Source organism: Suncus etruscus, chromosome X, assembly GCF_024139225.1.
Source record: "Suncus etruscus isolate mSunEtr1 chromosome X, mSunEtr1.pri.cur, whole genome shotgun sequence".
NCBI classification, from domain to species: Eukaryota; Metazoa; Chordata; class Mammalia; order Eulipotyphla; family Soricidae; genus Suncus; species Suncus etruscus.
In genome coordinates, this window is record NC_064868.1 from 55,407,510 (window position 1) to 55,551,688 (window position 144,179).

Genomic DNA, 144,179 nt, shown 5'->3' on the forward strand with positions numbered 1-144,179 from the left:
AGAGCTGTCCTGGAAGGTGTAACTGTGCTCTTTTTTTTTTTTTTTTTTTTTTTTTTTTTTTTTTTTTTTTTTTTTTTTGGTTTTTGGGTCACACCTGGCAGTGCTCAGGGGTTATTCCTGGCTCCAGGCTCAGAAATTGCTCCTGGCAGGCACAGGGGACCATATGGGGCGCCGGGATTCGAACCGATGACCTCCTGCATGAAAGGCAAACGCCTTACCTCCATGCTATCTCTCCGGCCCCGTAACTGTGCTCTTGATCCTATTTACCCCACTTGTTTTCTGGGTAAAGGGACCCTGTGTTCCACTTTTTTATTGAAAAATAGGAATCCTAGGGCCCGGAGAGATAGCTCAGCAGCGTTTGCCTTGCAAGCAGCCGATCCAGGACCAAAGGTGGTTGGTTCGAATCCCTGTGTCCCATATGGTCCCCCGTGCCTGCCAGGAGCTATTTCTGAGCAGACAGCCAGGAGTAACCCCTGAGCACCGCCGGGTGTGACCCAAAAAACAAAACAACAAAACAAACAAACAAAAAAGGATTCCTATTTTTGGGGGGGGGTTTTTGGACCACACCTGGCGGTGCTCAGGGGTTACTCCTGGCTGTCTGCTCAGAAATAGCTCCTGGCAGGCACGGGGGACCATATGGGACACAGGGATTTGAACCAACCACCTTTGGTCCTGGATCGGCTGCTTGCAAGGCAAACGCCGCTGTGCTATCTCTCCGGGCCCTAGGAATCCTTTTATTTCTGATGAACTATGAGTTCTAAATCCTAAACATAGGTGCCAATCAACCCCTATCCCTATGCCATTAACTAATCTACTTTCTCTGAAAGATTTTTACTGTCAATAGCCCAGATTAAAAGAGCCTCCTCAAGTGACCAAAACATCTGTATTAACATTGGTTTTATATATATATGGATGTTGGGGAGAGAAGTAAATGTATATTTTCTGCTTAATACATAACTATAAAACGATATATGCTAAATAATAAAATATGCAAAATAAGATTAACAATAGCTAATAATAAATATAATCATATATACTGTATTAAAATTATGTGAGTATGATATCAGCTGGTCTAAAAATATACTAGTGAAAATAATACTTCTGACCAGTTGGCAGAGGGTAACTGAAACATTAGAACAAGAGACTACTATACATAGTTTCTGTGCATCACTACAAAGCCTTAATTACAAAAATAAAAGTATCTTTACTGGTAGCCTAATGTCTTTAGCTCTTCCTGGTCTTTAGCTCCTCCTGAGACCAGTTTGAGAAAACCTGTTGGCAAAAGAGAAATGAGCAAGCACTGACTGTCTATATAAATGTTTTCATCTATGTCATGCTGCTCACTCTCATTCTTTGCTCGCTATTCCAATAACAAAATGGCCTGCAGGCCTTTGCACATGCTGCTCCCTTGGACAAAGGCCCTCTGTGCCAAGTTATTTACTACTCACCCTTCAAGAAGGTTAAAACTAAAAAACAGTTAAATGTAAAATACCAGAATTTATTTCCTAACCCCCCTATCCCACCACAACTCATGTTTTCCCTTGTATTATACCCACATATACACTATGCTTACTTCTAGACCTGTACTTATTACACTGATATATCATCCCTTACCAAATTGTCCATTCATGAAGATATTGTCCTGTACTATACAATGTAATAACCACATGGTAGCTTTTTTTTGGGGGGGGTCACACTCGGCAGTGCTCAGGGGTTACTCCTGGCTCTATGCTCAAAAATCGCTCCTGGCAGGCTCGGGGGACCATATGGGATGCCAGGATTCAAACCACTGTCCTTCTGCATGCAAGGCAAATGCCCTACCTCCATGCTATCTCTCTGGTCCCCCCCACCATGGTAACTTTAATGAAAAATTTCAGACTCTCAGCTGCACCAGTCTCATTTCAAGTACTCAGTGTGACAGTGCAAGTAAAGGACAATTCCATTGTCACAGAACAGCACTGGTCAATGAAAAGAATTGTATGATATTCTAGGAATTTATCCTTTGTTATGTGTTCATCATCCACATTCCCAAAGAGATTGTCAGTAGAATATTTGATATAAGTATATTCAGGGGGAAATAAAAAAGAATATTCAATATTTGCCTTTAGGTATCCAAAAATAGGGTAGTGAGGAGCAACATGGCCTCCAGAATCTGGAAGGTGAAACTCGTGGGAGGGGGTAGGTGGTGTAGGAAAAGCCCAGTATTGGGACTTCAGAATGAGGAGAAATTAGCAAAGAGCTAGAGAAAGCATGAAGAGGTTCCCAAAGGGAGTAATAACTTGGTACATGGGTTTAACTAATCAACTAAAGAATTAATTTACGAATAAGAAGTCTCTGGCTGGAGAGACAATACAGTGGGTAGGGCCTTTGGCTTGCACACTCTGACCCAGATTTAATCCCTAGCTTCCCCTGAGCACCATCAGGATTAGTTTCTGAGTTCAGAGTCAGAAATAACACCTGAGCACCTCTGGGTGTGGTCCCAAAACAACAACAAAAGTAAAGAATCTGGGCTAGAGCAGTAGAGCATTTGTCTTTCTGATCGCTGACCTAAAGTCCCTAAAGTCCCCTGAGCACTATCAGGAGTAATTCCTGAATGCAGAACCAGGACTAACTCCTGAGTATCACTGGATGTGGCTAAAAATCTAACAAAAATGTACAGAACTCAGGGACTACATTGGTAGGGTGCTTGCCTTGCATACAACAGAACCAGGCTTGATCCCCAGCACCCCATATGGTCCCCAGAGCCTGCCAGGAGAGAGCCCTGAACCTTATTGGATGTGGTCCAAAAACAAAACTGATGATGATTATCATAATAATAATTAATAATAATGATGATGAACCTGGGGCCAAAGCAACAGTATAGCAGGTAGGGTGCTTGCCAACCTCAATTTGATCCCTGGCACCCTATGGTACCCTGAGTCCTCCAGGAGTGCAGAGCCAAGAGAACCCATTGAGAAGCACCAAAAATTTTATTTTTGGTTTTTTGGCCACAACCGGTGACACTCAGGGGTTACTCCTGGCTATGCGCTCAGAAATCGCTCCTGGCTTTGGGCACCATATGGGACGCCAGGGGATCGAACCATGGTTCGTCCTAGGCTAGCATGCACAAGGCAGATGCCTTACGGCTAGTATCACTGCTCCAGACACCAAAAATATTAATTCATTCAAACCAATGAAAATTTAGTTTAATCTATGTCATGCTAAATATAGATGTACAATATTTCAGAGGAACAGCAGACAATCAGATGTGTTATTTGCAAGCAATTTAAGGCCTGTGGGGAAGATGGATAATAATATGAAGACCCTTAGAAGTAACAACACATTTTATGAGCCCACCTTATAAGAGTGAAAATAATTCCACCAGGAATGTTGGAGGGAGCACATCTGGAAGATGGGCAAAGTTCAGGTAAAAAACTGAGGTGAGCATTTACACACAGGCATTGCATTTTGACAGTGAGTGGATGGCCCAATATGGGTAAGAAAGGAGACTCAAAACTACAGAGATCAACTGGGATTACAGAGTGAAGAAACTCCATGGTTCAGACAAGGAGTTTGCATTTGTTTTTGGAGGTAGTCAAGAATAATTTATTGGACATCTGGCAGGAGGTAGGCATTTCACATACATCTATTAACTGTTGCCCTGTAAGATTAATCTCCATTTTACAGGTCAAAGATCAGGTTGTAAATGGCTAAGGGATTTGTCAAAGGCCACACACAATCAAGTCTGTGACTGAGTCAGAATTGAGCACTAAAATCTGAGCTTTTGAAAGACAAAATCAGTAATGAGCAGGTGGAAGAAAGGAGCAACCACAGTTCACTAGGGAAGAAACAACAAAATATGCATTGAACTTGTTTCTGTATCTCTGTAAATGCTCAGACCTAGTCCTCACAGAAATTACAAATGCTTAGATGGCCCAGCTACTACCCTTGCCTAAACATACATATGAGGAAGGAACAAACACAAACAACTACTCTTTAATTGGGCCATATACACTATTCTCTCTGGGCTCCATTCCAGATTTTAAGAAGGCATGAAGAATTTATTATCTACTGCTTCTGGTGATCCTGCTGGCCTTGACTAAGAACCACTACTCTGCTTCATTCCTCCTGACCTTGCTGGTATAAAGTAGAATCAGGATATATATATATATATGTAATATATATGCATATATATGAACAGTAGTGCTGGAAACATGATGCTTCAGACGAAAGTGGGAAAACGACCTGGCCAAGAAATTAAACAACTCCATCTTGACTTGTTAAGTGGCCTTGAAAAGGAGTCTGTCCATCTCTGGACTTGTCTGTTCTCTCTGTAAACAACAGAGAGCATCCTTAAAGTTAGTTGTTGTATATCGATAAACTATATGTGCATAATTCTTATAAAGTAACTACCTCCTGGCTATAGAGTCTAGATCACCACCCACCCTAATCCCCATGGACAGAAATGTGGACAGCTGGGGGATAGAGGAGCTCCAGGAAAAGTCCCAGGGAGGTTGACAATTGGTGATACAAGAGAAAGCAAGTATCTAACCTGCGGAAGGAAGAGAAAGGAATTAAGTTGCTGAGCTCCTACTTTAAATGCCATGGCAGCTTGACATTTTTCCCTCATCACAAATTGTGAGTTCCATCACAATTTCATGAGGCACTTCATCTTGTCACCCTAAAATTTAAAGTCTTAGAAGGAATGCTTCCTTCATAGGCACATATTTAGAAAGGGGAAAACTCAGGGTTTGATTTTATTTGATTTGGGGGGGCTTTTGGGGGTCATACTCGGCAGTGTTCAGGAAATACTCCCAGTTCTGTGCTCAAGGGTGGTTCCTAGTGGAACACAGGGAATCAAGTTGTATTGAGGATTGAACCTGACACTCCACAGGCAAATCATGGACTCAGCTGCTGAGTTGTCTCTTCAGCCTGGAATCCTCAGATTTTGAACTGGATCAACTACAAAATCTACAGTTCGGCTGCTCTGCCATGCAGGCGGTTAACAAAATGTGATAGAAAATGATCCCTCACCCTCGACTCCCACCCACTCAAAGAATATCTTCCACTCTGTTGCCCAAGCTTTTGCCATTAGTATCTTACCTCTCTAAGCTAAGACTCTCTATGGGCTCCATCATGGGAGAGGGGGCATAAGTAGGAGGCAGAGGCAGGAGGTGAGCACAAGGTCTTTTATGAGGCATCAAATATACATTCTTATATACAAGAAGGAATAAAAGACAATGCCTGAACCCCAGCTCCTCTCCTTACAGCCCCTCCCACTGCTGTCCTCCCCCACCCCAAGCCCCAGGTTCCCTGGGCCTTCATCCAACCTGGGTCTGTCTGTCTGGACTGCAGCCTGTGGTGGAGAGGGGGGTGGGGGCATGAGCTGAGAAAGGAGCCAGAGATATGCAGCAAAAAAATGGGGCTGGGGCTTGTAAAAAAATATTTATAATAAATTAACAGGGATGAAAAGAGGCAGGAGAGGCAGTGGAGATTTTGAAGAACAGGAGCACTCAGGCATTCTGGCTCCCAGCCCCTTTTCTGATGGCTTCAATCTCTGCCTTGGAAGAAGATCTTGGATTCCCAGTGGCCCTCAGGAAGCCTGTCTCCTCAGTCAGGTGCAGTGCCCAGCCCTAACAAGGTATATGTGGGCAAGAACTGTAAAGTGCATTGTCTTCAGTTGTAGGTGAGATAGATGGAAGGGAATGGGGGCATGCAATATGAGGGAGGGAGGGCATTGCCCTTCTCATCCCAGACCTGAGCTCTCCACCACCCCCAAAACCTGTTTGTACTTGGATTAGGAGGGGCAAGGTCCTGGAGCTGAAAAGGCCTGGGTTGAGACTCAGTGGAAAGAGGGCATAGCTTGGTTCCAGAGAGGAAGCACTGCCCCTTCTGATATCAACAGATGTGGGCCACCACCCACTAAGTACAATGAGAGTCCATGTTCTCTTGCAGGCAAAAACCCATTGTGTGACTAGGCCCTGAGTTCAGCATGTGGCTGAGATTTTGGCCATAACTCCTAGCCTCACATGGCCAAAGGAGCCCAAGGGATACCTTCACTTTTACTGATCCTATGCTTGCCCCTCCCTCACCAGAGCCAATAGAGAGCTAACCCTGACCCAAAAGTTTGAGGTCACTCAGCTACACCTCTGGGGAGAAAGGGGTGAGAATGAAGAATGAAATGAGAGGACAAGGATCTCTAAAGGTCCTCACTACACCCAGAGCTGGAAAGCCCTTTGTCCAAGCTTCAAGTGGCAATAACTCAAAAATCTGGAAGGAAATCCGGTGGTGACTAGAGGTTAGATGAGGGGTCCTGAGGCTGGAAGGATGGTGGGGAAGAGGACATTTCTATGTGCTTATATATATTTTGAAAAACTGAGGAAGCAGAGCAGGTACAATATCCCTTTTCTGAGGCTCCCCTAGACCTCCCTGGGCTCCAGATTACACTCTCCATTCATCAGACCACAGTGCTGATCCGGCTTGGCTTGGCCTTGGGGTTTGCTGTAGATGGATTGACCGTGCTGGGAGGACCAGAGGCGTGCAGTGGGCCATGGGGAGATGTGGGTGGTAGGGGAGAGTGTGGGGTATGGGGTGAGGGTGGGGGTAGAGGAGGGTAGGAGGGGTGAGGTGGGATGGGTGAGTGTGGTGACAAGGGTGACTGGGGATGGTGGGGGTGAGAATAGGATGCCCCTGGTGGCCGGGACCCAGGGCCTCCAGTGGCCCCTGTTGCTGGCATCATCTGTGGATGGTGGCTGAAGATGAAGTGCTTAGGGCCCTGTTTGTGGGCTGGGGGGTGCTGAGGAGCAGGACTGTACAGAGGCAGGGGGGATGTGGGCTGGTGCAGGGGGTGGCGACCATGAGGTGCAAATTGAGGGTGTCCTCCAGCCCCCCGCCTGGGAGCCCTGCCTGGTCTGCCCAAGGTATAGTGCTGGGGGCCTGGGATTGGGCCATGAGTGTGGAAATGTCGATGTGGCCCCACAGGGGGTGCTGAGGCAGGAGGTGGGGGAATGGAGCCTATCTGGGGCAGGGGTGGAGGCTGCTGAGGCGGTGGGGGGAGAGGAGGCTGCTGGGGTGGGAGGTAGGGTGGTGGAGCAGGGCCTGGTCCTTGGCAATACTGGGCATGCAGGGCCTGAAGCTTGGACTGCCCATCAGGCAGCACTCCCAGGCCACCATGGCTGTGACCATGGTGGTGGTGGTGGTGATGGTGGTGGGTGGAAGAAGCAGATGAAGAGGAAGCAGAGGCCTGGCCTGTTGGCAGTGGTGGCATCTGGAAGGGCCCCTTGGCCCGCTTGCTTCCAAATAGGGAGCCCAGGAAGGATGAGGAGTTGGAGACGGGCCTCTGGCTCTTGTACTCCTCTGGCGGCGGGGGTGGGGGTGGAGGAGGCATCCTCTGGTGAGGGCGTGGACTGCTAATAACAGACCCCTGGAAGGGGGAAGGGGGCAAGTCAGGCCACTCCCAGGCTTCTTAACCCCCAACCCTAAACCCCACCCTGTCCTTGAGGGATGGAGCTGGGAAAATAGGACCCCCCCACCTCACACCCACTCCCACATGATGCAAACCCAGTGACAGTCCTATACTCGCACAGAGGACTCGCAAAGCTTGGCTATCACCTCTACTCTCTCCTCAGCCAGTGAGTAGGAGACATAGCAATGCAGCCTTCTCCACCACACTGTGCGGGCCAGGAAAATGTCAGAGACCGAGACTGGTTCAGGCTCCAAGAGCAGGGCTTGAGAGCAAAAGTTTCTTGCCACCCAACTCCCAGGGTATCACTACTCTCAGGAGTCAGCCCTGAGCTGCAGAAGGGGCTCCAGAGAGTGGAAGACAGATGGAGAGACAGGCAGAGTGAGGACAGACAGAGTTGAGGACAGATGGAGAGAGTGGTTGGCTAGGAAAGGCAGCCCACAGTTCCCAGCAGCAAAGTAGGGGGGGCACAGGTCCCCTCCTCCTCTGGGGCTCCATAGCAAATCAGGGCTCATGCAGAGGACAGTGGGTCAGAAGTGGACACTTACTTCGATGGTGCTGTCCAGCGATCCCACGCTGTTACGGCGCCCCCGCTTCCCTGCACCCACAAGCAAGGAGGCCCAGTGTCAGAGTAGCCCCCTCTGCCCCACCCTGCTGGGCACCAAGCCTGGACCCCTCCCAGGAACAGACACCCCTAGGTCCTCACCCCCTTTGAAGAGGGGGAAGTGGGGAGGGGAGGAGGAGAGTGGGAGAAGAGGGGAAAGAGAGGAGGACAAGATGGAGGAGAGGTGTTACAGGAGAGAAAGAAGAGGAAAGAAAGGAGGAAAGGGGAGCAGACCAAAAGAGGGCATAAGACTGTGGCCCCACTTTGTACTCCCTAGCCCAAACCCCAGGATCCACCTGTTCTGACCTGGCTACCAGGCCCCCAGCAGAAGGACTCCCAGGACTCTAAATAAAGGCAGGGTGCGTGCAGGGGTGGTAGGTGGAGGGAAGTCTGCCAGTCAGTGACAGGAGGCCACTTGGCCACCAGGCACTATGTCTTCCCAGCCAGGGCAGGGGCCCAAGAGACTTGCCTGCATCAGAAAGGTCTCTCAGAGAACTGCTGAGAGCACCCCTTTTGAGCCCATCGCCTGCCCCATATGTGTCCTCCAGGCTGCTTCGGGCTAGAGTGCCATTCACTGAATCCTTGGCCCCTCCTGGCTGTGAGGCGTTGGGTCGCATCAGACCTTTCTGCTTCTCCAGCTCCGCTGGATGGCAATGAAGGAAATAAGAAGAACAGGTTAGGAATAGGAGTGGTAAGGAAACTGCATGACCTCCATAAACCTTCTTCATCCTCATTAGTTCTGGCACACATCTCTCACCTGAGCTCCATCTTGACCCCCATACACTCCCCAGTTCCATTTCATGAAACTTTTGGCTCACTGTCTTGCTTTGCTCTCTCATAAACTGTTCCTTCTTCTCCTCTATTCCTTCTTGCTTTACACCTCCCCTTCCTCCCCAATCCCAACCTTCCCACTATTCCTGCTCTGTGGAAATAAGAGCTTGACAACAGCAGATGCATAGCAGGATCAGGAAGAACATTCTAGCTAATAGCAAAGAGAACTCCCTCCCAAATGCTCTTCAGTTCTCAGATACCTTCCTTCAGAGCACAGAACTCCTAGCAAGACTGGAACAAGAAACAGATAGGAATTGATTACTCTGTTTCATGCCAGCAGAATGCCTGACACTCCATATACTTGATTTTTCTCAAGCATCACAATAGGCCAGAGAAATGTAGAATCATCTCCAATTTTGATATTTTTTGGTTCGTTTGGGGGCCACACATGATGTTGCTCAGGGGTTACTCCTGGTATGTTTGGGGGAACCATTTGAGATGCTAAGGAATGAACCTGGGTTAGCAGTGTAAAAGGCAAGCAACCTATTCACTGTTCTTTCTCTCTGGCCTCTCTTCTCCAGTTTTGTTTTGGGGCCACAACTGGCAGTGCTTAGGGGATACTCTTGGCCCTGCACTCAGGAATTACTTTTGGCTAGCTGAGGAGACTATATACCTTACCTGGTGTGCTATTACTCCAGCCCTCTATCTCCAAGTTTATGGGGGGAAATAGCAAATCTGATAAGTCTTAAAATGGTTCCCAGAGTCACCCAGCTGGAAGTCACACTGCAAGCAGGTTCTGCCTGAGTCCAAAGATTATACATAGACACCCATCCTCCTTGTGGAGGGCATGGAAACATGGAAACTGTTGTCTTTCTCTCCCTTCATCTTGGTATGCTCAGTCCTCTCTCTGAATGTTTATGGGCAAACTGAAATGAGTGGCCCTGCCTTGCTGAGCAATGGAGAAGACTCAAACTGTGCAGACCTCTCATCAAGAAGCCTCCTCTGTTTCTGTGTTTTTATCTGTCAGTCCTTCTCATCTCCCTCTGTCTTTATCTTTCTCTTTAACACCATGTTATTTCTTTGTGACTGATTATTAGTCTGGAGAAGAGAAAACTTGGAGACCACTTGGAAGAATGAAATACAACCAAGATTTTCTATTATATATGATCAAAATGACTTGGTGTGGCTCCAGGGGGCTGGGAGGTCACATCACTAGGACTCAGTTTAGGATAAGGATTGTAGGGAGAGCAAAGATGATGCTGGGAAGGAAGAGTACCATTTACTGAACATCTAGAATGTTCACCACTACTGTCCTACTAACATGTAGGATGCTCCATCTACCCTTTGGGAATCTCATCCCAATATCATATATGAAATAATAGGAGCTCTGAGAGTAAAGCAATTTCCCTCAATTTATCCTGAAGATAAATAGCATACATGGGGCATGAAACTAGTGTCCACTTCCATTAACCCCAATATTTTTCCATGCTGCCTTTCAAAACAGTAATTTTGTTCGTTTTGTGGGACAGGAGGGTGGCCATCATAAAACTAAACACAATTAGAGTTTAGAATAAAAAGCTCAGGTTGAAAGGTAATGAGCCCCTTGTCACTGACAGTACTCAAGCAGAATCTGAAAGGTACCTGGAATGAGGTTGGGAAGGTTGGATAAAGTAACTCTCAACTATAATATTCTAAAGAACACTATACTAGGTAGTGGCAGGAAACATATCAGGAGAAGAGGAATGAGAGGGGCTAGGTTACTCACACTCCACACGGTATTTCTCCATTTCTTGAACCTCTGCAATGGACTCACGGAGGTCAGAAGTGAATCTCAGTCGGTCCTGGAGGCTGGGGGCATTGAAGATGATAAGGACTTTCCTCTCCCCACCAGGTACTGCAGAGAGCAACTTGATTCCAAACTGGTAATCTGGGGGAAATAAGGAGATTCACATCTTAGTCAGCATGGAAGCAAGGTGGTTTATTGTGCATCTAAGCTAACAGTTTCTCTTTACAAGCATCTTCAATGGTTCCCTTTTATCCCCCAATACCCCCCAATCCTAATTGTCATAACCCTATCATCTCCCTATCCCTGGATGGGAAAACAAATTGAACTCCAGTTGCTCCCAGAGAGGACAATCTTCATGCATCTGAAGCCCAGGTGGATGACAATGAGCTTTTCTGGTTTCATACTTCAAGATGCAACATGGCTAGCATGTCTACAACCCCTCAAAAGCACAGGAAAACTCAGTTTCATCATATCAGGAACTCCTTTGGACTCCTAGATACACTCAAATAATCCTCTCACTCGACATGCTCTGCATCCTGGATTCCAGTAGGTTTTTTTGCTACCTCAGCCCAGCTGTAATTGAGTCTTCAAAATGGAAATTGATGAGATTGAACATGAGGACCATAGAGTAGACTTTTGCATTTCTGAGATCCAAGAAGGGACTCACATGAATTCTGGAAGAGCTGCATGTGCATTTCCACGAGGGGAAAGGACTGACGGAAACTATATGTTACCAATATCTTCTTCTTCTGGAAAATTTTGGTGACCTTTGGAAGGAATGGGGAAGAGTCAGGGTTTGAGGTAGAGAATTTCTACATGACCCCCTTTTATGATAGTCACCCTCCTGTCCCACAATTACTAACACATAAATGCACATACCCACAAGCTGAAGAGAACTAAAACCCAAGGATCAGAAAGGGATAGATGTGAAAAAAAATGAAGCTCTTCATGTAATGATGACAGACAACAGGCATTTGCAATTTTTATAGGTAGTAACTGAATGCTGCTCCCTTCAGGAAGTCTGTGCTAACATTTTTTTAACAGATCCCCTCCTTTCCTTAGACTCCCAGAATTCTGGTATAGCACTGTACATTGGAGCATGCTCATGGCATGTCCACACCCCCAGCCCCTCATTGGGCCAGGAAGACCAAAAGACAAGAGTCTGATTTACATGTAGCTGACTCTCATCTAGCACACAAAGGCAATTTTGGTTGAACAAAAACAGTTAACAAATCTTTCTCTCAAAAATCCAATGTTTTTCTCAAGTACTTGGACACTCTGGACTGAAAATATACAGACCTCAGACACTTTTCAAGTGGTGTTTGTTTTATTTTATTATTTTATTTTATTTTATTTTGGGTTTTTGGGCCACACCTGGCAGCACTCTAAGTGTTATTCCTGGCTCAGAAATCACTCCTGCAGTCTCAGGGGAACATATGGGATGCTGGGGATCGAACTTGGGTCTGTCGCATGTCATCTGCATAAAAAGCAAATGCCCAACCACAGTGCTATCACTCCAGCCCCTCAAGTGGTGTTTAAAGTAAACAATTTTTGGTTGGAGTGATAATACATTGGGTAAGGCATTTGCATGTAGCCTACCTGGGTTCAAGCCCCATCATCCTCTATGGTCCCCAAAGTACTACCAGAAGTAATTACTAGACTCACAGCTAGGAGTAACCCTGAGACTGCCAGGTGTGGCCACCCCAAAATAAATAAATGAAGTGGACAATTGGATGAGCATACTTACAATGCACAGCTATTTTAGTTTATTAATTTTAAAACAAGCTTTTTTGGGGGTCTACACCCAGTGGTGCATGAGGATCATATGGGGGTCAGGGATCAAACCTGGGTCAGCTGCATCCAAGATAAATGCTCTACTTGCTATATTATTGCTCAGACCCCAAAATAAACTTTTATTTATATTGTGTCTTTTATAGAGAGTATTCCCAGCAGTACTGTGGGCCACCAGGGATATCCCAAGCAGTGTTTGGGTAGAGACGAAGCATACATTATTTTTCATCCGTTAGACAGTGAACTCCCTTAGAGCAGAACCGAGGCTTAGTCATCTCTGTGAACCCACTTCTTGGCCCAGGCTGGGCACATGCATGTGTCTTTGTACAACAGCTGCAGAAACCTCACTCCACCCGGCACGACCCAAGTCACTTCTCTGGGTCTGTTCAGCCCACTTCTGATCTTTTATTTCAGCCTCGTGACAACTCTACAAGAAAGAGGTCAGCTCTGCTTTATAGAAGAGGAAATTAAAGGTCAGAGAAGGCATGAGAGAACGGGATCTAAAGTAACACTCAAGTGATGCTAAGTGCACTCTTCAGAGGAGCAATTAGCAATATCTGAAAACATTTTTCAAAGGATATGCTCTTAGTAGTGTGTAGAAGAAACCAAACTGCTACTAAACATTTTCCAGTGCATGAGTAAGCACAAAAAATGTGTTCTGTCACACAGGTCACTAGATAGAGCCAAAGTTGAGATCCTGTTCTAACGCAGAGAACACCAAGACAGGAACATATTTTTGTCCTCAAATATCAAAGGAGAGGCTAGAGTGATAGCACAGCAGGTAGGGCATTTGCCTTGCACATGACCAGCCCAGGTTCGATCTCCAGTATCCATATGGTCCTCCAAGCCTGCCAGGAGTAATTTCTGAGCATAGAGCCAGGAGTAACTCCTTGAGCACTGCCAGGACTCAAAAACAAATCCCAAAATATCAAAGCAATTGGCTGAGAACAGAGGGTGAACACCTGCTCTCTGTAGTCCCAATGCCCAAGTTGGAGGAAACCCTGTGGGAGGCAGGTCATAGTAGATCACAACAGCCATAGCCCAGAAAGGCAGTCTCTGTCTCTGCAGCCTTACAAGCTGGGGCATATTCAGAAAGTCTATTATGCTCCTGGAGTCCAGACCTGAAATTCCATTCTCATCTGCAGAGCCCTCTGTGTCCTAATTCTAAAAGATGCATGTCTACTCAGGGAAGGAACTGTCTTAACAATTAGCTCATGTGCCCTCAACACCCAGCATTTCAAACTGACCCAAATGAACTTCATCCAAATCTTTGACCCACCAATGAGGACATTTCCCACTACCCCCCCCCAGTTGTAAATCTGGCCCTGGCCCTCACATTTTTTCATGCTGCTATATGGCTATTACCACATTTAAAGGGATCGATCATGTTATAGATGACCATAGGTGGCTTCTGCCTTAATAACACAGACCACACAGATCACATCACAAAGTGCTTCACCTTTATGCCAACATGCTCTGTTAAAATGGTTCACACTGACCAAACTGGCCCCTCCCCTTTGTGACTTCCCCTATGCTATTCATACCACCAAAAGATCATTGAAGAGGAAGACTTCTCGCTGATGCAACCCAAGCCTCTGAGGGCGGTTTGGATCTGGAACCTCATATAGCTGGCAACAGCACACTAGTCGACGATGAGGAAGAGACAGAACCTAAAGAAACACAAAAAATAGGTGCCAGCAAGGCCAGTACCTTTCTGACTTCTGGCACCTTTATGTTGACCACAGATAAAGTTTATCTGTGATACCTGTCATGGGCACTTGACTGAAGAAGTTTTCCACTAAAGCCCAGATCCTTTTGTTCCTCTAGCTTCCTCTGTCTGCAATGCCTTCCTTGACTAGCTTCATGTGGCTACATTTTACTACTCTCCCAAACCCCAAATCCAGAGCTATCTCTGCACAGACTTCCTGGTTTTCCTGAACTTCAAATGACCTTTTCCTCATTGGTGCTACCTTAAACTAACTGTAAGGCAAAAGGGTTATGCTTTTGTTTAATATCTTCCTTGGTTTGAGAGTGCCCCCAGACAGAGACCATGATTGAGTTCAATCTGTATACCCAGTGCCCAGTGATTTTTGAACTTAACAGAAAAGCATTTGTAATTGTTTGCTAACTAAAAGATATTCTTTGCTTTGATTATTTATCAGCTGGCTTTTAGCTTGGCTCTTCACTTAGGATGAACAACCAAAACCAAAAATAGTATGAAAGAGTGCTCCCTCCATGTCTGCCATACGTCCACAGTATGTCCCACTCAGTCTGCACTAAGCCTGAACAACTTTACTATTGCCTATGTTTAACCAGTGAGGGTCAAACCTGTGTTTGACCTAGAGGTCACAAAGTGGCAGTGACTTACCAGTAAGCAGAGGCCGATCCAAACCCTATTCCCTCTGCAGCCTCCCAAGGCACTTACCGGTTTCTTGCCCACAATCATGCGCTCCACAGCCTGCACCTGGGACACATGGTCATCATTGGTTCGAAGTTCACGGCCTTGGATACGCTGATAGATGCCTACCAGGAGGTCTCGTGGGATATCTTCACCATTGTCAACCCCTGAGTAGGGGGATTAACACAGGAACATATCACATGAATATGAGGAATAAGTAGCAAGGGTTTTCCAAAACAGTACACATCCAGACATGGCCCACAATAGTGTATAGGGCAGGTGAATCTACCCTTTTGGTACCTAGATTTTATTGAAGGTACCCATCAACAAGACAATTGCTCTCTTCTCTAAGCCTGTTGGTATCTAAACCAGAGTTTACTCCAGTGTAATCTAAACAGAGTTTGTACCACAAATTGATGCTAGCCTTCAAATGTTTGAAGAGTTTGAAAGCCATTGGTCTATTGCCTTGGATATAACTGCTGGTCCACATATCAGTATACAAGACAGGGGCTGGTCCACAGGTGTAAAAAGGTTGAAAAACATTCATTTAAATAACTGAGCATATTGATATGAAAACACTTAGATGAGTATTCCCTCCTTCCTAATCAGCAAAACTGTGTTATATGTTAATATCTAGTGTTAGAGGAAAATGAAAAGATAGCACAGGTGGTAAGGTACTTGCATTGCATGTGGTCAACCCTGGTTCAAATCCCCAGCACCACATACAATCCCACAAGCATGGCCAGAGATCACTCCTGACCACAGAGCCAGGAAAAGCATATAAGCACCCCAACAGTTCCCTCCAAAATAAATCCAATATTAGTAAAAAAAATACAGGGAAATGGACATATATACTAACATAACTATTTTGCGAAGTATTTAGGTAAGAGCCTAAATATTCAGTGATATCTCTTCTAGCTATCTGTCCTAATAAATTATTTAGAAATATATGCAAACACATACATACATACTTAAATGTAGTTTTAAAAATCTGGAAACAACTTGAATTCCAAAATAAAGGAACAGCTAGACAAAGCTGAATGCATCCATTGTTAAAAACTTGATTGAAACAAGAAAAATGTTCATACTGCATAATCCCCTAAGCACCATTCTGAAAATCATACCTGATCATCAGTGGGCGTGGCCCCCAAACAAAAATAAAAAAAACTTGATACTTAAAAAAAGTGTGGGAATATTCTTACAGTAAGTTAAGTGAAAAAAGCAAGATAATCACATGCATAGCACAAACTTACTTTAGAAAAGTTTACCTATGTGTGAAGGATAAAGGAGGTAAGACTATAATACTTTAAAATGTTAACTATGGTTGATTCTAGGGGGCAGAATTTTGGATGACTAAAGGAAATTTTCAATTAGTGCCATTATTTCTTGAATGTGCATGTATTAATTTAACTGATTAATAACTAGAAGTTACTGTATAAAATATAACTAAAATGTATATATAAAATATATATGTGTGCACACATATACTGTAAAAAGGGAGGGAGACCAAGCCAATGAATAAACAAATAATGACTAATGGCAGGGTTCTGGGAGACAACTCCAGATGGCCTATATAATCTAATTCTCTCCTCCCAGTATACATTCTTCTCTATTCCTGATTTTCTAATTAAAACCCACTCATTCTCTTCTCAGTGTTTCCCAAAGTGGATGATAACATTCCCTCAGGGTGCTGGAAAATTCAGGAGAGGGGTGGTAGTAAGCTCTGGTTCAAGAGAACTTTCTGTTTGTTCACTTCAAGAAGAAGCATTTTCTTTCTCTTTTTCACTTTCTGTCTTTTTTCTTTTCTTTTCTTTTCCTTTCTTTCTTCTTTCTTTTATTTTCTTTATTCTTTCTTTTCTTTCTTCTTTCTCTTTTAAAGTTCAAATACTTTTATTTTATTTTATTTTTATTTTTTTATATAATCTTTAAGCACCATGATTGCAAGCATGTTTGCAGTTGGGTTTCAGTCATAAACTTTTTTTGTTTGTTTGTTTTCAGGCCACACCCGTTTGATGCTCAGGGGTTACTCCTGGCTAAGCGCTCAGAAATCGCCCCTAGCTTGGGGGGACCATATGGGATGCCGGGGGATCAAACCGCGGTCCACCCTACACTAGCACTTGCAAGGCAAGGCACCTTACCTCTAATGCCACCTCACCGGCCCCAGTCATAAACTTCCTTCCTTCCTTCCTTCCTTCCTTCCTTCCTTCCTTCCTTCCTTCCTTCCTTCCTTCCTTCCTCCCGCCCTTCCTTTTTTCTTCTTTCTTATTTTATTTTATTTTATTTTAGGGAAGCATTGAGTTCTCCCTCCCTCCCTCCCTCCCTCCTTCCCTCCCTCCCACCCTCCCTCCCTCCTTCCCTCCCTCCCTCCCTCCCTCCCTTTCTTCCTCCCTTCCTTCCTTCCTTCCTTCCTTCGTTCCTTCCTTCCTTCCTTCCTTCCTTCCTTCCTTCCTTCCTTCCTTCTTTCTTTCTGGATGCTAGGGATCAAACTCAGGTTGTCTGCACACAAGGCAATCACCTTATCTGTTGTATTATCTCTCTGACACCTTCTTTTCTTTATTTAAATTTTTTCATAATAGATAAGTTTGGAGAACTCTGTTCAAAATTCTCTACTAGAGAAAATGTTTTCTTCTTTTCCTCCTCCTTGGACAAGTGCTAAAGTCATATTCTTCATTAGGTTGCATTTTAGTTCAGCTGCCAGAGAACTTAAAACCCTTTTGTTGTGCCAAACCTCATGGTCAAAAAATTTATATGTTGTTTTTTCTCAATTTTATTACCCTCTCTAGTTTCTGCTTAAATCACATCAACATATTTGTTGTAGTTTTGTTTGTTTGGGGGCCACACCCAGCACCGGGGACCATATATGATGCTGGGGACTGAACCCAGGTCAAACCTACGGGATTGACTGCCCTACCCACTGTCCTATAACTCCAGCCCCTAAATCTTACTAACATTTTTTTTGTTTTTTGAGTCACACCCGGCAGTGCTCAGGGGTTACTCCAGGCTCCACGCTCAGAAATCGCTCCTGGCAAGCTCAGGGGACCATATGGGACGCCGGGATTCGAACCAATGACCGTCTACATGAAAGGCAAATGCCTTACCTCCATGCTATCTCTCCAGCCCCCATACTAACATTTTTAATAGCCTACTATTTGGTGAGAGATAGAGCTTGATATTAGTGCAATAAACAAAGAAAAGTGATCAAGTAAAACACCATTCATTCATCTAGTACTTGAAACTCTTGTATATTGCTTCCAAGTGATTTTGCCAAGTAGATTGTCAGTCAATGTCACTGATTGTTCTACAAACAATTTGGTGTTTACTACCTCTGTGACTTTTCTATTATCAATACTTGGTACACCCTCTTCTAATCATCAGGCATTTTGGCCTCTGTGACATCACAGTTTGCTTTGTGTCTTGTTCCAGGATCTTATTTTTAAGCATTTTATTGATTGATTGGTTTTTGGGCCCACACCCGGTGATGATCAGGGGTTTACTCCTGGCTCTGTGCTCAGAAATCACTCCTGGCAGGCTCAGGGGACTATATGGGATGCCAGGAATTGAACTGGGTCCATCCCGGGATCGGCTTCATGCAAGGCAAATGCCCTACCACTGTGCTATCTCTCCGGCCCCTTATTCCAGGATCTTAAATAAAGAGTTAGCCTTTCGCACAGAAAAATGTCTTATTCCAGAGACTATAAACTATCAATTTATGACCATCATAGAAACGGGCATATACTAGGTACTCAATGTTGGAATTAATAAATGAATAAAGAAAGAGTAGTGCAAAGAGATAGTGCATCAGGTAAGGTTCTTGCCTTGCATGCAGTTGTTCCAGCTTTTATCCCTGGCACTGCCTGGAGTGATGATCTGTGAGCATAGACTTGGGTGGTCCAAAGACCAAAAAATTGGAAAGGGTACCTAAAATATTGAAATGAATTTTCAACCCCACCCCAGTCCTGGAAACCAAATCCAGATCTCATGCATACAAAGTATGTACTTTACTGTTGATGCTAAGAAATTAGTCTTTCATGGCATACATAAAGAAAACAGAGAAAGAAAGAAGTAATGAAAGAACAGACAAATGAATGAATTAGTAGTGTATGTTTTTTAAGAGCCAAAGATTTAATATCTTATGGCTAATATCTATTAAGTCACTATTCAGATTAGAAATGAGTGAGAAAACAAACAACAATTTGAATAAGTGGTTGCCCTGAGAGCATCATGTCTTGGCATAAAGTGAGAGACTCACAGTTTAATTCTCAGGAAGCAGATCTGATTTTTCTCACCCTTCATTCCCCCCATCCAGTTCCCCATCTCAGTTTCAGATGGGGAAAAATGTGACAGGAAGATAGTCTGGGGTCACCTCTTAGATTCTTGATGAAGTCATCTAGCTTCATCTTCCGTTCAGCTTTCACGCTGGGACTGTACATGTCGGTATTAAGAAGGATAATGGCAAAGGCAAGGATGAAGATGGTGTCTGGGTTCCGGAACTGGCGTACAAGGGCTGGATTACATACACAGTACCGCTGGCTGCAGGCAGAAGGGATCAGGGTCAAGTCAGACACCAATCACCTCTGCCTACCCACCAACCTCCCAGTCTGATGCCACTAGTCCTCTACTCCAAAAAATATTTCCAAGTCCATTAAATCAGTCCTGTTTTTCAAAGTTTCTCCATGAACATAAAATAATCACAACTTTCTTGCTACACTTGCAGAGCTTTTTTTTGGGGGGAGGGTTACATATACTGCCTCATGTAATCTTTCATAATTCTGCAAGATAGCTTTTAGCAGCCCTATTTGACAGATAAAACAACTGAAGTCCCAAGTAATAAGGTAACTTGCTCACATAATTAAAACAGTAAATGGTCAAGCCAGAATGAAAATCTACATTTTTCTGCCTATAAACAAAATCCTTCCATTATGGGAAATACTTCCCAACAAGATTTTATGTTTCTCTTCAAAATTTTCCAAGGTACTAGGATCAGAATTTAGATTCAAATCTGCCTAATCCTGGAACTCAGAGTAGAGGGTAAGTAGAAAACAGCATGGAGTCAGACACATAGGTTCAAATCCTTATTCCACTATATACTCACTGTATGACTCTAGGTAATTTTCTTAATCTCTCTCAATTTCATATTTTTCATCATCCTTAGTAATTTAAAGAGTCTTACTAATCTACCTGGTAAATGCTTACGAACATGAACTATTTTTTAAACTTTTTTTTTGGCCTTTGGGCCACACCAGGTGATGCTCAGGGGTACTCCTGGCTATGCACTCAGAAATCGCTCTTGGCTTGGGGACCATATGGGATGCCGGGGGATCTAATTGCGGTCCATCCTAGGTTAGCATGTGCAAGACAAGACGCCCTACCACTTGCGCCACCGCTCCGGCCCCCGAACATGAACTCTTACTGTGGTATTATTATTTATTGTATATCTATGCTCCAAATGTTTATCCTCTGATTCTCACACAGACCACTCTACCCCCACAAAGTAGAAAAGGGCAGTTTCAGTAGTGGGAAGCAGGCACACCTAAAGGCTTCGATGAGTCGTTCCACTTTCTGGGCCTCACCCTGGACCCGGATGTGGGATTGGAATTTCCGAAGTGCATCATCCAAATCCATGGAGGAGAAGTCCATCTCATCCACCACACAACTGAGGAGCAAAGATGTGGGTGTGGCACTCTCAATTCCTCTTCAGAAAATTTCATACCTCCCCACTGTCTTGTTCAAATAACCCCCACTGTGAGACTCCTAAAATCTGGAACCATGGTCAAAGTAAGTGCTTATGATAGAACATTTAAAATGGAACCCATCCAAGGAAATCAAAGCCAGATATATATATGTATATGTATACATGTATACATATATGTATGTATATGTATATATACATATATATTTCTGGTTTTGTTTTGTTTTGGTTTGTTTGGTTTTGGTTTTTGGGCCACACCCAGTGATGTTCAGGGCTTGCTCCTGGCTTGGGTGACCATATGGGATGCCAGGGGATCGAACATGCAAGGCAAACGCCCTACCACTTGCACCACCACTCCTGCCCCATACATATATATGTGTATATATATATATATATATATATATAAATAATTTCTAAGGATCCTTTCCATCAACCCACTCACTCCAGTGATGGAAAAATTGAGGTCCAAAGCAGTTATAAGGACAATCATGTATATCATGAGGCCACCCTGAATATTTTAAGATTAGCACCAAGAGAAATAAAACTGCTTTGGGACAGAGGGTTAGAGAAGGAAGGTCTATTTTGAAAAGTTTATCTGAGCAAAAGGACAAGATACTCCCTTCCTCCTTCCTACTCTCCTCTTCTAGAAATCCCTAGCCCAGCCTGCCCAATCCTGGGGTCCTCACTCCAACACGTCTCTGTTGAACTGCTTCTGCCGGTTCCCTAGGAATTCCCCTATCATCTGCCGGCTCAGGCCTTTCCGTTCCAGAATGAAGTGAGCCACACCCACTGGTGTGTCTGACAGGAAGCCCCTCTCGATCAGATACTGGATACCCTTCTCTGGCTTCCTGCAAAAAGAGTAGAGGTATATGAGATGACAGTATTCCTGGAAATTGCCCTCTATTCCATTTTTTAGCCTTACCTGGTAATAATCAGGGGTACCTCCTAGCTCTGGACTTAAATAATCACTCCTGGTAGTGGTCAGAGAGCCATATGGGATTCTAGGAATTGAACCTGGGTTGTCCATGTGCAAAGCAAGCGCCCTACTTGTTGTACTACCTCTCTGGTCCATCTATCTTGTAATTTAAACTAATTTTGGGCCCAACTATGGCCTCAGAGAATCAAGGAAATAAAAATAAAATGTCTTTCAGTTCCTTCATTGTACAAATGAGAAAAGCTAGGCCCATGAGTCACTTTCTCAATTCACAAAACTTCAACATTCCAAGTTTCCTTTAACCCAACTTTCTCACTAGAGCCATATTAATATCGAAAGAAAATTAAGTTCCAGTGAGAACCTGACCAATACCAGGAGCTTTACTATTCCCAGGAGGTACTAAAGACTTCTGGGAGAAGGACAAAACTCTAGGCTAAGACCTCCCTCTGAGTCACAGACCCCAGAATAGGGGAGAAAAAAGATTATTTTGTCTTCATCCAGCCTCCCACCAAATGGGTATTATTGTGTTTCTGGGTTTTATAGACAAAGTTCTTTACTTCCTGTTATGAAAAATCCATGTTTAAGTTATCCCATATTCAGAACCCTCTAAAGATAGAAATTTAAATAGCTTTTTGGCACTGCATCATGCATTTACCATGCATAACTCTGGAAAAAGAACCAAATCTTACTTTTTCTTTTTTTTTTAAATCTTACTTTTTCTAACCTCATATTTCTGTCTACAAAATAGGAACTCTACTAGTCACCAAGCTGAGTTGATATGAGAATTAAACACAGGTGCAATATTTCAGAGGCAATAAATAGAGAGCATTTGTTTTCTAATAATGTTCTAAATAAATGTAACACTCTCAGCTCATTCCTAAGCATCCAGCACAAGACTAGGACCTACTATGAGCCATTTGATAGTCACTGACTTGCTATCTAAATTGTTTTCCACTACTTCAAATATACATATCCTGCTAGTTGACAGAGGGGAGCCTTGAGATCCATGGAAAGAACAAATCTTGCCTAGGACTACACAGTAAATCTGATTGAAGTAAGGTCAGGGTGTTTGATCATTTCTCAGAGAAATTTTTAGATTTGGGGACACAACTGGCAGTGCTCTGGGGTTACTCCTTGCTCTCCACTCAGGATTCACTTTTGCCAGGCTCAGGGCACTGTGAAATGCCAGGGATTGAACCCGGGTTGGCCGTGTGCAAGGCAAGTGCCCTACCTGCTGTGTTATCAATCTGGCCCCAGAAAGACTCTTTTCATAACAGTTTGCTTCCCACCAAAAAGAAGATTCATAATGCTCATCTTATTACCAGTGAAATGGGGCCCAAAGAAGAGTGCATCTTACTCAAGATCACACATCCAGTCAGTGGACCAAGATTAGAATTGTCACTAATAGTCAGCAGGGCAAGAGTAATGGACTTTCTATCCTGCTATTTTGCAGCCAATCCTTTTTTCTGAATAATGACTGGAGAGAAACCACACACAAAATGAGAGGATAAAGGAGTTAAACATCATGCTCATAGTTCAGTCTTAGGGTCTAAGGACCCTGGGCAGGGAAGGAAGGTACAAACAAGGAAGAAAAATGGGAAGCACATACTTATTGAAGAGGTTGAGGCCGATTCTATAATGCCGCCTCTGCACCACATCATTGTTGAAGGCTGGTGAGTCCCAGCTATGTCTTGTCTCCCGCTGGTAAGTCTGCTTGCACAGACCTGGGGCTGGAGGATCCCTCAGGCTATCCCTTGAAGAGGACCCAGAACTGCAGTTGATGGTCTCATTAGAATTGCTGGAGCTCTCTAGGCTCTCATTATCTCCACCATCAGAGTTTTCACCTGCTGCCTCACACTTTCCTAACCTCCGACCCCCTGCCACACCACTGGGCCCAGTACCACTATTGGGGGCTGGTGGCAGGGATCCTGGTGGGGCTGGGGCTGGGCCTTCTGGGGCTGGGTAGTGGCGGTGTGGGATGGGGACCCTGCCTGGTGGTCCTTTGTGCTTTAGGGTCCCATGGGGGCTACAACCATCAGCCTCATACACCAGCTGCCGATGAACAGAACCACGATCTGAACGGTCACTTAGGTCCACAGAGCTGTCACTAGGAGGCTCAATGGTAAGCAGGGGAAGGTGGGCAGCTCGTAGCCGGAAATCCCGGCACTCCAAGCACCCAGGAGCCCTCCGGGGGCCTTCCTCCCGGCTACCATCTTCTCGGCTTCCTAATGGAGGAACCGGAGGGAGAGGGGCTGGTGCCCAGAACTCAGGCCGCCCCTGGGGTGGGGGCTCTGTGCTGGGCAGTCTCTCAGGGGATGGTGGAGGAACTGGGTCATCCAAGTAGAGAGGAAGGTCGCTGAAGGATGTAGCCGAACTGTCTTCTTGCTGTTCCTTTGATTCTCGTTTCTCCAGTTGAGCTGATCCTGGTTCCTCAGACATGGACCCTGATGGATGGCAGTTCAGGGCTTCATCAATGGACTCAGCCAGAGACTTTACCTATGTTAGGAAAAAGGTGGGGGGAATATAGAGAAGTGAAGAAAATAGGAAAAGGAAGATGGTAGGATCACAGAAGGATGGGAAGAGAAAGAGAAGGAAGGGAAAGGACTCTTCTTGGTAGGTTAACCAAGAGAGAAATTCCTTTCCCAACCTGCACAGGTTCTTTTCAATACATAAGCTAACACCCAGAGAGCCACTGTTTGCTCATACAAGCTCAGACTAATGCCCACAAGTTTCCTACTCAGATACCCCAATACCTCCATAGAAACAAAGTTAAATGCCACCTTCTTCCTATTTAACAATACTCTTGCCTCTGCCACTCTTAAGTAAACCAAAATCTTACTTTCCTCTGGGCTCTCTTGGGTCCTCTTTTAGACAATCTATGTTTACCTTTGAGAATCTAGACCATTCTTATAACTCCCTCACTGTGGTACCCAATATTTAAGCTGATGGCTAACAATCCCTATCTCCCAGTATTCAGATCTCAGATACTACATTGTTGCAGGGAAGGTCTGTGAGATTTACAGCATAAGGCCACTTCTGTGATTAGACTATAAAAGACTAAAATTTCTGTCCTAAACATGCTTGCTGCAATATTAATCTCTCCCTCCTTTGGTCTTTCTTTCCCTTTTCTCTCACCTTTACTCACTCATGGAGAAACCAACACTATGAATGGTTGTATGGAGAGAGTATATGGTGACAACCTGAGTCCTTTGCCCAATGATCAAGTTAGTGAGCTTAAAAACCCATTCACTCTAGTCAAGTGTTCAGATACTGTAACCTTTCCCTAGAGCTTGAAGACAGTTTCATGAGAGACCCTGAGCCAGAATTGTTCAGCCACTCCCAGATTCCTAGACTTTCTTTTTTTTTTTTTTAGTTTTTATTTTGAGTCACACCCGGCAGCGCTCAGGGACCACTACTGGCTCTGCGCTCAGAAATTGCAAATGGCAGGCTCAGGGGACCAGATAAAACGCTGGGAATTGAACCACTGTCCGTCCTGGGTTAGCCATGTGCAATACAAATGTCCTACCACTGTGCTATCTCTCCAGCCGCTGGACTTTATTTTCTATGAGAAAATATTTGTTGTTTATCCTCAAGATTTTTTGGTTTGTTTATTTTGATTTATTAGTTTGGGTGCCTCACCTGGTGGTACCTGGGAGCTATTACAAGCTCTGTGCTTGGGGATTACTCATGGTGGTGCTCAGGAGCCCATGTGGTGCCAGGGATGAAACCCAGTAAGCAAAGAATGTGCTCCAGATCATTCCAGCCACTCACCAGCTTTAAGATCAGTCTTTTAGTTTAGTTTAGTTTAGGAATTTTTGTTTGTTCATTATAGGGTCACACCTGACTATGATCAGGATTTACTTTGACTCTATGCTCAGTGATCACTCCTGGTGAGCTCAAGGAACCATTTGTGGTGCTGGGAATAGAACCAGGGTTGGCCATATGCAAGGCAAATATTCTAATCCCTATACTATCAGTCCTGAATTAAGTTTTAAGCTACTGAATGTTGAAGTCATTAGGTAACTAATACACTTCACTCAAATAGCACTAAGAGCTGGGGAACTATATAGGATACCAGAAACCAAATCCAGGTTAGCAGCATACAAGGCAAGTTCCCTTCCTGTTGTACTATTGCTCCAGCCACATGATTTCTTGTCTTATAAAGCAGCCATCCATCATTCAGTTAGCAATTCTTTCAGATGTATCTTTGGCTTTGCAAAGGAAATTAACATTAACTTTTCAGCTACCATATGCTTTAATATATGTTCTTTACTATATGTTACCTAGTTGAACTGAATATTCAAAACTGCTGTCAAAAAAGTCTTATAGCCATTGGAGTGCTCATGCTTCAAAAAATTAAATTTTTCTCAAGGTCACACAGGCAAGAAATCACAGAAATAGGATTTGCCCTAGGTAGCTATACTAACCCATCCTTAAGCCTAAATGACCTCCCTTGACTGCCTCCATCTGTTGTATTCCCACTTTTAGGCACTTGCCAAATGCGATGCCCATATGATCAATGCCCCCCTACAAACTCCAGCTATCTGAATCTTATCTCCAGAAGGCCCAACTCCAGTGCTCTTTTTTTCAAAAAGAATCCTTCTTTGATACTCCCAGAAGAAAGTTTCTTCTCCATTCCCTGAGTCCTCGTGATGGAATGGTATATGATTATTTCTCAGAGCTCCAAGCACAATCTATTTCAGGAGGCAGTCATGTTCATCAGTATCTGCAATTTCCAACTGGTCTGTGAGACCCTGCCCATAGAAGGTTCATCTTAATTCTCATGGTGCCCAGTATAGAGCTCGGTTCATGGTAGTTTGGTAAAATGAAAGGTCATGGCTTTGAGAAACAGACAAAAAAGATTTCCAATAGGGTTTGGAAGTCACTTCATTTCCCTTAAATTGTCTCCTCCTTTGGAAAGTTGAGATAACAACTTTCCCCCATGTAAGTCTCCCTTGAGGCACCTACAGCACCTGGGACAGGGGACAAGGGAAGACTCATCATCTGTGGTAAGATCAACGTTATTTGACAGTGGCTCAAGTTCCAGAGAGAACTTTTATTTTCTTTTGTGTTATAGAACCCAAACTTTTGATTTGCTTGTTTTAACTATATACTTCATAATCTCACCAATTCTTTGCCCTTATTATTAGTCCCCACTCAGAAAGTAGCTATTAAATGATACAGGGGCAACTTCTTTCAGGAAAGTTTGGAGCACAGACAAAAATTCAGAGGAGTAACCAGAGCATGAAATCTGGGGAGGAAGGGCACTTTTCAGGAATGCTAACCTGTTTGGAGAAGGAGTCCTCGAGCTCTGTGATGTCATTAGAAAATTCTCCAGATGTGGTGACGGAGCTTGCCCCCCCATCGATGCCCCCACCACAGGAGCTTCCATAGGGTAGCCCTCGTTCAAGTCGGTGGCTCCGGGCACCAGCCATGGCACCCTCGTCCAGCGAGGCAGGCTTGCCCTCGAAGTACGCTGGGTTCTGGGCCTTCTCATACTCCTCAAAGGAAAACTGCATCCGCATGTTGGAAAGAATTATGCGGCGGGACATGCGGCTCTCTGAAGCTGAGCTGCGGAGGCGCTCAAAGTTCTTGTTCATGCGGTACTGGCGGAAGGCCGTCTGGATGGTTCTGGCAGCCCTGCGGCTCAGGAAGGAGCCCCCATACTTCCTCTCCAACATTTCCACCTAGCAGGGGAGGGTTGAGGGTGACAAGATCAGAAACTCACTACGGTCTCACTACTCCCTACTACCCTTCCAAGTTACAGCTGTTTCTGCCTGAATGCACTGGGCTGTGAGCTCAATGTTGTGTTCTCACTTTATTTCAACTTGCACTTGTCACATAGAACGGACTGAGGTTATCTTTTATCTTTCACTTACAAGAAGTTCATTATTCTATAAAAAGGAAAAGCAGAGAGGCCAACAAAGGAAACAAAAGCTATTGAGAATAAGGAGGGAGGGTGGCTGGGAGGTGGCTCAGTGGTAGAGCACCTTCCTTGCTTATGGGAGGCCCTAGGTTCGATGCCCAGCACCACACATGCAAACAAAAAAAAAGAAGGGGAGAAAAAGAGGAGGGCAAGAGAAAGAAAGAAAAAATGACTGGTTCACCAGAGTCCCCATGCCACCAAGGCTTTATGCTATAAGTTTAGCCTAATTAACTTTTTAGTGTTAGTAGATCCTTGCAGTTTTTTTTCTATAAACCTCATTATCTGCCTTTTATAGCAAAGCAAAGTGTGATATATTGTAAATATACTGTATTATATAAAAACAATATATAATTGTATATATTGTTCTAAAACTGTCTAAAACTGTAATTATCAACTTCTATGTGTACTTTTCCTATTAGATTGAGATTTTTGAGGACCAGACCCTGGCTTCACCTGTCTGATACCTTACTGTCCTGTCCAGAGGCTGATCTATATTCCTGAGTGGAAGGCTCAGTGGATGGTGATGAATGATTAAGTCTCAAGTAAGGGAGGCAAGGGGTCCTGGACTGAATCTTTGCTTGTTTTAGTTTCATTGTGCCTCCTTGAATACCACCATCCAGGGCATTATCCCAACCCCTTCCTGAATTCTCATATCATTCACCTTCCCACTCCCACTCCCAGTCAGAACCATTTCATCTGCACCTTCTTATCCTGCAGGTCCGTGGAGAGTTCGTAGCTGTCCGATAGAGCCTTGGAGCGCTTGATCTCCTCCTCCTCCTGTTTCCTCAGAGCGACACTGGCTGGCTGGAGGCGAGCCCGCTGAGCCCAGGGAAGGCCCACCCCAGCAGGGGGAGCGCCCATGTGGCTGCTGGTGGGGGGCAACTGGCTTAGCCGGTAGGGGGGTTGGCTCCCAGGACTATCAACGGCTGTACTCAGGTCACTGCCTGGGGCTTCACCCTCCACACTGTGGGGATGAGATAAGATGAGCCAGGATATGGGAACCACAGATGGGCCTAGTGGGCCAGACTGAGAGTGGGAAGACCAGATCCTCTCCCACAACTCCATCTTCCCCAACTTCCTCATAGACATTAGAGACCCCAATACTTCAGGGCACACTTCCCCATGAGTTGTCTTCTCACTGCTATCATGATTTCTTCCCTTCAGGTCTCCCAGACTCTCAAAGCTCCAACCTCACAAATCCTCATATTGCCAGATCCTATCTCTTAACTCTTACAACCTTGACCTAAGCACAAGTGCTCTAGTCTATAAGCACTTGTCTTGCTTGTATGACACAGTACTGGTATGCCCCATCTACCACAAAAGCCCAACAGATTCTACAGCTCCATCCCCAAACACTCCTCCTCTGAAAAGCAATTCCCTGATAACTCCTCAAGCCCTCCCCATCCCATCCCACCTTTTCCCCTCACAGCTCCATCCACTCATGGCTCTGTTCCTAGCCCTGTCCGCAGAACTGAAGCACACTCTCCTGTACCCTTCTCAGCTAGGCCTTTCCTCCTCCATCTCCATGCCCAGCCAATCCCTGACCCCCCGCCCTACCCTCAGCTGCCCAGTTCCCAGAGTTCCCCCACTGCTAGGATAAGGAAGGCACTGCCCATCCAGCATCCTCACAGATAAAGAGCTGCCCGGCGGGGCAGCTTCTGTTTTTTCCTCATGGCCTCTTCTGCTCAGCTGAGGAACTGGGACAGAGATTTCTAGGCCTTAAATGTTACTGTCATTGGGCCCTGGGCTGCCCAGCCCTGGTTACACAGAGCTGTTGTGCTGCCAGATCTGCTCCCCTGGTGGCATGGCAACCAGGCTGCCAGGGAACCTAGGTGGCAATGGAGCCCAGGAGCCCTGAGGAGAGTAATATAGTGAGGAGCCAATCGAGGCAGGCAAACAGAGGAAGGAAAGTCAGTGAGGTTTGGAGGAGATTTCAGGAGACAGGTATTCTCTGGCTTGGGCATGAGAATACTATAGTTTGGGTAGACACAGGGGTGAAAGAAGTACTGCTTGGTGAAAAGATAAGGGCAGATTATCCAACCTCTACTTAGCAGAGGTCAAAGCACATACATGAACAAGTGAGCTGGAGTGAGTGTGCCAGTGCGCCGCTATAGTTGCAATGGGTTTTCCCTCTTTATGGAAGAGCACTTTGTTTTGTGGCCTGGATACAGTGGGGAGGCTATACCCAGGAATATAATCCCTCATCATTTGCTAGTCTTCCTGTCTTCCAAACACCAGTCTGTAACACTATCAAGCAGGAAAAGGTGGTAACAGACTGGTGTGTGTGTGTGTGTGTGTGTGTGTGTGTGTGTGTGTATGTGTGTGTGTTTGTTGGTGGCTGCCTTTCATTCTCAAATTCTTTTCTTGAGCCTCACGACCTATGAAGTTTCCTCTCGGACCAGATTCAGTACAGTCATGAACTGTTATTGGGGTTGTGTGCTCCAAAGCAGTGTTTATGGAGCCCCAGAGACAACTTCCAGCAATTCTTGACTAACTGGGCATGCAATTCAATATGACGATCTGAGGATGTAGTACTGTTTTGGCCCTGTAGTAGTGACAGGGACCACTAGGGACACCTATGTAGACCTAGAGGGTTGCTCCAGGGCCACACGGTGATGCTCAGGAAACCATATTCTGGGGGGGGGGGGACTGAACAAAATTGGTCTCATGCAAGACCAACACAATCAACCTGAACTTGGGCTACTGCCTTCAGTCAACTGAGTATATTTTATGTACCATGCACAGGATTAGCTGTTAGAAATGCAAGAGTGAACAGAAATGTAGTTTCTTTGGGGAGGTGACAATCTAGTGGTAGAAGCAGGCTATAAATACATACTGGCATTTCAGGTAGAAATAAGTGCTAACAACAAAAAAACACAGTTGATAAAAGGTATCATTTGAGCTATAGGGGGCCAGGAAATGTCTAGTTGAAGAAAAAGCATACAATGAAAGCACTGATGGAAGGAAGCTGTGAAGATGGTTTTCAAAATATGACTTCCTGTTTAAAATACTTTTTGGCTCATTTCCCCCCAAGTTGGCTACCTACAGTTCATCATGTCTGCCTGCTCCTCATACAAGTTGATTTACAGGTCCCTCTTATGGACTGTCACAGGGCTTGTCTCTAGCCCCAGGTTAGGATACTTATTGACCCATTGTATCCTCATAATTTATTCAAGCAGGCCCAGTTAGCTCCATTAAAATTTGTTTTATCCAATTATAGACAAGAGGATAAAAAGAAGCAGCGTAATACTAGTAGCCATTAGGAAAAATGAAGTCATAAAATTTGCTGATATATGGATGAACATAGAGAGTATAATGCTGAGTGAGATGAGTAAGAGGGATAGGGACAGACATAGAATCACACTCATTTGTGAGATTTAAAGAAACATAGTAGTAGAATAATATCCAGAAACAATACAGAAAAAGGCCAGAAGGACTAGGTCCTAAATAAAAAGCTTGTCACAATGTGGGGTGGGTGGTTAGGTCAGAGAAGGGACCACTACAATAAATGTGGGAAGTGATCACTCTGGACAAGAACTGGGTGCTAAAAGGAGGTAAAGTGATATGTCACAGTATTGCAAACTACAATGCCTAAAAAGAAAAATAATTCTGTCATAGAAGCAGGCTGAGAGTAGGGAGGGATACTGGGAAGTGAACACTGGTGAAGGGATAGATGTTGGAATATTGCATGGCTAAAACTCAATCACAAAAAAAAATTGTAACCAACAACAAAGTGCCCAGGACCTTCCTCCCAACATGCCATCTACCATCAAAAGATTCTTCCTTTCCACCCATGCCAACATGATTTGTAAATTGACAATTATGGTTTTAGTGCTTTCTGTCAGGTGACAGTACAGCCTATGTGCTCCAGGCTTTCCACCTATGCTCTTACGTTATTTCCAATCAATTTATTCCCATCACCAACATGGCACTCCCACTCTCAGTTTTATACTCCAGTACCCAAGGTTTATCATCAATTTATATTGTCCATACTCTTGCTTTCTCTCTCTGCATATGGCGTATGAGTTAGATCAGCCTGTATTTGTCCTTCTCCCTCTGGCTTATTTTGTTCAGCATTGATACCTTCTAATTTCATCCAAGTTATCTCAAACTGCGTAACTGTGTTTTTTCCCTAGTTACCCCTATTTTATAAACAGAGGTACAGTGCTCAAGGTTATACCACTATTAAGAGAAATCAGCAGGATGCCAACCCCATAGCCCAGATTCTTGGTTCCTGGCATGTACTTGCCTTTTCTTACTTCTGACTAAAGTGCCCTTACTCTTCAACAATTCATTTCTCAAAAACACCTCTCTGGTTAGATTTCAGAGGGGGGGGGGGACAGGATGTCCAGGGTGTTAACACACACACCCCCAAAGGGGGCTGGCAAAAGACAGAGCTTGAGGGCATTTCTCCTAATTCGTCTTTTTATTTCTGGTTTTTCGGCCACACCCGATGACGCTCAGGGGTTACTCCTGGCTATGTGCTCAGAAATCGCTCCTGACTTGGAGGACCATATGGGACACCAGGGGATCGAACCGCAGTCCATCCTAGGCTGGCATGCACAAGGCAGAAGCCTTAAGCCATGGCTCTGGCCCCTTCTCCTAATTCTCATACATTGCTGCTAAAGACATTGGAAGTAAGTAAACTCCCACTAATCTCCTCTTCCCCGGAAATCACCCAGGGAAAGAATATGCTGTAAAGCAAAAGACTGGGTTGGCCTAGGTTCAGGTTCCAATTGACATTTTTACCAGTTCAGTTCCTCACATGTATAGGGCTCAAGGAAATGCAATTTCCCTTTTAGATATCTGGGCTTCAGAGCAGAAAAGGAGAGTTCCTCTGTCTAGACTCCTGTACCAATAGCAATGAGTATGTTCCTATGCGCATGTACTCATACATGTTTGTGCCTCTGGGGACTGTCTGTAGGACTATTCTTAGGAAAGATACTGGAAAGTGCAAGGCAGGGTGTTAGGTGAAAAACTGTATTACACAAACAACCGCAGTATAAAACTAAAGACTATAGAGAAAGTGCCAAGGGAGCTCAGTGGAGAAATTCCTTCTGCTTAGGGGTGTTGAACAGAATAAAAATAAACTCTCACAGTGAACCTTCCCTGTGTCAGGCATTTATCACACATTATTTAATCTTCATGGCAAACATAAAGGACAAATCAGGATTACTATTTTTCAAATGAGGAAAAAGGCCCCAAGAGGGATATAGATGCTAATGTCTCTGGGCCAGCAAGGATCAAGTAGGGAACTAAAACATGGATTAGCTCTCCTGCTTGAAGGCTACCGGAGGAGGAAGCTACTGCCCAGTGCCTTACCTACGACAGATTCGAGAAAATATGGAGTGAAGAGACCTGAATTTGAACCAAGACTCAGAGATGGGGAGAAGCAGGACAGGATATTCTTTCGGGATTCCCAGCTGATTTGTCCAGGCCTGGGAGTTATGAACCCTACTTGGATTTTGCTCCTAATGAGAGGTCTCAATTCCACCTTCTTTTACTGGCATTACTGAAGCCAGGCAGCCAGTAGGGGATGGGATCAGGATGCAGTTGCCATGGAAATGAATGGGGCTGTTGCTATGGATACCAAAAATGAGGAAGCCAGGGATACTGAGAACTATCTCCATGACAATTTGAACTGGAAGGAGGTGGGGGAGGACTGGAGTGAGAGACAAGAAAACAAGACAAAGAGGTCAATGCACATCCATTCAAACAGGAGCTGTGGATTCTGACAACAGACTTGGCAAGAAGCCAATACAGCATTGGTTGGATACAGAGAGGTAGAGGAACTCCATTCACTACCCTTTCTGCTGACACCTCTCCTGCAAGCTGTTCCTGTGACCTAGGCACCTGCACCACAGAGAATCCAAACCTGAGGACAAACGGACTTAGTAAGGGGAGGAGGCCTTCTTAAAGTGCTCATTGTACAATCAGATAAAGACAAACTTGGGAGCACCCAGACTTTGGTTTCTATAGTGACTCTGCTCTTTTGCACTCCTAAAAATAATAGCTATCATTATTGAATATCTATTTTTTTCTGGTCCTAGTAACTCTGAAAGGGCTGGCTTACTTTCTCTGAAGGTATAACATAAATGAAGAAACTTAAGATGCAGAAAAATTAAGCAGCTTGGCATAATGCACACCATGGGTAGAGTCAGGTATATGTCAGTGCTCACGCTCATACCCACCACCCTACATTTAGCAATGCCTTGTGTTCTTTACCTTGTCATACACTCTCAGAGTGGCAAGCAGAGGGTCACATGTTGGGAAATATTTGAAGTGTGTGAGTAAAAAAGCACCCAGGAGGAAGCAGAAAATCCAAGTTTAAGTGGAAGAAGTGCTAATTTTAAAGGCCATGGGTTTGGCTGCAAGAATAGTAGACCCTAGAACTGAGGCAGATGTCCAATATCACATACCCCAACTGATATACAGGAAATCAAAGCAACTTGCCCAGAATCAATAGGATAGGAATAGAAACATCTGACTTTCTTGGTCAGTATTCACTCTTTTTGATTGTTTGTTTTTGGGGGGGTTACCTCTGGCAGTGCTCAGGGGTTACACCTGGCTCTGTACTCAGAAATCATTTCTGGCAGGCTCAGAGAACCATATGGGATGCCAGGAATTGAACCAGGGGTCTGTCAGGGTAAACCACTTGCAAGGCAAACGCCCTACCACTGTGCTATCACTCCGGCCCCACAGTACTCACTCTTAGCTTCAGAAGTCTCCTGAATCTGCCTACCAGTTCCATCCTCCTAACCTGTACCATTTAGCTTCTACGAATGTAAGTAGTAGCAAGTCTACTTAGGGTATGATGAGCTGATCCACGTTGCCGAACCTCTGCTCCGTTCCTTGGTTTCTTCTGTCCGGCAGGCTTCCCTCTTCCTTCAATTAAGTGGTATGAGGGAACTCATCTATATTTCCCAACAACCCACAAAGGCAAGCTCTCTGGGGCAGTAAGTTCTGGTTCTCTTCCACCCACCATAGTGTAGGGTCAGTTATTCCCTCATCTGCCTTGTGCATACTTCTGTCACAGTGAGTCCTCATCACAGAATAATGTGTACTTTCTGGAATTGCCTATGCCTTGCTATGCCACTGTTTCCCAATGACAGAGGCCTGATACAACTCATTTTTGGACCTTCCATATCCAGGCCAGAACCCAACACACAGTATGTGCTTAATAGCTGCCTTGATCCCTTCAGGTCAAGGGTAGCAGTCACTTGTGTCTGTTTGACCAGCCTGCTTGACAACAATAACCCTAAAAGCTACAGTTCAAAAACCTCCCACACTCAGTCTTGTGATCTCCACCAGACACATGTAGAGAGCCTGCCAGGCAAAGAAGAGCTCATCTCACACAATTGACCTCACACAGAATTCCTCACAATCACATTCCCTTAGCCACCTAACAGTGCAGTCTCCCACTTCTGTTATACCTGCTGGGCTTTACTTCAATGCACTCAGATGTATATGCACAGCTGCACACATTTTCCTCCTAGCTGAGAGAAATTCCCACCTTTCCAAAGTATAAGCCCTCAACCAATTCACTCACCTCCTTAGAGCTCCCAAGGTGGACATCTGACCTTTAGTTTCCCTTTCCCTCAATTGTTGTACTCTGCCCACATCACAGACCTCCTTCTATCTGTAGTCAATGACTGGAAAGAATAAACGCCACATACCTGGAGTTTATTGAACTAAACAATTCTCACATCATTCCCCAATATGATCCTGGAGTTCCCCACCAGATTTTTATCTACATCTTTAGTAACACCACCTCACTTCCTGACACCTGTTCAAAGAATTTCCAGCCATCTATTCTTGTTGATCTTTTTCTAGTATGCCACTCCATATAGGACCCCCTTCCCCGATCCAAGATTGACCCTCCTCTTTGAGTCAGGAGCATATTTTGCCCATTCCTGAAACAATAGATGTTCAATCATATTTCTTCTTTATCCCCTGTCTACTCTCGTGAAGAGTTTCTCATCTTCCTTGGGAGATGGCAAACTTAAGAGAGAACACAGCTATGGTCTTACATTTAATCCTTCACAATAGTTATCATGAAGCTTTTTACATGTGCTCAAGCAATACCTTCTGGAAGAAATAAATATGGGAAGACAGGAAGAGAAGAAAGTAGGGGAAAAATCAATTCAAATGAGAATTTGAATGAGTGAATAAGTTCATGAGTTGCGTGAATGAAGCAATGGAAAAGAAAATAGGGTAGCAACTATAAAATCATAGGATCAATTAATAAAACACATGATCAATGAGATAAGGATGCTGAAGGGAGGGAGAAAAGAAAAGATATGAGAGATTCTTTTTCTGAGCCTTAATCAAAACAAGATCTGCCATCAATGTACAGTAGCCTCACTAGCACCATGCCCCATATTGGGCTCCCTTCCCTCTCTCTGGCTAATATAATCATGGCCATCCAGAAAGGTAGATAGATATAATCTAGGAGAGAAAAAAAGGGAGGACAAATGTGGACAGGGGGACACTGGGTCAAAGGTGATAGGAAGTAGACTCTGTGGTAGAGGGTGTGGTACTGAAATTTTTATGTATGAAGCCAGACCAAAACATTTTTGTAAAGACCATAGTGCTTAAAATACACATTTTGGGTTTTTTTTTTGGGGGGGGACACACCCAGTAGTGTCAGAGGTTACTGTTGGCTCTGTATTCAGGAATCACTCCTGGTGGGCTTGGGGACCACATGGGATGCCAAGAATCCTACCTGGGTCATCAGAGAACAAGGCAAGCACTCAATCTGCTCCAGACCCTTAAAATACATTTTTTTTTTGGTTTTGGGGTCACACCCAGCAGCACGCAGGATTACTTCTGGCTCTGCACTCAGAAATTGCTCCTGGCAGGGACCACTTGGGATGCTGGGATTTGAACCACCATTCGTCCTGGATCGGCTGCTTGCAAGGCAAACACCCTACCGCTGTGCTATACCTTCGGCTCTAAAACACATTTTTAAGAAAAGAAAAAGCTCCAGGAGAAGAAAATACTTTTTCAAGGCTACAAGGAGAGAAGTAGAATCAGGGTAAACCCAGATTTATCTAAATGATCCTTTCTTTGCTCTGAACACATAACAAGGTAGTCGTGTGTCTTACAGCTCAAAAAGACTTTCCACACTTGTGGCCACAAACTCCCAAGGTTTTTAGAATCAGATTATAGTAGGTATAGGAGACACTTAAGGTCACTCTATTGGGGGATAACAGCTTCCCTTCCAATTCAGAGACCTCTCAAGTTGTAGAAACAGAACCCTAAAAGTGCAGAATCAAGGACTCTTTAACACCACAGAATATTAGAATCACACCACCAGATTTTTTGAAAAATGGTAAGCAATGATATCTGAAATGAGATTGGTAATCGAATAAATTACAGCATTGTGGACATAGGGGAAAACATAAAATTGCACAGAACATGTCATGAATTACGACATTTTTATGTCATTAGTTTCTTAAAATTGTGGCACCTCATACTGAGAGAATGTTGGAGCTGGAAGAGCCCTTGGAGATTCTCTGGTCCACCCCTTTCTTTCTTTCAAGCAATGGGAAGCTAGGTGTCAGAGAAGTAAAATAATGTATCCAAATGGTCACTTGGGGCTCCCTCGGGCTGAAGATAACACTAGGCATGCCATGGTAAGAATACTACACCGTCCATTCCTTTGAGAGTGGCCTTTGAGTACTGACAGGGGCAGGTCTCAACCCCTACTCTTGCTCCCAGCCTCATTTCAGCCCTGGGTTGGAAGAAAGGGAAGGCCCTGGTCATGGCAGGGAAATGGAAGCAGGGGTACGATGGAACATATATCAGACAGAGAAAAGAGATCTGCTTTTATTGACGGAAATTCCTTTATATACAGCAACAAACACTCTGAAAGACCTTTCCTCTTGATCATGTGTACAGAGCACTATGGGAATAGCAGGGGGCATAGTACAAAGGCCTTCAAGCAGTGGAAAAGAATAGTAATGGCCACAGGAAGGTGAACAAGCAATAGAGAAGTAGGCAGGCTAGGTCCCGCACCCATCTAGTCCTCAGAGCTCTAGGCACCCTACATCTCTTTGCTTACAGAGGATGGAGGTAGGTTCATGGGATGTCATTTGCAGACCTTTCCAGGAGTGGCAGGCTCCAGGGTGCCTGGCATACAAGATGCAGGGTGGTCCAGGTTCCAAGCTCCAAGCGCCAAGCTCTGCTGCTCCCACATTTTAGTCAGACCTAGGAATCCAGCTTTATAATTCAGGGGATGGAGTTCCAGGGAGGCAGCAATAAGGGTGGGACTTCCAAGAAAAACGTAGGGCCAGAGGAAGGGGTGGGATGCTTGCTCATGTGGTGCCTGAAGTAGGGAATGAAGTCCCATGGGAGTGGCTGGGGCAGTATACTGGAAGGGGGCTGGTTAAGGCTTTTACTTCTGCATAGAAAATGACCCTTGTCCTCTCAGTTACCGAGAGGAGGGGCTACTGCACTCGGAGGCCGGACAGCAGAATTGATGAGCGTCTTCTTCTTCCTCTTCCTCAGTCTCCTCCTCCTCCTCCTCTTCCCTGGGGCCAGGAAAGGCAGGGTAGAGGCCACAGGCAGGGCAGGGGGGTGACAGAGAGAGGTAGAGGCATTAGTTTGCAGAGCAGGGGAGATACCAGAAGGGTTGGAACCAGGGAGTTGATGCAAGGACAGGGTGCTGGTAGGCAAACTCAGTCTCAGAGGAGCTGGGTGCTGTTCCATGAAAAAGCCCTCCCCATACCCCAATGGATTTTAGTCTTTTTTTATTGTTGCTATTGTTTTATTTTTTGGGTCATGTCTTGCTGTGCTCAGGGCTTACTCCCGGTTGTGTGGTCAGGGCACTCCTGGCAGGGCTCAAGGGAAAAATATGTAGTGCAGAGATCAACCACAGCACAGTCACATATAAGGCAAGTAGTGCTTTACCCAATGTAATCTTCTGAGCCCCAAATGGGCTTTGGTCTTAAGGCCACACCTGGGCAGATAAACTCCACTTTCAATTTGCCAGGTTTCTGATCTTATTTGAATGTCAATAAGAGCAACCTGCTCATTGACATTTTGTACCCTTCATTTCTTTTCAACCCCTCCCCCCAAAATAACTATGCTTGTAATAGATTTGAAGTTCAGAAAGGTCCATTACCTGCCCAAGGTTACACAGTTATAATAGTAACAAGATTTAAAACCCAAGTTCTTTGAGCTCTAAGTCACAAACTCATCACACCAGGTCCTCTGGCTGAACCTGATACTTTCAAAAGTTATACCCTATTTGAAAGAAAATATTTTGTTTTCCTGAAGGCTCGGGGACAGGAAAATAAGAGATGCTCAGGATAGAATATTAAAAAGCCCACAGTTTAGGGGGGGAAAGACCCTGATTCCCATGAAGCTCTATCAGTACTTTCAGGCTATGTGTCTCAGGCAGACTCCTTCCTTTGTGGGTGCCTTAGTATACTCATCTGTAGAAAGGGGGCTCACGTCAACTCCCCAGAATTTTTGCATGGGCTGAATGGTCAAATGTCTGGCAACTATGAGCAATGAGAACACATTGTTAGCTGTTTGAAACCCAAATCTAGTTCCCAAAGTGGTAGTGGTACTGATATGGAAGTGTTATAATAGTTCAGACAGAAGTAATTATGGAAAATAGCACCAGCCTAAGAATACTGTGGAACATGCAGTAAACCAGGGGCCATTCTGTCTTTGGTAGTCCATCCTGGAGTGGGTTGAATGGACAGACAGTAGGGCTGCTGAGAGGCAGGGCTAAGATATCTTGGGAATGAAAGGCTAATGCAGAGTTAAATCAGTGAAATGAAAATACCCAATTCCCAGATCCCTTAGCTTCGAGGATATAGTAAGCAGGAACAAAGCTCCAGAGAGGAAAGCAGAGGACTGGGAAAAGATGGAGAGAGAAGGCATGCAAGGTAAGTGACCGCTGCCCATCCAAGCACACACAATACAATCTCTCTCTTCTTCTCTCCTTCCTTCCCCCTCCCTACCTCTTCCCCCCACATGCACACACACACACACACACACACACACACACAAACATGCACGCGCACACATACTCACATCCTCCTCATGCTCAGAGCTCCCATTGACACATTCATATTGAGTCAGCAAAATCACATAAACCAAGTCCAGAGACTGTGGGATTAACTGAAAGCCATTCTCACTCAGTATACACCTTGCTACTCATTGGTTGAAAACATCTTTGAATGTAGTACCTTGGATTGGTGTGTAGACCACTTAATCTCCACCTCCAGATATGGCCTGATTCTTCCTAATAAATACCCCGGGTCTCAGGAAATGCTCTCTTGTGTTTCTGGACTTTCCCACAGAACTGCCAGCATCTTTGGAATGAAAGGCTTATATGTTGGAACTCCTGAACCCATTTCACCCTCTTTAGTGTGTGTGGATTATTTCCAGACCCATGTCTCTCCAGTGTCCTGGCTTTGGAGCTTGAGGCTCCCATTTCTTGTCTATAAGAGGAAAAGATAAATTTCTTACCACTCAACTATCATGGAAAAAAATGTTTTTCCAGGCCTAGTGTACCAATCCTCTAGTATCCTAGCCAGTACCTGCTATTCTTTACTCTGACACTACAATCTCTCCTGTAGCTGCTCCCTGTCCTCTTGGACCACGTTCACCTTCCTAAAGTCCACCTTCAAGCGTGAAACTCTCCTGCTCAAAAACCCACCTTAACTCCCCATTGTTTCCTGCATAAACTTCAGATTCCTCAACTTGGCATTCAAGTTTTTTTTCACCATATGGCCTCATCTGGCCTTTCCTGTCAGATGGAGAAGGTATTGTCTTTAGAGTCAGATAGACTAGTGTTTGAATATGAGCCTTGTCACTTGATGAAGTTATTTCCTTACTTCTCTGGGACTTCTTTCCCTATCTTCAAAGGAACAACTGGTTATTCTTCTGGATGTGTTGTGAATCAATGATTTAAAATATATAAAGCAATTGCCACAGGGTAGATCTGGGGCTTCCTCCACAGTACACTATCATTATCAGCTACCAGTGTTCTGCTCACTCTTGCCCAACTTTCATCAGTCTAGCTTACTCATTATTTCATCAGTCTGGCCAATCTTCTCATGCTTCTATGCCTCTGGCGACTCTGCTTCTACCTTCTGTACAATCGTATGGCTCTTGAAATTCCAGCTGAACTCATGACCCAGATCAAATACTCCTGCTTTCTTCAATAAGTAATCCCTGACTACCAAAGAGAAGTAGTTACATTTAAGTTCTTGCTTCCTCTTAGTTCCAGCAATATACTCTTAGTCAGGATATTCAAGTATTACTTTGAACTTTCCTGAAGCATCCACCTCCCAATGCTCTTCCTCCCTCCACTCCCCATCAACTTTCATTCTCTGTGTGAGAGAGCCCCTATACTATTTAAAGTCTGTCCCTCCACCTGGGTTCTGGATCACACCCCTGCTACCACCTCCACACAATCATCCCCTTTCCCTCGGGTATTTCAACCTCTCCCTCTCTGTTGCCTCCTTCCTACCAACATTTATAGAAGCTCAAGTTTCTCCCATGTGTGAATAAAAATCCTTGATCTGCCCCCACACTTCCCTCTAGCAATCACTGTCTTTCTCTTTGCAGCTTAAGCTTCTTAAGAAATTCATCTTGACTGGCCATCTATACTTCAGTACCTCCCACAGCCTCTTCAACCCACTACAATCTGCTTTATGTGCCCACCATTTTGGAAAATGCTCTTAGAAAGGTTGCACAGGACCTCCTAATAGTTAAAGCTAGCAAACTCTCTTCCACTTGAGTCTTCCTTAAGCTGGATGATTGGCCATTCCTAAAATCCCTTCTGTGCATGAACTTCCTGTTTCTGATTCCATAAACTCTGTTAGCCATTCTCTTACTTTTCTGATTACCTTTATCTCCTCTTCCTCTCTGCTTCTTTGGTGTTGGTAGCCTTCCCCAGTTTTGCTCTGAAAGAGATTCCCTTTCATTCCACACTCGATTGGCAAAGCAAGATCATTCCATTACATGATTTTAAGTATAGCTAGAATCTCTAGAATGGTTTTCTTCCCTAGGTCCCAAATTTATCAAACCTCATACTCACTGGGATGTTCTACCAGGCTGTCTTTAAAGTTTTCAGAAGCTATGGGATCTCTAATTCAAGATCTTACCACCACATGACCCATCTTAGTGAAAGGCACCTCACATATCTGTTGGAGTAACCGGTTTTCATATTATTCAGGATCATTTTTCTTTGCTGATGCTTGTCACTCATTAACTAGAAGTACCTCTGGATGGGTCCCTTCCTCTACCTGCACTCCACCCAACGGGGTGGTCTTTCTCTTCCCAATAAAGACCCTGGGTCTCAGGGAGAAGCTTGCTGTGGTTTCAATTTCTACAACTAGTCTATCTGCTTGCTGCTATGCTGATATATATATATATAGCAATATATATATTGCTAGTGATCAGAGAGCTTGTGGTGGAATTTCCCTGAACCAGTTTTATTCTCTTCAATCTTGCATGGATTGTTTCCTATGTCAGCATTTGCTTCCAAACTCTCACTCCTCAGTCCCTCAGGATTAGGGCATGAGGCTTCTGCTTCACCTATCCAGTCCTCCCCCAAAAAACAATTAGAAACCCTATATTCTTTCTAGTCTCTTAGAAGACTCAATCCTGAATATTCTACATCCTAAACTAATCCTTAAAGACCTAATCCTATACTCCCTTCTCTTCTACTTATCATATACTCTCTGAGACCCTGGCTCACAGTCCAATCATGTTCTTCAGTCATAACAAGTATGTTTTCTTCCTCATGGTCTTTGCTCTTGTCCTTTTTCTCAAATATACTTAGGGCTAGGCACTTTTGGCATACTTGTTTGGTTGTTTACTCTCTGTTGTAACCATTCTAATATCCATCAGAAAATGTGTAAGTTTTGTCAGTGCTCAGCACAGAATCTGTCACTTAGTATGTGCTGAATAACTGAATCAAATTCCAGGCCAGTATCTTGCAAGTTTCTATGAACTCCATCCTTGACCATTTTTACCTCTCCTGCCATGATGTATTAATTCTCTAACTCTACTCTTCTCCCCAGTCATCCCTCAACTACATCTCCCTTGCTTTATTCTCACAGTCTACCTTAGTTATTCTCCCTTTTGGAAAATCTCTTCCTAGTCATACTTATTTATAAACTGCTAATTGTTAATGTCACTTTTTCTATTCAATGCTCATTGCAGTCCAACTACCTCCCACAATAAAGCTTGAACTCCAGACAGTTGGGTTATATTTAACCTTTATGCCTTCAATGTTTAGTTGGAACCACTCTTGTCTCCAGTTCTTTATGTACACTCTCAAAATATCCTCTCCTTCTCAGCCTCTCTCAATTGACTTGAGGCTTTCAGGAGGCAAAAGCTCTTTTCTAACATGATCCTTCATCACAGCAGAACTACAAGAATCTGCTGAAACAAATATGAATAAAATCAACCCCTTTTGAGTACCCAGTATGTGTCAGGCATTTAGAAAAGTGAATTCCCTAAATGATGTCATTATAACTCAAAAAATGAACCCACTAATGTTGGAGAGATAGTAAAGGATGCCTTGCCTTGCACATGGTAGATCCAGTTCAATCTCTGACACTGTATATGGCCCATGGTGTACTGCCCAGGGAAATCCCTAAGCACAGAGCCAGGAGTAATCTCTAGGCATAGCAAGGTGTTAACCCAAAATATAAAAAAACCCATAAAGTTGGTTGTGTCAAGTCCTTTTAAACAACTAAGTAACTAGGCTCATAGATGTTAAGTGAGTTGTTGATAAACACCCAGTTAGTGATAGAGCTAGGATAAATATTGAGACATGTTGGCACTAATTCAACTATTGGCCCATCATGCTTCATCTTCCTGAACTGTCAAGTTGGGATAAGGCATCAGCAGAACAAGGCTAGAACTCCTTGTATGGGCTCAATTTACAAAGGCCACCTACCACTAGTTTCCTTTCCATGTCACCCTCATACTGACACCAGGCATCTGGTGAAATCCTCTACATCTCACATACTACTCTCAGTTTCCTCACCCAGAAGTTTCAACAAGTCTGCACCCTTTATTTTCTCCAGAACCATCACCAGATGAATACAATTTTTCTTTTTCTTTCTTTTTTGTTTTTGGGTCACACCTGGCAGTGCTCAGGGGTTACTCCTGACTCTATGCTCAGAAATCACTCCTGGCAGGCTCAGGGGACTATATGAGGTGCCGGTATTTGAACCAACGTCCTTCTGCATGCAAGACAAATGCCCTACCTTCATGCTATCTCTCTGGCCCCGCATACAACTTTTCAATCTGATCCAAACCCAATGCTACATTATTATTCTGAGGATAATAAGATACAGATAACCCTGACCTTCAAGAATTAATAATCATCCAAAATTCTTTTATCGCTAATCCTAAAATCAGTCCTTTAGAGGCATTAGCCTCACTTTACAAAATAGAAAATAGGGGCTCAGAGGTTAAATGGCTTGCTCAAAGTTACAGAGTTGATAAGTGGCCAAATTTGAACTTGAGTAAAGTTCAACAATGTCCCTTACTAGGTATTCCATCTTAGAAGAACCAAAAGTAGACAAGACCATTTCCAGTGGGGGTTGGGGAATTAAAGAAAGCTAATACTCTTCCAAAACTCAAGACACAGTGTTTCACTGTAGGAAGCAATCCCTGATTCCCAAATGGAGTTAAGTGTTTTCCTGTGGGAGTCCTCTGAGTTTTCTGCCCCATCTGAAATAACACTGTACTTTCATGTCTATATGACTTTCTCCCATCTAAACTTGAGCTTCCTGATGGTAGAACCAGATACAATGTATTTCTAAGGGCTATCCAAGATTAGGAAGGGCAAATGCTAACTGAAAGAATGAAGTAGTACTAAAAATGAAAACAAGATCTGACCATCTAGATACAGGAGATGACACAGAGGAGTTGTGAGATGAGTAAAAGTAGAGAAATTAATAAAGGGGGGAAAGTGAGTAATTTTGAAATTATGACATAGAGATAGATAAGAATATTTTACTTTACTATGGAGCTTTGCTTTTGGGGGGTGGGCCACATCAGACAGTGCTCAGGGGTTACTCCTAGCTCTGCCTGAGAAACCACCTCTCCTGGCATGCTTGGGACACTCTCTGAGATATGGGGGTTCAAACCCAGGTCAGCCATGTGCGAGGCAAACAATTTACCAACTGTGCTATCATTCTAGCCTCTTCTTTTTCTTTTATAAGAATGGGAACATATTTGATGTCTTGTTTTTGGATGTCTTTGTTTTGGAAATCTCATGTCCAAGTATATTTTTCTTTTTGATCTACTACCTACTAGGGAAAACTGTTTCCTAGTAAAGGACTTGTGGCCTGTTTTAATTATTCACTGTTAGAAACAATGCTTCATGAGCATCTTTTCAAATATCTGAAAGTAGGATTTTATGTATTTGTGTGTGGTGTTGGGGACTAAACTCACAGGAGATAATGAGAACGAACTATATGCCCAACCCTAAATATAGTTTTGAAGGATAGATTCCTAAAAGCTGGACTGGTGGACCAAATAAATGCTTGTTTTGTTGTAAACATTGATACAATAAAGTATATTCCACTCACAAAACCTTGTCTTTATTTTGAGAAATATCTATTATGCAACCTTTTCATTGAGTTGTTTGTGAATGCTATTTCTCCTATAAGGTGTGATAAAGAACTGCACAGTATGACGTATGTTTATGGTAGGGATTGAGATCTCTGGCTGGTCAAATGTGGTCCATATAAAATATTTAAAAAATATGGGACCAATTTGTACTTCAGCCAAACCATAGAAAAGCAGTTTGCTTTTCAAGCTCATGTTCTCCCTTAAAACATATTTCACTTGCTTGTCTACATGTTTCTTTGCTTGCCTTTCCCACTCTGGAGAAACAAGCCCCTATTTTCCTTGAACACACACTTCTCCCTCACTCTCTTCGCACATCTTTAAACATCAGCTTTAATAAAAAAAAAAACTTTGTTGCTTTGAAAACAAGAAAAAACAAACAAACAAAAAGTACCCCAAGCCATAGAAATGCTTCTGTTTCTTCATATCACAACAATTTCAATTCTTTTACTTTGGGTACTTAAAAAGAGTATTACAATGTGGTTTTAGCTAAAGTTCTTTCTCTATTAGTAATCATCCTTTCTCATTTATTAGCTAGCTACTTCTTTTATGAAAGACAAAATAATGTTGTTTTTTTTTGCCTTAACTGGGTTGCATACTTTTCTCTTAATGATTTTTAGGAGATAATAATAGATATGGATGAGAAATTCACCTTTCCTGATAGCTACAAAGAAAATATTTTCTCAGACAGATTTATGTTTTAATTTATGTATGGGATATATCTCTATCCAGAATTTAAATTAAATATAATAAAATTATTACTATTTTATAGTTTCTGGGGTTCTTCTTCACTTGGAGTTTGTGGTGTAAGTCTCCCCAGCAGTCCTGGGAGGCCACTAAAGTTACACCCACCAGTGTTCAGGATGCCATTTGGTGCCAGGGATTCAACTCAGGGCCCTAAACATGCTAGACATGTGCTCCAGCCCTTTGAGCTCTCTGTTCATCTTGGTTTCTGAGTTTTTAAATTATTTTCAGGAAGACTTTTCCTCCCTCTTTTTTAAATTTAATTAATTTTTTTGGTGTTTGGGCCACACCTGGCAGTGGTCAGGGGTCACGCCAGGCTCTGTGCTCAAGAAATCACTGCTGACAGGCTCAGGGGACCATATGGGATGCCAGGGATTGAACCCAAGCCTGTTCTGGGTTGGCCATGTACATGGCAAATGTCCTACCACTGTGCTATCACTCTGCCTCTTATCCTTCCTCTTTTGGTATTTTTACAGTTGTAGTTGTTCGGTTTATGCCTTTGGATTTGTTTTTTATTCTGTGAAGAGTCTTAGTTTTTATCCCAAAGGTAAGCCAAATGGTACTTTACCATTTACTGGTTCCACATTGATTTACTAATTTGAAATGTGTATTTATTATAAGTCAAATTCCTATATGAATACATATGCTTGCTTCTACTTCTGTTTTTATATTTCTGTTTCGGTGATATATTTATAATTTATTATAGCTTTATGGTAATTTTTTGTTTGTTATTGGGATACACCCAGTGGTTCTCAGAGCTTATTTCTGACTATGATCAGAGATCATTTCTAGGTAGGAGCAATAGTATAGCAAGTAGGGCATTTGCTTTGCATATGGTACTCTGAACATGGCCACAAGTGATCTCTGAGCACAAAGCCTTGAGTAAGCCCTGAGCACAGCTTGGTGTGGCCCCAAAGCAAAACAAATAAAACAGAGAGATCACTCCTGGTGGTCCTCAAGAGACCTTCCCCTTAAGCTGGGGAAGGAACCACCAGCTTACACAAGGCAAGCACCTTACTCATGTATGATCTGGTTATTCTTTTTTATTTTATTTTATTTTATTTTTTAGGCCACAACTGGATGTTCTCAAAAGTTACCCCTGGCTCTCAGGAATTACTCTTGCCAGTGCTTAGGGGACCATATGACCCCATATGGTCCAGGGACTGAATCCAGGTTAGTGGCATGCAAGGCAAGTGCCCTACCTGTTGTACAATAGTATAGTTCTGGCTTCCTCTTTTTGGCTCCTTATGGTAAGCTTTTATATTTGGTAGGATAAATTCTCCCTTCATTGTTCTTTTTTGGGGTAACATTTTCTTGGTAATTATAGGAATTTACTCTTCCAAATAAACTTTAAAATTCATTTATTAGTCTGGGTTTTAACTTGGTGGTAAAGGATGTGTAAGAATCTAGATTTAACCTGGGATAAAGCAGGGGTCAGTCATATGCAAAAAATGACCCTTGTATTATCCTTCTGACCAATTTCTAAGAATTTTATCATTTCTTTGTGTGTGTGTGTGTGTGTCTGTGAGTGTAATTTTTTTCTATTGTGTCTCCTAATCATTGCTGATATTTTGAAAAGATATTGGGTTTGTATGTATATTTTATGTGCTTATTGCTCTAAACTTCCCCATTCTTTATATTTTATTCTTTAATCATTTAAATAGATGATCTACAAGTTATGATAATTCTGATTTTTTAAAATTTTATTTTGGGCCTGGTGATGCTCAGGGGTTATTCCTGGCTATGCGCTCAGAAATCGCTCTGGCTTGGGGGAACGCCGGGGGATTGAACCGCAGTCCATGATGGGTCAGCAGTGTGCAAGGCAAACACCCTACCACTGCGCCATTACTCCGGCCCCTAATTATGACTCTTTCTAATATTTTTGCAACTTATTTTTTCCCTTCTCCCTTTACTTTGTTCTTTGTTGTTCTCTTTCTTTGTTCCCAGTGATGCAACTTAGATCATAATGATCTAACCCCCAGACTTTTTTTTTTTTGCATATAGTAAAAACAGCATAGCCACTGGGATTGTTCTCAGGCATGTGGGGCAGTGCTATAATCAAACATATGGTCTCAGGCTTGCAAGACAGGTGTCTTTGCTTGATCACCTTCCTTGGTTTAGGTTTTTTTTTTTTTTTTAGTTTTTTAAATCTCAGTTAAAACTTCAAGAAAAATTTGTCAGCAGAAGTAATTGGAATCATTTATTTTACTTGTCCCTGATTTAAATGGAAATTCATCTAGTGCTTAACTGCTATGATTATAGTAGATCATTTGTCATTAGTTTCTAATTTTAAAAATGTTTACTGTACTAGTTAAATATTGCTAAGTAACAAATATCTCCCATGCAAAAAGAGTTAACTAAATGATGAGTTTTAAAATCAAGAAAAGATGTAGAAATTTATCAAAATCTTTGTAGTTTTTTGTATTGTTTTGTTTTGTTTTGGGGACACACCCAAGGATGGTTAAGGCTTACTCCAAGGTCTGTGCTCAGAAATCATTCCTAGCAGGACTTGGGGAACCACATCAGGTCAACTGTGGGCAAAGCAAGCACCATCCCCTCTGTAATATCTTTTGAGCCCTAGATTTTTTGTAGTTTTTTTTTTACAGAAATAGCTATATAATCGTTTCTCTTTATCAATTAATATAGTCAATTACAATGACAGCTTTTCTTTTCGGTTTTTTTTTTTTTTTTTTTTTGGTTTTTGGTTTTTGGGTCACACCCAGTAGGGCTCAGGGGTTACTCTTGGCTCTATGCTCAGAAATCACTCCTGGCAGGCTCAGGGAACCATATGGGATGCCAGGATTCAAACCACCAACCTTATGCATGCAAGGCAAACACATTACCTCCATGCTATCTCTCGGGCCCCAATGATAGCTCTTCTAATATTGACCAATCCATCTACTGCTAGGACAGGACTTAATTTGTCTCCTTTTAATACAGTTTGGAAACCATATATTTAAAATAATTAATGTTCCATTAATATATAAAATTACACTATTATCTGTTTCTTTTGTCTAAATCTGTCCAGTAATCTTAACCTTCTGGAATGAATTTGGATAGAGCCCGTCTTTTCATATTATCTGATCTTTCAATATTTAATAGGTTTGATAAGTTCTTTCATGATTTAATAAGTTTATAACAGACCTTCCATAGTACTAACCAGGCTTGGTACCATTTCTAAGATAAAGATTTTTGTTTTGTTTGGGGGCCACATCTGGTGATACTCAGGGTCACTCTTAGCTCTGCACTCAGGAATTACGCCTGGTGGTCCTTGGTTCCATATGAAATTCTAGGGATTATACCTGGTAATGCATACACATGTAAAACAAGTAGTTCTCTCATCCCTGAGGAGAAAAATCTTGTTTGTCTTTATTTGGGAGACACATCTAATAGTAGCTCCAGGGCTACTCCTAGAGCATTACTTGGAGTTTTCTCAGGGGAACATGCAATACCAGGGATAAAACCCAGAACTCCTGCTTGAAAATAAGAACATGTTGACTATCGTTTTAATCCCTTCTCTATTACTCTATTCAGGTGTTTGTATGACCCTTAAGTCATTCTGGTGACTTACATTTTCCTCGAAAATAACCGTTTCGTCTAGATGTTCAACTTGATTGGTATAAAAGTATACAAAAACAGTTTCTTATGACTTTATTAGTTTCCTCAGAATCTATGGCTAAATCCTCTTCATCATACCTGATTTAATTGCATTTCCTAGCCTTTTTCTCAGTCAAATTTACCATAGGATGGTCTATTTAGTTTATAGATCTTTCTAAAAATCACATTCCATTTTTTGTTTTTGATTTCATTAATTTTTTGTTTTATGTATAGTTATTACTTTATCCTATTTTCCTTTGGTTGTTTTTTCCTAGGTTCTTGAGAGGTAAAATTATTTAATTTCATTTAAACTTTTTCTCTAATAAAAAATTTTATGATTACAACCTTTTTTCTCTGAGGTTCTTCATGGTCATATCCTATAGGGATTCAGATGTTATTCTCATTTTCATTTATTTTAAATAGTCCCTAGGTTCCATTATTAGTTCTTCTTTAGCATACACATTTTGAAGCTGCAAGTGGGTGAAGGGCTTAGCCTTTTTGGCTATTGTTATTACATTGCACTATAATTAGAAAATTTTAAATTATTTTCCAATAAACATGGAAATATAATTGTTCTCCAAAGATATGAGATAGCTCACTGTGCATATTAACAACCTTACTCATCCTATCCAACCAGCAAACTCTTACATTCTAAGACTCATTGCTCTCTTTGGGTGCAGGCATCTAGGGAAAGATTTTATAAGAAAGGAAGAACTACAGACTCTAAATGTCTTATTTGAGCACTGATTTGGTCCCTTAGTCACTCTCCTCACATGTGCAAACACTCATTCCACAACCACTCCAAGTGCTGGGAGAGTGGAAAGGTCTGGTAATGGCATTGCATATTTGTCTGGAAGGGGGAGAAATTGAGGGAGGGATGTGTCTAGCTCTTACCTGCTCTCTGCCAGCCTGCCTGAGGGGGTAAGCTTCATGGAGTCAAGGACCTGAGTAGGACAGCAATACTGGTGTAGAGTATGAGACGCTGTGGACCTGAGAGACAGTGAGAAACAGAGAAAGAGAGACAAAAAGAGAGAGACAGGGAGGGAATGGAGAGGCAAAGTGGGGAATGGGGACAAGGAGGTCCGAATAAATGGTGGGGTATAGGGGAAAAAATGGAAAAAATAAGTTGTGAAATATAGGGAATGGAACAGGAAAAAGCAGGCAGGGAGGAAGAAAGGAAGGAGGGAGGGAAAAGGAAAGAAGGAAGGAAGGGAAGAAAGGAGGTAAGGAAAAGGGCCGTAAGAAGAAAGGGAGGGAGGAAAGAAGGGAGAAAAGAAAGAAGGAAGGGAGGACAGGAAAGAGGAAGGGAGTGAGTGAGGGGGGAGGGAGGAAGGAAGAGAGGGAGGGAGAGAGGAAGAGGGAAGTGAGGGAGAGAGGAAGAGAGTGAGGGAGGAAGAGAGCGAAGGAGGGGGAGAGAAGTGAGGGAGAGAGGGAGGGAGGAAGAGATGGAACGAGGGGGAGGAGAGAAGTGAGGGAGAGGGGGAGTAAGGGAGGGAGGGAAGAAGGAAGGAAAGAAGGAAGGAAGGAAGGAAGGAAGGAAGGAAGGAAGGAAGGAAGGAAGGAAGGAAGGAAGGAAGGAAGGAAGGAAGGAAGGAAGGAAGGAAGGAAGGAAGGAAGGAAGGAAAAAAGAAAAAAACACAAAGTCAAGAAAGAGAGGACAGCACTCGAACCACAAACATAACACAATGACAACAGGGGGCAGCAGAGACAAAGAGCTTGGCTGGGCCTCCTGTGTTCCAGGTGACTCCATGGGACCCTTGACCTTGGAGACACTGGGACACTACAGCAGGGAAGGGGTAGGGAGCCCTCCTCACACCAGACGCCACACAGGTAAGAAAGGGGGTGGTGAAAGAGAAAGGAAAAAGTTGTATGGGGCTTCCCATTATAAAAAAAATAATACTCATAATTAGGGAGGGTGAGAGAGAGAGAGAGAGAGAGAGAGAGAGAGAGAGAGAGAGATAGAGAGAGAGAGAGAGAGAGAGAGAGAGAGAGAGAGAGAGAGAGAGAGAGAGAGAGAGAGAAGAAAGGCACTGGATCCAAAAGAAGAACTCAGGCCCAGGATAGGGGTGGAAGAAACACTATGGAAAGAAAGGAAGAAAATCAGAGAGAAACCAAAAGACAAAGAAAGGGTGAAACAGAAAATAGATGAGAAAGTGTAAAACGAGAGAATGCAAGACAAAAAGACACAGAGAGAAGACAGGGAGAGGCAGTGTGCCAGAGGAAAGGAGGGTAGAAGAGAACTGCCAAGGCGTCAGTGGTTTTGGTGACAGGATGGGACTCAGGGCTGAAAGAGAGGATTGGGCTAAGGAAACCAGAGGCCAAGAGGGCTGCTTCCAACACCAGTGCTGGACCCCAGCCCAGGGCAGGGCCCATGCTCTGCTACCCCCGCCCAGTTTACTCCCCCAACCCTGGTGCAGTGTTCAGAGGCCCCTCTGCCTACTGCTTCTTCAATTAAATCCACAGAATGGGAATTGGGAAAAAGGATAGCAGGAATTGAGGCTGAAGGCCCGATCCCTTTCCTACCTACTAAAAGCAGTAGCTGGGAGTAAAGCTAGCCCTTTGGATGTCCCCAATCTGCCCTCACCAGACCCTGAAGAAAGGGCAGGGCCATTCAATGACCCGGAAGTGGCTGTAGCTAGGTTAGCCACCCACTATCTCACTATCCCAATTTCAGGTTGCCCAATTGTTAGAACCTTACAGAGAATTGTGGAATCTGAGACTCAATCCTTTATCTGAGACTCCAGAATAATTGTCAGTCATAACTATCTTTTAGTGCCATTCAGCAGCCCATGTCCTTGACTGCTTCCTGATTAAAAGTTAAGAGTCAGAGCCCTAGGTTGCAGAGCTTATCAGCAGCCACTGGGAGCTCACAGTATCAGGTCAAGCTAACATATCATGCTAGGCTGACCAACAATCACAACCACTTCAGGCCTTTTCAAGGGCTCCAGGGGTTTCACAAGTTTGAGTAGCCCAATATCCCTGGGCTCATGTACTTAAGGTAGTTCTCTCCCCAAAGCCAGAGGCTTCCAAATGTAAGAGGGAAGTTAATAATCAGGAATTCAAGAGGTTACTGTACCAGCAGCCCAGGAACCAAGCCTGGATCCAAGCCAGGGCAGGGAGGGAAAGCTGTAAGGGGAGGAGTGTGGCAATTCCTACCTGTTGTTCTTCCCAGGAAGGTCCATGGATCTGAACCAGTCCAGAGGACAGGCCTCTGGCCCAGGCAGTGCCTCTACTGTGCCACTAAATCCTCCTTCTAAGCCCTTCCCTAGAAGGAGGAACTAAGGAGGCAGGGCCAGGTCAGCTGGGCTGCAGACTAGACTGAAACTGGAAACTTTGCTCTTTCCCTGAACCCCCAGGAGGACTGGGAACTCCAGGAAAAAGGAAGCTACTCAGAGCCACAATAACTCCTCTGGGTTAAATCCTATGTCCATCTTTTGCAACTTTCCCAGTCCAGTACTGGTCACTAGCCCTATCCTTCTCAAGAGAAAACTGAGATGTAGAGACAACATCTAAGTTGGCACAGGTAAACATACAGTTAGGAAGGGGCAAACCTCCCGAAACTAGAAAGTCAGTTGGCCATTCCCAGTTCTGGTATCTGTTCCTTCAGTCATATGTGCTGCCTTGTGAATAAAGACACTTTCCCACAGACACTTTTCACAAAGGCCCTCCTCATGTGTTAACAATTGTTAAGATTGGTTAATGTTTTGGAATGCACCAGTAAAATTCAAATCACCCCTTTTGAGAAAGCAAGATGAACCCTTAGCCAAGACTCTTTAGCAGTCTAAGATAAATTCTCTCTCTTCTGTGTTGTTCTGTACTGACTAAAAGAAAGTCTCCATGGTGAGTAAAGGAAAAAAAAATAAAAAGAAATGCCATTTACAATCAAGAGCTCTTCCAAGGAAATTGCCCAGCCTAATTTTACAGATGAGAGAAAATGAAGCCTAGAGAGTAAGAAAGTCTCAGTCAAGTTCATACAAACAGTCAGTCTAGAATCCAGGCACCTCCTCACCTATCTACTGCAGTAATCTTTCTCGGTCTTCAGACGTGAAAGCTAGAGAAAGGACAGAATTATGAAGAACTGAAGGATGTATGGTTCTAAGAGTGCCAAAGTACTACCTTAAAGCCCACATGTCTCTTCTTAGCGCCAAAGCCCTAGTATCTAGTTGTTCTGAACAGAAGGCAGCCCAGGGAGGGACCAGTGTACCAGTGATCTAGAAGGAATAAAAGATGACAGACTACAGGCCAGCCTTCCTGTCTTCCTGCTTCCCTGCTGGGGCAGTTGGTTCCTCTCAAGAAAGACAAGGCAGTTGAGTGAGATTGGCCCCTCTGGACCATCATGAAGTGGGCCTTCTGTGGCATTTCATCCTCCTGCTCTCCTCTGAAAGCCCCCCTAGACTGCAGGACTCTGACCTCAACCCCGAATTTTCTCCTCTTCTGCAACACCCCTAGTGCCTGTATGTCAGTCCTTATGCACATTAGGTTATTTCCCTAATTACCTGTACTTCTGGCCCAGACCTTCTCTTGGTCTGGCAGAATCTGAGAGATTCTGCAGAGATTCTAGTTCTGCTCCTGATTCTGATGCTATGTGACTTAGGATAAGCCCCTGACTTACCTTTGGTAAGACAAAAAGCATACATTGGGGCCTGGCAGAGCTAGCTACAAGTGAATCTGGGCAGCTGTCTGACAATAAACACAAATGTCAATTCATGAGTTATTAAGAAAATTCAGTGAGACTCATGTGCGCATGATTTAAAGTCTCAGCCTTGGGGCCAGAGAAACAATACAAATGTTAAGGCTGTAGTCACAACACTGATTAAAATCCCAGAATTGCAAACGGTCTCTGGAATACAGCCAGGCATGGCCCCTGAGCACTGCTGGGTGTGGCCCCAAACCAAAAAAGAATAAAGATCCATGGGGAACCCAGTTATTTTGTGCAAGGAGAAATTTCAATAAAAATGTCTCTTCATTTGAGCCATTCTTAGAATTTAGGCATATGTGATAATAATAGACAGATTCTTGTGACGCACTACCAAGGATGTAAAGGGAGAAAGGGTTGTGAATGAGGAACTTAGCTGACCACAGGACACTGGTAAAGTTCCCAGTGACTTACTTAACAGAGCCTGTGGCCCAGGTGCTGAGGTAGGGGTGTGGGTAGCAGTGACTCAGTGTTTTAAGCATCCTGCTCTCATGGAACTATAGCCAAATGAGAAGAGATAGCCACTCAACAAGAAATGGATTTAAACTGCGTCTGAAGTGGAAGGTAGCAGGAGTATGTTCTACATAGAGGAAACAACTTGGATGAATTTCCAGAAACTTCAAATAAACCAAGGTAACTGAGAGGCAAACACAACAAGGGGAAAGAGAACAGAGTGGGGATGTATGTAGAGTGCTGATTTTAAGAATCAGAGGCCCTGGTAAGTTTCCATTTTAATGTTAATTTGACTTTTGAATTGGAGTAAAAGTCAAGGAAAATGTCTCTAAAGATGCCGATATTTTACAGAAATTATTAAAGAGGAAGAACATAGTTCTGGGAAGAACAGCCCTTTCCATCTGTTTCCCAAGTGGCTTTACAGTCCCCCAAAAATAGGAAACTCATTTTATGCTAAGACCTTACTTAAGAACCAGTGGTTAGCTGATTCCCATTTCCCACCTTAAGCCCATTTTCCTCCCTACCTCAACCTCAACCTGGGTTTCACTCAAAAAGCTTATAATCTCTATTCTCTGATGTTGAAGCTTCTTTTCTGCCTGTGCCACCCTCTGTTCCAAAGGCCTTTCCTCAACCCCACACCCCCATTTCCAGCTTTCCCTTGTTCTTCACAAGTCAGATCAGAATTTGTCCCCTCTAGATACTGACTTGTCTCCTCCACTGTACCCTTCCCTCCCTGAACTGCTCTCAGCACTATATTTCTATGGTAGAAGCTCTTTGAGATAAGGGACCCAAATGCACACTAGCCTTATTTATCCTAAGGTCTAGTACAGAATCACAAGTCCTAAATTTTGGCGAGAGACAATCCTTGCTGAGGTGAAAGCTGCAAGATGGGCTATAGACACTAGAGGGCACTGCAACCACAGGAATGAGTCCTGGCATGACTTGGCCAAACAAGCCTAAATGAGCCAAGAACAAATGCCTTCAGGAGTCCAGGCTACATGGAAAGGGCAGTTCTCCAACTCTGGGACCAAGTGAACCATTTCAGTCTCTCATTTTACCTTCTTCCTCCCTTTCCTGACCACTTTCTTATGATGGCACCATACCACAGTAAACAGGACTTCAATTTTTTGCCAATGCAGGCACCACAATCCTCCAACAACCCTGCTACATTTCTTTATCTCACCTTACTCTCATTTGGCTAACTTCTGGTCATCTTCCAAGCCTCAGCTTGGAGAAACTTTTCTAACCCTAAAGCTGGGCTAGGTATAGTTTTGAGGTACTCCCACAGAACACTATATGTTCTAGTCCTCTGTAATTATCTGTAACTGCTGTCTCATTGATTTCCCTCCCAGAACATGTTTCCCTTGAACAGGATTTTATTATTAATATTGACCATATTTCTTTCTTTCTTTCTTTCTTTCTTTCTTTCTTTCTTTCTTTCTTTCTTTCTTTCTTTCTTTCTTTCTTTCTTTCTTTCTTTCTTTCTTTCTTTCTTTCTTTCTTTCTTTTTTTTTTGGTTTTTCGGGCCACATCGGTTTGATGCTCAGGGGTTACTCCTGACTAAGTGCTCAGAAATTGCCCCTGGCTTGGGAGGACCATATGGAACACCGAAGGATCGAACCGAGGTCCTTCCTTGGCTAGCACTTGCAAGGCAGACACCTTACCTCTAGCGCCACCTCTCCGGCCCCCGTATTTCAATTAACATACTACCAGGCACAATTACTCAATAAATCATCTTTGTGATGATGAATAGATGGATGGGTGGGTAGGTGGGTGGATGGATGGATGGATGAATGGATGGACGGATGGATAGATGGATGGATGGATGGATGGATGGATGGATGGATGGATGGATGGATGGATGGATGAATGGATGGATGGATGGATAGATGGATGGAAGACCTTAAGCTAGTCACTTTACCTCTCTAGGTTCCAGTTTCCCATCTGTCTGGTAGGCAAAAGTACCCTTACTTGGCAAGGCAGCCAGGAGAACTCAAGATGAGTTCAAGATATCATGTATCGATTGCTGCATATCAATACTGATACACAACAAACATCTTCAGAATCAAAGCAATTATTAATACAATCAAAACAGGGAGCTGAATGACACTGTTTCCTGAGATTGAAACAATCTTTTTTACACAGGTTTATCATTGTTTCTTATCCTTCTTCTCCGATCCTCTCCTCCTTCTTCTCCTCCTACTTCTCCTTTTCTTTTTTGATTTGGGTCCAAATTATCTCTGCTTTTTTACTACTTCTCTTTCTTCGTCCTCCTTCCCTACATTCAGTGGTACTCAAGGATTTCTCCTGTTTCAGTACTCAGGACTATATATGGTGCTGGGAATCAAACCTGGGTTTGTTAATGCAAGGCAAGCACTTTATCTGATGTACTATCAGCCCCCAGAAGATGGCTTTAAAATAAGAAACTTTTTTTAGGGGAAGGGGTGCCAGGGATCAAACCCAAGGTGTCACAAATGCAAAGTATTCATGCTATTACTGAACTACATCTTATGCTCAGGAAAAATATTTAAGTGAAAGTAACAACACCTGCCATGTGCCAAGTCAGAACTAGGAGGACATGAAGAGATGGTGGGAACCTCCAGTCTTGGTCTCAGCCAGACAATGGAAGACCAGAGTTTAGTTCAGAGTTATGGGCATTGCCCCATGACAGTAATGACTGGAGAATAGTCATTACTATTCCCAAACCCTACTCATAGGTGACAATGTCTAAGGGTCATTAATTACCTCTATAATTAATGTAAAAACTGCAGGGTTTGCACTAATGGAGAAGTCAGTTCCAGCGTCAAGCTGATAATATTGATAATGTGAGCTTGTAATTATATACTGCAGTAACTATAAATTCAGTCACGACACTAATAAAACAAAAAAAATTGAGGCAACCAAGGACTAGGTAATAGCTCTACTGTGAAAAGAATCATGCCAGTTGTTCTGAAGCTATGAAAATAACCACACACTGCTAGAAATGGTAATATTCACTAAGCACTTAAAAGATGCTTGGGGCGGCAGAGCAATAGCATAGAGGGTAGGGTATTTGCCTTGCATACGGCCAATCCAGGTTCAATCCCTGCCGTCCCATATGATCACCTGTGCATGTCAGGAGTAATTTCTGAGCACTGAGCTAGAAATAAACACTGAGTGCTTCCAGGTGTGGCCCACAACAAAACAAAACAAAACAAAATTTAAAAAAAGATGTTTGGGTACAAAGTAAGGAGAAATGTTTAGGTAGCACAAGGCATGTTGATGCAAGAGCAGGGCACTTGAAAGCATAACAAGCAAAAGTTGATTTTTATTAGAATAGTAATTTATGGGGCCGGCGCGGTGGCACTAGAGGTAAGGTGTCTGTGCTAGCCTAGGATGGACCATGGTTTGATCCCCCAGCATCCCATATGGTCCCCCAAGCCAGGAGCAACTTCTGAGCACATAGCCAGGGGTAACCCCCTGAGCGTCACCGGGTGTGGCCCAAAAACCAAAAAAAAAAAAAAAGAATTGTAATCTATATCTCACTGAAGAAACAATCTTCTAGTTGAGGACTTTGAGTACCCGCCCAACTCCCATACATAGCCCTAGGTCTGTGCTCACTCAGGAACATATAGTAACTATTCACTGGAGTAAAAACACCAAAAACCTGGTATCTGATCTTTCTACCCTCACCCATTTAGAGGAGAATCAACTTCCCTCTCAAGCTATTGCCATTTTGTTACTACCATGGGCTAGAGAGCAGCATTGCTGTCTTGCGGGGGTGGTCTTAGACCTAGTAGATTCTGAACCTTCCAAATTGGTGGCCATGTCATGTTAATGAAAGCAAGAAGAAACTAGTTCAGAGAAGAGTCAGTGACAGAGAAAGATCACTAAGGCCAAGCAAAACATGAGTGATAGAGAGAGATGAAACATGAGCCCTCAAGATGCAAAAAGATGACAATCATGGTCCTTGGCTTCTTGGCTCCACCTCTACTTGACATAAGGCTTGCTTACATTTCATTTACTGTTCTCAGAGTCTGAGAGATGTAGACTCATAAAAGTCCCCCTACACACACACCCTTTATTCTTGAGTTTGAGTGGGTTTCTGTTCCCTGCAACAAACTGTATTCAGATTAAGATGAAAACTTAAGAGGGAAAACTGGAATATAAGTGCTGGGCTTGCATAAGCAAAAATACATAAAGAATACTTATTCAGGAAAATGTGAATACAATTATAAAGCATTCGTGTTTGTTCATCCAAATGCTCCTGACACTTGCTACCATAGACACATGCTCCAGACACACACACATACGCACCTACACAATTCAGTAATACACAAAGGGTGCAGCAACCAGACACTCTTCTGTAGAGATACCCTGATATGCATGAATGTGGACCAGCATGCAGGCTGTCCCTGCACTGCTTACAGCCAGCACAGACTGCCACACTCAGGAGGAGACCCACACACATGAACACAGTAGTACTGCCTGCCAGGCTTAGGGCAGGAGTCAAGGTTTCATTGGGCTCTGCACAGCTTCCCTCCTCAGCTGCCAAATGACTCATCCTAGGGCTGCTAATTAAAGCCAGGACAGAGAGGACAGAGGCAAGGGGAGGGGTAGAGAGGAAAGACAAGTTTATTTTGGTGCCAACCAGGCACACAGAGCAGGCATAGGGGTCACCCACTTCCTGGGACTGAGCCAGACAAGGGGCAAGGGAACATAGGAAGGGGAAGGAAGGCCCTCTTGCCTCTTCTTGCTCCTTTTGAGCTTCTTGGAAAGATACCTTTTTTTTTAAATTATCCACCCACACCCCTTCCAGCCTCCTCCTCTGTCCTACTGTCAGATTCCAGCTCTACCCACTCTAGACTCTTGTCCTTACAACTGCCTTCTCCTCCTTCGCTAACTACCATTTGGGCTTGCCAAAGCTGGCTCATCTGTATCTACAACCTGCTTATGTATCCCCCACAGATTACCCAACACAGGTTGGGTATACAAAAAAAGGCTCTGTTCATGCTTCTAGATTATGACTGTGCTGACCACATTAGAGCATGGTGACCTGGGAGTTAGAATTTGTCTCTAAATTCTACCTTGAAAATTCTTTTCTTGGAACTCCATCTTAGTTTCTTCATTTGTAAAATAATAAGACTATTTAATTTTAGCATTTATTGTGAGACTAAAATGAGTGACTCTAGGTAAAGTGCTCAATGCAGTGTCAACATACAATAGCTTTAGTTATTACCCAGTAGGTGTTGCTGCTCAGTAACACCCACCTGAGGCTGTCTGAGCAGCAATTATAGAGCCAAGTTCCAAGACTAGCTACTCCACAGAGTACCTGGTGACTTCAAACAAGTCATATAAGCTTTCAGAGTATGGTTGAGTGTGCAAAATGGGGGTTGTCCTATGTAGTAAAACTGTGCATCTGTCAAATATCCAATGTGCACACCAGTTCTCAGAAGTGGCTTGATAAATGACAGTACAGATTACCAAAAAGAGTGGGAGTGCTCAAGCCTTTGGGGCCAGAGAATCTAAGGAGGAAGGAATCTATCAGGATGGACTAGGGCTACAAGGAAAGGCAATCCCCAAATGAGTGGAATGAAGCCAACCCCAGAACCAGCCAAAGAGCATTCAGTAAGTAGTCAATAGTAAGGTCCCAAGCAAAGAAAAATGGTGGACACCAAACATTAGGCAGGATGGGTTATCAATGCTTTGCCAAACAAGATGCATCTTGGGAGGAAATGTTTGCCTGAGAAGGCTCTGGGGACTGTGGTGTCTTAAAGATGTGGATGGGGGAAACCTACCACCACAGATTGACAAGAGGTCCGAACAAAAAAGAATCATTGGGATTATCTAATGCAAACTGCCGTTGGACAGATGGGAGCACTGAGGCCCAGAGTGGGAGGCCTCCACTGGGAACAAAGCCAGCACTGGCTCCTCCTCCCACTTCTCTTCCAGACTGCAGTGGCTTTGGTTACCATGGGGATGTCCCTGGCTCCTCGGGTATCAGTGGCTCCCCCATACCCTCTTTCCTTCCCTAGCAACAGCCCCTCTGGCTCTCATCTTTGTGTGTCTGACAACTCTAGTCTTGTCCCTGAGTACCACACTCCCAATATAAGTTCTAGCCTCACCCTTTTTTGCAGTAGCAGTGACTCTGGACTGGGCATCCTCTGTATCTGTGAGCAGAAGTGTAGACCCCCTCCTACCTCCTGTTTTCAAGTTACAAGATTCTCAAGTTAGACTCTAGAAGATGACAATAGAATGGGTTGGGGAGGGGTTGAGGGCAATACAATGCACTGAGCCCCTATTTTTTACGAAGCGAGCAAACACTGCTGTTATTTACATTCTGTCATCAATCCAGAGAACCAACAGCTATTGCCCCTATTGTATCATGGAAGAATCAGAGAAGTAAAGTGACTTCTCAAAGCATATACAGCATGGGGACCCACTCTATGGACAGCTGGCTTTGTCATTAGAACAAGATAATTTTGTTCCTTGGTTGAAGGTTTGATAGTTTCTACAGGAACTCAAGTATCTTCCTTGTGCCCCCCTCTACCTCATTCTCCATGGCAATTTAATTCAGCTCAAATTCAACCCGGCACTTGCTCTTGTCACCCCACACTTAGAAGTCCCCAACCTTAGACTCTGCCATGATTGGTTGCAACCCACCCACTGACCTAGTCCCTCTCCTTCATGCTTCTATATACACAAAGACCTTTCCTTTCTCACAATGTTTGGTTAAATGAGGACACTGGGTTCCTAGATACAAAAAGGCATGTCATGTAACTAGAGAGCAATCTTGCCATAAATGTGGCTCCTTGCCTGGATCCAGCAGTTGTGCTCTCCCTTCCCCCATACTATGTTGCTAAGCTCAGCCTTTCTACTGCACCCTCCCCTCAAAGTCCAGTGATAATAGGAAGTGCCAGTGACTCAGCCTCCCAATGGCCTTCTATCCTTTCTCTACCCTTCCTATCAATTCTTGTGAACACTGGTTCCACTCTTAGGCAATAGATTGTACACCTGCCATCCACAGCCCAGCTCGGCCACTGCCCATTTTTTGTTTGTTATTTGTTGGGGGGGGCACATATGGCAGTGCTTAGCTTTGCTTTCAGAAATTACTCCTGCCAGAGCTTAGGGGACCATATGGGATACTGGGGATTGAGCCTGCTACACTATTGCTCTAGCCCCAAGACACTGCCTTTCTTATGATTTAGGTTCTGATCCCTAACTAACTAGAGTCAAGAATTTATATGTGGGTTTTAAATGAAAAAATGGCCCTACCTGGTCCTGGCTGGCCCTTTCTGAAATGGGCTTATTGCCATATACTCAAAATCTGAAGCCTAGATTCAACCCTGAGCTTCCCCTTTGCTAAGTCTTTAAGGACTCCAAACCTCTGAACCTAACTTGGGCCTAAAGTGCTGTCTCTGGAACCAGATATCCTGAGAGTGAGTCAGAATAAGGCCAGCTTGCCCCTTTTGTCTGCTCTCCTTGGACAGGGCAATAACCATCCTAGAAACTTCATTTTCCTAATATGAAGGTGAATGATGCTAATTCATGTCTAAAAGGGCTGTAGTGCCATTAAATAAGATCTTGTTCAGAGTTCTTAGTATGTGAGGAGTAAACAATCACTGCTAATATTACTAATTATTAGAATGAGGATGAAGATGATGATTATTATTATCTGCAAGGATGTTGTAAGCTTCCTCAGTGACCCATAGGCAGGACCTCAGGCTTGGTGCCAGGAAGATCAAGGTTTGACTCTGGGCTCAACCAGCTATTAGTTTCATGGCTGTAGGCAAAACCCACTGTAAATGGATGACAAAGCCAGCCAATGCCATTGGGAGAAAGAAACAAAAGAAAATCCCTGATAACTTCTGTCAGCTGGAAAGGGCCAGCCTATGTCATGGTAGGACTATGATTATAGTTATTAAATACTCTGAGTTATAGGTCCCAGGAATTTCCTTGCTAAGAAGAGCTCAAAACATGAGATGACTTAAATTGGGTTATTCAACTGAAGATATTTCAATGCAGCTGGCTGGGGGGCCTATGCTCATACTTAACCCAAGTTGCCTCTCTTCAAACCCATAAGGGGAAGAGCAAGCTCCACATCCTTTACTGGATCAGGATCTTCCTAAATGTAAACACAAGCTGTGTCCATGCCCTAGTCCTTTATTTCATGCTGGGGCAACTGTCTTATCATTTACATTTGACTGGACAAGAGGACTGTATTCATTCAATCCTCCCTACCATTTTCCTGCTGGCCCAGTGCTTCTAATCCCATAGTTCAAAACCCAGCCCTGAACATTTGCATGCCTAGACCAGACCTCTAGCTGAGGGTGCTAAGACATCTCATGATGAACCTGCATCTGTATGCTGGATACTCTGCCCTTGTACCTGCCCACTGCCCAGATGTCAGGCTTGGACTATAACAGATGTCTGGGCAAAATGTTCCCATGTTCATTGCTGAGTTATAGTGAGGGCAAAAATCCAACCTGTACTTTGCTCAGTGAGTAAGGAGCCCTGGCAAAATGTTGAGAAAGCCCAGTGGAAAGGAAACATTTGTCCAGATGATCTGATCAGAAGAGTCTACTCATTACATAGGTATTTTATATGCTAGTCAAAGCACTGACTGTGACATGGGGTATGTCCTGGGCTTCTGCTGCCTGAGCTTATCACATCTTCTGAGGCCTATTTTAATGTTGTAGGCCTGGATGCTAAGACTATCTGGCTGCTACTGTGAACCTCCCAATAGTTCTAGAGTCTCTATATTTGACACTTGTATCTTCTGGTGGGTTAAAACCTGGGAAACACACAAAAAGCCCTAGTCTCTAGTCCAATTTTACTTCCACCTAAAGTGACAGGTAACATTCTGAAAACTTAAGTAAAACTTGCCACCCTTTTTTTCCTAAGTACACACACACACACAACCAAATAGTCAAAAGCATGCTTGCCACTATAATGTAAATTTCTACTGTGTAAGATGTCTCATACCAAAACTTTCCCTCTCTGTGGCTCTCTCAGTCCACAAGGCTCAAAGCCCCTTGACCCCTGCTTTTCTCTCTTATACCTGTCTGGTTTCTTAATTCTTGTGGTAAGTGGAGCCTTTACAGAAATCCTACTGCACAGGGATACAGCATTTAGGGTAAATCTTATAACATTTGATAGCAAATCCCACCTACTAATTTTCTCTTCTCTTAAAGGGGAAGGTGGAAAAGGTTCCAGGCCCACAATGGGCATCTCTGCAGGTTAACCTTCCCATCTGGGTCACTCTCATGAGTCCTTGAAGAGTTTATCCCAACTCTTGATGCAGTTAGGGTCAGAAAGACTGAGGAGTAGTTTTCACCCCTTTTACACCCCTGCCACATCCAGTTGGCCCTCCCACTCTACTCCATTCCATACCTACCCCTGATGCCAATAGGATAAGACCCTTTGAGTTAGCCCCCACTTCTGCCCCCAGTAACTAAAGGTCTCCACACCCAGTCCCCATCCCATCTCCCAATGAATATAAAATAAAGGAGCTACTGACCTGACAGTTCTGGAATTCTCACCATCAGATCTGGAAGAGAAACAGTAAATACAGTTACCATTAGCATACACTCTATAATTTCCCTTTGCCCTCTGTAGCAGTCTTGAGTCTAAAGTACACCATGACAAAGTGAATGGAGTTTAAAGCAGGGAGGACCACTAGTGTAAAGTCCCTGAGATGGCAAAAAGCCTTTCCAGTTATGGGCTGGGAAAAGAAGGAATGTCACATTGTGGTGTACACTTAAGGGAAAGATTGCTTAAAGTCAAGGTCAGAGGCCTGCCAGTGACTATCCCCCACCATAGGTGTGTCTGTGGATCACAATAAGGAGTGATTCTGTGGACAGAGGCAAAACTCCAGCTTTAAACATAGAGCAAGTGCAGATATTGGCTCTGTACATAGCATCCTAGTAGCTAGGATGAGTCACTTCCCTTCTTGAAAATTGAGCCTCAGTCTCCCCATTTGTAACATATGGCTAGTGCTTATAGGACTGTTGAGATAATTAAGCCTTATGGAATGCAGCAGACAAATGCTAGGGGTTATTAACAACATAGAAAAGGCTTTGCAAATTTCCTTGTCCAACCTACTTGTTTTGCAGATAAAGAGAATGAGGTTAAGAAGCTAAGTGAGTCATTTTCTAGATTCCTTTCTACTATACTGTTCTACCTCCATTGTGAGGCCCCCTTAGAGGCAAAAGAAGGACAAGAGAGGAAAATAGAGTGAGGACAGCTTTGAAAGAACTGAAGGAATAACTAACTGAAGTCTGGTTCACGTCCCTCTGAAAGCTCGTGTGTGCCTGTGTGTGCATGCGTGCGTGTATGGGTGTGTGAGTTTGTGTGTGTACAGGAGAGGGAGGCTTAACAGAAATATAGAAGCAGACTTTCTTGCAGACTTTCTTCTTCCTTCACCCCCCACTCTTTTATACCAGATTTCAGAGAGGGCAGATGAACCCAACATAGGTTCACGTTGCAGAGAGACTTTTAACAGTTGCACAAATTTTTGCAGGTGTGGCAAATGTCATCTATACTGACACTGGCACAAAATGAGAACTGAGAATGTTGGAGTGACAGTATAGTGGTAGGGTGTTTGCCTTGCACGTGGCCAACCTTGGACAGACTCTGGTTCAATCCTCAGCATCCCATATGGTCCTCCAAGCCTGCCAGGAGCAATTTCTGAGCACAGAGTCAGGAGTAACTCCTGAGCACTGCTGAGTATGACCCAAAAATATGAGAGAGAGAGAGAGAGAGAGAGTCGAAAACACAGAAAGGGGAGGTGGGCTTCAGAAAGGAGTATTTATAGAATGTGTGACTGGACAAATCCCAGTACTAGTGCAGATTGTAGGTGAGTAGAGCATGTATGGTTCTGCAACTTATTAGTCATACCATTCTAGAGGACACACTGTCCCATGTTAATCCTCAAGGGTTTACACTTGTGGCATGGGTGGTGCAGTGCCAAGAAGCGCTCCATTTGTGATGTGTCTGTAAGGGTCTCCTTAGCAAAAAGTACGTGCTCAGTCAATACGATTACACTAGTCTTTAGCTTTCTAACCCTTCAGAAACTAAAGACACCAAATATCTTTTCACATTAATTTAAATGATTCATCTCACTCTAGAGTAACAAAATTACTCACTGTAGAGTTGTTACTCACTCTAGAGTAACAAAATTGTTTAATTATTTTCAGGTACCAAGTTGAAGGAACCTAACTTCAACAACTCCCCAAATTAGGACAAAGAACCTGTCCTCTCTCCCTAACAGTAACCTTCTGTTGTAGGCACACTTGTTTCCACACTACCCTGCCAAGCTCTATCCCCTACAAAGTTATTTCATCTCCTGTGTACTAGACCCAAACCCAGGATTATAAAATCTCAAGGCAGGGACTAGAGATATAGTACCTGGGGTAAGGCGCTTTCCGTGCACACAGATAATCTGGGTTTGATCCCTGGAATCACATATGGTTCCCTGAGCCCTACCAGAGTGATCCCTGAACACCATTGGCTGTGGCCCCCAAACAAACAACCCTATACAAATCTCAAGGCACTGGTGGACCAGGGCCTTGGCAGAATATACTTTGGAGTATAAACAATGTGTGCAAGTATCTCTATTGTTATGGGGACAGACACCACATATCTGCTATTAACAAGGCACAGGGTTAGGCCTCTTTTCACATATGATCTGCTTGAGGCTTATAGTGGGAAATACTTGTTTAATTTTTAAGATTATGAATATGAGACTTAGAGAAATTTTAAACATTTGCCCCAGGTCGCCTGACTAGGGGAGTATGTTAAAAACCCTAAAATTGGTGCTCTTTACCATCCTTTTCCTCAGGACCAGTAGCTCAGTTCTAGATACCAATATATTCTTCAGATAAGTTACTAGATTTTCATTCTCATGTGTTAAGACAGCCCCTTTCTCCAGTGCTTTCTTCAAAGAGGTTATGTAACATATAACCACTGCTTTTCCAAAATGATTTCCATTATGTTAGTCTCCAAGATAGCAGCTAAATGGAGAGAAAGCTCCAGATTCAATGTAAAATGAATTTGTCATATATCCACTAAGAACTGATTCTTACTAGTTTGAAGGTATATGGTACCCTAAGAGCCTCATTATGGGGGTGCAGCCCACTTCAGGACACCACCACTTTATACATTTAGTAGATTACTAATTAAATATGAAAAAATCCTCATTAACTTGGGGCATCCATTTGCCCCTCCAGGGAAATTGTGCTACCTTATGGCCAATCTAGCCATCCTTTCCTGAAGCTGGACCATCCTTCTTTTGGAAAGAATCTCACTCAGACTACTGACCCAATTATAGTCATTCCCTAGTTAGCAGTATAGACTTGAAAAAGTCACTTCTATCTGGAAGCTATTTATTTATCTATAAAGTGATAAACTTGTGATAGCTAAAATCCAAATAATCATCAGGCCCTTCATTTCTTCCTAATTTCAAAGTTTTTCTCTTCTATCAATTGGAGCTGGTTATCTGCATGTCAAAACGAAGGCCCAGTAAAAAAAGTTTCCCATTATCAATCAATCCATGTCAGGAGAAGAGATTGTTTCTCCTGCTATTCCCACAGACTTCTCTTAATGGAAGGCCTAGTTTAGCTATAAGAATTTATATTTAGAAGAGTGATGGCCAATAAACAATAACTTGTTGAATCTTTCGCATATAGAGACAATATCTTTGGAGCCAAAAACTGAGCATGTAAACTGGCCAAGGATTTTGATATTGCTGTTTCCAAGTACACAAGGAAATTTGGCAGATAGGAGAATAAAAAGGCCAAGTATAGAATGTTCTTGTGCCTTTGTGGGGCTTCTAGGGACAACATGGCAGAATAATTAAAACATTGTGGGCCCTCAATTTGCCCATTGGGATATGTGCCTTCACCTCCTGGCTGGATTCCCTGCCTCAGATTTGGAGCTTTCAAGCCATCTTTAAAAGTACCTGAGAACAATGTGATATTTTCCTTCAAATGCCTGAACTTAAATCAACCACAATGTTTCCCCTGAATTTACTCATCTAATAAAATAAACATAAAATGTATCAGGAACTTGATATGCAGTTATTAGAAAGATAGAATATCTATACAGATTATATATATTGTCACAAAGAGTATATGGTCCACCAGTCGTGATTTGACTCTGGAAGAAAGGACTAGAGACCCTTGATTTATATGCAGCCAAACCCTAGTTTGAATGCCAACACCACCAGATTTTCTGCCCCACTTCACCATGGTCAAAAATCAAACAAAAAGAAAGTCTCAAACTTCAGTGTTTAATTGAAAAACTTAGGGCTCATTATGTGAGGAGTTGTAAATCTTGAAAGGTAGGCCCTGTTGTTTAGTGCCCTAAAGCATTAAGTTATAATAAAAATGTGAACAAAGTTAGATACAATTCTTTTTTTGAGGTAGAGTGTGAGGAAAATAAATATGTGACTTCTTGTTTTCCCCACTGTAATTTCCTTTTTTTTTTTTTTTGGTTTTTGGGCCACACCCGGCGGTGCTCAGGGGTTACTCCTGGCTGTCTGTTCAGAAATAGCTACTGGCAGGCACAGGGGACCATATGGGACACCGGGATTTGAACCAACCACCTTTGATCCTGGATCGGCTGCTTGCAAGGCAAACACCGCTGTGCTATCTCTCCGGGCCCTGTAATTTCCATTTTTAATAGAAATTTTCACCCCCCTATGCTTGTTTAATATCTACTAACCAGAGCAGTTTGAGACCATGTTGCTGTTTAAAATGCAAGGAACAGAGGGAGGGAAGGAGGGAGGAAGGAAGCAAGGAAGCAAGAAAGGAAGGGGGAGAGAGGGAGGGAGGGAGAGAAAGAGGGAGGGAGGGAGGGAGAGAAAGAGGGAAGGAGGGAGGGAGGGAGAGAAAGAGGGAGGGAGGGAGAGAAAGAGGGAGGGAGGGAGAGAAAGAGGGAGGGAGGGAGAGAAAGAGGGAGGGAGGGAGGGAGAAAAGGAGGAAGGGAGGGAGAAAGGAAGAAGAAATGGAGGAATGGAAGGAAGTAAAGAAGGAAGGAAAAGAGGGAGGGAGGAAGAAAGGGAGGGAGAAAGGAAGAGAGAAAGGGAGGGAGAGAGGGAAGTAGGAAGGAAGGAAGGAAAGAAAGGCTCTTTTTTTTTTGGTTTTTGGGTCACACCCAGAAGCGCTCAGAGGTTACTCCTGGCTCTATGCTCAGAAATTGCTCCTGGCAGTCTGGGGGGACCATATGAGATGCCAGGATTCAAACCACCGTCCTTCTGCATACAAGGCAAACACACTACCTCCATGCTATCTCTCCAGCCCCAGGAAAGGCTCTTTTTCATAGTACTAGGGATCAAACCCAGGCTCTCATACATGTGAAATGTGTACTGTATCACTTAGCTACATTCCTAGCCCAGGAGACTTTTTTGTTTTATTTTTGGGCCATACTGGAGGCTTACTTCTGAGGGGACCATATGGAGTTCAGAGATTGAACCCAGGTTGGCCATGTGTATTGCAAGCACTTCTACCTGCTGTACTATTGCTATGGCCCAGGAAATATTTTTGAAGGACAAATCTAAACAATTTTCCTCCCAGGAGATCTTGAGGAGAAATCTGCTGGTACTTTGGCCCAGGTATCATGCATATCTCTCTAAAAGCTGAGAATCAGGCTACAGGCTATTCTAGATACCTTCTTTCCTCAAATCAGTTTGTCTAATGAAACATCATCAAGGGATAATGCCCTTCTCACACTAACCAATAAAGGAATATCTCAAAAGCTCAAACCATTTGACACAATCTCCTGCTTCAAATATTTAATAGTTGACATCCCCTGCTGGCCAAGTTCTATAAATCTTTAAACCGCTGGGACTAGGAATGTGGCTTAGTGACAGAGCTCTCGTCTTGCTTTGTGAGACCCTTAGTTCAATTTCTAGCACCTTCTGTGAAAAAAATTTCACTCTCCATCACATATACTCTTTCAGAAAATTTGTTTTAGAACAATTAGTCTTTGTTACATGGAACATTTGTGCCTCTATATGCTGATAGGAGTGCAGAGAAAAAAGGAATTTTCATCGACTATTTGGAATATAAATTGGTTCAGTTTATATGGAAAAGTGTGTGAAGATTTCTCAAAAATACTGAAAATGGAATGCACGAGGTCACGAGTCATTGCCTCACATGCCAGGCACAAATTCAGTGATGCTGCCATTTGGGTTCCACAGCACCACAGTACACTGGTGCAAGGGAGTGTATGTGATCAATGAACATGCACATCCCCTGGTAAGCACTACAATTAAGTGTGTGAGCACTTCAACCAAGTGCACAACCCCTGGTGAACATCACAACTAAGTGTTTGTGATCCTCTCACTGTAACAAAAAGAGCAAAGAAAAAGGAAGTGATGATAGAAAATATTAAAAATAGATCTACCACATTATCAGGTCACTCCACTCCTGGGTATCTATTCAAAGAACATGAAAACAATGTTTGAAAACATATTTTCACACTACTTACAGTAGTAAGGATCTGAGGAAAATGCTGAGTCCAACAACAGGTAATAAAATTTGTGAAATATAACACAATGGAATACTCTGCAATATAAGATGAAATCTTTTTTGTTTTTTTTGGGTCACACCCAGCGGTGCTCAGGGGTTACTCCTGGCTGTCTGCTCAGAAATAGCTCCTGGAAGGCACGGGGGACCATATGGGACACCGGGATTCAAACCAACTACCTTTGGTCCTGGATCGGCTGCTATCTCTCCGGGCCCGTAAGATGAAATCTTATATTTTGCTATAATATGGAAGGAACTGGGGGTGTCAAGATAACTCAGGGGAAACATAAATACTGATTGAACTCAGTTATATGCAGGATAAAAAGAAACAAAGGGAACAAAGTCAAATGAAAAACTTCTAGATTCTTATCCACAGAACTGAGATGACTAAGTGGGGGCAGGGAGTAGGTTGGAAGTATGAAGAGGGGTCCAATAGACTACAGTGCAGAGAGATTAGCACTGTGGTGTATGTGTGTTTATTTGTATGTGTGTGTATCATGAGGACGGGGAGATTGTTCCATGGCTAAAGCATCTCTTATAAGAACAAGGTCATGAGTTTGATCCCTGTCATTGCCACAAATACCACATGTGGTCCTGGCAGCTCTACTGCAATACAAAAGTGATATCCAATTGTGCCACAGTCAGGTATGCATGAGTACCCTATTTAAAGGAGGTACAGTGGGTAAAATGCTTGCCTTTTACATGGCTGACCTGGGTTCAATCCCCAAATTCCTATATGGTCCCCTGATCACCACCAGGAGTGAGTACTAAGTGCAGATCCAGTAACCCTTGAACACCTCCAGGTGTGGCCCCAAAACAAACAAGAAAAAGAGGTGACTACTAAAATGCACTGAGACTAACAGATGTGCAAAATTGGGACCAGGAGTGTGACCCCCAGAGATCATATGTGAATTTGCAGTGATTTCCTATATTACAACTAGAATGTGCAGGAGCAACATAGATGAAGGAGTAAGTACTGCTAAATGTACAAGCAACACAATCAAATGTATAAAACACCCACCCACTGTGGAAGCAATAGGATCAATAGAGGGAAGGCAGAGAAATATATAAACAAAGCAGAAAAAATTGGTGCATTTGACAAATGAAAAAAATACAGGTCAGAATCCTAGTACAGTGCATAGAATGCTTGCCTTGCATGCAGTTGATTTAGGTTCAATCCTAAGCACACCATATGGTCCCCCAAGCACCACCAGGAGTAATTCCTGAGTACAGAGTCAGGAGTAATCCCTGAGCATAAATGGATGTAGCCCAAAAACTAAAAATAAAATAAAAAAATACAGGGACTGGTGAAGTAGCACAGTGGATAGGTTAAATGTCTTGATGTGACTGACCAGGTTTGATCCCTTTTCCCATTCAGTCCATCAAACTCCACCAGGAGTGATTCCTAATCTCAGAGCAAGTAGCAATTCATTAGCCTCACCAAATGTTGCCTTAAATAAAGAAAAATAATATTGTCTTATAAACTAACATTACTTAATATAAAAGATAAGGACGTAAGTGGTAAATTATGTATTTTGCATAATTTTAATCCCTATGATCAAAAAAATGTAATACAAATAAAAAGGATCTTACAAGCTAAGATGCAAAATTTCAAAGAACTGTATTTTTTTGTTTTTGTTTTTTGGGCCACACCTATTTGATGCTCAGGGGTTACTCCTGGCTAAGCGCTCAGAAATCGCCCCTGGCTTGGGGGACCATAAGGAACCGCGGTCCTTCCTTGGCTAACACTTGCAAGGCAGACACCTTACCTCTAGTGCCACCTCACTGGCCCCAAAGAACTGTATTTTAAAACGCATAGACATAGTGATAGACATAAAACATTCATAAATAATTATAGATTGCCTATATAAAGTGTGCTTCTCTTGCTAATATGAGATACATAATGCTAGCCATATTGCTAAGTTTTATTTTTTAGTGTATTATTCTTAATTTTCTTTTTAATTTGTTTTTCTTTTTGTTTTGGGGATACACCTGGCAGTGCTTGGGGCTTACTCCTGGCTCTGTACTCAGGGACTCTGTACTCTGTTCTCTGGCTCTGGTGGTGTTCAAGGGACCATAAGGGATAGCAGAAATCTAACCTGGTCATCTGTGAGCAAAGCAAGTGCCTGACCTGTTGTACTATTGCTCTGAACCTATTTTTGTTTTGTGGAACATTCCTGAAAGTGGTTGGGAATGATTTCTAGCTCTGTGCTCAAGGGATCACGTATGATTCCAGGGAAGTGAACCAGGGTTGGATGCATGAAAGACAAGGATGTTACGTCCTGTACTATTTCTTTGTCATAATCTCAATTATCTATTTTCTAGTGATCACACCTGGTAACTCAGGGCTACTCCTGGTTTGGTGCTCAGGATACCCTAGCTATGCCGGGTATCGAATTCAGGCCTTCTGAATGCAAAGCATGCACTAGTCCCATTAAGCTAGCATCCAGCGCCTGTTTTACTTTTAAAATTTGTTTTGTGATTTTCACCAAAGTGATCAGGGAGATTTTAGAACCTAAATGAGTAACCTGGGCTTTTGTAAATGAAGGCATGTACTCTATCGTTTGAGTGATAGATCTACTTGCATGCAGTTTAAAATTTTTTTTTACCAAATTAATACATGCACATATATTTCAAGTCACACAGTATGTCAAAGATGATAACCATGTTCAATTCTGCTTTTTTGAGGAGGCCCACATTCAGTGATTCTCAAGGGTTACTCCTGGCTCTGAGCTCAGGGATCATTCCTGGCAATACTCAGGGGATGCCAAGGATTGAACCCAGGTTAGCTGTGTGCCAGGCATACTTCCTACCCACTGTGCTATCGCTCCAGTCCCCATTTTCAATCATTTAAATTACGTTTTAGGTTGGTTTCTAAAGAACATACACATACTTATATTTCTTTTTCTTTTCTTTTCTTTTTTTTTTTTTTTTTTTTTGTTTTTTGGGTCACACCCAACAGCACTCAGGGGTTACTCCTGGTTCTACACTCAGAAACCGTTCCTGGCAGGCTCGGGGGATCATATGGGATGCTGGGATTTGAACTACCGTCCTTTTGCATGCAAGGCAAATGCCTTACCTCCATGCTATCTCTCCGGCCCATACTTATATTTCTTGAAGTTTTATGTACCAAGTACCTACTATTCAGAGAGATTATATAGCTCTCTTACAAACACTGGCACCCTGGACTCCAGTTGTCATGTAGGTAAGCATTCCTCCTTTCACTACACCACTGTAGTTGTTTCTCAGTTTTAGTCAAATCACTATTAGCAGTTTATATTATCAAAGATACTAAGAAACTATAAACAATATCATATATATATATAATTATATGTCCTTTGCCAGCCAACTTCTCTCCCTCCCTAGTAATACGGATAATTTTGCTTACTGAATTTTCTTTTTTTTCTTTTTCTTTTTTTTTTTTTTTGGTGTTGTTTTTGTTTGGTTCTTTTGGGTCACACCTGGCGGCGCTCAGGAGTTACTCCTGGCTTTGTGCTCAGAAATCTCCCAACCCCAGTGAAAAGTTTCTTGTTGAATATCAGTTCTCCTGCTTTTTGTTTCTATTGCCTTTGGGCATTTGATATTCCTCTATGAGGTTTCATTATATTCCACATATGAGAGTGATCGTTCTGTTCCTCTCCCTCTGATAGAGTTTACTCAACGTGATACTTTTTCTAGTTTCTTTATCTGTTCTTGGACACTGGGTTGTTTCCAGATTTTGGCTACTTATGAATAGTACTGCAATGAACATAGGAGTGCAGATGTCTTTTCTGCATTGTGTTTTGTGGCTCTTGGAGTAAATTCTCAGAAGTAACATTGATGGGCTGTATTGAAGCTCAATTCCTAGTTTCTTTTTAATGTCCGTATTGTCTTTTAAAAAGGCTGGACTCGTCAACATTCCCACCAGCAGTAAATGAAAAAATCTGTTTTTAAACTGTGCCAACTCTGCTTATGTGGAAATTACATGAAATAAAGTATACATCTCTTAAGAGTTCTTGGCTGGTAATCATTTACCATGACCAACAAGCTGATGGCAAATTATGTATATAGATGAAGCTTGTTAGTTTGTGCACTACTACAGTTACTGGGATGAAATTTTCTTACTTAGAAGACTTTCAAATGCCATCTATTGGCTCTACACTCAGAATTGCCATCCTGTCTATACAGTCAGAAATTGCTCCCGGCAGGCTTGGGTGACCATATGGGATGACGGGAATCAAACCCAGGTCAGCCATGTGCAAGGCAAACATACAAACCACTGTGCTATCGCTCTGGACCCAAGGAAGTTTTCTTAATGTCCATATAAGAGTTGAGGACCCCTTGTATTTCCATGCCTGACTCTGCAGACTGGGAGATCCTAGTGAGCTAGGGCTCCCTCCATGTTATCAGCTCTGTATCACCAGTTCTGAGAGTCTGGTCCACAGAAGTAGAGGGTAAATATGTGGTAATGGAAGGAGTTAATAAATGAAGGACTATAAAAATGAATCATAGTTAGAGGGATCACCTGAAAACGAAAAGTTTAATACAATTGTCCCTACACAATGCCATTTCTCTAAAAGCTTTAAGTTCTTTCAAAGATGTATATGCAATCATAATTCTGGTAACATAATTAACATAGTGAAAAAATAGACCCAGTTTCAATGTAATACATTAATAAGATAATTATGTACATTACAATTTCCACTAAAAATAATGGTCAGCAGGCCAGAGAGTATAGTACAGTGGGCAGGATGTTTACCTTGCATGCAACTATCCTAAAGGACCTGTGGCAACCATTATATATGGTCCCCTGAGCCTACTGGGATATGATCCCTGAGCACAAAGTCAGAAGTAAGCTTTGATAGGGCCAGAGAGATAGCATGGAGGTAAAGCATTTGCCTTGCATACAAGATGGTGGTTCAAATCCCGGCATCCCATATGGTCCCCCGAGCCTGCCAGGAGCGATTTCTGAGTGTAGATCCAGGAGTGGCCCCTGAGCACTGCCAGGTGTGACTCGGAAAAAAAAAGAAGTAAGCTTTGAGCACTCCTGGGTGTGACTCAAAACCATCTCAAATGATTGTTATGGGCCATAGAAATATTTCAAGAGTTCAATAGACTAAGCACACGTAAAGCATGCTTTGTATATGGGATACCTTGGTTCAATGGTTCCCCAAGCATTGCTAGTAGCAAACCCCAAGCACAGAGCCAGGAATAGCTCCTAAGCACTGTCAATGTGGCAAAAAAAGATGGTTATAAAAAACAGAACCAGTCTTTGTTTCATCTATAGATCACCTGTCATTGGATTGATCCACAACACAGAAAACAGAAAAGAAATAAATTATGTATTATATACAATCACATGGAGAAATACTCAATGAAATATGCAAGAAAATAGATACATGAAATATTGTTTCAACCATATGAAAATAATTCAAAAAATGAAGGAATTATTAAAATGCCTATAGTGGGTGCTTTATGCACTGAAATTATGGGTAATGTTTTCCTTCTTTATTTTTCCAAGTTTTTCTAAATATTCTACTAGAAAGATGCATTAGGTATATCATTTTAAAGTGCCTGAGAAATAAAAATAAGTATGCAAAAACTACTATGAACAAGGTTATGTTAAGATGATCTTAGAATCTGATGCATATCCAGTATCTGGCTGGGAGGTTATATATTTCACTAACCAAACACCCTAGATTCCCTCCTAGGCCCCTTCTCACAACAAAGATAGTCCTAGCTAAGGAAATCAAAGAAAGATAATCTAGCCACCAGCCTATAATATACCTTAGTATCATTCATAGATGATACTTGGAAATTGCTCTTCCACTGGGCCCCACACATTAGAGGCCTTCTTTAAAAGATAAAATATCTGAGTCAAGGCAATGTGCTCATCTGGATCTTTGTCTCTTTCCCTTTTAGAGGGCACACTTTGTCTCCAGGGCCCCAGAATTTCCTGACCTAGAGTTTCTGAACTTACTTTCAGGAATTGTTTGGTTTTATTATCCATATTTGTTTGCTAGGTTCAAGGGGAAGGGAATATAGATGAAATTTTAATGTGGTCTGCGTATCCATCACATAGACATCTTAAGGTTCTTCTGAACCACAGATTGAAAGAGAAGAGTGCATGAGGACCTCAACTGATCCTCCACAAATGTAGAGGCTTACAAGTACATATTTTCCTAGTCCTTAGGTTTATATGAAGGCCTGGCTTTGAGGACAGATCTAAGTACAAATACTTTTATTTGGTGTGAATGAATGAATGCTTGAATTCATTCCTCTCTCTGAATCCAAGTTTCCCTAAATATAAAATAGGCATAATAATTCTGACTCCACAGGTTGTATTTATACCTACTGATGACAGAAAAAAATAGTGATTTTAAGCACAGGCTTAAGGAGAAATAAGCTTTTGTCTAAATCCTAGCTCTGACCCCCTAACAGTAATTTGCTCATATAAGGTCCAGTTTACTAATCTGAGACAATATCTATCATTAATGATAGCACTAAAATGATGGAACTTAAAATGACAAAACTGTTTAAAGGATTATGACTGCAATGAGGATGTAATCTTGGAAAATTCTTAAGTGAGAAAATGCTACTTAATGATGGTCACACAAACACTGATGATGACGAAGATGGTTGAAATGTCTACACTCTCTAGGCTCCCATGGCCAGTTTTATTCTTTTCAGTAGTGCTTAATGCCATTTGACATATTCTGTACTTGCTTAGTAGTTTCTCTTTTACTCCTAGCCCTCATATACATAGACAAGAACGACGGCTCTGCAAGGCAGAGATTTTATCTGTATTTTTTGCTGTTTCCAAATGCTTGGAATAGTGAAATGAGGTTCATTAGAGATATTCTTCAAAAATCATGCTGAGATCTGCCATAACAATGGGTAAAAAGGCATTTGTGGTCATGAGAACAGTCAGAATATAAGCATGGATGCAAAATTAAGTCTATTATGTTAGGTAATCCTAGGCTTTTCAGTAAAACTTGACTGCTAGGGCCAGAGTGATAGCACAGTTGGTAGATCTTGCATGCGGCCAATCAGGGTCAATTCCCAGCATCTCATATCACCCCTGTGCCTGCCAGGAGTAATTTCTGGGAGCAGAGCCAAGAGTAACCTCTGACCACCACCAGCTGTGCTCCCCCAAATACTCGATTACAAGATATGGAAGGATACAAAATGGCTAGATGAATATAGTCTGACACAAAGAAGCACATACAAGCTTTCTCAGACTGCAAGTATCAGGAAGATTGTGACAGTTAAGAAATAGAACAGCCCTTGGTAAAGATGTCCCAAGTTCAAGTATCTCTGAAATTATGAGTGGTGAAAGTGAAAATGAAATCCTTTTGAAAGGTATAGAGAGAGAAACATTCATTTCTAAGGAACCATCTGGACCAAGAATCAGACCTAGAAATGAAAAAGAAAGGGAGAGACAGATAAAGAAGTCATGTGGATGAGATACTGATAACAAAAAAAATTCTACTAAGGTTATCAAAAGAGAAGAAGAACTAAATGAACCATAGGATGAATCAAAAAGCTTATTGGATAGTGAATGTAATCAACTGCTTTCAGAAATGGGTCTACACACATGGAAGAGGATGGTGGTACTGGGAATGCCAAATCAAGACCATGGTAGTTTCAGTTGTTGGTTATCCTTCTGCTTGTCATTACTCTTCCAATGGTCTTTTCTCTCCACTACTCATTGAACTGTGATGATAAGAAAAATGCCGAAGAAAATGGTTAAGATTACTGCATACTTAATTAATAAAATACTTACCTATCACTTGTAATTTTTCTTTTTAAGATATAAAGAACTTTTTATTTTTAAAGAGAAGTAAGATAAGCCCACACTACAATAAAGAGTCTTAAATAAGCCAGAGTGCAAAATTCATTCTGTAATTGTTGGGAAATCATTGGGTTAGTCTAAGGAGGAATGAAGTCAAATGCTACCTTCCCTAAGATCTCACCCCTTTTGATTGCTAGAGCAGGCCTTATTTGGGCCTGAAAATATTCTTCCTTTTTGGGAGCAGGGAAGATAGCACAGCAGTAGGGCATTTGTCTTGCACACAGCCAACCCAAGACTGATAGTGGTTTTATTCCTGGCATCCCATATGGTCCCCAGAGCCGCCAGGGGTGATTTCTGAGCACAGAGCCAGGAATAACCCCTGAGTGCCACCGGGTATGACCCAAAACCAAAAAAGTTTTTCTTTTTAATAATTTCAAAGTGATAAATTGATCTTAATAATGTACCATGATCTGGGACTTATATTTTCATCATGATAGTAATACAGACAATTAATAGTATTTTCATTGTATAGATGTGAAAACAGGTTCAGTGAAACACTGTGATTTACTTACAGGCACACAATGAACTTGTGAAGGTGAGATTCAAGTCTGATTTTGTCTGATTCCAAAACCAATGTTTGTTACTGCTCTACAGAAGCTTCCTTTTGTCATAGCAGAACTAAAACATATATTCTCTCTTTTACCAGCCCATGTACCAGACCTCTCTCCTTAACCTTGCTTCTATTTCCCTGACAGAGTGAAGCCCAAAGGCTCCCACACTATATACATTTTAAACAGTATTTCTGGAAGCTATTACCCTTCAAGAACTGAAAGAGGAATAGTGAAACAGAAATTCCAAAAAGAAATGGTGGAGTTAAGCATCTCAGATGAGCTTAGCAGCATGGATTAAGAGAGAAGGAAGAGCAAGGGAGAAGAAAGATATAACTGGCTCTCGAGTCGTCGTCCCCCCCCCCCCCCGCTTTTTGTCTCCCTCTGCTTTAGGCAAATGGATGGAGGTTCAGTCATGACGGGAAAGAGAGTGGGCGGAAGAGGGAGCAGCTAGAGCAGCCTGCTGTTGCAGAAGCCTCAGCAGAGCCTCCTGTGTGCTTAGGGCCTGTCCCTGGCCCACCTGCTCCCCTGTCTGAGCCAAGGAGACTGGGCAACTCTCCAAGCACCCACCTAATTCTGCTTCAGCACATCTCACAGCATGCAGCTGACAACTCAGACCCTCTGGAATCAGTGAGAACACTGAGAGAAGCAGTCGTAGACCAGGGCAAGGATCAGGTCCCAGGGCTCCAGTTCCTCGCCTAGGATACTAATGTGATTTTATGGGTACCAGTGGCAGAGACTGAGGATAGGAGTGATCCAAAAACTTCCCCAGGATCACTCATGATAGGGCTGGAGCCAGAGAAAACAGGTTAAAATGAGACAACTGGGGGCTGATAATTTGAGGGATTTATTAACAATGAATTAATAAATAAATTAAAAATGAGTTCTGCCTAGAATAAGAAAGCAAAACAACCAATTTTCCTGCTCACCCCCCCCAAAGTTTACTCAGAGAAAAGGCTTGTGGGAGAATAGGAGAGGGGACTTTTACACAGAAAGGAGAATCTAGGTGACAAAAAACAAACAAACAAACAAAAACAATTATTTGGGAGTGAATGGTCTATACCTGGCTGTGTTTGAAAGTTGGATCAGGATCATTCCCAGTGGTGCCAGGATTTGAAGCTGGGCCTTCTGCATGAAAAGCCTGTATTCAGCCCCTTGAGCTATCTTTTCAATCACCCAAAATCATTTAACAGTTTGTGATGTAGCCCAGTGATATAGAACTTGTCCTGCATGTGTGAGGCCCTGGATTTGGTCCTCAGTACTAAAAAAGGACTCTGAAACACAACCTAAAAATTGAATAATAGTTTGTAACATTACATAGGTTTTAGGTGCATAGCTTCATAAAGCAATATCTGCTGGACACCAAAAGTCTCATTTTTATCCATGCCCATACAGCTGATTCTTTTAATAGATTTATGCTCCCATCCTGTTCTGGTAACCCTTTTTGTTCTCATGGTCTAAGAAACATGTTCTCATGTTTCTTTTCTGTTTATTATGTTGTATTTTTGGATCACAGTGGCAGTGCTCAGAGCTCACTCCAGGAGGGCTCAGGGTAACATACATGGTGCCACAGATGGAACTCACAAGTCAAGGACCCTACCCACTGACTATATTGCTTTGGCCCTATTTTTTTCTGCTTGTTCATTTCAAAAGAACCATTTTAAAAAGCTACTCTAACTTTAGTTTGCACATTATGAGCACAAGTATTTATCTCCCCTCTCCCAAGACCCACTCTAAAATGAAAGTGAACAAAATAATGCATACATTTCTAACAGTAAAAAAAAGGATGAAAAAAGATGGTATCAATGAGTGAGGGATGTCAAGAAATTTCTAGAAGTAAAAGTCCAAGAGGAAATGTTCACAAAGAGATCAGAGAGCTAAAATGGGGAATAAACAGAAGGAAATACAAAATTCTGTCTTCCGGGCTCCACACCCTATAACACTATCTGCCTGGCATTCGTCCCTAGGAAAATATCAGAGGATTCCTACCTAAAATAATAAAAACTATTTGGGATGAATTAGGTCACCTAATGGTATGTTGGCACCCTCAGAACAAAGTGTTTTTCATTCTGGCATTTGAAAAGTACCCATTATAACAGCCAGCTCTCTTTCGGCTCTTTTGGCTAAAATAAAGCCAGCAAATGGACAGGCCATCTTGAATATACAGATTCTCAGTCAGACTTTCTGATGACTTACCCATACACTGAAAAATAGAAAATATGAAGAGTGTAGAGGCATAGGAAAACATTCCAGAAAGCTCACGATCCACCTAAGAGACATTCCAGATCTGAAGAGAAAATTTCCAAAGAAATACAAGGAGGCAAACCAGGATGTGAGGTGGGAGAAGAAACTGGGGACATTGGTGGCATGAAATGTGCATTGGTGAAGGGATGAGTGTTGGGACAGTATATGACTGGAGATCAATTTTAAACAACTTTGTAAAAAAATAATTACAATTATTTTTTGAAAAGGGAGTAAAAGGGGAAAAAGGAAGAAAACAATTACATAAGAAAAGGGGCTGGAGTGATAGCACACTGGATAAGAAATTTGCCTAGCAGGCAGCCGACCCAGGTTCCTTCTTTGACATCCCATATGGTCTCCCAAGCCCAGTAGGGGTGATCCCTGAGTACACAGCCAGGAATAAGATCTGAGCACAGCAGAGTGTGGTCCCAAAACGAAAAAAAATTACATAAGAAAAGTGCAACAAACTGAAAGAGTTCGCCAAGTACTAGTAAGGTTCATGAAAAAAAAATATTGAAAGCATTGTGATTTACAAAGGTTTTTTGTTTTGTTTTGGTTTGGTTTGGTTTTTGGGCCACACCCAGTGACACTCAGGGGTTACTCCTGGCTATTCTCTCAAAAATCGCTCCTGGCTTGGGAGACTATATGGGATGCCTGGGAAATTGAACTACAGTCCGTCCTAGGCTACCGTGCACAAGGCACTTGCGCCACTGCTCTGGCTCCAAGATTTACAAAGTATTTTATAGTTGAGTTTTAGACATAGTATTTCAGCACCCATCCTACTACCAGTGTCAACCTCCCTCCATCATTGTTTCCAAAGTCCATCCCATGCCACCCACCACCCACCATCATCACAGGCTCATTTTTAAATTTGGTTGTTAAACTTTGGGTTTCATGGTTTCATTGTTGTTGACTCAGGCTTGAATATTTAGTTCTGCCCTTTCTTAACACCACCAATGCTATGCTCTTGAAACCCCTTGACATCTATCCCTTATTATTTCAGATCTCTTTTTCTCTTTGTGCACTCAATACCTTTCCTTCTCCCCACTCTACTCGGGGGTCAAGAGTATATCAGACAACCCCCATTCAAACCATTACATCAATTCATGCAACTATTCTAAGTACCACTTTTAAATGATATCCTGTATTTAGTCTTCTTCTGGCTTACTTCATTTAACATAGTATCTTCCATCTTGCTGCAAAATGCATGATTGCATCATTCTTTACACTTATGTAGTATTCCATGTACCAAATGTACATGTACACGATACATGTACATGATCTTTTGTTGAACATCTAGGTTGATTCCAAGTCTTAGCTATTGCACTGAGTGCTATGATGAATAGTGTGCATACATCTTTTTGAAGATGAATTTCTGTTCTGGGTATAGATACCCAAAAATAGAATTGCTGGGTCATATGGCAGTTTGATTTTGAGTTTACTGAGAACCCTCATATTGTTTTCCAAAAGGGTTGAAATAGACAGCATTCTCAATAGCAGCGGATAAGAGTTCCTTTTTCACCACCTATCTGCCAACAGATACTGTTTCCAGTATTTTTGATATGTGACATTCTCACTATTGTAAGATAATATGTCATTGTTGTCTTAATTTGACAAGTGATAAAGTGATAAGTGATGATGAGCATTTGTCATGAAAAATATTTTTTCTGTCATATTCTGTCATATTAGGAAACCACTACCAGTTGTGCACTGGGGACCAAACAGTGCTGGGTACTGAACCTGATGTTCCTGTATGTGCTATCTCCCTGGCACCTGAAACACAGATCTTGATCTGAGTTCCAGTTACATAGGACATATTCAATTTGTAAAAATTAACCGTGGACATATGATATGAACACTCTTCTGTGAACATTTGAGTGACACGTTAAAATTTTTTCTTTTTAAAATATCTCTATAAAATATCCAAGAAGATACACTATGATTGTTCTATGATTTTAATGAGGTCTACACAACAGTAAGCATATAAGTAGCAGTATATCAAGTAAGTAAGTGAGAAAGGCAAAAAAAAACCTTGTTCAAATATAAAACAAAGTAAAAAGAAGAATTATTTTGAGAAACTTTAGATCATAAAAAGAAAAAATGTATTGTATCTTGAGGTTGGGAACTTTTTATTGGGAATACAGTGGCTCTTTGGGAAACAGGGTGCACTTATAACATGCCATTTGGTCTTCCAATGAGCAACACAGTCATAATAAATGAACAGTGTTTTGGTGTTCAACTTTTAAACTCAGTTTCTCTAGATTAAGCACTGAAAACCCAACTATTACTACAAAGTGGAATGCTAGTGGAATATATTTTTCTGTGTGCAAAAGAAATTGTTCCCAGAAAGTGGAAGGTGGTTGGAGAAGAAACAGAGAATGGGGAAGTAATTATCATGCCTTACAAACAGAACAGCCAACAGATATTGTGAGAAATGGGTAGAATCAGGAACTTCAGTTTAAAATGTGATTTAGCCAAGTATTTTCAATAAGCTAAATTCTCATTGGTCATAGAAATCAACTGATACTGTTTAGCATTAACAAATGAAGATATAAACACTGAAGCATGTTTTTTAGAGATACAAGGTTCCACCAGAAAACTTAAATGGTAAACATCATCACCTATGGTGACTTGGAAATTTATGTGGGAGGGGGGCAGAAACAACTTTTTATTATACACGTTTTGTATATTATTTGCTTATTTCTAATGATGTGTAAAAACTGCTTAGATTTAGTTTTTGGATCTCAGTCTCCTACAGTTTATATATAAAAGGGGGAAATAGATGATATTAGTTGTAACAAGATAGTGTTTTCCAATCTACGATTCATTTTAGAGTAAGAGCAAAACAGTAATTTGGTACAGCACTGACTCCTAACCCCTCACTTCCTCCTACCACAATCATCCACACAACTGTATGGTTTTTATATTTTGAGTTTCTTAGTGTAGGCAATGTGGTTCACATTAATGTTAACAATATAGTTTCTTGTATACATCATGCCAACACTACATCTTTCAACAGAGTATTCCTTTTCATTCACCATTATTCCTGAGTTTCCTTCAAATTATCCTTCCCAAATGCCCCAGACACACACCTGGTATTATTAACTTCCTACAGAAGACCAGTAGCCTACACAACCTCTGATCTGCTCCAAATCCTAGGATCACCAGTCCAACCTCTCCAACCTTCCATTCATTCAGCTATTTACACCCATTAGTTATTTATACCTGCCAAAGTCAGGAAGGATTTGAGGTGGCTTACTCTGAGAACACAACTTAAGGAAAGAATAAAAATTGAACTAGAAAATAAGAACTCAAAAAAGAGGTCAACAGAGATGCAAGAGCTATACTTCAAATTAAATGGTAGCTGAGCAGAAGATACAATGAGCCATGACAACCTCATATTAAGCAGGAGGAAAGAATAGATATTAGTGAAAGTAAATCTTTGCTAGCACTAAATTCTTCAAGACATTATCTATCCGTGGAATATTTCACAAAGGAATACTTTGTTTCTTTAAACTTTGTTATCCTGTTACCATAATAAAAATAAAGGAATTTAAGTTATGAAATGAGCAAGGTATACATATGAGCAGCATATGCCAAGGTATATGCTCTAATATGATTATGGACAATTTCCCTGATTTTCTTCTCCATCAAAAGACTTCATTGATTTATTTTTATTGGTATCTGGGAATACCATTCAAAATATGGATATTGTCGTTAAGCTCAGAGATTATCCAGTGGATTAGGGACAGAACCTAGATTCCAACTTAGGTCTGTCTGTCTCTAAAAGTCATTGCTTGCAAATCTTGTGATTCATATCAGAGGGTCTGAAAACAAAGGTACCTGAGGCTGGAGAAGCCCTGTCCAAGGGAGGACACACCAGTACAAGCCTGCCCTAGTCAATGATAACAAGAGCAGAGTAACCATAATCCTGGCTCTCAGTTCAGAAACAGTATCTGAACTGCCTCCTTTCTTTTCAGAGTACATTTAAGGCAGAAGGCAGCAGAAGGTTGGACATGGTAGGAACAGCTTTTAATCTCAGAGAGCTGATTTGAAGTGGCTGAACCAGAGCAGAGGCTCAGCCTGCCATCAAAACTAGAAACACTTTAGGAGATACTTCTTTTATCAAATCTTCTCCAACAAGTTGTCAGCCTTCTTGGGCCCAAAGGAAATTCTCATCAGTAGGGCACAAAAATAATGATTCCTGCTCTGTTATCTTTTTCTCTTTCTTTCTCTTTTCTCCTTCCTTCCTTCCTTCCTTCTTTTCCTTCCTTCCTTCCTTCCTTCCTTCCTTCCTTCCTTCCTTCCTTCCTTCCTTCCTTCCTTCCTTCCTTCCTTCCTTCCTTCCTTCCTTCCTTCCTTCCTTCCTTCCTTCCTTCCTTCCTTCCTTCCTTCCTTCCTGTCACATTTGGCAGCGCCTGGCTCTATGCTCAGAAATCGCTCCTGGCAGCCTCAGAGGACCATATGGGATGCCGGGATTCAAACAACAGACCTTCTGCATGCAAGGAAAATGCCTTACCTACATGCTATCTCTCTGGCCCCTCTGCTATCTTTTTCTTTTTTTGTCCATGCAAGGTTTTAAACTTCTTACACTAGGTTATAGGGACCTAAAATAAAATTTCATTTATCATTCTTATTTTGGTTCCTTTTTTTAATTTTTTTTCTTTACTTAAGCACCATGATTGTACATGATTGTAGTTGGGCTTCAGTCATAGAAAGAACACCCCCCTTCACCAGTGCAATCTTCCCACCACCAATGCCCCCCATCGCCCTCCTTCCCCACCCCTTGCCTATATTAGAGACAGGTATTCTATTTCTCTCACTCATTAACATTGTCATGATAGTTAATATAGCCATCTCTCTAACTAAACTCATCATTCTATGTGGTAAGCTTCACAGAGAGGCAGTCCTTTCAGCCCTCATCTCTATTATCTCTGGGCATTATTACAATAATGTATTTTATATGTCTTTTTTTGTGGTTTTTGGGTCACACCCGGCAGTGCTCAGGGGTTACTCCTGGTTCCATGCTCAGAAATTGCTCCTGGAAGGCACAGGGGACCATATGGGATGCCAGGATTCGAACCGATGACCTTCTGCATGAAAGGCAAACACCTTACCTCCATGCTATCTCTCCGGCCCCTGTATTTTATATTTCTTAAAACCCATAGATGAAACTATTCTGCCTATCTCTCTCCCTCTGACTTGTTTCACTCAGCATAATAGATTCCATGTACATCCAGGTATAGGAAAATTTCATGACTTCATCTCTCCTAATGGCTGCATAATATTTCATTGTGAATATGTACCACAGTTTCTTTAGTCATTCATCTGTTGAAGGGCATCTTGGATTTTTCCAGAGTCTGGCTATTGTAAATAATGCTGCAATGAATACAGGTGTGAGGAAAGCATTTTGTATTGTGTTTTTGAGTTCCTACTTTATATTCCTAGGAATGGTATAGCTGGATAATATGAGAACTCAATTTCCACTTTTTGAGGAACCTCCATATTGTTTTCCATAAAGGCTGGATGAGACGACATTCCCATCAGCAGTGAATAAGAGTTCCTTTCTCTCCACATCCCCACCAGCACTGATTGTTCTTGTTCTTTGTGATGTATGCCAGTCTCTGTAGCGTGAGATGGTGCCTCATTGTTGTTTTGATTTGCATCTCCCTGATGATTAGTGATGAGGAGCATTTTTTCATGTGATTTTTGACCGTTTGTATTTCGTCTTTAAGGAAATGTCTGTTCATTTCTGCTCCTCATTTTTGATGGGGTTAGATGTTTTTTTCTTGTTAAGTTCTGTCAGTACCTTGTATATCTTCTATATTAGCCCCTTATTTGATGGGTATTGGGTGAATAGTTTCTCCCATTCTTGGGCAGCTTTTGTATCCTAGGCACTATTTCCTTTGAGATACAGAAGCTTCTCACCTTAATAGAGTCCCATTAATTTAACTCTGCTTCCACTTGTTTGTAGAGTGTTGTTTACTCCTTGACAATGCCTTTAGTCTCCGTGCCATAAAGTGTTTTACATATGTTTTATTCTATATACCTTATTGCTTCAGGCCTGATGTCAAGGTCTTTAATCCACTTGGATTTGACCTTTGTGAATGGTGTTAGATGAAGGTCTGAATTCACTTTTTTACAAGTGGCAGACCAATTGTGCCAACACCACTTGTTGAAGAGGCTTTCCTTGCTCCATTCTGCATTTCTTGCCTGTTTATCAAAAATTAATTTATTGTATATCTGGGGCACATTCTCTGAATACTCAAGTCTATTCCACTGATCTGAGGGTCTGTCTTTATTCCAATACCATGCTGTTTTAATGATTATAGCTTTGTAATACAATTTAAAGTTGGGGAAAGTAATGTTAATAGGCAAAAACTAACAACTTTGAGAAACAATGCTTTGAATGCCAGTATTAATATTAGAGCATCTCTTCTCATCAGAGCTTCTCTGCTCTCAAAATAAGCCTTTCTCTGTCTGGGCCTCAGTATTCTCACCTGTTAAGTAAATACTTTACAGTCCTTCAACTTAAAATAACTTGACTTTTTCTGCTAGTGTTATTAAAATTTTCTCAATCATGCAAGGCCAGCATTCTTTTGAATTCATGCCATAAGCTGTAATCCTCTGTCACAGAATTTGCTAATGTATTACCCACTGTCTTTATCCTGAAAAAATTGTTTCCGGTCTCACCCCACTATCTTCACTCATACAGACTGTTATATCAACCTCTTCATTGGATCCAGGTTCAATTCACAGCACCACATGTCATCCCTTTAAATCCCATTAGGAGTGATCCCTGAGCACAGAGCCAGGAGTAAGAACTGAGCCCTACTGGGTGTGCTCCTCCTAAAAAAGAACTATGTGTCTCAACACATTACCCCAAACTCTACAATGCTATACCTCTCCACAGCTAAATATCCCATGTTAATTCCCAATTCCCAATAATAAAGCTCCTTATCATGTCCTCATGATCTGGGTTCTCTAATTCTTAAAGTTCCTCTTGTGAATTCCTCTATGTCCCTTATCTCTGCTTTGTGCTCTAGTTTGTCCTGACTTGAAAACAGTGTTTTCTATCCTCAAATACCATGTATCCTGCTGGTCCCTTCTATCCTCAAATACCATGTATCCTGCTGGTCCCGTGCTTCTGTACATTGCCCTTTCTATCCTTCTGCCTTAAAATTTCCTTTGGTGCCCAATTCCAACCAACCCACATATTATCATTATTGGTTACCTAGCTCACTCTTACTTACACTACAATTCTTGGTATGGGCATCACCTCTTCTACAAATTCCTCTCTGATAGTCTAGCCAGGGGTCAGCAACTGTTAAGAGATAAAGAGCCACTTGGACTCATTTCTGAAGAAAAAAACCTGGGAGCCGAAAAACCATAGTGACATTTAAAACAAATATAGCACTGCATACATTGTTTCTTATCTTGATACAGGATCATGCAGTTAGCTGTCAATCTGAAGAAAAAAAGAACTTTTTCACTTAACAATGTAAAACATATATTTATGCAAAATTAATAGCCAATTAAAATATTTAAGTGATACTGCTCCCTACCCCCCTGCTATCTGCCCTGCTGTCGGAGCCACGGTAAAGCTTCAAAAGAGCCAGATGAGGCTCTGGAGCCACGGGTTGCTGACCCCTGGTCTAGACGGATGTTTTTCCTGCAGATAGCCATGGTCCCTGTGATCTCTTCTCTGGCACAGCATCCAAAACACTTCATACAAACAAATAATTTATTTCTATGGCTATCTTCACCCAAATATGAGTACCCTGAAGCAAAGAACTGATTGTGTGAATCGTAACTCTCTGACACAAGGTGGGCCATTACATGTTCATTACATTCATCTCTCTCAGAAATGTGCTGAGCCCCACGTGGCTTTTTCCTCCTGTCCTTCACACAGCACAGGATTTTGTAAAATTTTAACAATAACATTTATTTTATTTTATTGAAACAACTGATTTACAAAGGCATTCATAGTTGGTTTTCAGAAATAAAATGAACCAGGACCAATCCCACCACAATTATTTACCTCCCTCCACTAGGTTCCCAGAATGTATTTGACCCCACAGCTTGCCAATATTACAGGCTCATTTAACATTTAGATTGTTAAAGTTTGATTCTTTTGATTCCATTGTTGTTGACTTTGGCTTGGATATATAGCTCTGCCCTTTTTATTTTTAATTTTGGGCCACATCCAATGGCGCTCAGGAGTTACTCCTGGCACTGTGCTCAGAAATCGCTCCTGGCAGGCTTGGCGGACCATATGGGATGCTGGGTATAAAATGCGGGTCCATCCTGGGTCGTCTTCATGCAAGGAAAACCCCCTACCACTGTGCTATCACTCTGGCCCTGTTATCTCCATCAATGTATTTGAGACTCCTTGGCCATGGCCTCATTCTTTCATATTTGTGTTTGCCTTCCAAACAGTTTCTTTTCTTCTCCTTGCTATACTCTGGGGCTAAGGGTGTGCAAGAAACTCCCATTTAGACCACTTCATTTCTTCATGCAGTTACTCTAAATACCACATATAAGTGATATTATTCTGTACTTATCTTTCTTTTAATTCACTTCATTTGACATAATATCTTCCAGTTCCATCCATGTTCTGCAAATTACATAAATGTATCATTCCTTACAGCGATGTAGCTGTATATATATATGTATGTATATATATATATGTATGTATATATATATGTATGTATCACATCTTCATGAACCACCATCTGTTGTTGGACATCTAGGTTGATTCCAAGCCTTAGCTATTGTACTGAGTGTTGCAATGAAGCTGTGTGGATGAATGTTGTTCTGTCCTGGGGATAGATATCCAAAAGAAGGATTGCTGGGTTGTATGGCAGCTCAATTTTGAGTTTGCTGAGAACCCTACATACTGTTTTCCATAGGGGTTGGACCAGGCAGCATTCCCACCAGCAGTGGATGAAAGTTCCTTTCTCACCAAATCCCTGCCAACAGGGATTGTTCCCAATATTTTTTATATGTGTCATTCTCACTGGTATAAGATGATATGTCATTGTTGTCTTTATTTGTATTTTCTTAAGATTAAGTGATGATGAGCATTTTTCATGTGTCTGTTGGTCATCTGTTGGTCTTCCTCAGAGAAATAACTGTTCATTTTCTATCCCCATTTTGATGGTTTTTTTTAGGTTTTATGGAGTTAACTTTTGTGAGTACTTTGTATATCCTAGATATCAAACCTTTATCTGACTGTTGAGTGCAAATTTTCTCCCATTCAATTAGCTATCTTCTAATTTTAGCCTGTGTTTCTTTTGCTATAAACATTTTAATTTTATGTAGTCCCATTTCTTCAGATTTGATGCAATAGCCATTGCTATAGTCATTGGCATCCTAACATCAAAGTCTAAGTTTTGGAATGTTCTGCCTTTGTTTTCCTCAATGAACTTTATGAATTTGTATCTAATCTCAGGGTCTTCAATCCAATTTGAATTGACTTTGTGTTTTACATCATTAAGAATAATGTTGGTTTTGGGAATTTTTATAGATAGCTGTTACTACCTTGAGGAAGGTTCCTTCCACTCCTATTTTGCTAAGGGTTTTAATCATGAATAGGTGTTTGATTTTATCAAATGCTTTTTCTGCATCAATTGATATGATTATGTAATTGTTATCCTTTCTTTTCCTGAATTTGTATATGATATTAATTGATTTGCATATATTGGACCATCTTTGCATCCCTGGGATGAAACCTATTTGGTCATGATGTATAATCTTTTTGATATGTTGTTGGATTCTGTTTACTAAGATTATGTTAAGAATTTTTCATCAAAGTCTGTAAGATACATATTGTTTTCTTTCTTTGTAGTATCTGTGTCAGCTTTAAAAATAAGCTTCATAGAAAGTATTAGGGAGGAATCCTATCTCTTCAATATTTTGAGTCTATGGATCAGTGGTAGTAATTCTACTGTTTCATAAAATTCATCCATCTGGTCTGGGACTTTATTCTTGGGAAGTTTCTTAATTACTGTTTTAATTTCCTTACTTGTGATTGGCCTATTTAGGTTTTCTACTTCCTCCTCATTCAGTTATGAAAGATTATATATTTCCAGAAATTTGTCCTTTTCTCTAGGTTCTTTAGCTTAACAATCGTTCATAGTAAGCTCTCATGATGTCTTGTATTTCTTGGGGTTCTGTTGAGTCTTGCCAAAAGTTTCTCTATCTTGTTTATTGTTTCAAACATAGAACACAAATCAGCTTGTTTTGCCTCATAAATTGAAGGGGAAAAGTGAATGATACCGAGACAAAAGTCTCATGAAAATTGAGTGGAAATAAAAAAAATCAGCCCTAAATACCCAACCCAAAGTCAAGACAGTAGAATCAAGAGGCCCAAACTACAACAAGCTATATACAAAAGGACTTGTATACACTAGCGTCCAGGGGGCTAAGGAGGAGACAGGGGAAACATGCTGGTAACAGGACAGAGGGAGGTCAACACTGGTGTTGCCCTAATTCACTGTCACTATGTACCTTAAATATAACTGTGAAAGATGTGTAATTCACATCGGTCTTAATAAAAATTATTTAAAAAATACTAGTTCCTGGGAGCTGGACAATAGCAAAGTGGATAGGGTGTTTTACTCGTACTTAGCCAAATTGGGTTCGATCCCTGGCATATGGACTCCTGAGCCTGCTAGGAGTGATTTCTGAGCGCAGAGCCATGAGTAAAACCTGAGAGTCACTGGGTGTGGCCCTAACTTAATAATTAATTAAAATTTAAAAATACTAGTTCTGATTTCATCAATTCTTTGTATTTTCCTCGTTTCGATATTGTTGATTTCTGCTCTAGTTTTTTTTCTTTTTGGTTTTTGGGTCACACCTGGCAGTGCTCAGGGGTTATTCCTGGCTCCAGGCTCAGAAATTGCTCCTGGCAGGCACAGGGGACCATATGGGGCGCCGGGATTCGAACCGATGACCTCCTGCATGAAAGGCAAACGCCTTACCTCCATGCTATCTCTCCGGCCCCTCTGCTCTAGTTTTTAACTTTTTTTTTTGTTTTTTCGGGCCACACCCATTTGATGCTCAGTGGCTAAGCGCTCAGAGATCACCCCTGGCTTGGGGGGACCATATGGGATGTCGGGGGATCGAACCGCAGTCCTTCGTTGGCTAGCGCTTGCAAGGCAGACACCTTAGCACTAGCACCACCTCACCGGCCCCACTGCTTTAGTTTTTATTATTTCTTTTCTTCTGCTTGTTTTTGGGTCCCTTTATTGTTGGTTTTCCAAATATTTAGGGTGTGCATTTAGGTTGTTAATTTAGTCTTTTTCTTCTTTCCAAGTATATGCCTATATTGTTATGAGTTTCCTCCTAATTACTGCTTTTTCTGTATTCCATAGATTTGGTAATTTGTTTCTTCATTATCATTAGTCTCAAGAAATCTCTTCATTTCTTCCTTGAGTTCCTCTTTAATCCAGCTATTGTTGAGCAGCATGTTGCTTAGTATCAAGGTGTTATATTTTTTTGTTTTGTTTTGTTTTTGGTCCACACCCAGTGACACTCAGGGATTACTCCTAGCTTTGCACTCAGAAATCATTCCTGGCTTGGGGGGCCATATGGGATGGTGGGTGGCGAATTTGCATCCGCCCTGGGTCAGTCACATGCAAGGCAAACGCCCTAACACTGTGCTACCACACCAGCCCCTACAATCAATTTTGATCTCAGTGGCATTGTGGATTGATAGAGTATTTGGAACAATTCTTATATTATGGAATGTATGTAAATTAGACTTGTGTCCTAAAATGTAGTCTATCTTATAAAATCTTCCTTTATGCCCTTAAGTAAAATTCAGCATTTTGAGCATAAAAGACCCTGTATAGAGACATTTGTCCCAGAGCCATTTTCTTCTCCTTTGTAATTCTGCTACTATGGCTTGCTAATATCTTTTTAGTTTCTTCAGTTCTATTTGTATGGATTCCCTCATCTTTTGAAAGAGTTCTCTTTGGGCCCGGAGAGATAGCACAGCGGCGTTTGCCTTGCAAGCAACTGATCCAGGACCAAGGTGGTTGGTTCGAATCCCCGTGTCCCATATGGTCTTCCGTGCCTGCCAGGAGCTATTTCTGAGCAGACAGCCAGGATTAACCCCTGAGCATCGCCGGGTGTGGCCCAAAAAAAAAAAAAAAGAAAGAAAGAAAGAAAAAAGAAAGAGTTCTCTTTGGGTTTGGTTGAATATTTCATCTATAGATTGCTTAATTTCAGAAGCTAGCCTCTCCTTGATTTCTGTTGCTAAACTAGTCTCTTCTAGTTTCTCATTTAGGGCTCCTTTGTCCTTGCTAATATTCTGCCTAGTGGATCTGTCTAGTAGTGATAATGGTGTGTTGAAATTTCCCAATTCTATCACATTCCCATCCATGTGTTTCTCTAGATTTGTGAGCAAATGCTTTACATACTGTGCTGACTCTACATGTGGTGCTTATGTTGATCAGAATTCGTACTTCTTGGTCTTTTGTTCCCCTGTTCTATAAGTGGTGTCCACCCTTTTCTCTAAGTACGTTCTTGTGGTTGAATGCCATTTGGTCTGATATTAGTTTGGATATCCCAACTTTTTTGTTGTTGTTTTCCAGTAGCTTGTATAATTGTTTCTCATTCTTTTACTCTGAACCTGTGTCTATCTGGAGATATTAAGTGTATTTCCTACAGGCAACAGATAGCTGGGTTTTGTTTCCTGATGCAACCTGCTACTGTGTCTTTAGATGGGAGAATTTAGTCCATTGATATTTAATGAAACTATTGACAGGAATGGCTGTTGTGCCATTATATTGTGTAGCATTGGTGCTGTTACAATTGGTTTTGGTTTATATAATTAATATTTGAGTAGTTCATTTAGCAGTTTGGTTAGCATAAATTTTGCAAGTTCTTTTTCATCTGAGAATGTTTCTTATCCCTCACTCCCATATAAATGAGAGGTTTTTTGGTATAGTGAACTTTATGTTAAAAGTTTCTTCTCAGATAGCACAGCAGCGTTTGCCTTGCAACAGCCGATCCAGGACCAAAGGTGGTTGGTTCGAATCTCGGCGTCCAATATGGTTCCCCGTGCCTACCAGGAGCTAATTCTGAGCAGACAGCCAGGAGTAACCCCTGAGCACCACCGGGTGTGGCCCAAAAACCAAAAAAAAGTTTCTTTCATTCAGTTATTTGAATATGACATTACTTCCATTCTTTTCTTGCCTGAATTGTTTCAAATGGGCTATCTGGTTTTATTCTTTATACTTGAGGTTTTTCTTCTCTCATACTACTTTAAAGAGTCCATCTTTCTCTCTTTATCAATGGTAGCTTGTAATTTGTCTTCAAGTTCAACTATTAGGTTCTTCTCCTTTGTAGTTCTGCTACTATGCCTTGCAAATACAGTTCCATTTGTATGTATTTTCTCATCTTCTGAAAGAGTTCTCTTTAAGTTGGTTGAATTGTTCATATAAAGATTGCTTAATTTCACAGGCTAGCTTCTCCTTGATTCCTGTTGCTAAAACATTAAGTGCTGATTTTAGATCCTCATCTACAAGATTCATGTATTTTGGTGGGCTTGGAAATTTGTCTGGGTTTGTCTCCATATTCCTAATTGCAGTTTTCTTCCTTAGTTTACACATTGCTCTTTGCATTTAGTATGTTAGAATGATAGAGTTTCATATGGTTTAAGAAAGTAATCTATTGAATTGATTCTATAAAATTTGGCTTTTGAGTTTATTTTCCTAAACACACAATATTATGTAAGTATGATAAGAAATATTGTCAACTAATTCATTGGTTTGTTCAATTGAAATTTGAAGTTGTACATTTTCTAAGAGAAAGAAGTGCTAGGTCCAATCTGCCTTGAAATATCTTATATAAATTAAAATGTCTTCATGTGGATGTGTTAGCATCTGTGCAGTTTGCAAAGAGGAGTGTTGATATGAGGGACCAAACAGTCCCTCTCTTGGCAGATGCACCTGAGATGGGATGGGAGACAGACAGAGCTCAGGACTGACAGTAGGGTGTGGAAGCTACTTGGGGGAAGATTTTGGAGGTGGTATTTGCTGTTCTGGGGTTCCCAGTTAATATGAGAGGCGAAACAGTTCCTCTCTTGGCAGATGCACCTGAGATGGAGCAGGAGACAGAACAGAACTCAGGATCAGTGGCGGATATGGAATCAGTTTGGGGGAAGAGTTTGGAGGTGGCACTGCTGCCCTGGGGTTCCCGGTTAATATGAGGGGTTAAACAGTCCCCTTTTCTGCAAATGTACCTGAAATGGGGCAGGAGATAGAACTGCTTACATCATAAAACTGAAGCCTAAGGTTCAACTGGGTCTGGAACTTATTTGTTGCATACCAAGAGGGATTGCATATGACTGAGCTGAGCCAGGGGCAATAATAACATTAATCATGGCTATTGATGAGTAAATACCCACTATGTACCAAACACTACACATCTGTTACTTAATTTTCAAAAGTCATGTTAAGAATATTTATGAGGGCCCGGAGAGATAGCACAGCATTGTTTGCCTTGCAAGCAGCCGATCCAGGACCTAAGGTGGTTGGTTCGAATCCTGGTGTCCCATATGGTCCCCCGTGTCTGCCAGGAGCTATTTCTGAGCAAATAGCCAGGAGTAACCCTTGAGCACCTCCGGGTGTGGCCCAAAACCAAAAACAAAACAAAAGAATATTTATGAATTGGCTAGCATATCAGACATACAGTTGGAAGGGGTCAGAGAGTACAGAAAGTAAGGCATTTGCCTTGCATCCAGCCCACCTGGATTTGATCCCTGGTGATTCATATGGTCCTGAGAGCCTGTCAGGAGTGACCCCTGACCATAGTGCCAGGAGTAAGCCCTGAGCACAGCCAATTGTTGCCCCAGAACAAAAACAAAACATAAAACAAAAACAAAACAACAATTGTGGGTAATATGTCTCCTGTTATATGAGAAAATTTTAGGGAAGGAAAAAAATCAATATTTTAGACTATAATGACAATAATTCTATAGTGATTTTCTAGAGGAGATATAATTTTTTTGGTGAATGAATACAGTATCCTGGAATATGATGGAGAACAAAAGTTCAGGTACTACAATCATTTATCCCTTAAAAATAGAAAAAACTGTAAAGCTACAATGAAATGTATTTAATATTAGCAAAATGTACATATCAAGTGATGAATATAATATATTTCCTTCTAAAATATAAAGAAAACATCCTTACTGACTCTTCAAACCTACTTGTCATTTTTGTTTTGCAAAAATTTCATTTTTGATGCATCTATTTGGGCTGTGTAGTTTTATTTGCTATATTCTACCTTAGGAGGCAGGTCAGTTTCTGGAATATAATTCCATATTACATTCCACTATCATATATTCATATTATATATTCACTAATATTTCATATATAATGGAATATAACATATTCCATCATTTTCTTTAGGCTACACCTGATCAGGATTTTGCTAAGCAGCTCAGTGTGCTAAGCAGCCAGGAGATTTTCTGATATGTAGGCTGGGGATGGGGGAATGTGAACGTCTCTTGTCAGAAAATAGTTTTATTTTCTTTTATCCTATTTTATTAACTATCTTCTTTTATTACTTAAAATTGGATAATTAAATTATTATTAAATCATTTATTATTTCAAAAAGCAAAACTCTGAAAGTTGAGATGAGGTAATTTCCTGGTACCACCCTTTCTCAGAATGCTTAGGTCCCAAAGAATGTGGATTCCTAAGTGCTTGAGAACACACTTCCTTTAAATTCTTTCAACATGGATGCTTGGAGACTGACTAAAATGAGGAAGTAAACATAACTAGCAAATTATCTTGTCCTACACAAATCCTCCCCAAAGAGGCAACAAGCTATTTCTTTCATCATTCTTCTACCAATAACTATTTATTATTGTCAGAGAAAACAGCAGGCAATGAGCCAGAGGGGCTCATTTTATTTTGATTCTGCTCAGTTCAGAGTCTGAGTTCAAACAAAGATTTTTCTGGGTAAATAAGCAATGTCCCTGTGAACAGGACAGGCTGCATACAAGTACTATCAAGGCCTCTTTGCTACTTTGAGAAAAAGATTTTACATCTCCATAGTCTGGTATGCTGAAACTCTATGAGCAAGCAAAATGGTATAAGGAACATAAAAATCAGAAGCAAAATAGCTCTTGGAAACATGAGGAGAAGGCAACAAAGAAGCTAAATTAATTTAGAAATTGAGTCCTCTCTAAGGAGTCCTGGAAGGAAAGAAAACTTCACTGCAATGGTGCACCCTCCTCTTGGCCATCAGAGCACCACCACTAAATCTGACATTTGTCTATCACCACTTGTTGAGTAGTTACTTTGTGATATGCTGTGCCTTTTAAAGTTTCTAGCTCCTTTACTTAGTCCTGAAGTAGCCAGCACAACTCAATATCTCAACAGTTAAATCTTAATCTTAAATGACTCTCAATATAATAGTGGGGATATCGAATAGAAACCAAAATGAGGGGCCGGAGAGATAGCATGGAGGTAAGGCATTTGCCTTTCATGCCGAAGGACAGTGGTTCGAATTCCGGCATCCCATATGGTCCCCCGAGCCTGCCAGGAGCAATTTCTGAGCATAGAGCCAAGAGTAAACCCTGAACGCTGCCAGGTGTGACCCAAAAACCAAAAAAAAAAAAAAAAAAGAAACCAAAATGATTAACACAGGGGGTCTCGGGAGATTTATGGTGTTAAAAAAGACAGTACTAAATATTCAAGCCAGAGCCAACAATAATGAAATCATGAGAGCCAAACTTTACCAACCAAAATTTAAAAAAGGGCTTCTTATGCTGGCAGGCTGGGTTGGGGTGGGGTGGAATGGGATGCAATATAGAAACATTGGTAGAAGGATGTTGACAAGAGTGGTGGGAATGGCTTTAAACATTGTATGCCTAAAATCTAACTATGAAGAATTTTGTAAATCACAATGATTTAAATAAAAATTGTTTAAAAAGTAATGATCAACATATATAAGAAATGGCAAAATAGGAGATGGAGGATGGCTCAGTGGATAAAAGTGGCCAAAATCTTTGTAAGCTTTAGGATATATTCCCAAGGCCTGATTCCCAAGGCCACCCACTTAGATAGACCAAGAGCAGTCCAAGTGGCTCTACTGTGTGATATCCCAGATGGCCCTGCAACATAATGCAAAAGTTTTGGTGCATAGTAAGGTGTATTCAAGTACCACAACTAAAAGTGTGACACACCCCAGTGAGCACTGCAGCTGAAAAGGATATATAAATACTGTCTCCTGACCCCATGAAAGCACTAAAGCAGAAGGTACTTGAACACCACTACTTAAACAAGTGTGAAGCCTGGAGAGCCTTGTGCAAGTGCTGCCACTAAAATGAACCAGGATAAGTATGATAACAAAGTATGAACCCTTAGTCATCACAATAACAACAGAAACAGAGGAAAGGGTTTGGAAGGAAAATGTCAATAAGTAAATACACTTTAAGAGAGATGGGGAACAAGGGAACAAGTGCTCATTTCAAGGTTTAGAGTCAGACCAATACACAGAAACCTGAGAGAGATCAGAGCTGAGTTCTACTAGAAACTGGATAAAATAACCCAGTATAAAAGAATAGCAAGTGCAAAGACAATCAGAGGTGATCAGAAAACTGGTAATAGGGCAGAAAGGCCAGCCTAGCTGGAGTAAGTAGTGTGGAGAGAAAATAAAGGTCCTAAGAATACCACATATGAAAGGCGCAAGAGTCTTACTATACTCCTTTAAAACCGCAGAAAGTTTGCCCTGGCAACACCTCATCATATGTTTAATGGAGCAAGAACAGAAGGGATAGATGTACTTAACAAAGCTGCTTAAATGTTTTTCTGCTTGTGATCCTTTTTACAATGTAAAGGTACAATTTGGTCTTAATGTATGTTGGATTTTGAATTCATTTTTGATAATTGTGCATTGACAAACCTTTTACTGCTGATAATTTTTGTGCCTCCTCCATACATTAGTTACATGATTCCATATGTGGTCTCAACCCACAGTTTAAGAAGCTAGTGGTCTAGGAAATTATGGAAAAAAATCAGGAGGCAATCTGGACTCCAACAATAGTCTTGGGAGCTCTGAACTGAAAGACTGGAGCCAAGTTTGGACTTCAGAAGTGTCCTCGACATTTTTACACCCCACCTGAAAGAGCTATGGGTATATTAAAAGTTGTAGAGCCAACCAGTTCTGGTCCCCCAGGTAGGTGTGTAACCTGAAGCACCACTCTGAATTTTGCTTCTTCAAAAGAAAAATGATGCTAATAATAAGTGCCTCCTGGCAGAGCCTCTGTATCAATGAGATAAGAAGCAGTATGTACAGACTCTGTGTCAATGGATAAGAGGGATCATGATATACAGTCCCTACAGCACTGAGTTCACTGGGTTCCAATCATGTACATTTCATCTGAAACCTTCTCAGCACTGCTATTTAATCATCAGGTAACCTTGGTTATCATACAACTTTTCTGGGCCTTGGTTTTTCAATCTGTAGAATGGATATAATGGTAATAACTACCATCAAAGGATTAATGTAAATACTGAATAAATGAATATGTAGAAAGAACTCAGAACAAATAGTTCTTGGCACACAATAAGTGTACTGCAGAATAGTTAGCTTTAATTATATAAACTCAACTAGATGTTGTCTACCACACAAAAAGCTGAGACCTGCCTACTATACATTTGGCCTCTGCTCCAATGCGTCAGATCTACTCTGCTCCCAGAAATCTCAGAGGCCACAGGAAGAAGGGATGGGACAAAGTAGCAGATGGCAAGTTTAGGTGCAGATTCTTTCTCTCACCTCCACTTTCACTGCACATCAGGGGTCATCCATTCTTTTTCCAAGGCCCATACTCAGGTCCTTGATCAGTTTCCTGTCTTCTGATCTACCTTTCCTATGAAAACAACCATTTCTTACTAACACTGTCATTTATGTTGTCTGAAGCAGCATCACCTTTGTGGGAAGGTTGGAAGCCTGTCTCTGGGGGAGCAGGGGCTGGTAATTTGCAAGTGCAAAGAGCATAGTGTTTTCTCTGCCAGGTTTCTCCTCCTGCTCAGTTAACATAGACAAGAAATGTTTGTGGCTAATAACAACCCCATCCACATTAGCCAGAGCAGCAAGACTCCTCAAATTCTTATTCAACTTGACAGTATCATTTCCTTCTCTGAAGTGCGAATACCACAGTGGGAACAAGAGAAAAGATTTTTCTCTCCTAAGAAGGAGAGAGATGGGGGCGGGAGCTATAGCACATCGGGTAGGGCGTTTGCCTTGTTCTCAGCCTACCTGAGTTTGATCCCCAGCATCCCATATGGTTCCCTGGGCCCAAGAGGAGTAATTTCTGAGTTTAGAGCCAGGAATAACATCGGAATGTTGCTAGGTGTGACACGAAAACAAACAAAAAAAAATAGGAGAGCCCGTTGAAAAATGCCAAAGACACCAAAAGAGACACTTCCCAAGAGCTCTTGAACCCCCAGGGCTTTCTTATTCTCTTTCTCTCCAAAAGCTCTCATCCAGTCCTTTCAAGAAACACACAGATACCATACCCACCCACAGCAACCTTAAGTGACCATGCATTGTCCTGGCTGTCTAGAACATCACATGTTTTTTCACATGTTTTTTTCTGGTGTCAAGAACACCAGATGTTAGCCAACTTTGTGGTATGGGGTGGAGACAAAGATGGCCAGTTATCACTATAGCAGCTTCACCAATCCCTTCTCCCAACACCACCTACAGCTGAGCTAGAGCTGGGCTGTGAGAATTGTAGGACTCTTCAGGCCCCCTGTAGGCCTGTAAAGCCTTCCAGGTGTCAAAACAAGAAGGAGGGGGCAAAACTCTTACAACAGACAATGAAAGCTTAGTTATTTTCCCTAAAGATCTCTGGAGGGGTGAGGGTGGGTGGCATCACAATTCCAGGGGGAAACCTGAGCCATGGACAAGGCTAGAAAGTACTCACACACACACAAAGCCATATGCCTGGGGATACAGGATGAGTGGAGGTCTGTCTCACATACTCTGCTAGACTAGAAAAGCCACACCCTGAGCACAGCACAGGCCCTGTTGCCTTCCAGGAACCTGTTCAGAAATGATTCAGGATCTTGTGGGAATCCTGGTGTGTTGAGAGGTGGGGTAGTGGAGAGGATGGGGGAAGGGGTAGAGTGGACCCATAGAGGACAGCTGCTAATAAAGGGTAAAGTTTCTCAGGGCTTCTTATTAGAAGTAGGACATCTGATGTGTCACCTCACTTTCTGGGTCCTATATATTCAGCTGTAAAATGAGGGCTGTAATGGTGGAGAGGGCTCGAGTCCCTGACCAGAGAGAACCCTCAACAAGGCTCCTCCCTCGCCCCTCCCCCAGCACACCCCACCCAAAACCCTCACTCCCATCTTTTTCCAGCAGAGGGAGCCTGGGGACCAGGAGCGCCTATACCAGCTCAATCTATCCTCCCCCCAATGCTGCAGCCTCTGCTGCTCAACTCCCACCCAGATCGCCCTGGCTTCCAGCAGCAGCTTTCTCACCCACTCCTTCCAAACTCAGAACAGGCCTGGCAGAGGAGTTGCTTGCTGCAGCAGCTGCGGCAATCGCAACAATGGCTACTGTATCAACAAGCCCTTTTTCCATCTGACACCTTGTGTAGAGGGAGAGAGGACAGGGTAGAGATGCAGCCTTCTTCCCTCCCACATGAACTCTTCACACATGCCAGAAGCCCCTCTTCATATTCTCATCTTCTTGAAGCTTAAGTATCCTCTCTTGGCCCTCTCAGTTCAAGACCTGACCATGACCGGAAGCTAATACACTCCCCATAGGTTTTAAAGCTCCAGAGAGAAAAAAAGGTCTCAGAGGCTGCTGTGCTTCTTTTAGTTCTAGACCCATTCGGAACTAAAACCACCACAACCTTGAGAAAGGGTCTTTCTTCATGGAGCCTTAGTTTCCCCATCTCTAAAATGGAGTTACTAGTGCTCCCTGCACAGGCCTGGTGTGAGAACCAAAAGAGATATAGAGAGCTGTGTGTGTGTATCTAGTCCAAGGTTAAGAGAAATACAAAGAACTGTCTATTTCCAGTTATCTGTCCAGTAGCAAACATGAAGCAAAGAAATCAGATTGCCTGGAGGACGCATACAAAAAAAGAGAAAAGATACAACAGGCAGGCCAGTGAGACAAGCACAGAGCTCAAGAGCAAATGGGCTTGCAGCCAGCCAAGACACTCAGATCTGCATCTGCAGGATGGTGAATCAGTGGGTAATGGAATCTTAGAACTGGGAAAGACTTGGGTCATTTCATCCAGTTTTATGGACAAATCAGAGTCTGCAGCTTCTCTCAACTTCCCTTTCCACTCCTACCAGGGCCTATCTCAACACATCCAGCTAGTGGTCACCCCCACCTGCAGCAGTCCACTGCAATACCAGATGACCAGGTTGGAAAGTTCTCCCTGATTTATCCCAAATTTCCCCAGGGTCTGCTCTGAGCAGAGCGAGGCTTCCTCTGCCACAGACCTAACCACTCTAGAAAGGTATATTACACAGCCGTGCTCAAGGACGACCATGCCCATTCCATCTTCTGCCCCATCTCACCTTGTTTCAAAGGGCCTGGCTGGATCAGTACCTTGCCTCTAGTGTGGTGTCCAAACTGCAAAGTCAGTTCTCCAGGAATGGGTTCCCAGAAACCCAGCCCACGTCCCTTGCCCCTGGACCATGTAGGGCCAATTAACACCCAAACTCAGCCGAAGGTGCACTGCAGTGGCCCTAGCCAAGTCCTTGAGCAGCATCTGCTGCTGCTCCTGGGCCCATCCATCACAACCCAGCATCCCAGCCTGCTGCCTCACCACGGGGGAGTTGCAGAGCTGTCTCCTGGCAGATTTCCTGAGGCAGAAGGTTTCCCCACCCCCAGCCCAGCCTCCAAGAGACACTCCACTGGCTGTGGCACATGGTAAGGCCGGCTGAGCAGTGAGAAGAGGGGGAAGGCCCGTTCGTTCACTGAAGGACTTCAGACTTGTTCTGTATGTGGTGTGGCTGAATTAGTCACAGGACCATCAAATTGAAGCTGGAGAGACCCTTAAAGAGCAGCAAAGGCAGCCCTTGCCTTGCAAAAGGGGGAACTGGTGGCCTGAAAGAGGAAGCGACTCAGTCAAGTCAGTCAAGGTCACAAAGCCAATCTGCAGCAAGGCTGCAAAGGGAACTCAGGTCTCCTTAGACCCAGTTCACCAATCTCTTCCAAAGAGCAGAAAAGAAAGGAAGCTCTGTGAAGCTCTGTGCTCTTCACTCTGTCAGACTTTTATTCCCAACCATACATGGTGGTATCCACATAAAAAAGTGGATACAACCCATGTTCCACCAATACAACAGATAATTCCAAGGTGTCCCAAATAGGCAAGCATATAGACACCAACCGGGAAACTAGCACTCCAAATGAGGAGGAAGCACTGCAGACTTCCCTTCTCTAAGGAGCACCCCATGCTCTTTAAATAGGGAGTATTTTCCTTGGGAGAGAAGGGATAATCTTGGAGGAATCAGTCAAGGTTCTGTCCTCCATCTTTGCTCCCCTGGCCAAAATGTGCTTAAGTCCCCCTCTGAGGGATAGACTGGCTCCCTAGCATTCCGGAAATCAGTGCCTCTCAATAAAAGGAGGAAGCTGAGGCTGTCAAAGAAGACCAGATCAAGGACTTGGGATGTGCAGAGGAGACCTCATCAGACAATAAATAAAGGGGGCTGAGAGAGCTGTGAATGGAAACAATCTACCAAAAAATTCCAACCAGCAACCCAACATAAAGAGAGAGCAAAGCTGTCAAGGGAGAGCTATGAGGTGAAGAAGTGGAGTGGGTGGTGACAACTCTAGGCCCTGACTGATCAGGGTTGGAAAACAGTAGAACTGCACTCATCTGGCCGGCTGGCTGGCTGGGGTGACTGGACTTGGCTACTAGAGGGGGACCCAGTTTATCCTCCCCGCACTCCCTGTTGAATTAGGCGAGGAGGACCGGGAATCCGGGCAGGCCCTTTCTTCAATTACTAGTCCAGCAAGTTGAAAAAGAAACTAGAGAGCAAGAAAGGGCCTCGGGGACAAACACACATGTCTTACTTTCTCTGTAGCGTTGTGGCTGGGCTGGTGCTGGTACTTGTGCTGTGACCACCGCCGGCCCCGGGGCTGGAGCTTCTGGATGCGCCACGGCTCAACTGGCCCCGTTCCCGCGGGGGACGGGACCCCACACCGACCACAGCCGAATAGACGCCTTCCTTCTCGCGGCTGGGGTGTATGGGCCCAGCCTCCCGCCCGCCACGCTCACGACCCAGAGCTGGGTTGTCGTGGTGCAGGTGACACTGGGCGAGGTCGCGTTCCCGTGCCGGGTAGCCAGTGTCCTGAAGTGGGTAGGAGGCGTCCCGCTCCTTGTCCCGGTACATGGCCTCGCGGTTCTGGTAGGCGCCATCCCGGTTCGAGTAGACCACGTCGCGGGTCACCTGGTGGAACTGGCTCTCCCGCAGCTCGCGGTGGTGGAACTGGGTCTCGCGCAGGTTCTGATACTGGCTTTCGCGACCCGGGCTGTCCCGCGCGCCGAGGGGATCCCGGTGCAGCTCCCCGCGGTGCAGCTGGCTCTCCTCCCGCAGGTCGCGGTTCTCCTGGGTGAGCTGGTCCAGCTGGCCCTCCAGTTCTTCGATGCGCCGCCGCTGGGTCTCCAGCAACTGCTGCTGGCTCTCGATGATGTTGTTGAGTTCCAGCAGGTACTCCACTGCCCGGTTCGGGCTCTCGGATCCCGGGCCGCCCGGGGGCCCCGACCCCGCCTCCATCCTAGCCGCCCAGGGGCAGGGGAAGGGGCAGGAGAGCCCGCTCCCAGCTAATTCACGGCGCCACCCTCCCCCGGGCCCACCCGGGGGAGGGGGCCGGCGGGACGCGAGGGCACGCACCGGGCTTGAGGGCCCGGGGGCCCGGGGGGGCCCGGGAGACAGCGCTGGGGCTGGAGGCACGGGGAGCAGGAGCTGAAGCTGACGCCGCCGCCACCGCCACCACTGGGGAGGACGCTGCCTACGGCGCTCCGCCCGCTGCGGAGTCACTGCGCAGCGCTGCTGCGCGGGACCGCCCCGGTCGCCAGTCCGCCTCCCGCTCTGCCCCCACCCACTCTGCCGGCCGGCCCCAGCGGGTCCCACCTGCAGCCGCCGCCGGCACCCAAAGCCGGCCTGGCCCCCAGGCCTCCATCCTATTCCGGAGCCAGCCCTGTCACGGCTGCCACTGGTCCCTTAGTTGCATTGGTCCCAAGGTCCTCAGCTAATGAAACTCGCCATCCCAGTCCCTACCAATGTTCCCAGGCTTTGCTCCTCACCCAAGCTTTCTGAGGAACCCTCATATCTGGCAGCTCCCCTAGTTCTGCTAGTCATTAATCTCAGATTTCCCAATCCATCTCACCCCTAGACCACCTTTCTCAAGGGACCTTTCTCCAGACAATTTCACCTTCTCCTTCTGGCCAATCCCTGAAAAATCCCTCCAGCCCAGCCCATGCCTCCGTATTGCCCAGACCAGCATTACTTAAGCTTCAGCGTCTCAGCAGTGACTGATACCAGCCTCCCACCAAAAATACGACTTCACAGGCAACAGCTTTTCCAGGCAGCCAGCCACTAAACTCTCCTCCAAATCAGTGCCTAGATCCCCTATCTCAGTCCTAATCCTAGGATCCTCTATGTACCATGTGAGCCATACTTTTCCATTCAAGTTAGTCCAAGGATCCCCCATGCCAATATGTATTGCAACTTCCCATAGCAGCCAGTTTAAGAACAAAAGTTTCATTCTTTCATTTATTCATTCATTCAATCCTTCTTTTCGCCCCTGAAGTGCTTTTCCCATTTCCCTATCTCCATCCAGTGAAAAGGTTCCCATCCATATTTAGTAAAATCAAGTACTATTTTGATTTTAATCTCCTAGCAGTGCTTCCTTCCTTCCTTCCTTCCTTCCTTCCTTCCTTCCTTCCTTCCTTCCTTCCTTCCTTCCTTCCTCCCTCCCTCCCTCCCTTCCTTTCTTATTTCTTTCTTTCTCTTCTTTCTTTCTCTTTATTTCCTTTCTTCCTTTATTTTCTTTCTTTCTTTTTTACTTCTTTTATTTAAACACCATGGTTACAAAGTTGTTCATGATTATGTTTCAGTCTTATAATGTACACCACCCTTCACCAGTGCACATTTCCTACAACCAATGTCCCCCCTTTCCCTCTGACCCTCCTCCTGCCTGCCTCTGAAATAGGCATTTTACTCCTCTCTTTCTCTCTCTCCCCTACACCCATTTTCCCTTTTAGACACTATAATTTCAGAGTGCTTGCTTCTTATCTATTCTTGTTGTTTCACTGCACTACCTCTAAACTTCTCTGGTGACACTTGTAGGATAAGTAGAACTCTGCTTTATAACACATTTATTTGTATTAAATTTTTATTTTGTATCCTTTGCCAGAATGAATTCCATAAATCCATAAATATGTCTTCACTTACCTTTTCGATTGGGTTTATATGTAAAAAGCATAAAGCAGATGTACAAATTAACAAAAATCACTACTGGAGCTGGTCTTCGCTGTGTGAACTGAAGCACGCCAGATATTTTGGGCCTTCTCTTGGCTGTCCTGTAGCCTGGGATTTTATCCTCTCTGCCCTTCATTCCCTGAGGTCTCTTAGCAGCAGCTGAAGATAGAATCAGTGAGCTGAAAGATGAGATGCATAACAACTCCATACAGAAGAGGAGATTGGAAAAAAGCCTTAAAGCAAATGATAAGACAATGGAAAAATTAATCAAAGAATGTGAACAGGTGAAAATAGAAGTCTTTGATAAGTTCAACAGAAACAACTTAAGAATCATTGGAATCCCAGAAACCCAGGAAGAAAATCCTCAGGAAGAATCAACAGTCAAGGACATCATTGCAGAGAAACTCCCAGAGCTAAAGACTGCATGCAACCAATTCCTGCATGTGCAAAGTATATCAGCTAAAAGAGACCCGAAGAAAAGCACCCCAAGACCCATCCTTTTCACAATGACAAATCCCACAGATAGGCATACAATACTGAAAGCACCAAGATCAAAAAAGGAAATTACATTCAAAGGAGCATGCTTAAGATTTACAGCAGACCTGTCATAAGAAAGCCTCATAGCTAGAAGGCAATGATAGGTTATAGTGACAAAACTCAATAAAATGAATGCTTTGCCTAGAATATTGCACCTAGCCAGACACACTTTCAGGTTTGAAGGAAGCATACATAGCTTCACAGATACACAACAGCTCAGAAAATTTACAGACTCAAACCAGCTTAAAAAAATTAAAAGGCTACTTTAAAACAAGACTGACAGGGCGGAGCGGTGACGCAGATAGTAGGACATCTGCCTTGCTAACCTAGGATGGACCTAGGATGCTAACCTAGGATGGTGTCCTATATGGTCCTCCAAGCCAGGGACGATTTCTGATCACATAGCCAGGAGTGTCACCGGGTGTGGCCCCCCCCCAAAAAAAAGGACTGACCAACAGAAATTAAACTTCTAGACAAAGATGGCACTAAATCCCATGACAACTATCTCTCTCAATGTCAATGGACTAAATGAGAGACACAGAGTAGCTAAATGGATCAAAAAGCTGAATCCAAACTTCTGCTGCATACAAGAAACACACCTGAATACACAGAACAAACATAGACTCAAAATCAAAGACTGAAGGAAAATCATCCAAGCAAGCAACACCCTTAAAAAAGCTGGAGTGGCTATACTAATATCAAATGACACAGAGATGTTGGAAGGGATAAAGATGGACATTTCGTACAAATCAGGGGATGTGTACAAGAAGAAGAAATTTCTTTCTTAAACATATATGCACCCAATGAGGGACCAGCAAAATATGTAACACAATTGTTGACAAATCTGAAAGATATCAATAGCAACACAACAATTGTGAGAGACCTCAACACTGCCCTGTCACTCCCTTGATAGGCCAACCAGACAGAAAACCAACAAAAAAAAATACTAGCTCTAAAAAAGAGAAATGAAAGGAAGTAGTATATATATATATATATATATATATATATATACATATATATATAGGGCATTCCATTCCCCAGAAACTAGGATACACATTCTTTTCCAATGCACATAGGTCATTCCCCAGGATAGACAACATGCTGGCCCATAAAACATACCTTCATAAAATCAAGAGGATATAAATTATGCAGACTACCTTCGCTGATCCAAGGCACTGAAATTAGATGTGAATTACAAAGAAACACAGGAGAAAAATTTTAACACCTGGAAATTAAACAGCTTACTACTTAACAACCAGTGGGTCAAAGATGAAATAAAAGAGGAAATTAAAACATTCCTGGAAACAAATGACAATGAAAACACAAATTATCAGAATTTATGGGACACAACAAAAGCAGTACTAAGAGGGATATTTATAGCTTAGCAAGCACACATCAGAAAAGAATAAGGGCCCTAAATTTAATAAGACAGCTTATAAAATTAGAATATAATTAACAAAAGAAACCAAAAATAGGTAGGTAGAAGGAAATAACAAAGTTTAGAGCAGAAATCATTGAAGTGGAAGTCCAAAAACAATCCAGAACATCAAAGAAAGCAAAAGTTGGTTATTTGAAAAAAATAAACAAGACTGATAAACCACTATGTAACTCACAAAGAAAGGGAGAGAGAGAGAAACTTGATACATGAGATTAAAAATGAAAATGGGAGATATTACAGATATTGCAGAGATTCAAAGGATGATCAGAGAAACTCTATGCCACAAAACATGAGAACCTGGAAAAATGGATAATTCTTGGACTATTATAACCTTCTATGGTTGAACTGAAATGCTGTAACATATCTAAACAACCTCATCACTATTGAGGAAATTAAAATTATAATCAAATATCTTCCCAAAAACAAAATTTTAGGCCCAGATGAATCCACTAAAGAGTTCGTTCAAACATTTCAAGAGGAATTACTACCAATCCTTTTCAGACTCTTTCATGAAATTGAAGAAACAGCAGCATGTTTAGTTTTTTTGAAGCTAACATCACCTTGATATGAAAATCAGACAGAGATGCTGCCAAAAAAGAAAATTACACATCAATATCCCTGATGAACACAGATGCAAAGATCTTCAACAAAATTCTGTCAAATAGGAACTATCACATCATCAAGAAGGTCATTCAACATGACCAAGTAGGTTTTATTCCAGGAATGCAAGGATGGTTTTAGCATCTGTAAATCAATCAACATAATACAGCATATCAACAAAAAGAAACATCATAAGATCATATCAAAAGATGCAGAGAAAACACTCGATAAGGCTCAACCCCCATTCCTAATAAAAACTCTCATCAATATAGGAATGAAAGCAACTTTTCTTAATATACTCAAGGCCACCTACCATAAGCCAATGGAAAATATTATTCTCAATGGATATAATCTAAAAGCCTTTCCTCTAAAAACTGATACAATACAAAGCTGCCCACTCTTACCAATCCTATTCAACATAGTGTTGGAAGTTCTTGCCATAGCAATAAGGCAAGATAAAGATATTAAGGGCACCAGATAGGAAAGGAAGAACTCAAGCTCTGTTGCAAATGACATAATACTATATTTAGAAAATCAAAAAGACTCTACCAAAAAGCTTCTAGAAACAATATATTTATATAGTAAAGTGGCAGGCTACAAAATTATCAGGCCAAAATCAGTGGCCTTCTTATACACAAATAACGATAGAGAAGAAATGGACATTAAAAAAACAATCCCATTCATATTAGTGTTATACAAACTCAAATATCTTGAATTAAACTTAAATAAAGAGGTGAAGGACCTATACAAAGAAAACTACAAAAGCCTGCTTCAAGAAATAAGAGCGGACACAAGGAAATGAAGACAATTACCCTGCTCATGGATTGGCAGGATTAATATCATTAAAATGTCAATACTCCCAAAAGCATTGTACAGATTTAATGCAATCCCTCTAACTATACCCTGGACATTCTTCAAAGAAGTGGATCAAACACACCTGAAATTCATTTGTAACAATAAACACCCATGAATAGCTAAAGCAATCCTTGGAAAAAGGAATATGGGAGGCATTACTTTCCCAAATTTTAAATTGTATTACAAATCAATAGTTATTAAAGCAACATGGTATTGAAATAAGGACAGATCCTCAGATCAGTGGAATAGACTTGGGTATTCAGAGAAATTTTCCCAGATATACAATCAATTAATTTTTGTAAAACGGGCAAGAAATGAAAACTGGAGCAAGGAACAAGTGGTGTTGGCACAACTGGTTAGCCACTTGCAAAAACGTGAACTCACACCCCCATCTAACACCATGCACAAAGGTCAAATCCAAGTGGATTTAAGACCTTGATAGTAGGCATGCTATCTATCTATCTATCTATCTATCTATCTATCTATCTATCTATCTATCTATATTATATCTATATGTAGATATGCCATATCTATATATAATGTATATAGAACAACACATAGGTAACACTTCATGACATTGAAACTAAAGGCATCTTCAAGGAAGAAACTGCACTCTCCAAACAAGTGGAAGCAGAGATAAACAGATGGGAATATATTAAGCTGAGAAGCTTCTGCACCTAAAAGGAAATTGTGCCTAATTACAAAAGCCACCACAGAATGGGAGAAACCATTCACCCAATACCCATAAGATAAGGGGTATTAAGATATTGAAGATATAAAAGGTACTGACAGAACTTAACAAGAAAAAAATCTAACCTCATCAAAAAATGGGGAGAAGAAATGAACGGACACTTTGTCAAAGAAATACAAATGGCCAAAAGACACAATAAGGGGCCGGAGAGATAACATGGAGGTAAGGCATTTGCCTTGCATGCAGAAAGACAGTGGTTCGAATCCAGGCTTCCCATATGGTCCCCCGAGCCTGCTAGCAGTGATTTCTGAGCATAGAGCCAGGAGTAACTTTTGAGCACTGCCGGGAGTGATCACCCCCCAAAAACAACAACAACAACAAAAGACACAGGGAAAATGCTCTACATCACTAATCATCAGTGAGATGCAAATTAAACAATTATGAGGTACCATCTTACACCACAGAGACTGGCACACATAACAAAGAACAAGAACAATCAGTGCTGGAGGGGATGTGGAGAGAAAGGAACTCTCATTCACTGCTGGTGAAAATGCCCTCTAGTCTAGCCTCTATGAAAAACAAAATGGAGATTCCTCAAAAAACTGGAAATTGAGATTCCATATGATCCATGATCTCTTAGGGATATACCCTAGGAAGACAAAATACAATTTAAATATTCCTCCTCACATCTATATTCACTGCAGCTCTATTTACAATAGTCAGACTCTGGAAACAACCAAGATGCCCTTCAATAGATGAATGGCTAAAGAAATGTGGTACATATACACAATGGAATATTATGCAGCTGTCAGAATAGATGAAGTCATAAGATTTTTCTGTACATGGATGAATGTGGAAACTATTATGCTGAGAGAAATAAGTCAGATGGAGATAGACACAGAATAGTCTCACTCATCTATGGGTTTTAATAAAAATTAAAGACATTATTGTAATAATGTCCAGAGACAATAGAGATGAGGTCCAGAAGAATCAGCTCACAATATGAAGCTTACCACAAAGAGTGGTGAGTGCAGTTAGGGAAATAACTACACTAACAACTATCATGAAAATGTTAATGAGTGAGAGATGTAGAATGCCTTTCTAGAATACAGACAGGGGTGGGGAAAGAACAAGGGACCGCGTTGGTGGTGAGAATGTTGCACTGGTAAAGGAGAGTGTTCTGTTTATGACTGAAACCCAACTATAATCATGCTTGTAATCATGGTGCTTAAAGATTTTGATAAAAAAGTAATAATCACGGGCCCGGAGAGATAGCACAGCGGCGTTTGCCTTGCAAGCAGCCAATCAGGACCAAAGGTGGTTGGTTCGAATTCCGGTGTCCCATATGGTCCCTCGTGCCTGCCAGGAGCTACTTCTGAGCAGACAGCCAGGAGTAACCCCTGAGCAATGCTGGGTGTGGCCCAAAAACCAAAAAAAAATAATAATCACATTAAATTATGCTCAATATTATTGGCCATCAATAAAATATAGCTCAAAGCCACAAAGAATTTTTCAATTTCCCCTGAGAACATTTGGGGAGCAATACAAAAGAAAAGGAATCATTATCTTCCTAAAACACACACATACAATGGGATAGCACATTACAGCCACTATGATAACTAAAATAAAATAGACAGAAATGTAGAAGTATTAGCAAACATGCAGAGAAAGTAGAGCCCATTTCTTAGTTGGTGGAAATGTAAAATGGTACTTTGGGCAAAAAGTGTTTTTTTTCCTTTTTGTTTTTGTTTTTGCTTTTGTTTGGTTCTTTTGTTTGTTTTGGTTTTTGGTTTTTGTTTTTGTTTTTGTTTTTTTTTTTGGGGGGGTCACACCTGGCAGCGCTCAGGGGTTATTCCTGGCTCTACAATCAGATATCACTCCTGGCAGGCTTAGGGGATCATATGGGATGCCGGGATTTGAACTAGCCTCCTTCTGCATGCAAGCTGAATGCCCTACCTCCATGCTATCTCTCTGGCCCCGAAAAGGTGTTTTTTTTTTATTTTAAACTTTATTTATTGATTAGTTTTTGAGCTACACCCAGCGGTGCTCAGGTGTTACTCCTGGCTCTGCACTCAGAAATCCCCCCCCTGGCAGGCTAGGGGACCTTATGGGATGCTGGGAATCGAACCAGGTCCCTCCTGGGTCAGCTGCATGTAAGGCAAAAGCCCTACTGCTATGATATCTCTCTGGTCCCTGGGAAAAAGTTTTAAACTTGTTCAGAAATTAAACAAAGAAGCACGCTATCACTCAAGAAATTACACTCCTAGCTATATATTCACAAGAAACTTGCCCATCGATATGCATATAATTATCTACAACTATCTGCACCCAGCCAGACTTACTTTCAGGTTTGAAGGAAGCATACATAGCTACATGGATAAGCAACAGCTCAGAAACATTACAGACTCAAAACCAGCCTTAAAAGATAAATTGAGGGCCAGAGAGATAGCACAGTGGTCAGGCATTTCCCTTACATGCAGCAGATTCAGGACAGATAGTGGTTCATATTTCAGCATCCAATATAGTTCTCAGTGCCTGCCAGGAGCAATTTCTGAGTGTAGAGACAGGAGTAACCCTTGAGTGCCACCAGGTCTGACCCCTCCAAAAAAAGATAAATTGAAAAGTCTTAAGACAAGACAGGCCTAAAGACATACCAAACTTCTACAAAAAGATGTCTCTAAATCTCATGGAATTATCTCTCTCAATGTCACTGAACTAAATGCACCAGTTAAGAGCCACAGAATGGCAAAATGGATCAAAAAGCTGAATCCAACATTCTGCAGCCTACAAGAAACCCTTCTGAATATTTAGAACAAACACAGACTCAAAATCAAAGTTGCAGGCACACACCAGGAAGGAAGAGGGAGCCTGCATGAGTAGCTTAATGACACAGCTTAAAAAATTGGAAAACGATCAAGATGAACCCAAAATGGGTAGGCAAAGGGAAATAACAAATCTTGGGGCAGAGATTAATGAAGTGGAAACCCAAAAGACAATATGAAAGACCAACAAAAGCAAAGCAAAAGTTGGTTCTTTGAAAAAATAAAAAAGATGGATAAACCACTAGCAACTCACAAGGGGCAGGAGAGAGAGAAGCTTGATAAACCAGATTCAAATGAAAAGAGGGAGATTACTACATATAATACAGAGACCCAATGAGTGATCAGAGACTACTTTGAGAGACTCTATGCCACAAAACATGAGATCCTGTAAGAAACGGGGGAGGAATAAAATACATTATTGTAATAATGCCCAAAGACAATAGAGATAAGGGCTGGAAGAACCAGTGCACAGTACAAAGCTCACCACAAAGAGTGGTAAATGAAGTTAGAGAAATGACTACATTAAGAACTGTCATGACAATATTGATGAGTGATAGAAATAGAATGTTTGTCTCGAATACAGGTGGGGGTGGGAAGAGGGAGAAGGGGAGCATTGGTGGTGGGAATTTGCACTGGTGAAGGGGAGTGTTCTTTCTACTGTTCTTTCAACTGAGGCCCAAATACAAACATGGTGCTTAAATAAAGATATAAAAAATTCTGGGCTTGGGGGCTGTGGCACTGAGAGGATACCCTGCACATTCTCGCAGTTAGAAGAGGAGGGAGGAGACCTGAGGGCTGCGTCAGACCTCAGTGGGATAACCAGCATTGTCTGTGCTTAGGGCTGCACTCCAGAGAAAGGACCCAGCCCAACTCTAAAGATGACAAAGGAGGGCTGAGAACCAAGGGCAGGACCAAACCCTCACCAGGTCATTGCCACTTCTCCCTTCACCACCTCTCTACCTCCCGCTGACTCTCCAGACCAGTGAGTCTGTATACTGTACAGGTCTAGGCAGACCAGACCTAACACTTACTTCCCTCAGATAATCCACTGTCTATAAAACACAACAGTAAAACAAGGAAGTAGCTTGTATTACCTCTGCCATACTTTGACAACCTCAAAGAACTAGGAAATATAAACTCAGAATCGAATATACCTCTAATCTCCTCTAAGACAGTAAATTCAGCAGACCACTTTATTAAACAACCAAAACTTCAGCATGTTAAGCCACCAAAAGCAAAGAAATATGGGTAAACTAAGGAAGACACTAGCAGCCAGAGATATAAAGATAAATCCTAGCAATTTTTTTTTTTGGTTTTGGGGTCACACCCGGCAGCGCTCACTGGCTCCAGGCTCAGAAATCACTCCCGGCAGGCTCAGGGGACTATATGGAATGCCGGCATTTGAACCAAAGACCTTCTGCATGAAAGGCAATCGCCTTACCTCCATACTATCTCTCTGGCCCCAGCAATTTTTATTTTCCACCAAAATGCACGAGCCTTATAGATGAGGTCCTAAAAGTAGCAATGAATGCCATAGCAATAGAAATCAAGGAATCACTAGCCAGTGAGATTAAGAAATTCATAGATGGGGCCAGAGCAGTAGCACAAGCGGTAGGGCATTTGCCTTGCATGTGCTAACCTAGGACAATCCCCTGGCATTCCATATGGTCCCCCAAGCCAGGAGCAATTTCTGAGCACATAGCCATGAGTGTCACTGGGTGTGGCCCAAAACCAAAAAAATAAAAATAAAAAATCCATAGATGAACAATTCAACCAACTCAAAGAAGAACTAATTTTTTTTGTTTGCTTGTTTGTTTTGGGGCCACACCCGTTGATTCTCAGGGGTTACTCCTAGCTATGGGCTCAGAAATCGCTCCTGGCTTAGGGAGACCATATGGGACACCGAAGAATTGAACCGCGGTTCATCCTAGGCTAGCACTTGCAAGGCAGATGCCTTACCTCTAAAGCCACCACTCCGACCCCAAAGAAGAACTATTACAGAAGGTGAGAGAATCCATACAAATGGAATTAAGAGAAATAAAAAATCATTTTAGCAAGCCATAAAAGCAGAATTACACATTGGAGAATAACATAGAAGAACATGAGAAAAACTACAAACCAAAAGTGATAAAGAAGCCAATAAGGAAATAAGGTATTTAATGAACAAAAATAAAGAAATAATCTATGAATTGTAGGAAAACCAGAAGGGGAGTAAATAGGGAAAGGGGAAGAACAAGCAGTGAGGGAAAGAATAGCAGAAAATTTTCCCACCCTCTGGAAAGAGGCACTGGTACAAATCCAAGAGGTGAAAGGAGTCTCTAATAAAATAGACCCGGGCCTGGAGAGATAGCACATCGGCGTTTGCCTTGCAAGCAGCCGATCCAGGACCAAAGGTGGTTGGTTCAAATCCTGGTGTCCCATACGATACCCCCATGCCTGCCAGGAGCTATTTCTGAGCAGACAGCCAGGAGTAACCCCTGAGCAACGCCGGGTGTGACCAAAAAAAACAAAAACAAAAAAAAAAGATCCTAATAAACCAACACCAATACATATAGAAATCCAAATGGCAAAAACAAAGAGAAAGATGAATTCCTTAAAGCAATAAAAGAAAAAAAACCTCAAGTACAAAGGAAGGAACATAAGAATCAAACCAGATCTCCCATTTGAAACAATTCAAGCAAGAAGACAGTGTAATGACATATTTAAACTACGGAATGAAATAAACTTCCAACCTAGGGTTTACTACCTGGCAAAACTCTAATTAATATGGGAGGAAGGACTAAAAACATTTTCAGACAAAAAGATTTCACACTATTTGCTCTAACCAAACCAACTCTAACTGAACCACACAGAGATGAATTACACAATCCAAACACCCAATTATACAACAGTCCTCTCTGTCAATAGTCTCCTTAAATATGAATGAACTAAACTCCCCCATTAAAAGACACATAGTAGAGGGTTGGATCAGAAAAAAAAATACGGATTTCTGTTGCCTTCAAGAAATACACCTAAAAGTAAAAGATAGACACAGACTTAAAATAAAAGGATGGAAATCAATTGTTCAAGCCAATGGGGAAAAAAGCTGGGATAGCCATTCTTATATCAGACTAAATTGCATTCAACCTTAAGAAAGTGCTCAAATACAAAGAAGGTCACTACTTACTGATCAGGGGAACACTAGATCAAGAAGTACTAACTCTAGTTAACATTTATGCACCAAATGCAGAGCCAGGAAATAAGTAAGGCAGTTGCTTGCAAACAGGGAGAAACATATGGAAAGAAATGTGATAGTAGTAGGAGACTTCAACACACCATTATCACCACTAGACAAATCCACTAGGAAAAAAACAAGAAAGACATAAGAGCCCTAAATGAGAAACTAGAAGAATAAGTATGAATGGACTTATACAGGGCCCTCCACCCCAAGAAAGCAGAATACACTTTCTTCTCAAGTGCACATGGAACCTTCTCTCTCTCTTTTTTTTTTGGTTTTTTTGCCACACCCATTTGATTCTCAGGGGTTACTCCTAGCTAAGCGCTCAGAAATTGCCCCTGGCTTGGGGGGATCATATGGATGCCGGGGGATCAAACTGCGGTCCTTCCTTGGCTAGCGCTTGCAAGGCAGACACCTTACATCTAGCGCCACCTCACTGGCCCCAGGAACCTTCTCTAGAATAGACCATGCCTTAGGACATAAACCTAACTTGCACAAATATATAATAATATAAGGATAATTAGAAACACCCTATCAGATCACTATGCAACAGAGATCAAGATTGACTGTACAAAGAAGCTGTGGATAAAATCCAACACCTGGAGTTTAAACAACATGCTGCTCAACAATAGCTGGATCAAAGAGGAACTCAAGGAAGAAATAATGAGACTAATGATAATGAAGAAAAAAATTGCCAAAATCTGTGGAACACAGCAAAAGCATTAATTAGGGGAAAACTCATGTCAGACCTATGTCAGGAGAGAGAAAAATGACAAAATCAACCATTTACAAGGACATCTTAAGGAGCTAGAAAAACAACAACAACAACAACAACAAGCCCAAACACTGCCAGAAGAAAAGAAATAATAAAAACCAGTGCAGAAATAAACATAGAAACAAAGAAAACAATACAAAAAAATCAATGAGACCAGGAGTTGGTTTTGCAAAAGAATAAACAAGATAGACAAACAGCTGTAAATGCACACCAAAAAAAGAGAGAAAACACCTAAATAAATAGGATCACAAAATAAAAGGGGAGAGATTACAACAGAACCCCAAGAAATCCAAGACATCATGAAGGCTTATTATGAACAATTGTACTCAGTTAGGTTAGAGAACCCAGAAGAAACCTACAGCATTCTGGAAAAATATCAGCTTTTGAGGCTTGATAAGGAGGAAGTAGAAAGCCTAAACAGGCCAATCACATCTAAGGAAATTGAACAGTAATTTAGAAACTCCCAAAGAACAAAAGTCAAGGACCAGATGGCTTTACAGTGAATTGTATCAAACATTCTGAGAAGAATTACTACCACTGATCCTCAGGCTCTTCCAAAACATCAAAAAGACAGGAATCCTTCCTAACTCCTTTTATGAGGTAATATCACTCATTCCCAAAGATGGCAAAGACACCGCCAAGAAAGAAAACTACAGACCAATCTCACTAATGAAAATAGATGCAAAAATCCTCAACAAAATCTTAGCAAAACGAATCCAACAATATATCAAAAAGGTGATACACCAGAGATGCAAGGATAATTTAACATATGCAAATAAGTCAATATCATATAGCACATCAACAACAAGAAAGACAAAAATCACATAATTATATCAATCGATGCAGAGAAGGTGTTTAACAAAATCTAACACCCATTCATAATGAAAACACTCAGCAAAATGGGGCTGGAAGGAACTGTCTTCAAGATATTTACAGCTATCTGGGGCCGGAGAGATAGCATGGAGGTAAGGTGTTTGCCTTTCATGCAGGAGGTCATTGGTTCGAATATCGGCATCCCATATGGTCCCCCGAGCCTGCCAGGAGCGATTTCTGAGCATAGAGCCAGGAGTAACCCCTGAGCGCTGCCAGGTGTGACCCAAAACAAAACAAACAAAAAAGCCCACAGCCAACATTATCCTTAATGGTAAAAAACTGAAAGCACTTCCACTAAGGCAGTGGTTCTCAAATAGTGGGGCGCGCCCCACAGGGGGGGCAGGAGGCTTCGTAAAGGAGGGCACGTTTGACCTCAGCAAACATTGTCATAACAAGCTAAGCCCAATGTTTATGTCTCTGTATGTCTCTGGAGCCGAGAGTTGCTGTGTCCTACTTCAAACCCCGCTTCGAAAAGCTATGCATTGTATGCACTGCAAGACGTACTCGTAGCCATTAAGCCAGACATCACCTCTGATTAAAATATCAGCTCAAATTATTTTATATATTTTTGTTTTGCAGGTTAAAGTTTTTTTTAATAAAGATAATATTTACAGTCTTGAGGGGGTGCGAAAAATGTTTACTTCTTCCTAGGGGGGGCATGACAGAAAATAATTGAGAAGTACTGCACTAAGGTCAGGAACTAGGCAAGGCTGTCCACTCTCTCTGCTCTTATTCAACATAGTTTTAGAAGTCCTAGCAATAGCGACCAGACAAGAGAAGGGAATCAAAGATATCCAAATAGGGAAAGAGGAAGTCAAACTATTTCTCTCTTTTGGGGGGGGGGTTGGTTTTTGGGTCACACCCGGCAAGGCTCAAGGGTTACTCCTGGCTCTATGCTCAAAAATCGCTCCTGATAGGCTCAGGGGACCATATGGGTTGTCGGGTTTCAAACCACCGTCCTTCTGCATGCAAGGCAAATGCCTTACCTCCATGCCATCTCTCCGGCCACTAAACTATCTCTTTTTGCAGATAATATGATGATATACATTGAAAACCCTAAAGAGCCCACAGTAAAACTCCTATAACAGTAAGCCAATACAAGAAAGTGGCAGGCTACAAAATCAATACACAAAAGACAGTAGCATTCCTCTATACAAATAACGAAGCAGAGGAGAAAGAAATTAAGGAGTCAATCCCATTTAAAATAGTATCCAAAAATATCAAGTATCTAGGAATAAAACTTACAAGAGAAGTGAAGGACCTGTACCATGAAAACTTTAAAACACTTCAGAAAGAAATTGAAGAGGACATAAAGAAATGGAAGAATATCCCATGCTCATGGGTAGGTAGAATCAACATCATCAAAATGACAATCTTACCTAATCTTCTCCATAGATTCGATGCAATTCCGATCCAAATTCAGACATCATTTTTAAGGACTTAGAACAAACAATTATAAAATTCATATGGGACCACCAAAAACCCAGGTTAGCCAAATCTATACTGAAAAACAAAACTCCGAGAAGCATCTCTTTACCTAATCTGATGCTTTTCTATAAAGTCATAGTGATCAAAACAGCATGGTACTGGAACAGACCAGTGAGTTAGAATAGAATATCCAGGGGCCCGGAGAGATAGCACAGAGGCGTTTGCCTTGCAAGCAGCCGGTCCAGGACCTAAGGTGCTTGGTTCAAATCCCAGTGTCCCATATGGTCCCCCGTGCCTGCCAGGAGCTATTTCTGAGCAGACAGCCAGGAGTAACCCCTGAGCACCGCCGGGTGTGGCCCAAAAACCAAAAAAAAAAAAAAAAAAGAAAGAAATTAAATATTTATCCATACCTCACACCTTACACAAAAGTCAACTCAAAATAAATTAAAGACCTTGAAATCAGACCTAAAACTATAAAGTTCATTGATGAAAAATAGGCAGAACACTTCAAGACTTATATGTCAAAAAAAGTCTTTGATGATAGAATTTCAATGGCAAGAACTTCAGTATCAAACCTAAGTAAATTGGACTACATCAAACTAAAAAGTTTCTGCATGATGAAAGAAACCCTGGTTAAAACTAGTAGACAGTTAACGAACTGAGAAAAAATTTTTCACTCAACACATCATATAAAGGGTTGAAATCTAGGATATACAAAGAACTCAGAAAGGGGAGCTCCAAAAATGTATTAAAGACATAGAAAAATGGGGAGAATAAATGAATAGACACTTTTCTGAGAAAGATCAGCAAATGGTCAATAGACACATGACAACATGTTCATCATCACTCATCATTGGGGAAATCCAAATAAAGACAACAATGAGGTACCATTGAATGAGGTACCAGTGAAGATGGCACATATCAAAAATAACTGGATCAATCTCTGTTGGTGGGGATGAGGTAAGAAAGGAAATCTTCCACTGCTGGTGGGAATGCTGCCTGGTTCAATACCTATGAAAAACAGTATGGAGGGTGCTCAGTAACTCAGAATTGAGCTGCCATATGACCCAGTAATTGCACTCCTGGGTATCTATTCCCAAGACATAAAGACATTCATTCCAAAATCTGTATGCACTCCACTATTTATCTCAGCACTCAGCACAATAGCCAAGATTTGGAACCAACCTAGATGCCCAACAACAGATGAGTGGATCATAAAGACGTGGTACTTATACACAATGGAATACTACATAGCAGTTAGAAATAATATAATCATGGATTTTAAAGCAACATGGATGAATCTAGAAAATATTATGTTAAATAAAGTAAGCCAGAAGTAGGATAAATACAGAATGATAACACTTATCTGAGGTATTTAGAATATATACCATACATACATATAATACAACAAGACCACAATGTGGGATGAAAATGTGCCCTGGATTTCACCCCCCACAAGAATATCACAACAGACTTAATGGGGAAGATTATATTTCCTTTATATGTTTAATACATCTATAATAACACCTCTTAGTTTATTCTAAATGTAAGGTAACCTTTTACTTTTTTACTTTTATTACTTTTTTACTTTTACTTTTTTCTTTAATTACTTTTTTAATTTATTTTTTATTTATTTCTTCTATTTTTCATATATATATATATATATATTTCCTTAACTTCACCTGTTTTGGTTCTACTTGGTACAAAAACCTACAACAAAAATTCTTGCCTGGGATAAAATCTCAGGTCAAAACCAGGACATAGAGAATTTGTTGTCTGTCATACCCACAAATGTCCAAAAGTACCAGCAATATAATATGGCACCTTTTTTTTGCAAATACATACTAAAATAGGGGAAATTTTATGTATAGAAACAAGCTTTATTTCTACTAGGGATAAGAACTCATACATTTTATAATACAGGGGCACTTCCCACCCAGAACATATGTCATGTGGACCCAACTTAGACTCCATGTGATCAGACAGTGACTGTTCAATCCCAAACCCTATATCCCAAACATAGAACTGACACAGTTCCCTGCAACAGCATCAGGAACCAAACTCCCACTGGGAAATTCCTAATACTGTCCTGACACCAACATAAGCCAGTTTTGATATGATATCCTGACAATGAGGAAAGGGCAACAACTTGATCTAAGAGCAGGTTGTTCTATCACAACACCTAACTGTAGGATAAAATCAGAAGGCAAGTTTTTCTTTGATCTGTGCAAAAACCAAGATCACTAACTACAGAAGATTGACTATGACAACCATGACTGGGCAGAACTTATCGTGGGACCAATAAAAAAGACCCTAGGATTTGTACAATAACCAAGATCTCTAATTCCAGAGAGATGACTTTGACAACTGCGACTGAGCAGAACTTCTGGAACCATAATGAAAGACTCTGTCCTAGGCTTTGTCCTAGGATCTGTGCAAAAACCAAGACCACTACTTACAGAAGACTGATTACAACAACAGTGATAGAACAGAACTTCTAGAACCATAAAGAATGAATCTATCCTAGTCTTTTTTCTATAACCTGTGCAAATACCAAGATCTCTAGTTACAGAGGCCAGGTTTTATCATCCACAATGGAGCAGAAAGTTTCTTGGCACCATAAAAAGACCTTGGGGTGTGAAAATGAGCATGTATGACACCTGTAGTTGTTCCTATGACAGTATGCTTCAAGGGTGGAGAAACCCTGTATGTCTTCAGCCAAGGGAATTCCCTTTCTAATTTCTCCAATACTTACTGTGCCTATGCCAAAAAAGCACAAAACCTTGCCACATCAGCCCTACTTTTTAATTTTATTTTTCCCCATTCTCATGGTTATTATTATTTTTTTGCTTTTGTGCTTTTTTGTAGTTGTTGGTTTTGGTTTTTTGTTGTTTTATGTTTGTTTGTTTTTGTTTTGTTATGTTTTTTTCTTTTTCCCCTTTCATCTTTTGAATTGATATTTATAACCTCTAGACAGACTCCTTCCAGTATTTTGATTATTTTTCTTTTTTCTTCAAATGGAACCACATAACTTGAATCATCTTGTCCTGCCTCATAAATTGAGGGGGGGAAATATATAGTACCAGAACCAAACAGTCATATGATCATTGAGTGGAAATAAAAAATTATCAGACTTAAACACCAAATCCAAAGTCAAGGACAAAAGAATCGATACCCAATCTACAACAAGCTATACACAGAGGGGACCAGTTACATTAGCAGTCTTAGAGGCAAAGAAGGGAGATATGGGATGCATGCTGGGTACAGGGGTGGAGAGAGGACAACACTGGTACTGGGAATGCCCCTGATTCATTGTCACTATATACCTTAAATATTACTGTGAAAGATTCATAATTTACTTTGTTCACAATAAAAATAAAAAATAAATACCAAAAAAGTATGTTATGAGAAAATATTAATAGAGGATTTGTCTTGTTGCATGCAAATTAATGCTTAAAGAGGGATTATCTTGTTGCATGTAAAACACTGTTCTAGGTGTAGAAAACAAGATTTTAAAAAGTACAGTAGGGTATAGGAAAGAAGGCAAAAAATAAGTTCATTGACTGCTGTAACATTCTAGGCAAGAATGGTGAACTTCAATTGCTTCTGAGACATATATAAAAACAGAAATGACTCTTGGGACTTGAGCCATAGCAAAGAATTAGAGTTTGTCTTGCATGCAGCCAACCAGGGTTTTATCCTTCATATCCCCTGAGCCTGCCCGGAGTAATTTCTGAGCATAGAACTTGGAGTAACTCCTGAGCACTGCTGGTGTGGCCCCAATCCCCTTCCAACAGAAATGACAGAAACTAAGTCTACATTCTCCCAATCCTATTCAATGTAACTTTTTAAGGGCAAGAACTGGGAACTGAAAGACAGTAAAATGTGATACCCTTCCAGTAACAGTATTGCAAGTCATAGTGCCTAAAAGGAAAAAAGGTAGAAGATAGACAGACAGACAGACAGACAGACAGACAAACAGGCACAGAAATTCTGCCATAAAAGCAGGCTACAGAAATTGGTGGCAGAAATGAACACCAGTGAAAGAATGGGTGTTGTAACATTGTATGACTGAAACTCAACTATCAATAACTTTTAACTATGTATCTCATAGTTCTCTAATGAAAAAGATAAAAATAAAAATATATTGATATTCCAAAACCCTCCCTTTAGAACTGGAGAGAAAGAGGCCCAGAGAAGGGTCATACTCCCTGTCAACTATTTTATTTGGCCATGTGTTTCTGAAGGACAGAATTTTTTATCTTCCAATTCATGCCTCCCCGGAGATCCTGCCAGTATGTAGGCAGTTGAAACCTTGAACTGAACTGCCCAGAATGGCTAGGACTAGAAGCTAAGCCTTTTGACCCACAGTTTATAATGTTTTCCATGAAAATACTTCATATAATTTACTTCAACAGACATTTATTTTGTATCTCTGAGTTTCAAACCTGGAGCTAGAACAAGAGATGAGCAAGAGGAAGACTGAGCTCTCAAGGAGCAAACAGTTCCTCATTCGAGCTGGGGTTTCCCCTTTTGGGCCTCACACCTGCTGTTATTCTTCCATACTTAGAAAACCTTTTTTCCCTACCGCTGACTTTGCCTACTTTTCAACTATTAATTTTTTAGAACTTAGTTTAGAATTGAAGCTATAGCTCAGCAGCAGAGCACTTATCTTGCATATGTTCCAGCTCTGCAAACAAAAGAAAAATAAAAAACCTCAGTTTATACATGATTTCATCAATTTCTCCAGGACAATCCTATGATATCTTCTCTCAGAGTCTTTCTTTGTCGAACTTAGAAGCTACATGATTACATATTAATTTCTTTAGTCCTTGGCCCCCCTAACTAAACTGTTAATCTTACAAGGGCAGGTACTCCATATGGTTTTAGTTAACACTCTGACACAGATCTGTCAAAAGTTTGGTACATGGTTAGGTAAGCCATAAGGAATCCATGTTTCTTGAATGCATAAATGAACAATTTCATAGGGATATATATTCATCTATAGTATTAAAGAGGCCAAAATAATAGTGAAAATGTTCTTGCTTTATTTTATTATGACATGGATTCAATCTAAGGCCTTTTACATGTAAAACGTGTTCTGTACCTCTGATTAATATAACCAGAACCACTGAAATGAATTCGTTTTTTTCCAGGGGAGAGCGCGAATGCAGTTCCCCATTACCACAAATTATGCAGTCGAGTTTCCCACATTTGGGGAATGGCAGGGGTCAGCACATCCAGAGTGCAAAGGATAAGCCTCACCCTGGGAAAGCCACCTTCGTGATCATGGTATCTCCCCTGCCAGGTAAGTATTGAAATGAATTCTTTAGGAAGGAGGATGCCAGCTCCTCTATCAACAAGCTTGTAGAATTTTACACTACTGCCAGAAAAGGGAACCATAGAATGAACAGCATAATCATGTGGACAGCAATAATCTTGTGAAAACATCTTTGTGGACAGACAAACCAAACCTGTGAACACTTTATTCCCATAGTTCCCTAGAAGCGGGACAATTCATTCACATTATGACATACTAAGAATCTGAATGTTGACTTGGGATTGAGAACAATTTAGAAAATCAGACAATGTTAGGACTAGCAATGCCAAATGGAAAGTTCCTATATCCCTCAACATACTCCTCTCCAGGAGAGACTGAGAGGAGAGGATGGAATGAGAAGACAGTTTCATTCCTTTCTTTCTTTTTTGTCACACCTGGTGATATTCAGGAACTACTCGGGCTCCCCACTAAGAGATCACTCCTGGAAGCGCTCAGGGCATCATATGAAATGCCGGGATTGAACCCGAGTCAGCAGCATGCAAGGCAGGCAACCTAACAGCTATACTCTAGCCCTGGTCCCCTGTTCCACACTTCTGGGGGTGAGGGGTAGACCCAGTTAAAGGCACAGAGTGTGTTGCCCTCTAGTGGTAGTGGCGATATGATGATGATGATGATGATGATGATGATGATGATGATGATGATGATGATGGAGGATGTGGTCTTGCTAGAGTAACCAGCCTTTGCAGTTGTCTAGAATTATTTTAGTCTCCACAGATCTATAGAAGCTTACAGATGCTAGACATTTTCCAGATAAGGAAAAATAGTCTAAGTAAAAGAAAATCACTTCCTTATTGAACATAAGATTAAAAATTAATGGCAGAACTAGGATCTGCATCTAGGTATCCAGACCCACAGCCCTGTTGTTTTTTGCCCTGCCTAGAATACTAACACCTCTTTCGTCAGTTTGTTTAGCCCTACATCCTCCAGGAATCCTTCCCTTAGCCACCCCTTAATCTTTTCCAAGATCTTCCCCTCTAAAAGTCTGAAACAATCATTTGGTTCATAGCATGTGATACAGAGTTCCCCATTTTCCCTTTCTTGTGCTGCAATCTTGATGACTTGGGGGTTGCATGCTTTATTTGTGATGCTTGCTCACACTTGGTTCTGATCTACCAGAGATTGCACACAAAATCAGGGGATTACTGAGAGGAGAGTGGGGGTCACCAATGACAATGCTGTTAATATTGCATTTGGAATGTGAGATAGTGCCAGGGCCTGTGGCCTCATACCTGTCAAGAAGGTGGGCATTTTACCACTGAGCCACCTTCCTGGAATCTGACAAGTTCTTTTTTAAAAAAAAATCTTTAAATGCATAATCAGGAGAAAAAAAAAAGGAAAGCTCCATGGTCCCCACAGTGAATGGTTCCCTGCTCATAGACAGGAGATAAATCTCTGAGCAGAAGAAATGGGAGTTCCAGGCTTGTCTAGAGTGCTGAGGAAAGGGAATTAGGCAATCCAAAGCAAGGAAAAAGTAAAGAGAGGCATTCACAGTCACCAGGTGGGATGCGTTTTGAGAGCTAAAAGCTGAGCAGAGTTGAGTTTCAAGATGAAAAGGGAATAAGAGCCTTCTTCACCTCAGGAATAGTTTTATCACTTACAGAATTTCTTTCTTCCTCTGGTCCCTGACAAGGACCCCCTTAAAACAGCTCTTGCCTCTTAAGCTCCACTGAGTCAAATTTGCAAACTCCCACATTTCTGTAGAAACAGCAGAGAGCAGGAGAGAAGTAAAAAGGAGAAAAATCCACCCACATACCAACAAACTGGAAAAAGAAATAACTCAGGCCTTGTCTCACTCAGCTGTTGGCTTGCTCCCTCCCACTGTGGTGGCTGCTCCTGCCTCCTGGACAGTTTTCCTTCCCTTCCAGAGCTGCCTTTTGTCAATACCTCTTCCCCACCCAAGCTACAAGAGGGAAGGTCCTGGAGCTTAGGAATAAGAAAAGTAGAATAAAGAACTGGCAGAGACACCAAATTGTAATGTGATCAACCACAAACTTAGTACTTGTCTCTAAGCCCCAAACAATACTAGGGACCTTCTAATCGTTTTAGAAAAAGAAATCAAGAACTGTTAAGCAGCTTCTCCCTCAAATGATGTCCTCAACCTCTCCCTCCTCCCTAGCCCACTCTCTCTACTACATCTGTCTACAATTGCATTTTTATGTCTTGTTAACCAAACCATACACTTCAACATTTTTACAGCCTATTCGTTTGGTGGCAGTGTGGAATCTCAAACACTGCTCAAGAAGTCAGGGAAGGATAAGTTGGGGTGTGTGGCTACCAAACAATTCTGTATGAGGGTGTAGAAAATGTAATGGTGTTCTGTCCTGCAGTTCCACAGGTAACTAGGTCACTCCAGAAGTGCTGGGGGCTTCTAGGACCACATTTAGTGGTGCTGGGATGCGGTTCTTCAGAGTTGCATTGGTGATGCTCAGGGGACTATGTGGTGTTAGGAACTGGTATTGGTACATGCTAAACTGGCACTCTAACCACTGTACTATGTCATGGCCTCTCACACCCTATTTTTTCTTCACTTTTTGTTCCTGTTGATGGGAAAAGAGGAGCTCTGGAACTCATACTTATTAGGATGATCTTCATTATACAAATAATACAGCTGAAAATCCAGAAAGGGAAGAAAAGCCTGATTACTATACAGATGAGGAAACAGTTTTAGTCTGTGAGTTTCTAGATTACAGAAAGAGGAAGAGCAGGTTAAAGATAAAAGAAATATTTAAATGAAAGCCTTGTGACTTCTTTTAAAATCCTTATTCCCCTATGCATACACAAACTACAGAGGCAGGAGCTGCACTCAGAAGACTGCACATGCCAGGACTTCTGGGTTTCTTCCACTGGTATGTTGGGGACTCTGGGCAGGACAACTAGCCATAGGCCCCCTAGACTGACCACTTAGTCCAGGGGACTGAGATCCCCCCCACTCCAGATTGGTCTTCAGGACCAGGCCTGTTAAATCGCACCTGGGGGGAGTGTTGGGGAAACAAACTCCTGTCGTATGCATACTGGACCCCATTCAGAGGTTCTTTTCTTACTAGTATTCATTTTCAAAACATATATATATTTTAACTTCACCCAAAAATGTTCTTAATTCTTGATTGTTTCTAGGGAAAAAAATGGAATGCCCTAGATTTGGAGGATAACATTCAAATAGGTCTAAAATCAGTGTATATGTAGACACACACACACACACACACAGTGGTCCTCTCTGACTGCCAAAGCTCCTTCTACTCCCTCATCTCCCAATCCAGATTCGTTATCTTCCCCTTAATTAACCCTCTTTACCCTCAGTTCTTAACTTGTTAGGCACCAAGACCGACCTTTAGCCCCAACAGATTCTGCCCTTTTGCACACCCCTACAAAGCTCATTTTTACTCCTTAACTCTCTCACCCCCAACCGTCAGTACCCACATTTACTCTTTTTAACTTCAGTACTGCAGTCCTAATCACAGATCAAAGTCATGCATTGGATTTAACAACCCCCAACTATTTCAAAAGACATAAAATGGACACATATGTCAGACATAAAATGGACACTTATGTCTTTTGAATATTTTATGTATATTTTCTTTGACAGCTATAACTCTTACTAAGTATTCTTTTACAGTGATGATTCTACCCACTTTCTATCTTTCCTTCTCTTTTCTTTGAGCTGTTCAATAAGGAATTTTGGTGAAAGAGTCCCTCAGTTTAATGCTTATGATTGAACCATGTCATGGGGATTGTTAGACTTGTTCTTACAGCCCCGATATGCGCCAATAATGCCACGTGGCATTGTTCCTGGTTTGCATAGGTACATTAAAATGAGAAAATACTATACATACAAATAAGTTCTTATCTAATAGAGATCGGAACACACAAATCTTGTAGTGCAATGGGACCTCACACTCTGAACATTGATATAATGACCAGGCACAGGCCTCAGAAGAATGGGCATCCTCCATTCACCCTGAACCAGGGAAGTTATCTATGAAACATCCAAGGTTTTTATAGCAACATCTGGAAGCAATTCTCTACCAGGGAAGACCCTACCAATGCTCTGACATCGACCTGCTCAAAAGAGACTTCCCTTAACACTAAGAAGACTTGACAACAACAACCTGCTTACAGGACAGGGCTCTCTTCACTGCCCTTTAATTGTGAGATAAAACAACAGGACACTCTGCACCATCCTGACTGCAATGTAGGATATGCAGATTCCAGGATCTTTAATACACAAACATGATACCAACAACAGAGACTGTGTGAAAAATAAAAGTGTAATGGCACTACAAACAATGACTTGGATTGGACAAACTAGTTTTCCTGGAGCCTAGAGTTGGTCTTATGCCAGGAAACTTCAGGGGTAGGGTCTCCTTGTATTTAGGCCAAGGCTTTTCCTTTCCATGTCCCTCATATTTTGGTGGGCCTATGCAAACAATAATTGCCACTCTAACACTGTTTTTACTGTGCTCCTTTGACTCTAATCCTTAAGAAAAACAACCCACTTAAACTTTTGAGGTTAACTTAAGCTAATATGCATGTGCATGGAAATGTATAAAAGTATGTTGCCTTCAATTCTTAAGGAGTTACATAAGTTTTATGGCTTTAGATTGCTTTGTGTGCTGCTAAGAAATATTATGTATTACAATCTGGGGGCTTGTGGGACAAAGTAATTGTATATGGGTTCTGTTTTATTTTTCTTAATGTTCTTTGGCTGAAAGTTCAAAGTTCAGATATCAGCAAGGGGATTTCTGAGAATTCTGTTTATGGGCGATTGTCCTTCCATTGTAACTTTACCTTGTCCTCTTTCTTTGCATCTTTGTTCTCATAAATAAAAATAAAAAATTCAAAAAAATAGGCAAAAGCCGGATCCCTGTGTGTGACAACAGGCGGGGAAAATCCACGAAAGTACACCGGCCCAGTGGGGCCCAACTGTGAAAAACTGTGAGTTTGACCTGTATATGTCTGTCTACTGTCCTCTTGCGTGAAACTCTTGCGAGTGGGGCAAAAAGAGGCTCCAGAAAACTCGCTCGCCCAGACGCCATTTTCAGGGAGGGACTACAGGCATGAAAACCGGCATAACTTTGCAAAAGCCGGCTCCCTGTGTGTGACAACAGGCGGGGGAAATCAATGAAAGTACACCGGCCCAGTGAGGCCCAACTGTGAAAAACTGTGAGTTTGAACAGTATATGTCTGTCTACTGTCCTCTTGCGTGAAACTCTTGTGAGTGGGGCAAAAAGAGGCTCCAGGGGGGCCGGGCGGTGGCGCTGGAGGTAAGGTGCCTGCCTTGCCTGCGCTAGCCTAGGACGGACCGCGGTTCGATCCCCCGGCATCCCATATGGTCCCCCAAGAAGCCAGGAGCAACTTCTGAGCGCATAGCCAGGAGTAACCCCTGAGCGTCACAGGGTGTGGCCCAAAAACAAAAAAAAAAAAAAAAAAAAGAGGCTCCAGAAAACTCGCTCGCCCAGACGCCATTTTCAGGGAGGGACTACAGAGCATGAAAACCAGCATAACTTTGCAAAAGCCGGCTCCCTGTGTGTGACAACAGGTGGGGAAAATCCACGAAAGTACACCGGCCCAGTGGGGCCCAACTGTGAAAAACTGTGAGTTTGACCTGTATATGTCTGTCTACTGTCCTCTTGCGTGAAACTCTTGTGAGTGGGGCAAAAAGAGGCTCCAGAAAACTCACTTGCCCAGACACCATTTTCAGGGAGGGAATACAGAGCATGAAAACCGGGATAACTTTGCAAAAGCCGGCTCCCTGTGTGTGACAACAGGCGGGGAAAATCCACGAAAGTACACCGGCCCAGTGAAGCCCAACTGTGAAAAACTGTGAGTTTGACCTGTATATGTCTGTCTACTGACCTCTTGCGTGAAACTCTTGCGAGTGGGGCAAAAAGAGGCTCCAGAAAAGCACTTAGCTCCGCTTCACTACGCGGCTGTGCACTCTTTCTAAGGAAAGAACACCATTGCAACAAGAAGGAAAAATTACACTAAGAACGGTGCTATATCACAGAAGCAAACATTTCTCTCCGAACTGTCTTCTCTGTTGCATGCTTGGGCCTAAGATTTGACCCAGTGTGAGGCTTCATCCACGGAGGACTCCCCTCCCTTAGAGGCAAGTCAGCCCATCCAGAAAGGGAGGAGCCAGAGGAGTGTGCTGCCTGCATCATATAGACAATGAATACCACCACAACACATAGAAAAACCCACAATACAAGTGTGACAATGGGGAAACAACGCAGGCCAGCATCAGACATAGAGAATGAAGATGACAATTCTGAGGACCAGATAATGACCAAGCAACTAATCAACCTCTCAGATAAGGACTTTAGACTAGCGATATGGAAGATGCTCAACGGACTCCAAGAAACCATGGATCGAGTTGAACAGAACACTAATAAGAACCAAGAAAATATGAAGACAGAAATCACAAAACTCCAAACTGAAACAACATGTCAACTAACAGGACTGAAAAAGTCAGTAAACGAAGTGAATGACAAAATGGATAAGCTCTGGGACAGGGTATCAGAAGCTGAGAATAGACTTGGTGCTGTGGAAGATGAGATTCATAACAATTCCATACAGCAGGAGAGATTAGACAAAAAACTTAAAGCAAATGAGCAGACAATGGAAAAATTAGTCAAAGAATGGGAACAGATGAAAATAGAAGTCTATGATAAGATCAACAGAAACAACTTAAGAATCATTGGAGTCCCAGAGACCCAGGAAGAAAATTTCCAGGAAGAATCAACGGTCAAGAACATCATTAAAGAGAAACTTCCAGAGCTAAAGAATATATGTGATCAAATCCTGCATGCCCGAAGAGTACCAACCAAAAGAGACCCCAGAAAAACCACCCCAAGACACATCCTAGTCACAATGACAAATCCCACAGATAGAGACAGAATTCTGAAAACAGCAAGATCAAAAGGGGAAATCACGTTCAAGCAAGCTTCCCTGAGATTTACAGCAGACCTGTCACCAGAAACACTCAATGCCAGAAAGCAGTGGTGGGATATTGTGACAAGACTGAATGAAATGAATGCTTCACCCAGAATACTATACCCAGCAAAACTCACTTTCCGGTTTGACTGAAGAATACAGGGTTTCACAGACAAAAAACAGCTCAGAAACTTCACAGACACAAAACCAGTCTTAAGAAAAAAACTGAAAGACCTAATCTAAGACAAGACTACCCAAAAGACACACCAAATTTCAAAATAAAGATGGCGTTAAATCCCAGGACAATTCTTTCTCTCAACGTCAATGGACTAAATGCACCAGTTAAGAGACACAGAGTGGCTAAATGGATCAAAAAACTCAATCCAACCTTCTGCTGCCTACAAGAAACGCACCTGAATAGTCAGAACAAACATAGACTCAAAATAAAAGGCTGGAGAAAAATTATCCAAGCAAACAACACCCATAAAAAAGCTGGAGTGGCCATACTAATATCAGATAATGCAAACTTTATACTCAGGAAGGTTGTAAGGGACATAGACGGACATTTTTTATTAATCAAGGGGTATGTAGAGCAGGAAGAATTCACTCTCCTAAACATATATGCACTGAATGAGGGCCCAGCAAAATATTTAATACAACTGTTGACAAATCTGAAAAATAATATCAACAACAGCACAATAATTGTGGGGGACCTTAACACGGCTTTGTCAACACTGGATAGGTCAACCAGACTGAAACCCAACAAGAATATACTAGACCTGAGGAGAGAAATGGAAGAAAGAGGCCTAGTGGATATATATAGGACACTCCATCCCCAGAAACCTGGATACACATTCTTCTCCAATGTACATGGGACATTCTCCAGGATAGACTACATGCTGGCACATAAAACATACCTCCATAAGATCAAGAGGATAGAAATTTTGCAGACTACCTTCGCTGACCACAAGGCTCTGAAATTATTTGTGAACTCCAAAGGGACTCAGAAGAAACACTTTAACACCTGGAAGTTAAACAGCCTCATGCTCAATAACCAGTGGGTCCGAGATGAAATCAAGGAGGAAATCAAAAGGTTCCTGGAAACAAATGACAATAAAGACACAAACTATCAGAACTTATGGGACACAGCAAAAGCAGTACTGAGAGGAAAATTTATAGCTTTGCAAGCACACATCAGGAAGGAAGAAGGAGCTTACCTGAGTAGCTTAATGACACAGCTAATAGAACTAGAAAATGCTCAACAAACGGACCCAAGAATAGGAAGACAGAAGGAAATAACAAAGCTGAGAGCAGAAATCAACGAAGTGGAAACCCAAAAAACAATCCAAAAGATCAACGAAAGCAGAAGTTGGTTCTTTGAAAAAATAAACAAGATTGATAGACCACTGGCAAACCTAACAAAGAAAGAGAGAGAAACTTGATAACTCGTATCAGGAATGAAAAAGGAGAGATCACTACTGATATGACAGAGATTCAAAGGGTAATCAGAAACTACTTTGAAAAACTCTACGCCACTAAAAATGAGAACCTGGCAGAAATGGATAAATTCTTGGACTCTTATAATCTTCCACGGTTGAAGGAAGAGGATGTAGCATATCTAAACACCCCCATCAGCATTGATGAAATTAAAACAGTAATCAAATGTCTGCCGAAAAACAAAAGCCCGGGTCCAGATGGATTCACTAATGAATTCTATCAAACTTTCCAAGAGGAACTACTGCCAATCTTGGCAAGACTCTTTCATGAAATTGAACAAGCAGAAACACTCCAAATAGCTTTTATGAAGCCAACATCACCTTGATACCTAAACCAGACAGAGATGCTACAAAAAATGAAAATTACAGACCAATATCGCTGATGAATGCAGATGCAAAAATTCTCAACAAAATCTTGGCAAATAGGATTCAATGCCTCGTTAAGAAGATCATCCACTACGATCAAGTAGGTTTCATCCCAGGAATGCAAGGCTGGTTTAACATCCGTAAATCTATCAACATAATACACAACATCAATAACAAGAAAAATAAAAACCACATGATCATATCAATAGATGCAGAGAAAGCATTTGATAAGGTCCAACACCCATTCTTGATCAAAACTCTCAGCAAGATGGGAATGGAGGGAACCTTTCTCAATATATTGAAGGCCATCTACCACAAGCCAGTGGCAAACATTATCCTCAATGAAGAAAAACTGAAAGCCTTCCCTCTAAATTCTGGCACAAGACAAGGCTGTCCTCTCTCACCACTCCTATTCAACATAGCACTGGAAGTACTTGCTATAGCGATTAGGCAAGAAAAGGATATCAAGGGAATCCAGATAGGAAAGGAAGAAGTCAAGCTCTCACTGTTTGCAGATGACATGATACTCTACTTAGAAAACCCTAAAGACTCTATCAAAAAGCTTCTAGTAACAATAGACTCATATAGCAAGGTGGCAGGCTACAAAATTAACACACAAAAATCAATGGCCTTTCTATACACCAATAGTAATAAGGATGAAATGGACATTAAGAAAACAACCCCATTCACAATAGTGCCACACAAACTCAAATATCTTGGAATCAACTTGACTAAATATGTGAAGGACCTATACAAGGAAAACTATAAAACTCTGCTCCAAGAAATAAGAGAGGACACACGGAAATGGAAACACATACCCTGCTCATGGATCGGCAGGATTAACATCATCAAAATGGCAATAGTCCCCAAGGCATTATACAGATTTAATGCCATCCCTCTCAAGATACCCATGAAATTCTTCAAAGAAGTGGATCAGACACTTTTGAAATTCATTTGGAACAATAAACACCCTCGAATAGCTAAAGCAATCATTGGGAAAAAGAATATGGGAGGAATTACTTTCCCCAACTTTAAACTGTACTACAAAGCAATAGTTATCAAAACAGCATGGTATTGGAATAAGGACAGGTCCTCAGATCAGTGGAATAGGCTTGAATACTCAGAAAATGTTCCCCAGACATACAATCACCTAATTTTTGATAAAGGAGCAGGAAATCCTAAATGGAGCAGGGAAAGCCTCTTCAACAAGTGGTGTTGGCACAATTGGATAGCCACTTGCAAAAAATTGAACTTAGACCCCCAGCTAACATCATGTACGAAGGTAAAATTCAAATGGATTAAAGACCTCGATATCAGCCCCAAAACCATAAGATATATAGAACAGCACATAGGCAAAACACTCCAAGACATTACAGGCATCTTCAAGAAGGAAACTCCCCTCTCCAAGCAAGTGAAAGCAGAGATTAACAGATGGGAATATATTAAGCTGAGAAGCTTCTGCACCTCAAAGGAAATAGTGCCCAGGATACAAGAGCCCCCCACTGAGTGGGTGAAACTATTCACCCAATACCCATTAGATAAGGGGCTAATCTCCAAAATATACAAGGCACTGACAGAACTTTACAAGAAAAAAAACATCTAACCCCATCAAAAAATGGGGAGAAGAAATGAACAGACACTTTGACAAAGAAGAAATACAAATGGCCAAAAGACACATGAAAAAATGTTCCACATCACTAATCATCAGGGAGATGCAAATCAAAACAATGATGAGATACCACCTCACACCCCAGAGAATGGCACACATCACAAAGAATGAGAATAAACAGTGTTGGCGGGGATGTGGAGAGAAAGGAACTCTTATCCACTGCTGGTGGGAATGCCGTCTAGTTCAACCTTTATGGAAAGCGATATGGAGATTCCTCCAAAAACTGGAAATCGAGCTCCCATACGATCCAGCTATACCACTCCTAGGAATATACCCTAGGAACACAAAAATACAATACAAAAACCCCTTCCTTACACCTATATTCATTGCAGCACTATTTACCATAGCAAGACTCTGGAAACAACCAAGATGCCCTTCAACAGACGAATGGCTAAAGAAACTGTGGTACATATACACAATGGAATATTATGCAGCTGTCAGGAGAGATGAAGTCATGAAATTTTCCTATACATGGATGTACACGGAATCTATTATGCTGAGTGAAATAAGTCAGAGAGAGAAAAACGCAGAATGGTCTCACTCATCTATGGGTTTTAAGAAAAATGAAAGACACCCTTGTAATTATAATTTTCAGACACAAAAGAGAAAAGAGCTGGAAGTTCCAGCTCACCTCAGGAAGCTCACCACAAATAGTGATGAGTTTAGTTAGGGAAATAACTACATTTTGAACTGTCCTAATAATGAGAATGTATGAGGAAAATGGAGAGCCTGTCTAGAGTACAGGCGGGGGTCGGGTGGGGAGGAGGGAGACTTGGGACATTGGTGATGGGAATGTTGCACTGGTGATGGGTGGTGTTCTTTACATGACTGAAACCCAAACACAATCATGTATGTAATTAAGGTGTTTAAATAAATTTTAAAAAATTCAAAAAAATAAAAATATATAAATATATAAAAATATCTGGGGCCAGAGAGATAGCATAGAGGTAAAGCATTTGCCTTGCATGCAGAAGGATGGTGGTTTAAATCCCAGCACCCCATATGATCCCCCAAGCCTGCCAGGAGTGATTTCTTAGTGTAGAGCCACAAGTAGCCCCTGGGCACTGCCAGGTGTGACCCAAAACCAATATATGTAAAATCTGAGCTAATTATAGATTAATGTTTAAATGAAACTGAATTGTACTGAATTATGGTGGAAGGGTAGTTTCCCAGCTCTCTCTTTTCTCTAATTATTCTCCTTTCTCTCTATACCCATAAGTTCATGCATACAAAGCATAACCATTAGTCCTTAGAACTCTTTACCTGCCTAATGAAATTAGTTTTTAAATATTTAAATTATGGGGCCGGAGAGATAGCATGGAGGTAAGGCGTTTGCCTTGCATACAGAAGGACAGCAGTTTGAATCCCGGTATCCCATATGGTCTCCCGTGCCTGCCAGGGGCAATTTCTGAGTGTAGAGCCAGGAGTAATCCCTGAGCGCTGCCGGGTGTGACCCAAAAACCAAAAAGAAAATTTAAATTACATCCTGTAATTTTGCTCAATTGATTTATTCATTACTTAATTTTAAGAAGGGGCGTGTGTCTGTGTCATTGTGTGAGAGAGATTTTTTTACACATAAGATTTATGTCATTTGTAAATAGACATATTCTTACTTCTTGGTTTCAAAACTGAATACCTTTTTATTTGACTTTTTTATCCCTAATAGTTTTACTAGGATTTCCAGTGTTGTGTTAAATAACTGTAACATCTTAAGGACAGAGAGGGGACAAAGTGAGAAGACAGAGAAGGAGATATTTTGCCTTATGTCGACAATCATTGCTTCTTTTTTTTTTTTGTTCAGTTTTTGGGCCAGCGTCCAGGGCTTACTCTGATTCTGTGCTCAGAGATTGCTTCTAGCAGGCTCGAGGGACCATATGGGATGCCAGGAATTGAACCCGGTTCTGTTCTGGGTTGGCTATGTGCAAGACTGCTGTGCTATCTCTCCAGCCCCCAATCAGTGTTTGATCTGTGATACCCAATATGGAGTACCAGGAGTGATCACTAAGCACATAGCCAGGAGTAAACCCAGAGCACCACCACATGTGACCCCCCCAAAAATAACAACAAAAAAAGACAAAGAGATAAGTTATCAGGTACTTCTTTGGATGCAGTTTAACCCAGTTTAATCCCTGTCATGATGTATGATCCACTAAATACATCCAGAGGTCACTCCTGAGCACAGAAAGATGACACCTGAACATTGATAGGTATGGAACAAAGAACAAGTATTTTAGCCTTGTTTTGTTTTAGCTTACTGTTTTATTATTAATTATAAAACTAATTATGAACTTCAAAAAAATCCTTATTCCTAGGGGCTGGCAAGGTGACGCTAGAAGTAAGGTGTCTGCCTTGCAAGCGCTAGCCAAGGAAGAATTGTGGTTGGATCCCCCGGCATCCCATATGGTCCCCCCAAGCCAGGGGCAATTTCTGAGCACTTAGATAGGAGTAACCCCTGAGTATCAAATGGGTGTGGCCCGAAAAAACAAAATAAAGTTTAAAAAATTCTTATTCATATTATTTAATTTCCTTATCTTATTGCACAGTGTTTCCAGTTTAATTCTTGGGTAAAGGGGGAAACCTCTGTTTTATTACTCATACTAAAGGAAAATGTTTCAATGGTTCATCATTATATAAGTTTGCTGTAGAATTTTGGAGGATGCTTTATTCTAAAATCACATTAAGGATGTTTCTGCTTATCCCTAGTGTGTTAATAACTTTTTTGGTCACTAAAGTAGCTTAAGTTTTACCAAATGCTCTATATGTATCTTTTCTAATAATTATAAGTTTCGTTATTTTCTCATTTGTTTATATGGTCAAGAATGTAGCTGAAGAGAAAGATGACATTGACATTTCTTTTTTTTTTTTTTTTTGGTTTTTGGTTCTTGGTTTTTGAGCCACACCCGGCGGTGCTCAGGGGTTACTCCTGGCTGTCTGCTCAGAAATAGCTCTGGCAGGCACGAAGGACCATATGGGACACCGGGATTCGAACCAACCACCTTTGGTCCTGAATCGGCTGCTTGCAAGGCAAACGCCTCTGTGCTATCTCTCCGGGCCCGAAAGATGACATTTCTAACAAAGCCATTCAAAGAAACATTGACTGGATTAAAGTCAGCTACAAGAGCATGAAATATTCAAAGAAAAGTGCAGCCATTCAATAAATATCTAGGTGCCAAGCTCTATTCTAGGTGCTGACAAATTAGTGGTTCCCCTGCTGCCTAGGAGTTCACATTTTAGAGAAATGATTACAGATACAAACAACAAACACATGAATAAGAACATGTCAAAAAGCCAAAAGTGCTCAGGAAACAAATAAAACAACACAGACATAATATATGATTGGGTGGGATATTGAAGTGATATTGATGGCAGTAATGTAATTATTTCATAAAGACCTAGAGGTATTTCATTTCAGGCAGGATGAAATGAAAGGACAATTGTTAGGGTGGAAATGATCTTGGTATACACAAAGAACTCCAGGTTGAAGTTTTATTAGAGAGATTAAGAGGAGAGGCTAGTACCAGGTGAGGTCAGAAATCTTTGGAACAAATTTATATAGGGTTATTCCATATCACAGAAAAACATTCAGATTTTATTCTAAGTACAATTAAAGTAATTGGAGTATTTTATCTGGGAATGACATAATTTTATCTATGACCATATTTTCTAATTGTGTAGAATAAAGTACACTGGGACAAAGCTATAAACCAGGGGTGGTGAACAAGTTCAACACAAAGAGCCAAAATTTTAAACTGTGAGAGTCAGAGAGCCACACCATTCAGTGACCTGCCAAAAACAGACAAACACTCACACAAAAGCATATAATTTTAACATTAATATATTAAACACATATTGCATTTTGCCATTTTGAGTGAGGGTAAAAATCCTGTTCTCCACCCCTGCTATAAACAGATAACAGTAGACCAATCTCCAATATCAGAAAAAAATATTAGGAAAGTTTCTGAAGTAAAGATAAAATGTCAGATACAAATTTCTCAGAAAATGAAATCTGCAGCTTTGTGAATGGACCTCTTAAATGAAATCAGTAGTATGCTGGATCATTATGAAGAAAAAAACCTCTGCAAACAGGTATGCCAGTAAGGGGAGGGGGAAAGTTATAAGAATAGTTAAAAGATAGAATTTAAAAAAAAGAATAGTTAAAAGAAAGTTAAAGTAGTTACAAATGAGACATTGTGATAGACTACTAATGACTCAGAAATACAGTGGACAAATTTGGAATGTATTTTTATCTGAACAGTTCTTTACTACTAAAATGGTAGTAAACAAAATTGGACAATTTATAGTATCCAATTTCAAGTAAATTACATTACAATGTTATAGTATACAATAAATATTGGTATTTATTTGTTTATTGAACATTATAAGCATATGATTGATGGAAAAAACTGAATATATTTTGAAGTAAATAAAAAACTTGTTGATGAATTATGGAATAAGGAAAAGAAGGAAATAAAAAAGGAGCATCTTTACTTTTTATTTTAGGCACATTCCCCATTCTGGGGAAATGGCCCACATATCTCTGCTTCAAGTGTGTATTTTGAACTTTTCTCCACTCTGCAGAAGCTAGTCTGTAAAAGATGTTAAGAAAATGAAATTAGGGGCCGGAGAGATAGCACAGCAGTGTTTGCCTTGCAAGCAGCCTATCCAGGACCAGGACCTAAGGTGGTTGGTTCGAATCCCGGCGTCCCATATGGTCCCCCTTGCCTGCCAGGAGCTATTTGTGAGCAGATAGCCTTGAGCACAGCCGGGTGTGCTCCCCCCCAAAAAAAGAAAATGAAATTAAATAAAAGTTCTTCAAATGTTATGTTATAAATAAGAGAACATTAAGGCCTATGATATCTTAAACAAAGGCAACTATACTTAGGGCTGATCTTACATCTCCAATGTTGGTCTTCTCACTCACTTCCTGGAGTTCCTCTTCTATAGAAGAGGTATTGAGGTCTTGATTTTATGTCCTCACGAACCAGTTCTTAATAGCAGTCCTAAAAGGGCAAAGAAGTAGTCTTAAGGAGAAATAGTCCTTTGTAGTGACTGCATCTAATCAAAGTAAGATTAAAGGGCCGGAGCGATAGCACAGCAGTAAGACATTTGCCTTTTATGCGGCCAACACAGGACAGACCCTGCTTAAATATCGGCATCCCATATGGTCCCCTGAGCCTGCCAGGAGCAATTTCTAAGTGCAGAGCCAGGAGTAACTTCTGAATGTCTCTGGGTGTGACCCAAAAACAAACAAACAAGCAAAGAAAAAAACACAAAGTAAGATTAAATTGAGAAAAACTCATGGAGTTAGAGCAATAGTTCTGAACTTTTTTGCATATCTGAGAATGTAAGAAAAACTTTGTAGTTCACACTTGCCCCTCAAAAATACTGATGTACACAACTATACACATTTTCCCCATAACTCAACATTTATATGTCTGTGTATAAATACCTATGTTGAACCTAAGAGAATATTTAGAAGGTAAAAATCAATATGATTAGTGAGTGAATTGAATGTGATAGTTATCAGAATGTGTTAAAGAGTAATCTTGGTCTTATAGCTGAGGTAGCTAGTGGATGATAGAATGATTCACCGAGACAGAGAACAGTCAAAATATAACAGGTTTTAGGACAAAAATACTGAATTCATTTTTGTATCTATTGGTTTTATGTTTATAAAATAACCAAGGGAAGACATTCAGTATGTAGTTGGTTATAAACACCTGAAATTCAGTAATTGAGTGTAGGCAAAACTTACAGTATTAAAAAATCATCACCAGGTAGATGGTTATTAAAGCCACAGAGATGAATGATTATCACCCACCTGAACTGTGCTGGGAAGAGAAGAGAGGCTTCTACATAAGGGCAGAGAAAGAGGATCACAACAAAGGAACTGAGAAGAAGCTAGAGCAATAACACAGTGGGTAGACCGTTTTTCTTGCATGTGGTCGATTCGGGTTCTCATATGGTCTCCTGAGAATTCCAGGAGTGTTTTCTGAGCAGAATCAGGAGTAATCTCTGAGCAGAACCAGGTGTGTCCCTCCAAAAAGGGTTGAGAAGTATTGGCAAATAAAGAGTGGCAGACAAGTCTGCCACTTGTCCTGACATTAGGTTTGTCTTCCCTCTATCCAAACCACGTGAATTTATACCTAATATTTCCAGGCATATTGATCTTAGCTTTTATTTTTCTTAGGAGAGTGTGATGTCATAGAAACCAAAGGAAAATTACATTCCAATCAAAAGAGTGGGACTAAAAGAAAATTCAAATAAATAATCTAATCATATTACTTGAGATATTAGAAAAAGAATGGCAAGTGAATCCCAAAGAAAGAAGAAAGGAAATAATTTAAAAAACAGCACAAATGAATTATACAAAAGTTATGAGTGACTGGAATAATAATACAATGAGTGGGTGCTTGCCTTGCATACAGCCAACCTGGATTCAATTTCTGACATCCTATGTTTCCCCTAAGCAGTGCCAGGAGTACTTCCTGAATGAAGAGTCAGGAATTTCCCCCTTAGCATTTCTGGGTGCACCCCCCCAAAATCAATAAAACAAAAGATTAATTAAATCAGAAGCTGAGTTTTTCTTTTCAGAATAAACAAACCTTAAATATATGAGAAAAAGGGGAGAAAAACAGGTCTAAAATCTAAACCCTCAAGTTCTGACTCTGAACACTAGTGAGACAGGTTTTAACAGAAGGCACTCTGCAAAATAATCAAACACACATTTAAAGAAAGAAAAGACTTTAAAAATTCTCAGGTTACCCTAACTCCAGTCTGCAGATCACCCTGCTAGCAGCCGCACAGCAAAGCTCCCGGAACAAAAGACCACCCCTTTCTTTCCATCCTCACCTTTTATCTATGGAAAAATGTCACACCTAAAAGGTGGAATCATTCGGTTTCACTACCAATCAAAGGTGCTGCATACAAACAGATAGCAATGAAATGGTAAAAATTACAACAGCTACCTCAAAAATAAAAATATATGCAATTATTATAAACAAATTTATGCCAGTAAGATAGAAAACCTAGACAAAATGGATAAATTTTAAGAATCTTATGACTCCCAACAAGCCTGAAAAAGGAGAAAGAAGGAAGCCTGAACAGAACAATTATAAAAGATGAAAATGAACTACCTCCAAGAGTTTTCCCAACCTTTTTCTTCAGTCTGCCACTTGTCCTGACATTAGGTTTGTCTTCCTTCTATCCAAATCACCTAATATTTCCAGGCATATTGATCTTAGCTTTTATTTTTCTTAGAAACTATACAACCTCAAATCTCAATTGAACAAACTGACAAATTATTGGCTTATTTGTGTTATACTTAGGTAGTCTCGCTTGTTTAGGAAAATAACCTCTAAATTAGATACACCTCTAGCCATCTTTTATAAAATAAATTTTATAAATCTACCTGAATCTCCATGATTCTAACCTACTAAATGCAAAGAACAATGGTGTAACTAAAGGAGACACCTGATTGGGGATATGGAGAGACATATTGGTAAATCTCCAAGTCCACCAAAACACCTGAGCCATACAAATGATGAACTAAAATCAATTTAATGTTTTAGCAACAGGCATTAAAAAGTTGCTAGCCTGCAAAATTAAGCAATCTATAGAAAAGCAATTTAACCAACTCAAAGAAGAACTCTTCAGGAAGATGAGAAAATTTATAAAAATGGAACAGAAGGAACTAAAAAACATGTTAGCAAGCCATAGTAGCAGAATTATGCAAGTGGAAAATTGTATAAATAAAAGTGAAGATGAATTACAAGCCAGCATTTTTAAGAAGTCATAAAAAGAGAGACAAAAACAATAGAAGAAAGAGAGGTACCTAAACAAAGAAAAAGAAAAATAATCTCCGAATTATAAGAATATCAATATTTCTATAAAATAGGCATTATGTTATAGGTAATATATAATATATAGGTATATTATAATATAGGTCTTAGACGAGAAAAGGAAAGAGGAAGAAAAAGTAGTGAGGTAGATAATAGCAGAGAACATCCCACTCTCTGGAAAGTAGCTCTGTACAAATCCAAGAGATAAAAAGAGTGCCAAACAAAATAGACCCTAACAAGAAAAACACTAAGATATATATATATATATATATATACATATATATATATGTATATATATGTATATATATATATAGTAACCCAAATAGCAAAAAATAAAGACTGAGATGGATTCTTTAAAACAGTAAGAAAAAAAACCTTAAGAATAAAGGAAAGAACATAAGAATAAAACCAGAGATCCCATTTTAAACAATACAGGCAAGAAAAGAGTGGAATAAACTACTGAATAAAAGAAACGTTCAGCCTAGAGTCCACTATTCAGCAAAATTTTTATTTACATGGGAGGGATAAACATTCTTAGACCAAAAAACAAAACTCACAATATTCATGTTAACTAAACTGACTCTAAATAAACTACTCAAAGATAATTATATAAACCAAAAACCCAATTGTAACAGCAACAACCCTACACAATATAATGGGACAAGAGCCCTTTCTGTCTATAGTTGCCTTAATTATCAATGGACTAAATGCTTTCATAAAAGGCACAGAGTAGTGGGTTGCCTCAGGAAACTAAACTCAACCATCTGCTGCCTGCAGTAAACACATTTAAAAATTCAGGATAAAAACAGGCTCAAAGTAAAAGGGTAGAAAATAATTACACAAGCTACTGGGAAACAAAAAAAGTTGATATAGCCATACTTATATTAGACCAGATGGCATTCAACCACAAGAAGTTACTGAGACATAATGGACACTTTTGATTAGGGGAACAATAAAATAAGAAGTATTAACTATGATCAACATTTATGCATCAAATGTAGTCAGCAAGTTATGTAAGGCTTTGCTCACAAACTTAGAGAAACATTTGGATGGAAACATAATAGTAGTGGGAGATTTAAACATGACACTATTACCAATAGACAAATCGACTAGGCAGAACAATAACAAAGACATAGAGACCTAAATTAGAAACTAGAAGAACTAGAACTAATAGATCTTTACAGGGCCTTTCATCCTCAAAAAGCTGAAAACACATTCTTCTAAAGCGCACA

General features: G+C 41.7%; 1 protein-coding gene and 1 non-coding gene across 3 annotated transcripts; both read right to left on the minus strand.

The window, feature by feature from the left end:
- Window positions 1-5,149: 5,149 nt before the first annotated feature.
- On the minus strand, window positions 5,150-104,567 carry IQSEC2 (IQ motif and Sec7 domain ArfGEF 2). Of its 2 annotated transcripts, XM_049767145.1 has the most exons (16): window positions 103,655-104,567; window positions 63,952-63,981; window positions 50,198-50,293; window positions 28,043-28,304; window positions 26,700-27,101; window positions 23,024-23,910; window positions 21,167-21,328; window positions 20,322-20,444; window positions 19,155-19,321; window positions 14,819-14,958; window positions 13,938-14,063; window positions 11,270-11,369; window positions 10,582-10,743; window positions 8,515-8,688; window positions 7,990-8,039; window positions 5,150-7,402 (listed from the first exon to the last, which is right to left on the minus strand). In XM_049767145.1, the coding sequence occupies exons 1-16, from the start codon at window positions 104,356-104,358 to the stop codon at window positions 6,437-6,439; spliced, it is 4,551 nt and encodes a 1,516-aa protein (XP_049623102.1). In that variant the 5' UTR covers window positions 104,359-104,567; the 3' UTR covers window positions 5,150-6,436. The 2 variants fall into 2 exon arrangements, with proteins under 2 accessions (XP_049623102.1, XP_049623101.1); XM_049767144.1 differs by lacking the exon at window positions 50,198-50,293.
- A 19,887-nt stretch (window positions 104,568-124,454) lies between these two features.
- Window positions 124,455-124,617, minus strand: LOC125999798 (U1 spliceosomal RNA). The gene has a single exon (XR_007492268.1). It is a non-coding gene; the product is annotated as a U1 spliceosomal RNA (small nuclear RNA).
- Window positions 124,618-144,179: the final 19,562 nt, after the last annotated feature.

Coding starts and splice junctions, on each gene's coding strand:
- IQSEC2 (XM_049767145.1), bottom strand. CDS start 104,358: ATGGAGGCGGGGTCGGGGCCCCCGGGCGGCCCGGGATCCGAGAGCCCG. Junction 63,982..103,654: donor GCCACAACGCTACAGAGAAA/GTAAGACATGTG, acceptor TTTCTCTTCCAG/ATCTGATGGTGAGAATTCCA. Junction 11,370..13,937: donor TCTTCAATGATCTTTTGGTG/GTATGAATAGCA, acceptor TTCCTTCCAAAG/GTCACCAAAATTTTCCAGAA.